The sequence below is a fragment of the Oryctolagus cuniculus genome, chromosome 20, assembly GCF_964237555.1.
Source record: "Oryctolagus cuniculus chromosome 20, mOryCun1.1, whole genome shotgun sequence".
Lineage (NCBI taxonomy): Eukaryota > Metazoa > Chordata > Mammalia > Lagomorpha > Leporidae > Oryctolagus > Oryctolagus cuniculus.
In genome coordinates, this window is record NC_091451.1 from 36,703,918 (window position 1) to 36,825,813 (window position 121,896).

At 61.1% G+C, this 121,896-nt stretch overlaps 1 protein-coding gene across 4 annotated transcripts; it reads right to left on the reverse strand.

Moving 5' to 3' along the window:
- Positions 1-2,744: 2,744 nt before the first annotated feature.
- On the reverse strand, positions 2,745-120,510 carry CCDC88C (coiled-coil domain containing 88C). 4 transcript variants are annotated; one of them, XM_051826127.2, is made up of 30 exons: positions 120,280-120,508; positions 119,600-119,700; positions 113,278-113,386; positions 70,788-70,857; positions 57,504-57,562; positions 56,134-56,217; positions 54,637-54,777; positions 53,843-54,027; positions 53,231-53,312; positions 52,513-52,671; positions 42,370-42,516; positions 41,770-41,914; positions 38,159-38,322; positions 33,940-34,077; positions 31,886-32,905; positions 30,032-30,153; positions 29,305-29,446; positions 28,185-28,346; positions 26,549-26,710; positions 24,530-24,807; positions 20,764-20,907; positions 16,425-16,611; positions 15,344-15,489; positions 13,595-13,684; positions 12,635-12,867; positions 8,539-8,727; positions 7,812-7,877; positions 6,150-6,218; positions 5,347-5,621; positions 2,745-4,545 (listed from the first exon to the last, which is right to left on the reverse strand). In XM_051826127.2, exons 1-30 carry the CDS (start codon positions 120,337-120,339, stop codon positions 3,628-3,630), a joined length of 5,847 nt encoding a protein of 1,948 aa, XP_051682087.2. In that variant the 5' UTR covers positions 120,340-120,508; the 3' UTR covers positions 2,745-3,627. The 4 variants fall into 4 exon arrangements, 3 of the variants coding, with proteins under 3 accessions (XP_051682087.2, XP_051682089.2, XP_051682088.2); XM_051826129.2 differs by having other exon boundaries at positions 4,254-4,545; positions 5,347-5,557; XM_051826128.2 differs by having other exon boundaries at positions 4,254-4,545; positions 5,347-5,560.
- Between the last annotated feature and the right edge of the window lie 1,386 nt (positions 120,511-121,896).

A 121,896-nucleotide genomic window follows, 5' to 3' on the forward strand; every position in this document is an offset into this window, starting at 1 on the left:
GTGCTCTCCCTTTCTGTAACTTTGCCTTTTAAATAAACGAATTCTTAAAAATATGCACTATCACTTTAAAAATTTTTATTTATTTGAAAGGCAGAGTTAAGAGTAAGGGACAGGGCCAGCGCTGCGGCTCAATAGGCTAATACTCTGCCTGCGGCGCTGGCACACCAGGTTCTAGTCCCGGTCGGGGCACCAGATTCTGTCCTGGTAGCCCCTCTTCCAGGCCAGCTCTCTGCTGTGGCCCGGGAGTGCAGTGGAGGATGGCCCAAGTGCTTGGGCCCTGCACCCACATGGCAGACCAGGAGGAAGCACCTGGCTCCTGGCAGCGCGGTGCGCTGGCCACAGCGGCCATTGGAGGGTGAACCAACAGCAAAGGAAGACCTTTCTCTCTGTCTCACTGTCCACTCTGCCTGTCAAAAAAATTTAAGAAAAGTAAGGGACAGATCTTCCATCTACCGGTTCACTCCCTAAATGGCCACAACAGCCAGGGCTTGGTCAAGCTGAAGCCAGGGGACAGGAGCTTCATCTGAGTCTCCTACGTGGGTGCAGGGGCCCAAGCACTAGGGTCATCTGCTGTCTCACAGGCACTTTAGCAGGGAGCTGGATCAGAAGTGGAGCACTTGTGCTCAGATGGGATGCTGGTATCTCAGGCAGTGCCTTAAGCTGTGGGCACCCTGCAACACCAGCTCCTGCGAACTTCTTCTTTTTTTTTTTTTTTTTTTAATTTATTGAGAGAGAGAGTTAGACAGTGAGAGGGAGAGACAGAAAGGTCTTCCTTCTATTGGTTCATTCCTCAAATGGCTACATCCGAAGCCAGGAGCCAGGAGCTTCTTCCGTCTCCCATGCGGGTGCAGGGGCCTAAGGACTTGGGCCATCTTCTGCTGCTTTCCCAGGCCATAGCAGAGAGCTGGATAAGAAGAGGAGCAGCCGGGACTTGAATCAGCGCCCATATGGGATGCTGGTGCCACAGGCAGAGGATTAAGCTGTTGCACCCTGCAACACCAGCTCCTGTGAGCTTTTAACTTTTAATTCTAGTTTCCCACAAGTTTTTATTTATTTATTTATTTCATAGGTAGAGTTACAGAGAAAGGTCTTCCTTCCGCTGGTTCACCCCCCAAATGGCCGCCATGGCTGGTGCTGCGCCGATCCAAAGCCAGGAGCTTCCTCCTGGTCTCCCATGCGGGTGCAGGGCCCAAGCACCTGGGCCATCCTCCACTGCCCTCCCGGGCCACAGCAGAGAGCTGGACTGGAAGACGAGCAACTGGGACTAGAACCGGTGCCCATATGGGATGCCAGTGCCTCAGGCGGAGGATTAACCAAGTGAGCCACTGTGCCGCACCCCCCCCCCAAGCTTTTTGAAGTCCCCTGTACCTTCCTTAAGGTCTGGCCTCATTGCCTTACTCATGTTCTCCCGGGGTGAGCCCCTCGCAATGTCCCAGATCTTTATTGAGCCAGACCTCCCTGAGCTGAGGGCACAGGTCCCCGGCTGCCATGTGGGCATTTCCTGTGTATGAGGTCATGTGGAGGGTGGAGGAGACCTGTGACCCGGGAGGGGGCATCTGGGTGTCTCAGCTGCAGAACCTCACGGTACTGCTCAGGGTCGGGGGACCGACACCGGGATGGGGTGGAAGTGAGTCGTCATGGAGCTGCAAGCAGCCGGTAGGGCGATGAGTGACAGGTTACGGACACGGGCGCAGGTGTTGGGGGCGGTGTGGTGGGATCTGAGTGTTGGCCCTGTGGAGTGCCTCTGGGACATCCACACTGGAACCAGATCTGGAGGAGCCGGGGCTGGGTGCCGATGAGAGCCGAGAATGTGCACAGGCTTGTCTGGGACTGGGGAAGCCGTGAGCGCTGGGCGTGCCTCATGGAGCTGCCTGGAGAGGCCCCCGTCTGCGGACGGCTGGGTGTGGCTTCTGGGGGCCAGGGTGGGGCAGTGTCTCAGAGGTCACCTGAGGCAAACGCTGGGCAGGTGATGAGGACTGAGGGGCCCCCTGGATCCAGGGGGACAACAGGCAGCTGGGGTGGATTGCAGAAGGAGGTGGCAGGGCAGGAAGGCCGGAGGCGGGCCAGTGTGGCCCCGGAGCAGTTGTGTGTGTGTAATTCTGGTCACACTCGGGTCCCTGCGATGCAGGGGGCAATGGGGGCCATTGAGGCTGCACCCGTTTCTGTGGCTGCCCTTGGGAGCAGAGGACAGCAGGGCAGTGAGAGAGCCGTGGGCTGGGCAGAGCCGTGCCAGACGAGAGGGAGCGGAGGGGCAGAAGTGGAGTCGCGGGGCTCAAATCCTGCCCGGACCACACAGGATGAAGGCTGCACAGTGGCCGCCACCCGGGCTGGCTCAAAGTAGTGCAGTGGCAGCTCCCGTTGAGCGCCAAACTCGAGGGCGGTCGGTGGGGCAGCAGCTGGACAGAAAGAGCTTTGAGGATTTCTGGTCGGGTGGGGGAAGCTCACTCCTGCCTTCTGTCTCCCGCCCCCCTGATGTACGCAGCAGAGGTCCCCAAGGCGCAGACCCTGCATCCTGCACTCGGGCGCTAGAATCCAGAGGCGCCAGCTGAGGCTGAGCACCCGTCCTGGTAGATTCTGTATCGGATGGGATTCAGTTTGTGCCGGCTTAACCATACAGGCGATTCCGGGTGCTAAACAGCAAGACCTTGACCCTGCTCGACGGGTGGGCAGGAGCCTCTGGGGGCTGAAGTGGGACCCGTGCGCCCTGCTGATCCCACGCAGCGAGGCAAACGAGCACGCATGTCGTTCCATTCCCCTTTATTACGGCCCTGTCCTCGCGCTCCAGAGCGGAAGGCTAGTGCATACACACCCCAGACATTCCTAAAGTGGACCTTGTGAACATTCAGAAGTCTCCCATTTCCTTCCCAGGATACAGAATCAAAAGGAAAAAAAAATTCTTTAAAAAAAAAAAAAAAAAAAAAAACAGGCTAAGTCCATCCCGGGACAAACTTAACCGTATCAGGAATCTGACCAAATACACAGAGCAGCAAAGATTCCCGCTAGAAAAGAACTCCCCAACAGCACATAAATAGGTCCCCAAGTATACATAATTCACATGAGTGTATACACAGATGCAATATATTAAAAGAAATTAGGTCTTTGCCCTCCCCAAAATTATTCAGAAATAATAAACATCGCATCTGGGGCAGGGGAAGCTGGGTGCTGCAGCCACGAAGGGGTCAGGCGTGCACCTGGCTCCCTGTGCACCATGCACCCCTGCCCGAGGTTGGGGGGAGAGGGGGTCTCTGCCCCCCACCCCAGATCCAGTGTTTGCAGGTAAGCAAGCTGGGGGAAGCGGGGAAGGCGGGTGGCACTCAGAGCTTGCCGTGCAGAGAGCAGGAGCCAGCCGAGGCCGCCCTCGGCTCCAGGGTTTTAAAGGGAAGTGCTTGGGACCCCAGGAAGGGGACAGCCACCCGGGCTGAGCCTTGCGAACCAGGTGTGGGTGCATGTGGACACACATGCACACTCTCACAGAGGCTTGCAAGGGGCACGGGGGTGTTCGGTGGGGCCCCCTCGGATCGTTGGCCCAAAGCCGCCGGTGGCCGGTGGCCATGTCCCCACGGCTCGGCCCAGGGTTTCTGTGCCCTGCGGGGAAGCCCCTTCCTCGGTTTGAGAGGCGCCGGTCGGTCACACGCAGCCATACTCATACCACACGGTCTGCGGGTCCCCGCCCGGCTCTGGGGACGCCGGCGTGCTCCTGGAGCTGCTTCCGCGGCTGCAGTCCTCCGGGGGCCTCACGGGGCCCTTGGCCGGCGGCCCCTCGCCATCCGGCTCCGTGAGGCCCGGCCCGGCCCGCACGGGCACCACGGCTGCCACCTCAGCTGTGTGCGGCGGCGTTCTGGGCTTGGTCCTGGCAGGTGGCGCGGTGGGCGAGCAGGGTGAGGCCCCCGAGGCGAGGGCCGGCGCTGTGGCCGACTGCTGCAGGGGCGCCAGCCTCTCCTCCTTCGGCGGTGCCAGCGAGAAGCGCCGCACGTCCAGCGGCCGGCCGCGGGGGCCCGGACAGGTGCCGCCGGCCTTGGCCGCCAGCGGAGTCCGCTCGCGCACCAGGCTATGCGGGCTGGAGGAGGGCCCAGGGCCTGGCGGTGGGTGGCTGCCAGTGTCTCTGCTCCCCACCGTCATGGGCCCCACCAGCTTCTGTGGGGGGCACTCGTGTCTGCAGGCCTCGGGCCCACTGGCCCGGAGGAGGTCAGCCGAAGCCAGGCTGAAGGCCCGGCTCAGGGACGCGCTGCGGCTGGCGGGGAGCGCGGCTTGCCGGGGTCTGCCCAGACTCAGGCTCTGCGGTGGCTGGACCTGGCGCGGAGGGGCACTGGGCGAGGCCGGGGTCTCCACCGACGACCGGAAGCTGGGCTTCACGTACTGCCCGGGCTTCGGCTGCCGCGCCTCGGGGGTGCTCACGGCCATCTTGATGGTGGGGGCCACAAAGCTGGTGGGCATCTTGGCCCCTTCTTTCCTGGGGGGTAGTCCTGGCTGGCTCCCCACGGCAGGGGAGTCGTTGGCTTTGCGGAAGTAGTCGCCAAGCAGGTCATCCTGGCTACCGGGCAGGTCCTATGGAGATAGAGAGCAGAGGTGGGAGCGAGGGTGGGGGTGACCCCTCCCCAGGGGTCCTCACGGCTGAATCATAGCCAGCTGTATCTCTTTACCGCTAAGGGGAGCAGGTAGGGGGAAGACTGCGGGCTGGGACCTGGACATCCCCTCCTGTGTCATGCAGCCTGCTCAGGCACAGCCCAGGGGCTTCCTACAGCTCCTGAAAAGCCAGGATGGGAGAGGAAGGACGGGGTCGCTGGGAGCCAGAGAGGGCCCAGTTCCCAGGAAGGAAGATGGACTGGCTCCCCCGCCCAGGGAGCCACCAGCTTGGGCTCAGGCAGAGCTGCTGGGGGTGCTCCTGAGGCTCTGAGCCCCCTGCATGTGCAGGCCACCAGGGACACGGCCTGCTGGGACGGCTCCCCTGAGACCTGCCTCCCATGGCTGAAGGTTGGTGGTAGACTAAATAACCCCCCAGCTCTGGTTCTTGAGCTCAAAGGCCACATCCGAGAGGGAGGGGGCAGGGTCGGGAGCTAGGGGCCACATGCAGCGTGCCATACTGTGAGTGTCCGTAACATCAGCAGATGATGGCCAGGCCTGTGAGCAGACGATCCACGTCCACTTGCTCAAAGCAACAGAAGTGAGCTGCTGCAAGATTCACTCTCTGGCCCTTTAAAATCTACAGGTGTTCAGCCCCCAAAGTCTGTCCCCCCAACTGGCTAGCTCCCAGTGGTTCTCCACAAGCCCCCCCCCGGCCACAGCCAAGCCCGCCTGGCTCAGAGGCCTCCAAGCTGGGCTGGGGAGGTTCCACATCCGGGCACTCACATGGGGGGGTGAGCTCCGGCTGCTCTCCTCCAGGAACTCCTCCAAGGTGACCATCTCGCTGCTGGGGGAGGCGGTGCGGGGCCGCGCCCCAGCAGGAGGCAGAGCGGTGTTCCTCTTCGGGGCACCCTCCTGGGGGGCAGGCCCGTTCCGGGGTGCGGGGTATGCGGGGCAGCCTGGGGTGCTGGCGTCTCGGGGGAGCGTGGCCGGGTCCCTGCTGGGGATCAGGTCCTCACTGCTGAAGCTCTCGGAGCGGCCGAAGAGCTGCTCGGAGGAACCTGGGCCCCGGGGCGGGCGGACACAGGGACGCACGTCAGTCGCAGCCCCCGTTCCCCAGCGGGGGCTCTGGATGTCATGAGATGGTACTCTGGGCGCGTGCGCGGTACCCCCAGCTAGCGCCCATCCACTCACGTGGTCAGAGTGGACTCGGGGGTGGTTTGGAGGCCTGTGCCCGGCTTCAGTCCCACCTTCACGCTAATGCACAGCCCGGGAGCCAGCAGGTGGTGCTTCCGGTCACTGGGCCCCTGCCACCCACGTGGGAGACCCAGCCCTGGCTGTCGGGCACTGCAGTCCCGCGGAAGCCAAGAGGACACATATTTGTGATTGGCTGGGGTCTTGCACATTCCCCATGGTGGGCGGCTCAGCCCATAAACGGACATTCTGCCGAATCACGGCCGGCTGTTCTGCTTCTGGGACCAACTCCAACCCAGCAGCCTGCAGACGCAGGAACGCGGGCTCCGCTGCCCAGAGGCCCGGGAACACACTCAGCCCTGCTTCTAGACTCCTGAGCGGAAGCGCAGCCTTACCTTTGAGGCTGAGAGGCGAGCTGTGGCTGGATGTCTTCCTGCTGCTCTCCAAGCTACTGGGCCGAGACGCTAAAAGGAAGTGGACGACGCTTAACGCACAGGGCCCAGGGCCAGGCACGAACCATGGGACCCCGGAGAACTCACGTCCCAGGCCAGAGCCATGCTCCTGAGAAGGCCTGGCTTCAGGGTGCTTGGCATGTGCACACCTGGGGTGACCCATGTTTATTAAGCTGTACTTCAGCCCGGGGAATTCTCACACGGGGTCCCTGGAGGGAAGGCGGACCTCTGGGTGAGGCTCGGGGTAGGGGACGGGCCGTGCTGCAGCCTGCTCTGAGACCCCAGGAACAGGCACGCCGGGTGGCATCCCTGCACGTGACCCCTGGGCGGGAAGGGGGCCTCGCTTCTCTTGCTCCATGTCGTTTGCTGCAAAGCCACGTCTACCCCAAGGGGAAAAGCTGAGGTTCACAGCGCCCGGCAGAGGGCACCCGGCCCTCCTGGGCGTGTCGAGGCCATGCCGTCTGGCTGCAGACTCTCAGGAAGGCTGAGCCATCCTCCCAGGGCTGACAGGCTCCCTCCTGGTCCCTCCTCCAGGACCCTGTCCTGGTGCCGGGTGGCTCAAGCAAGCCACATTCCTGTACTGTGAGCCCCGAGGGGGTGGGGACAGTGCTGTCACCTTTGCACCCCCCCACTCACAGCAGGTGCTGAGAGGGACCCCACCCCCCAAGTTTCCTGGGTCACATGTTAGCTTACGGCAGCCACCTGAGAATCAGCAGCACACATCTCCTGGAAAAGGAAGAAATCTCACGCCAAGGGAACTGTGTCGTGAGGCTGTGGGTCCTGCTCATGGTCCTGCGCCCGAGAACAGGGGAAGGGTCCCCTGGTCACTCAGTGAGACGGGCCCAGCACGAGGGGCGGGTTCGTCCCCTCCTCCGCTCAGGGTGAAGACGTCTTATATCGTAAGCATCTATGTGCACGTTGACTGTCAGCATCGTAAGACGACGCTCGTGGCTGGCGCCGCGGCTTACTAGGCTAATCCTCCGCCTTGCAACGCCGGCACACCAGGTTCTAGTCCCGGTTGCCCCTCTTCCAGGCCAGCTCTCTGCTGTGGCCAGGGAGTGCAGTGGAGGATGGCCCTGCACCCCATGGGAGACCAGGACAAACACCTGGCTCCTGCCATCGGATCAGTGCGGTGCGCCAGCCGCAGCGCGCTGGCCACGGTGGCCATTGGAGGGGGAACCAACGGCAAAGGAAGACCTTTCTCTCTGTCTCTCTCTCTCTCACTGTCCACTCTGTCAAAAAAACAAAACAAACAAGATGACGCTCGCGCCTATGACCTTGGCAGTCCAGGGAAGTCCATGTCAATTTTCCGAGTTTTTTTCTTAAGGATAACTTTCCCACCCTTGTAGGGCCACTTTAGCAGACATGAAAACAGTTCCTATCTCTTGTTCTGCGAAGATTCACGCTGTGCAGCCCGGGCTGCCATGGGCAGCTGAGACTCAGGGGAACACAGCGGAATTCCTGAAAGGCAGGGAGTGAGCTCCCCACCACTGGCGGTATGCAAGCAGAAGCTACATGCTCAGGTTCTGCGGGAGGCAGGGAGGAGGCCCTGCAGAACGTGGAGGCAAGGCCGAGACCCCTTGGCACGACCCGCCGCCCACTCACCGTACTGCCTGTGGGTGAACTCGAGCTCCAGGGACGGCTCGCAGAGGTTGTCTTCTGAGTTATAGCCTAGGGCGAAGACAAGGCCGATGAGCTGGGTCCCGGAGTATCCGCCGTCCAGGGAGAAAGCCCGCCCTCTGGTGCAGGGCCCACCCAGGCCCTCCCCACGCTGGGCAGTTCGCTCAGGGGGATGAAGGCGGGGTGTATGGGCGGTGCCACTGCCACCCCTGCTCCATCCAACAGCCACACCCCCGCCTGTGCAACCCAACCTTCCCCGGGCTTCTGCCCCTGCTCTCTGATCGAACTGCACCGATGACCAGCCCGTGCAGGGTGGGTTTGTCTCTGGGGTTGGGGTTTTCCCTCAGCATCCAGGGAACCCTTGAACTTCCTGGCAAGATGAGGCTGAGCCATTCTGCCGGGACTCTCTACAGCACACAAGACCACTCGGTATTTTCATCTCACGCTTAAAGCACACAGATGCCCGGCGACAGGCATCCTGGAGACAGCACAGGGCACCTGCCCTCCGCGTGGCCTCCCCAGAGGGACAACGGCCAGCCTTCTGGGGTGGAGAAGAGCAACCGTCCCCTCTGCTCTCAGGCCACTTGGGAGCACCAGTTCCTGAACACCGCGGGGTGGAGCTTGACCTGAGGTCTGAACCCATCCGGGCTTCCAAGAGTCCGGAGCCTCTGCTGCCCTATTTCTCCCTCCCCTCCAGGGGCCCACGACTCGCCTTTGGTGCAGCCTGGGTGCCGGGATGTAGGGGTGGAGCTGGAAGGGCTTGAGGCGATGGCTGGGGTAGAACAGGCCTTGGAGCCCAGCTCCGAGGGCCAGGGCTGGGCAGCCAGGTCAGCGGAGGCCTCTGTGCTGTCCATGCCATCCCCAGGGGGGGACCTGCGCTTGGCTCGCAGATCCCCAGGGCCTGGAGCAGGAGAGAACATCGAGACGTGAGGCTGCATGGCCGCTGCCCAGGCCGGGCAACCTCACCAGGGCCAGAAGCAGGCGCGACAGGACACACGGACCACACAGACGGAAGCTTGGCTGAGAAGGGCCTCGGCCCCGACCCGCGTTGGGGGGGTCACACTGCCAGAGTGGCAGCCTGGCCAGAACGAGGGGTGAACTGAAAGAGGACAAACAGTGTTGCTGAGAGCCCAGCTCAGGTGCGGGGGGCCAGTGCAAGGAGACTGCCCCCCGGCTTGTGGTTTCCCAGCGGGGGAGCAGTGAAGGAGCCCTCATCGCTGCCTGGGGAGGCGGACTCGGGGTGCAGTATCTGGGATCTTCCGCAATCGCTGACTATTCCACCACGACATTAACTGTCGAAATTAAACTGTATGTACACAGGCTTAAAAAAAACTAGACCCACAGCTCTCCAGAATAAGAAAAACATAAACCTACCGCCAACTAGCCGGTGGGAAAGGGAGACGGCTCTCCCAATACAAGACGCAAACCACCACGGCTGGGGTCCCTGACAGCCAGGAAAACCCATCACAACCGCGCCCCATGAGCCGAGCGCTCACCGTGGCGACGTGCGGCCCCGACTGCCCAGGCGTGGGGCCCAGCATCGAGTACCCTGACATCAGGTGGAAACTGGGTTTTTGCAAGGTAACCTTGATGAGAAGCAAGATTCAAGTCTGGTGGAAGGAGGGGGGCCGGTACAGCGAGGATGCAGAGGGGAGCGGGGCTGGGCGTGCAGTCGGCGTGAGCAGCAGGCAGGACAGTGGCAGCAGGTGGCGCAGAGGGATGGGGTTGGGGTTGGGGTGGGGGCTTAACCAGCCTGAACCGCTTCAGAGCGCTGAGCTCATCTGTGCGCTGAGGCAGAGTTCCCCTCCAGCGGGGTAACTATCTCCCTCGGCACAGAAACTGAATTGGCACCTAAAGGGCAGGTAGGCATCCAGGTGGAGGTGGACATGGCCGTTCTTGGGAAGACGGCTAAGGACGGCTGCAGACAGCACCATGGGAGGCCCGAGCACCAGGCACAGCCCTGCGCCTTCGTCCTGAGCTCAACCGCTCCAGGTATGACCAAGCCCGAGAGCAGCGAGCCACCCTTCCGAGCACGGAACAGCTCAGACAGGGCCTGGGTCGCCGGGGCCAACAGCTCAGCGCTCTGACAAAGCAAGGAGCAGAGGGCAGTGCTGGACTTTCAGATCCAGCTGCTCAAACATCCGCCTTACAGAAAAGCCGGCCTTGGCCTGGACAGAGCGGCTCTGCTCCACACACGGGCGTGACGCAAGCAGGCGGGTGCGAGGGAGGCGGCGCGAGCGAGCGGCCGCTGCACTTACTGAGCACAGCCGTCCCGGCCCACAGGAGGGTCGGTCCAGGCAACGTGGCAATGCATCTTCTACTTGGGAATCACAATCCACATGGGCTATGTTAGGCGGGGGACTGGGGTCGGGGGCAGACAGGGGTCCACTATAGGCCGTCTGGCGTGCTGTGTTTGGATTTTGGAAATGGAGGCGCATGCACGATGCAGACACGTGGTGGGGGAAGGGACTAGAAACCTCCCATCTCTGAGAAAGAGAGGGGCTCGACAGGAGAGCAGGGGATGTCCGAGGACCAGAACCGCAGGCGTTGAGAGAAAGCCGATGGAGACTTGTCTTTGTCCTTGCTTTTGCTTCTCAAAAAGGGGTTCTTTTTGCGCTGAGATGCTAAATCGTTATCACCCGGATATTCCACAAGGGGGGGGAGGGAGCAACAAATGAAATGAACAATAATTACAAATGAATCCGAATGAGCAAAATGTACCCGGGAAATCAGACCTCCGTCCCACCTGAGGACGAGGGACCCGACCCCCACCACGAAGACCTGAACCGGGGCGCGGGGAGTCCCTCAGGCCCCGGCCTCACGGGCAGCAGAGCCGCAGGGGGCCCAGGGGGACTCTGAGCCTCAGCCTGTTCCGGTATTAACCAAGACCGCTCCCGGGTTCAGAGCCGGGCTCCTCTTACTCATCCACGTTAATGACAGGGTCCCGGCAACGCGGCTCCTGTGGCAAGACCTCGGGGGCACGCAGCGACACGCCTCGGCCCGCGGCACCAAGGACTTGGTAAGCGTGTCTGTCTGTCTCAAGCGGCCTCTTTGGGCAGGAGGAGGTTCCAGACCACAGAGCCCCTCCCCCTCCTAGCCCACACCAGATCCCTGGCCATTCAGTCATAATGGTCCTTTTTTTCACACTCCCTTAGAGACATGGCTGCGTCAAAATGCTCACAGAAAATGGAATCTGAAAATTTTAGGGCAAAAAAAAATCTTGAAATCCATGCACAGCGTTTTTCATGACCTGTTTGAAGACCTGGGTTCCAAAGACTTTGTGCTCCAAAATAAACTAACTTTTTGAAGAAGGCTCGTGTTGTAGAACCCAGTGCTGAGTCTTAACACAGCAGGTAACCGGCAGGACCACAGTGGATGCCAGAATCTGTTATTTCCTCCTCCACAGCGCCCCCTGGTGGCCATGGTTCAGCACTGCACAGCTAGGGACCAGCTTCCAGCTCTCTGGGGCTCTAGGACAAGCTCAGGGCACCCTCGGCCCACATTACATCCCCAGGGGCAGGGCCGAGCCTGGAGCCCACCTACTCCCTCAGCAGGTGTCAACACTACATGGCCGCCGCCTCTCAGCTCACCAGGATGGGAACTGTGCCTGGCTCACGGGGCAGTGAGGACTGAACAGCACAGAACTGAGACGCGAGACATGGTGGCAGCTACTAAGAACTGTCACAGAGCTGACCTGCCCCAGCAGCAGGCCGGCCACCTTCCCTTAGGTTTTCCTGACTCAGTCACACCGATTATCATTCCTCCCTTCAACTGCAAGACAAACGTCAAATGGGAACAGCCCAAGGGAACCCTGGAGGCAGCAGAACCCCTCTGGTTAGAGGCTTGTCCTCACTGGCCCTATGTGAGAGCCTTGTTCTGACCGCTGGACCCTTAAAGCACAGGGGTCCAGGCAACCAGCCCCCAGCCAGGGTGCGCCCGTCCAAGACAGGACAGGGACAGCAGAGGTGAACATGAGCCCCGAAGGACCTGGGCTTGGGTCACGCTCAGAACCACACCCTCAACCCGGGGGGCTCACAGCTGGGTCCCATCAGCCAGACATTGGGGGGGGGTGTCCTTGATAAAAAGTTACATTACATGGGAGAAGTAATCCCCAAAAATGATAAAGATAAACCTGAAAACACAGCCGTATTTAGAACAGCTGCTCTGTGTAGTAACTGACCCCGAGACCTATTTTTTTCTTCTATACTTGAACATGTCTGAAATCAGCCTGCAGCTTTGACAGCATCATAAGTCACCCCTGGCCAGGGTGAGACCGACATCGCTCTTCCTCTCGTTCCCTCTTCCTTTGACGTGTGGCATAAAGGAGTTCTTTCAACAAGACGGCTGTGCCACATGCCTGCTCCCATGAAGGCCAGAGACCACGCAGCTCGTCCGGCCTCCTGGCCAGAAGTCCCGCACTCGCTCCAGACCCTCCGGAGACAGCTCTGAGGCAAAGGGGACACGTGTCCTGTGGCCAGACCCGGCTAGAGGGCGCAGCCCAGCCTGCCCTGTAAAGGGACGGGTCAGAGCCAGCCACGGAGCACAGGTTAAGTGCACCTGGGAGCTCCCCCCAGACACGGCTCATGATACAGCTCACTGGCCCGCGTGAGCGCCCAGGCTGCGTCTACAACCCCACCTGCCCACGGTGCCTGTTTGAGAATCAGCTCTGGACAGTCAGATACCTGCCACAGTCCACCCGCTAAATGACAAACGTGCCGCCGTGGCCTTCCACGGGAGGCGCACGCCCCGTTGACGTTCTGACACACGCGTGTGCACACCCCGACCACGGCTGGGTGAGCCCCTCCTACCTTTCTCCCTGGACGCCCCGTGGGGGTCGTGCTCCTCCATGCCGTTCACGTCCAGCGGGGGGGTGGCGGGGTTCTCGGGCTGGGACCTGAGGGGCTGAGGGGCGGGCGGCGAGGCGGGCTCTTCCAGCTGCCAGGGAGGGCTGTCTGTGCTCGTCCTGGGGCGCTCTCGGGAACCCTCTTTCTTTGGTTTGATGAGTTTGACTAAGGCTCTGGCTCCAATCCAGTGGCTCTTCCTAAGGGGAAGCGATGTGTATCACAGCGCCGCTGCCGGATCGGCAGACGCCCTGATGTGGGCCAGCACTTCTGGCCCCGGCTGGGGAAGTCTGGCCGGTGACCTGGGGCGCGTGCACGGTGGCCAAGCTGCTGCTCGTCTGTGACGTGCAGGAGGTGGCACCGGGCTGCGCCGGTCGGCAGTGAGGTTCCAGGGACAGAATCGCAGACCCCCGGCGCTTTCTGCATGGAACCGTCAGGGACGAGAGCTGGCGTCCTGACGCTCCCTGACACTCGAGGAAAACCGACGCAAGCAGAGGAGCGGCGGCTGTGTGGTGCAGTGGTGAAGCCACGGCTTATGACAACGGCATCCCATAGGGGCGCCGGTTCGACTCCCACTGCTCTACTTCCGATCCAGCTCCCTGCGAATGTGCCTGGGAAAGCAGCAGAGGATGGCCCCGGTACTGGAGCCCCTGCACCCACATGGGAGACCTGGATGAAGCTCCTGGCTTCAGCCTGGCCCAGTCACCTGGGGGTGATCCAGAGGATGGAAGCCCTCCCTAGCTCCTCCTCTAACTCTTTCAAGTAAATAAATTTAAAAACCAAAACTCTTCTGACAGAGGGGAGAGGAGCTGTGGGGCAGTGAAGACGGGGGCCCTGCCGAGGGGGCCTGGGGGTGGCCACAGAGTCCACTCTGCTCGTAGGAAAGCAGCGAGGCCGCCCTGTCCGAAGCCACCGCCCATCACTCACTTCTTTGGAGCAGGATCGTAGAACTTGTACTGGTCCATGATCTTTTCTTCCAGTTTTTCCTTGTGTCTCCGTAAGGCATTCAGCTTGTCTCTGAGAATGGAAGGCAGAGACCCCCCTGTCACTCCACAGGACAGGAGAGTTTCCCACCATCACCGTCACGGTCACACTTGCTTGGGTCCAGGGGGCTCTGACCGTGACTCCTGCCCAAGCCCTGAGACCTGGCACTGTGAACTCAGGCCAGGGAACTGCCCGCCAGCAGGGAACTCAAAGCTCCCACCAGGCAATTCAGGGCGTGGGCACACCCTACTTCCCAGGTGCGCATGAACCAAGGTGGCCAATGCAGAACCCCGCCCGGGGCCCCTTCCAACACAGGGTTTCCCCTAAGGTGTCCATGGGGCAAACTCCAAAGCCCTCTGGGACCAGAGAAGACAGCAAGCAGAGCAGAGCAGGGCTGGCAGGAGGGAGTGGCTGGGCTGTGGCGAGCCGGCGTGCTCTGCACCTGCTGTGCTAATGCACTGCTCAGCAGGGCGGCCTCCTCTGGAGGCCAGGGGAAGTAGCCACGTCTCACCTTTCTAACAACACAGCAAGCGGCCCAAGAGACATCCCTCAAGCCTTGGGAGCCACGGGACACCCCTGCTTCCCGGGGAGTCTGGCCTCACTACAGGAAACGCACGATGCGGTGTGCTCCCAATCCTGGGGCCTGGGTACACAGTGTGCCTTCTGCCACACTGCCCACAGGACCCCGGCCCCCTGCTGCTGTGTGGCCACAAGGCTCCACCCTCCTACTTTCCCCAGATGGAAGGCGCCTTTGTTCTAGAAGCTGGGGTCGTGCCCAGGTGACCACGGGGCCCTGACCACCAGCCACGTCCGGCCCCAGCTGCGCTGTTCTGCCCTCACGGCTGCTGCCCAGGGCGTGCCCGATGCACTCACGGCTGCAGCAGGCTCCAGGAAGTATGCCAAACCGCAGCTCACATAGACGCTCTCTAATGCACACACGTCACCCTGCCCAGCCTCTGCGGGAGGCCGCTGTCACTCAGCACACCCAGGACTGGCTCAGGCAGCTGGCAATGCCCCCAGGACGGTGCGGCTTTGCACACTGCCCACCCTCGGGAGGTGGTGGGCCCCTGAAGCCAGGGGAAGGAGCCGGGCAGATCCCCGGGAGCCCACGGTGCCCCCAACCCTGTCTCTTCCTGCCTTCACCCCGCTCATGCCCCCACTCCAGGGCCTGCCAATGCTGGCCATTCCTGACCACGTGGAAGAACAGGTCTACCGCTACAGCTCAGACAGAAAGCACTGTGGCTCCCAGAGTGTGTCTTGGGTGGCTCACTCCCGAGCCACGAGGTCGCCAGCGCCAGGGCTCTCCCCGCTGACCTCTGCCTCTGGCAACCTCCTAGGCCCTGCTGGACGAGCAGCCCTTCACAAACTCCCCAGTGAGCCCAGAGTCCAGCCAGGCACGGACGCCTCCACAGCTAAGCGGCCCCCAGCTCTTCTCCGCACCCCGCTGCCAGCCACGCCCCTCCTGCAGGGCCCGCCCCCATGCCGTCCAGCAGCAGAAACCCTTCCTGGTGGCGAACACCTGCTCTCAAAAGAGCAAACCAAAGCTGACCACTGCCCTGTGCAGACATCCGCAGCACTGCCGGGCCACCGGGGGAGCCTGCGTGGGGGACTCGGTCCGTCCGCGGGGGCTGCGCTGTGTGGCCAGTGCCAGGGGACGGGCGTGGGCGGGGCAGCCGGCCTGCCCCCTCTTACATGTACTGCTTCTGCTCCTCGTGGAACAGCTCCTTGTTCTCCATGTTCTGCTCCACCAGCATCTGGTTCTGCTGGCTCAGCAGCTGGATCTGGCTCAGGAGGTGATGGTTTTCTTCCTCCAGGTTGCCCTTGAGGCGGGACAGCAGCTGAAACACAGACCGGCAGCGTCTCAAACACCCTGGGGCCCAGGTGGCCCCTGCGGGCATCTGGCTTCCGAGAGAAAATCAGGTGCACAAAGATGTGCTATTTATGTGCTTGAAAGGCAGAGAGACAGAGAGCTTCTGTCTGCTCATTCACTTCCCAACACCTGCAGAGCCAAGGCTGGGCCAGGCCGGAGCTGGGAGCTGGGAGCTGCATTCAGGTCCCCCATGTGGGCGGAGGGGCGCAGGTCTGCACTGGCAGGGAGCTGGACGGGAAGCAGAGCCAGGGCCCAGACGCAGGCACTCCTCCATGGGATGCAGGCGGCCCGGTCTCTGTGCCACCCCCCGCGTCAGGGGCCATCTGGCTGGGACCAGGCACGTGGCACCCCAGGCTCCAGGCTCCTCGTCGGTGATGTCTCAGAGAGCTACTGCGCAGCCACAGGAAACACCTCTGAGGTCAGCTCTTGACGAACGAAAGACAAGCGTCCTGAGGACACGGGCCGTCCTGTGGTGTCTCGGAGGGGCATGGAGGCTCCTCACGCGTCCCTGCCAGACCCACTGTGCCTTCCCTGTCATGGGTGTGTCCAGGCGCTTGTCTGCGGACAGGGTCCGTTTCCAGCCTGCTGTCCCAGGCGGGACAGCTGTGACCCCCTGGCACCTGGGGACTCCTGATTCCCAGGAGCCTGAGCCAGAGTCAGCCAAACCTAAAACATGAGGCCAATCCGTGCCTGTCAGAACAGCGTGGGACTGACGTGGAGAGCCACGGAAGGCGGTGCGGACGCAGCTGAGGACGGTCAGCGAGCCCGGCCAGCTGTCTCCACGCACCCTCCCCACCCTGCCGAGACTGGACGGACGGTTTCCCACGCCTCGCGTGTGCCCTCTCCGTCCCTTCCCCGCCTCGGGGCCTCGGGGCCTCGGGGCCCCGGGCACGGGCTCCTCACCTCGCAGTGGTTGTCCAGCTTGGTCAGCGAGATGTCCATGTTCTGGTGCTGCTCCTTCAGCTCGTCGAAGCGCGCCCGCCAGCGGCTCAGCTCCAGCTGCGAGTTGTTGAGCGAGGTCTTCAGCTCCTTGGTGTGGGCGTGCAGCTCCTCGTACTCCCCCTTCAGCTGGTGGTGCAGCAAGGTGACCCTGAGGAGGAAAAGGGCTGAGAGCCTCCGAAGGGGGCAGGGCCGAGAGCCGGGCCCTGAGCACCCGCAGACCTCAGCCATCTGCCGGGCCTCGGCTTTTCCCACGAGTCACAGCGAGGGGCTTGAACGGCGTGCTGTTCGCGAAGGGTAGAGCGCCGTGTGGCTCCCTGGACCACATCTGGGCTCTGGCACCCCTGCACACGTGCAGAGAAGGCTTGTTAAAACAACTTTTCTGAAGTACAGAATCAGAACACCTGCACCAAATTCCACCTGCGTCTCTGCCCAGCTACTCCACCCGCGTCAATGCCCAGCTACTCCACCTGTCTATGCCCAGCTACTCCACCTGCGTCTCTGCCCAGCTACTCCACCTGCGTCTCTGCCCAGCTCTCAGTCCCAAGCCCCTTTGCAATTTCAGCTCCAAAGAGCAACCCAATAGCACACGGCGGAGTATGCAAACCTGTTAAAAAGCAACATCAGCAGCAGCCTAGCTCTGCTCCAGCTGGGATTTCTCGGAAGCCCTATACCAGAGCTCAAATCCCAGGGTCTGATGGGCGTGGACAGGCCTAGGCTGGCCCACCCAGTTTCACTTTTTAGAAACAAATCAGGCCGGCGCCATGGCTCACTAGGCTAATCCTCCGCCTGTGGCACCAGCACACCGGGTTCTAGTCCCGGTCAGGGCGCCAGATTCTGTCCTGGTTGCCCCTCTTCCAGGCCAGCTCTCTGCTGTGGCCCGGGAGAGCAGTGGAGGATGGCCCAAGTGCTTGGGCCCTGCACCCCATGGGAGACCAGGAGAAGCACCTGGCTCCTGCCATCGGATCAGTGCGGTGCACCGGCCGCAGGGTGCTGGCCGCGGCGGCCCTTAGAGGGTGAACCAACGGCAAAGGAAGACCTTTCTCCCTGTCTGTCTCTCTCACTGTCCACTCTGTCAAAAAAAAATAAATCAGCTGCCCACACTTTAGCCACCTGGAAGTTTCACAGCTACACCCAGAGATCCAGCGTCTCTGAACACTGAGACCGAGCACGGCTGGCAGCTCCGGCCCGCCTCCCGGCCGCCACCCCTGCTGGAGACACGACCGCGGCCGGGCTGCAGAGCCGGCACCGTGCACTCTCCAGTCACCGCCCCGCATCCGTGGCCGGCACTGTCGCACCCAGGGGCTCCACACCCTGCTCACCAGAGGCACCCAAGTCCACCAACCCCAGTGTGTGTGAACACAGGGAAACGGGGGAGGGGAAGCCCCACATGGTGTGCCTTTGAGTGAGACAAGACCTGGTTCAGTCCTGAGTCTGCCAGCGCCTGGAAGCATTGACCTTGGCCAAGTTAACATCTCTCTGAGCCTGTTCTCTCAGCTGTAAAAATGGAGTAAGAACAGTATGGTCGATGGGGGCCGGCGCTGTGGCGTAGCGGGTAAGGTCGCCGCCTTCCGTGCCAGCATCCCACATGGGCACCGGTTCTAGTTCCGGCTGCTCCACTTCCGATCCAGCTCTCTGCTGTGGCCTGGGAAAGCAGTGGAAGATGGCCCAAGTCCTTGGGACCCTGCACCCACATGAGAGACCTGGAAGAAGATCCTGGCTCCTGGCTTCCGATCAGCTCAGCTCCAGCCACTGTGCCATTTAGGGAGTGAACCAGCAGGTAGAAGACCTCTCTCTGTCTCTACCTCTCTAACTCTGCCTTTCAAATAACTAAATAAATAAATCTTCAAAAAAAATCCAGGAAGGGGCCAACGTTGTAGCACAGCAGGTTAAGCCGCTGCTGGCAATGCCACCATCCCATGTATCAAGTGCCTGTTTGAGTCCTGGCTACTGCACCTCTGATCCAGCTACCTACTAACACCCCTGGCAGGGCAGCAGCAGATGGCCCAAGTGCTGGAGACCCCAGCACCCACGTAGGACCTGTATGAAGCTCCTGGATCCTGGCTTTGGCCTGGCCCAAACCTGGCTGTTGCAGTCATTTGAGGAGTGAACCAGTGACAGATGGAAGATCCCTCCCTCACCTCCTCTCCCTGCCACTCAACCTTTCAGAATAAACAGACTGAAAAAAACAGAACAAAATGTATTTAGGCAAAAAAAAAAAGGCTAGCGATGTGGCACAGCAGGCTAAGCTGCCATATGTAACAACCAGCACCCCATATCAGGGTGCTGGTCTGACTGCTGGTTCAAGTCCCAGCTAGCACACTTCCAATCAAACTCCCTGCTAGTGTGCCTGGGAAGGTGGCAAACAATGGCCTGAGTGCTTGGGCCCCTGCCACCCACGTGGGAGACTCGGAAGAAGCTCCTGGCTCCAGCTTCAGTGTGACCCAGCACTGGCTGTTGCAGCCATCCAGGGAATGAACCAGCAGATGGAAGACCTGTCACTCTACCTTTCAAATAAAAAAAAATTAAAGATTTATTTATTTACTTGAAAGTCAGAGTTACACAAAGAGAAGGAGAGCAGGGAGAAAGAAAGAGAGAGAGTGAGCGAGCACCAGAGAGAGAGGTCTCTATCCGCTAGTTCGCTCCCCAATTGGCCGCAACGGCCAGAGCTGCACCAATCCAAAGCCAGGATCCTCTGCCAGGTCTCCCACGTGGGTGCAGAGGCCCAAGGACTTGGGCCATCTTCTGCAGCTTTCCCAGGCCATGGCAGAGAGCTGGATAGGAAGTGGAGCAGTTGGGACACGAACTTGCCCCCATATGGGATGCTGGCACTGCAGGTGGCGGCTTTACCTGCTATGTCACAGCGCCGGCCCCTCAAATAAAAAATCTGGGAAAACGACTGTGTTTGTAATGACCACGTACATGCCTGTTTCCTTATTATTCCTTGAACAACACAGCAGAACAACCGTTTACACAGCACTTAGATTATCAGTAGGCACCGGAAGTACCCTGGGGATGATTTAAAGCACACGGGAGGACGTGCAAATACGACACGTAAGGGGCTCTGCATCTTCAGATTCCAGCGTCCACGGCATCCTGGAACCAGCCCTGTGGACGCTGAGGGACAAGGGGAGAAGGCTCGGATCCTGAGGCTCTCTGGTCACATTTCCATCAGTCGATCAACACATGACCAATATGCAACCTTGCTTATGTGGGTTTCTGTTTATTTTGTTAAGATTTCTTTATGAAAAGGCAGAGAGAGAGAGAGAGACAGAGAGAGAAAGAAAATGAATATCTTCCATGTGCTGGTTCACTCCCCAGATGGCCAGAACAGCTGGGTCTCAGCCAGGCTGAAGCCAGGTGCTCCATCCAGATCTCCCACGTGGATGGCAGGGCCCAAGTACTGGGGCCATCTGCTGCTTTCCCAGGCGCACCAGCACACAGCTGGAATGGAAACGGAGCAGCTGGGGTGTGAATCAGGGCTCCGACACGGGATGTCAGTGCTGCAAGCGGCAGCTTATCCAGCCGCACCACAACCCCAGCCCTGGGGTTTCTGTTTCAAGATCCTATGCGTCACACTCACAGCCACGGGGGGTCACCGTGCCCGGGGGAGCATCCTGACACAGTACCTCCTCTCACACGTGCTACAGCCTTCTCACACTCACAGCACCGGACAGCGCTGGGCAGCACTGGGCAGCACTGGACAGCACTGGCGCACGCGCCCGGGGCCCACTCCCTACCATGAAATCAACAAAAGGCACAGTCCACGGACACGCGGTCCTGGGTGGATCTGGAACATCTGTTGGCAGCAGGAGAGCTCAAACACGAGAGGGAGCGTCCCCTCGCCCAGCCTCAGGCGGAGCCGGCGCGTCTGGCGACTCCAGCCGTTCAGCCCCTGGGCCTGGGCCTGTCCCCGTGAGCACCAGAGAGACTTAGCAAGCAGAGCACTCGCGGACACAGACTCGGAACAGTGAGCAGCAGCCGAGCCTCCCACCAGACACCCGTCGGCCGAGGCAGGTAAGGAACAGCCCTGGGCCTGACACCCTCCCCCAAAGGTGCAGGTGGGGACCACCCAATGCAGAGAAGGCACAGGCCCGGCATCACCCGCGCCCTTCCACGCGGCAACAGCCGGAGCTGCCTTTTACGGTCTCCCCCGGGGCAGCCGGTGACACGACCCGGTGTGGAAGACACCCGGGCGTCAGACTCACTGCGCCTCCTGGGGATCGCTCACAGGACAGGCCTCAGCAGAGTCCTGGGGGCTGGGCGGGGGGAGGGGTGGCGGCACCCGGCGCACGGGCCCTACCTGTCCAGTTCTCCCCGCAGCCTCTGGTTCTCGCCCGCGGCGACGGCGTCCGCCCTGCGCTCCTGCTGCAGGGCCTCCCGCTCCGCGGTCAGGACCTTCTCCAGCTCCTCCAGCGCGGCCTTGTGTGCCAGGAGGTCCCCGTGCCTGCGGGAGGGAAGCACCAGCTGGAAGGGGCCCGGGCCCGGGAGGGAACGGGACTCCTCAGGAGACCTCCCTGCAGGGGGCAGGGGACAAGGGACCAGGCAGGGGCGAGGCAGTGACGAGCCCAGCTCCCAGCACAGAGCCCGGAACCCTCTTCCTGCAGCCTGGGGTCCCCAGGGCCCCTCCTCCCAGGGCCACCTGGGACCAAGGTCTGCGTCTCCTGAGCTCCAGGCCTTCTCTTTCAGGGAATTACGAGCACGTTACCCGGTGCTCCTGGAAGAACAGGTGGACCTCGAGCAAGCCGCAAGGCAGTCGTCCAGATGAGACTGCGTGGCAGCTCGCCTCTCCTCGCCCCTTCCCCTGGGGGGCCCACGACGGCTCCATCGCTTGCCCAGGAGCCGCCAGGGCCAGCAGTGGCCACCCATGCAGGTGCACACAGCCCTCCCCTCCCCCACACCGCAGAGCACATGGATGGAGCCCCCAGTGTGCCCGGGAGCCCCCAATGTGCCCGGGCCACCCCCCCGCTGGAACATTTTAGGTTCTCAGAGGACCCAGGATCTCCTCCAAGACCAGGAGGCGCACGGCAGACTGGGAGTGGGGAGGGGTCCGGGGCACAAGCTCCCCACGTCCCCTGTTCGGGCAAAGGCCCCCTACACATCCCCAGTTCTCCATGAGGGCCTCCCGCCCACAGATGGCCTGACCCCCGCCTCCATCGTTGTCCTGCACCACCTCTGTGGGGCCAAACCCACTAGGACAGCTGCTCAGGCGGCCGCCTACGGAGACGTCTGCGTGGCCTTCAGCCCCGATGTGGCACAGCCTGAGGGTGGAGGCTCGGCCTGGCTCTCAGGGTGGCAAACCTCCTCACCCAGGCTGACGAGTCTAGAAAAACGCATCACGCTGAACAAATGCAGGCCACAGGAAGGCGGCCCGAATCCTGCTCCCTGCTGTGACGCCTTGGAAAAGTGCACAGAGCACACGAGGACGGGGCAGAGGCTTCTACCAGGTCCCCCGGGCAGCCGTGATGCACGGAGACATGGGGCAGCCGTGCTGGGCCAGCTCACCGTGTTCAGGCGTCAGGTGGAAAACACCCGGGTCCCCACGCTCCTCTGCCTGAAGCCCACAGTCCAACCAGCTCAGCGGCTGCAGCCGGCTGCAACTGGCAGAGAGCTGTGGGGCTCACGGCAGGAAGGCCACCCTGGCATCGCCTAAATCCCACCTGCAACACCCCCCCCCCCGCCATGAACGGACATGAAGAATGCAAGACGTTTATTCCAGCAAACAGGGCACCGAGAATAAGGCGCCTGCACAGCGTTGGTGAGCGGGGGCATCGCGCTCCCATCACAGCCGCCTACTCCGCATTCTACTCGGCCAGTCTGCCGCTTGGGCGTACCCCCACCGGGTCTAGACCCAGCATCGTGTAGACAGCAGGTGCTCAATACATGTATGCACGAAGACGGGATGATAGCAGGAGGAGCAGTGTGCAGAAGCGGTCACTTTGGCTGGAAGGAAGAGTCGTGGGGCAGACGCCTCCACAGCCCTCGACGGACAGGGATGGGGGTGGGGGGGACTGGGGAATGAAGCGATGGGGCCACCACCGCCCACGAGCACCATCAGCGCCCACGCGCAGCTGCCCGGGCTCAGCTCGTGCCTGCCAGCTGCTCCCACCTGCAGGACGCAGTTCTGCTTAGGTGCCCGCCGAGGCCGACTCGGAGACACCGGCAGCAAAGGCGGCGGGCGGCCCTCTCTCTGGCTCCACGCTGGGCACCTGGGCACCTCTCTTCAGCTATGCCTACCTCTCAGACTCAAGGGCGTGCCCCCTCCCCTCCAGGTCCTGCTGCCCCTGCCCCAGGGGTCCAGTGCCAGCTGTGGCCTCTGTGGGGGCAGGAACTCAGCCGATGCTGGCTGACTTTTTGAACACAAAACCCCGGACCCAGCTCTCTGCTGTGGCCCGGGAGGGCAGTGGAGGATGGCCCAAGTGCTTGGGTCCTGCACCCCATGGGAGACCAGGAGAAGCACCTGGCTCCTGCATTCGGATCAGCATGGTGCGCCGGCCGCGGCGGCCATTGGAGGGTGAACCAACGGCAAAGGAAGACCTTTCTCTCTGTCTCTCTCTCTCTCACTGTCCACTCTGCCTGTCAAAAAAAAAAAAAAAAAAAACACCAACACCAAATAGTAAATACATCTTTTAAAAACAAGAGATTAGTGCCTTTCAACACACGCAGGTTTCACCTAAGGTGGGAGAAGGCCTGGCGGCAGACAGCAGGAGGGACAGAGAAGACAAGAAGGCAGCGCCCAGGTAACTGCAGACGACCTGACAGGTGCACGGCGCTGCTCTGCCGAGGGTGCTGGACTCACAGCGCTTCACCTGGGGGCTTCCAGGGTTACGATGGAACACTTGGGAGAAGTCATACTCCAGCCTGCACGGCCCAGTCCTCCCCGGTGACGCCACCAGGGCACACCACGGGGCTTCCCAGGGTGCCGTTCTCCAAGTCAGTACATTTACTGAGGACACTACACAAACGAGGCTGACTGCGAAGTGACCACTGTAAACTGGAGCGCATCTGGAGTCTCTGCCTATGTCCTGCAGAGCCAGAAGTTTCCACACTGTGGAAGCTTACAATAAAAAAGAAAAAAGTGGGGGGAGGGGAGCCAGCGCTGTGGAGTAGCAGGAAAAGCTGCCACGCTAGCATCCCACAGAGGCCTGGCTGCTCCACTTCTGACCCAGCTCCCTCTTAACGGCCTGGGAAAGCAGCAGAAGGCAGCCCAAGGGCTGGGCCCTGCCACTGATGTGGAAGACCTGGCTGAAGCTCCTGGCTCAGCCCTGGGGAAGTGGCCATTTGGGGAGTGAACCAGTGGATGGCAGACCTTCCTCTCTTTCTTCGTTCCTCTAACTCTTTCACAATAAATACATAAATAAATCTTTAAAAAGGAACAAGGATGGTGGACAGGCATGATGGCACAGCCGGGTAAGTAAGCCAGCACTTGCAACATCGGCATCTCGCACTGGAGCCAACAGTTGGAGTCCAAGCTGCTCCACTTAACCCAGCTCCCGGCTAACGCAAACTGGGAGGCAGCAGGTGACGGCTCCAGTGCTTGGAACTCTGCCACCTGCGTGGGAGACCTGGATGGAGTTGCTGGCTCCTGGCTCCAGCCTGGCCTATCACGGGCATTTGTGGGCATCTGAAATCTCTGTCCCTCTACCTTCCAAGTAGATGACACTAACTTTTTAAAAAATATTTAAAAAGAAAAAGCAAGACCCTGACCCGGAACAGAAGGCATGGGTGCTGGAGGTGGACCTCCCTGTGAGCCGGAGCTGTACGGTGCCCTCCTTACCCCTGGCCTCCAGGGGAAAGGGCAGGGGCGAGAACCTCCGGAGAACAGGGTCCCGGATGCCCGTGGGGGCTTCCCCCGGCCCCAGCTGCACAAACTCCAAATTGCTGAAGGCGATATTTGACTTCCTTCCCTTTGGGAAAGCTCAGGAGCCCCAACAATGGGAAGCCCCACGCCAGGAGGAAACGCAGGGGCGGCCACGGGAAGCCCCAGGCCCTCGGGGCCACCAGACAGCCGGCCCAGGCCGCCCGACCTGCCCCGGGCCTTCCCTCCGGCCGCGGGCGCCCAGACCCACCTCTCGCCCAGCTCCTTGAACTCCAGCTCCAGGTTGCGGTGCAGCGTCTTCAGGCAGCCGTGCTGGCGGATGAGAGCCTCGTACTCGCCGCACTGGCGCTCGTGCAGGGCACCCAGGCGCTCGTGGTCCTGCAGCAGTGCCTCGTGGGCCGCCGTGAGCCGCTCCTGCTGCTCCCGCAGGCTGTCCAGCTCGCCCTCCTTGGCTGTCTGCTGGCTCTGCAGAAGCGCGTACTGCGCCGTGAGCGAGGCACTCTGGGAGCTCAGCGTGGAGTTCTCCACCTGCGAGGAGAAGCCAAGGACCCCCCCAGAGAGTGAGCAGGCCCAGGAGGGGCAGACGGCAAAGCACCTGGGGCCCTCGGGGCAGCCAGGACAGCGCTCCCAGAACGTGAGGACTTGCTCCGTGCAGGGGACCAAACAAACGGCCCAGCACACGGTGCCGGAACCTGAGCCTCTGCCCACAAAGGCAGCCTTCTGGGGCAAATGATGTCCTTTCTCGGGATAACCTCCTCCAGCGCCCTCACTGACTCGCTTTAAAAGGCTGTTTTCTGGGGGCCGCCGCTGCGGTGTAGTGGGCAAAGCTACTGCCTGTGATGTCAACATCCCACACGGGCAACAGTTCTCATCCTGACTGCTCCACTTCCGATCCAGCTCCCTGCTAATGGCCTGGAAAAGCGGTCGAAGATGGCCCAAGTCCTTGGGCCCCTGCACCCGCGTGGGAGACCTGGAGGAACCTCCTGGCTCCTGGCTTTGGATCAGCCCAGCTCTGGCCATTGTGGTCATCTGGGGAGTAAACCAGCAGATAGACTCTCTCTCTAATTAAGAAATAAATCTTAAAAAAAAAAAAAAAAAAAAAGGCTTGTTTTCTAGAAACAGGAGAGTAGCGACGGCATCCGCCGGACTAACACAGCTGATATTTGTAACATTGCACCTGACGACATGAACAACCACAGGACGACCCTGATATTAAAACCAGACAAAGCGCTCACAAGGAGGAACAACGCCAGAGACCAGCGTCCTGACTTCTGGTGCAAACGGGACAAATCCGACCTCTCTGGACTGTCCCTGTCTCGTGAGTGACACAGGGACGAACTTTCCTCGGAAGCTGCGTGCCTGAGTGGTGACTCACTTTCCCACCGTCTGCTCAGCGCAGATGAAGAACTGGCCTCCGAGGTGGCCCGAGACCCCAGGTCTGCTGCTCTCAGCAGCCCGGAAGCCACTTCATCCCCCACTTCCCCTCTTGAGGTTCAGAATTCACATCCGTGGGAGGGCAGAGCAGGGGCTCAGCCCCTGCCTGGGAAGCCTGGGTTCTGGGCCCTGCTGATGCGCCTGGGAGGCAGCAGGCGATGGCCCAAGTACGCGGGCCCCGGCCACCCACGTGGGAGACTGGAACGGAGCTCCCAGCTCCCTGGCTTCAGCCTGGCCCAGCCCAGCTGGTGTGGGCATTTGGGGAGCAACCCAGCAGACAGAAGATAACTCTCTCTCTCAAATAAAAAAATCAGTAAGAACATAATAGCCAAGATTATTTTAAAAATTTCAAATTAGCTTAAAAGCAGCTTGGATAGCTTCTGGTGCAAAGAAACCTGGTTAACGTGATTGAACGGAACGGCCGCCTCTCTCCTGATGACGACAGGGACAGGGACAAGCACGCAAGCAGAGAAAGGAAGCTGTCAGCCCACACAGAACGCGGCTTCAGAAACACCACCCAGGAGCAGGTCTACTGGGCCCTGCGGCCCCCGCCTGCTGCCCGTCTCCCCGCTCACCTGCAGCCTGGCCGCCTCCCCGCTCACCTGCAGCCTGGCCGTCTCCCTGCTCACCTGCAGCCTGGCCGTCTGCGTCTGCAGCCTGGCCGCCACCCCGCTCACCTGCAGCCTGGCCGTCTCCCCACTCACCTGCAGCCTGGCCGTCTCCCCGCTCACCCGCCGCCCGCCTCCCCGCTCACCTGCAGCCTGGCCGTCTCCCCGCTCACCTGCAGCCTGGCCGTCTCCCCACTCACCTGCAGCCTGGCCGTCTCCCCGCTCACCTGCAGCCTGGCCGTCTGCGTCTGCAGCGTGGTGTTATGCTCCTGCAGGAAGGCGCTCTGCTTCTGCAGCGTCAGGATCTGGCTGCTGAACGCCACGTTCTGGGTCTCCAGGTGCTGCAGCTGCTCCTTCAGCAGCTGCTTCTCGGCCTGCAAAGCCGCGTTCTAAGGGACAGGGAGGCACAGGCCACTCAGTCTCTGCTGGCCAGCCTTGACAGCTGCGGCTTTGGGGGCCAGGGTCAGGGTCCACGGGGGGAGGGGACTCACAATTCCCTCCTAAAGGTCACACACACCCCGGAACACGGCTGCAGCCCTGAGTGTGAGAGTGCGCGCCAAGGCCGTGCTGTTTTTTTTTTTTTTTTTTTTTGACAGGCAGAGTGGACAGTGAGAGAGAGAAAGACAGAGAGAAAGGTCTTCCTTTGCTGTTGGTTCACCCTCCAATGGCCGCTGCGGCCAGCGCACCACGCCAATCCAAAGGCAGGAGCCAGGTGCTTCTCCCGGTCTCCCATGGGGGGTGCAGGGCCTGAACACTTGGGCCATCCTCCACTGCACTCCCTGGCCACAGCAGAGAGCTGGCCTGGAAGAGGGGCAACCGGGACAGAATCCAGCGCCCTGACCGGGACTAGAACCCGGTGTGCCGGCGCCGCAAGGCGGAGGATTAGCCTAGTGAGCCACAGCGCCAGCTCCATGCTGGATTTAAGCTACTTCTCCCTTTTTCTCTCAACGCTTCCCTCTGCTTCCTGCTGAGCACCCTGGGAGTGCATTTTCGGGAGCCAGATTCCACTGAGTGGGAGCCCCTGGTCTCCCAAAAGCCTCAGGCTACAGCTCAACCCTACTCAGGAGCAGCAGTAGGGGAAGGAGGGGCTTCACGGTACACCCAAGTCCTGGGCTAGGGGCCAGGGTGCCGGGTGTGGCCTTGGACTATCCCTCATGCGTGCAGGACTTGGGGTCAGGCTGTCTCGGCTTCCTCATTTGTCAAATACTGAAAGTGGTCACTGTGGACTTGCAGAGTCATTGTTGAGAATCAGACAGAATCAGAACACAGATGTGCGTTAGCACCCTCATGCTGTATATCTGCAGGTTTACCAACCGCATGTTCTGTCACCCAGCCACCTAACTGGGCCACTGTGACCCAGAGGTCACCCAACCCAGCGCACGGCCGCGATCCCACCCAGCTGTTTACAGAGGTGGCGTCAGGCCTAGCAGCTGCGATGCCTGAGCCCCCTGGGGTTACCTGGATTTGACACCGGCTCTGCTCCGGTGCCTGGGTCCCTGTCACCCACACGGGAGACCTGGACTGAGGTCCCCGCAATCAGATTCGGTCACAGCACAGGCCCGGCCACTGTGGGCTTTCGGGGAGGGACCTGCTCTCCCCATCTCAGATAAATACTTGATTTGCAAACAGGCGGGGCCACGGGCCGCCAGCCCCTGGCACACAGCACTGAGAGGTACGGTGCTCCAGGGACCTCGAATGAGGAGGTGCCCTTGGGCCATGCCGGGAGCACGATCGCAGGTCGAGCTGATGACTGGGGAAACCTCATCGGCTCCACTGTCCTGTGCCTCCGCCAGCAAGGACGCGCTACCAGTGGGGGCGTGAAACAGGACGGGCCCCCTCCGGCCACAGCGGCCGCCCACTCACGTTTCGCTCCAGCTCGATGGCCCGGTCCTTGACCCGCAGCAGCTCCAGGGTGGCCTCCTTGTGGCTGGGTCCCCAGGCCTCCTTCTCCATGTGTCTGGAAGCACCCTGCAGGGCCGTCCCCGCCTCCGAAGCCTGCCGCAGGGCCTCACACTCCTCCTTCAGCTGCGGGCCCGCAACACACAAGCGACTTCCTCAGCAGGAGCGAGCCAGCCAGGAGCCCCACACTCGGCTCAGCCCTGGTGCGCACCTGCCAGCCGCCTGCCAGCCTGCCGCGTTCGCGGACGGCACACGACCTGTGCCCTGTGGCTTCCCCGTTTCCTGACCTTGGACGAGAGGAGGGTCGGGGCCAGGACACCACCTCCCACCCCCACCCCCGGGAGGGGGGGTGGGTCGTCTTGCTTTCCTGAGCCTCAGGTGTCTGCTCCACGCCATGGAGGTGAGGCCGGGGACAGGGACCAGGTGGTCAGGTAGCTCATGAGCCCGGCAGCTCTGACTGCCCTGCCCCAGGTTCTGATTCACTCCTGCAGCCAAGAAGTGTGCACGTGTTCACCAGTAGATGTGTGCAGAGCATGGGGAGCACGTGTGTATGTATGTGGCATGTGCACACTCGTGTACGCATGTGGAGAACATGTGAACCCAGGAGTAGCCTGTGCATGTCCTTCCGAGCCCCTGTGTCCTACACCCTGAGGCTGCAGGCCTGTGTGGGTGCCTGGGGCTCACCCTGTTCCCCTGGATGCCCCCTTCCCGGGGCTGCAGGCCTGTGTGGGTGTCTGGAGCTCACCCTGTTCCCCTAGATGCCCCCTTCCCGGGGCTGCAGGCCTGTGTGGGTGTCTGGAGCTCACAGCTGCATGGAGGGGGCGCCTATGAGCACCCCAGATCCCACTGGGGACACGTGGTCCTGCTCTGAGCTGCTACTCCTCTCGCCCCCTCGGCCTCCGATTCCCACTCTGGCTCTGCGCTGCCCCAGCGCCTGCAGTTCTGACAGCAGCTCCCTGTAACCCGCCCCGGCCCCACGGAGTGGCTCTCCTGGCTGCCCCTCTGCTACCCGGGGAGGGGCCGGGGGCTGAGGCAGAGCTGGCAGCTGGACCCCAAGCCCACTCCTAAGGGCACCAGCCCTCACCGTCTGGAGCTCGCTCTGTAACTGGTGGTTCAGGCCCGCTTTCTCCTCCACCTGTGCTTCTAGAAACACAATCTTCTCCTCTCTCAGTGCCAGCGTGGTCTGCAATGCCGATTCATTTCTGCCCTCCAATATCTTGTATTTTCTGGAAAACACCGAGACACGACAGCATCAACGACCCCGCCTCCTCACTGCCAAGCTCCCAGCTCCTACTGCTGACCGCCCCGGCCTCCACACGGCCACCTCCACTGCCCTGAGAGCCTCCTGTCCAAGCCCTTTCTGGGGAACCCAAGTGGACACCCTGAGCCCCTTTGATGGCCACACCTCTGCTACATCTTAGCCACTGTCTTGGGGACCTATGCACACTGATGGCCATTTTCCAGGTAGGGAAACCGAGTTACGGAACGGTTAAGTAACTTCCTGAGTTACAAGGCTCAGGCACCACGCAGATAAGATAACGAATTTCTTTGGAAAATGCAATGGTTTGGAAAGCACTGCAGGGAAAAGCCGTGCTAAGTCAAACACCTGCTCCCCAAATAGTATGAAGCTCTTTGATCGGACCAAAGACTCTCCTTCTACAGCTCCCAGAGACCCTGGAGCAGTAAGACCGGAGCGTGAGGACCGGGCTGCGCCCTGAGCCGGGAGGGCTGCATCCAGGCGCCGGGGGGTGCCGGGGGGCGCCGGGGGACGCCGGGGGACGCCGGGAGACGCCGCCGCCGGCCCCGCTCACCTCTCGCTGTGGTCCTCCTGCAGCAGCAGCTCCTTGCTGAGGCCCAGCTTCTGCAGCTCCTGGCTCAGCTGGTCCAGCTCGCTGGTCAGCTGCTGGCTCTTCAGCTTCTCCAGCACCAGGTCCTGCAACGGCCAGGCACCCATGAGCCTGGACAGCGGCTCCGCGGGGTCCCCCCAGCACGGAGCAGCTGTCTCTGCGTCCTGGCTGCCCCAGGCATGGGGTGAGCTCGGCTGGGAGGTTCGGGCCCCAGGGACGCTCTCCCCAAGGACAGGGAAGGACACGTCTCCTGCCCTCCTGGTGCCGGGAACAACCAGCCCACGGGGCGGTGTCCAGGACGGAGCCACGGTGCTCAGCCTCCGGGACCGTGTCTGAAACACGCTGGCCTTGGAGCAGTGGGCTTCCTTCTGATACATGGTTGCCTTTTTTACGGAGTGACAAGCAACGTAAAGCTCACTGAGGCGGTCGGCACTATGGCACAGGGGCCACAATGTGTCTGCTTCCGCCCCAGCTCCCTGCTAAGCCACCTGGGAAACAGCAGGTGCTGGCCCAGTGCTGGCCCGCTGCCACTCATGTGGGAGACCTGGATGGAGAGCTCCAGGCTCCTGGCTTTGGCCTAGCCCAGCCCCAGCAGTTGAGGGCATTTGGGCAGTGAACTAGTGAATGGAAGATACCTTTCTCTGCCTTTGAAATAAGTGAAGAAGTCTTTAAAAAAAAAGAAAAAGACCAATTTGAAATCAACAGAAAGAGGTATAAAGAGGGAAAGATTTTGTTTTAAACTCTGGTTTCCTTTTCAAAATGTGGGTGTGCAACTCACTTGGGGGTTCCTTTTCCCTGACCCCCTTTCTCCCCAGCCCTGGGTGGTTCCCTGGGGGGCTCCGCTGCCTGCCTGGTGTCACGACTGTTTGCCTGTACGCTTACTCCAAGTCCCAGGATTTGCATGGCATGGGGACAGGGACAGGCGCCACCTGCTCCTCCTCCTCATTTCTTTTTATCAGCTGGAGCAGGGCTCTGGCCACTGGGCGGTGGACGGCAGTGACAGAGTTCTGCCAAGAGACCACCTCTCTCTGTCTCTTCTGGTCCACCTGACCCATGTACAGGAGCCAGAAGCAGACCCTACCAGGGGCTGCCTGAGCACAAGAGGCCAGCAGCCAGGAGCAGGAGTCACAGCGGGGACACAGGGGACCACTTGGGGAGACGCGAGAACAAGGCTCGATGAGGCCGCCAGACACTGTGGCTGCAGCTGCTGGGCACTGTAACATCCCAGCACGTCCAGAGGGCCCCGTGGTCCCCACCAGGGCAAGGACAGACGCTCCTGGAGGTCCTTAAATACAGCAAGAGACTCATGGTCCACCTTCGATCCTACAATCCTATTTCCAGGTGCCTGTATACAAGGAGGATTAGCATTACTTAAAATAGTGGAAAATATCAGAAACAACCTAAAAATCTAAAATCATATTAAATCTATAGGAATGGGGGCTGGCACTGTGGTGTAATGGGTAAAGCTGCCGCCTGCAATACAGTCATCCCATATGGGTGCCAGTTCAAGTCCCGGCTGCTCCACTTCTGATCCAGCTCTCCGCTATGGCCTGGGAAAGCAGAAGATGGCCCAAGTGCTTGGGCCCCTGCACCCATGTGAGAGACCCGGAAGAGGCTCCTGGCTTCTGGCTTTGGATCGGCGCAGCTCCAGCCATTGCGGCCAACTGGGGAGTGAACCAGCAGATGGAAGACCTCTCTCTCTCCTCCTACCTCTGCCTTTCAAATAAATATTTCCAAAAAGAGAGAGAGAGAAAGAGAAGGAAGGATCAGGGGAACCTCCTACTCTGGAGGCGGCCCCGCCCCCGCCGGGACGCTCACCTCCCGCAGGGTCGTCAGCGTCCTCGTGTGCACGGTGACCTGCTTGGTGAGGTCCCGGTTGTCCCTCTCCAGCTCCCTGAGCTTGCCGGCCGCCTCCCGGCAGCGGGCCAGCTCCCTGTCCAGCGCGCGGCTCTCCTTCTCGGCGGCGCACAGCTTGGCAGTGCTGTCGTCCAGAACGGCGTCCTTGAGCTCCACCTGCTGCCACAGCCGCTGGGCCTCCTTCTCCAGCAGCTTCTTGTCTTTCTCCAGCTGCGCCACCTCCTGCTCTAGCGCCTTCCGGTCCTCCTCGGCCCGCTGGAGCCGGGAGCTGGCCAGCCGCAGGGCCTCCAGGTCCCGCCGCAGGGCCTGGCGCTCGGCCTCCAGCTCGCCCAGCTCCTGCTCCAGGCCCTGCGGCAGCCGCAGGTCCTCGGCGCTGCCGCCCTGGGAGCCGTGCTCCAGGCACTCCGGCTGCTGGCCGAGGGCGGCGAGCAGCGCCACGTCGCGGCTCAGCACCTCCCTCTCGCGCGCCAGCTGCTGGTTTTCCCGCTGCACCTGTGCCACCTTGGCGCGGCCCAGGCGCACGGCCTCCACCGCGGCACGCAGCTCCCGGTTCTCCTGGGCCAGCTGCTCGCGGTCACGCTGCAGGCCCTCGAGCTGCACGGCCACGTTCTGCAGCGTGTCCAGCGACTTCCGCAGCGTGCCGTTCTCCTGCTCGAGGCCCTGGGCCTTCTCGGCAGCCGCCTGCAGGGCCCCGGCCCGCGCCGCCAGCTGCTCGCGCTCTTCCTCCAGCTGGCACAGCTCCCGCTCCAGCGCCTCCACTCGCTCCACCTTCTCCTGGGCCTGCTCGGCGTCCCCACGCGGCGGCTGCTGCTCCACCTCCAGCTGGCCGGGCCGGCCGGCGGCGTCCACCATGGCCAAGTGCAGGGCTCCGTGCTCCCTCTCGGCGTCTTTCAAGCAGGCCTCGCTGCTGACCTGTGACCTCTCCCGCAGCGACCGCACGGCTCGGCTGAGTTGGTCCTTCTCCTGCTCCAGGTCCTTGATCTGCAGGATACACACGGCACAACCCAGGCCCCTTCACCAAACCACTCCCACGATCCGGGCAGGGCGACTGGACAGCCAGGGCCTGGGATGCCCTCCCATTGTATACCCAAACACCACCCCCAGAGCCAGGCCACAGCCCACACACACAAGGACTGAGATGGTCCAAGTCAGAGCAAACAGCAGCTATCTTCCTTACCCAAAACGTCCAGCAGCCTCCCTCGGTTCCAGCTGTCGGGAGCAGGCCTGCCCGCCCCTGCCCCAGCCCCTTCCTGCCCTTGCACGTGCTGCTCCCTCTGCCGTGAGTTCTCGTCCAGCCACTGGGCTTTCTGCTTCCTCATCGGTGGCACCAGCCCCTCCGAGCAGCCACACGTGCCAACTCCTAACACAGCCCTGTGCCCCAGGCTTGCTTCCCCAGCAGCCCCCCGCCCCGGCCGTCTGCCTCCCAGGCCGGGGCCACCCCGGGCAGAGCTGTCTGTCTTTCCACCCTGAGCAGCACCTGCCTAGCCCTCTCCTCTCCCACTGTGTACTGCTCCGGCACAGAGGCTGGAGACAAACACCGGACGCCCCAGCCTCCTGCAGCTCCGGCCTGGGCAGTGGCTGCACGCACACTCCTCACCCTGCACCTTCCTCCCACACTCAGACCTTGGGGACATGCCCAGGTGCCTGCACCAGCGGGGGACAGCCTCAGCGTGGTTGGCCAAGGTTCCCTGCCGAGACACCAGACACTGAGGGCTGTGGCTCATCCTTTGTCACACGGCTGACACTGTACACCTCCCAGTGGTCAGCAGCACCCTCGACCTGCGCCCGCTATGTGCAGGAGGACCAGCCCTCTCCCGCTTGAAGTCAGGACCCTCCAGACCGTCAAATGTCCCCTGAGAGGCAGAACCCACCCCATGCCCCCACCGTGGGTGAGAATGGCTGGAGCCCCCCACACCCATGAGGCATAGCCAGGAGCGGCCGCCGTCCCTCCTCCTCCCCGTTGGCTGGTCCTGTCGCGGGCGAGTCCCAGGGAGGCGCGAGGCGCTGGCGCCCACCTGCCTGGCCCTGTCGGCCTTCAGGGTCTCCATGTGGCTCTGCAGCTGCTCCTTCTCCCTGAGGAGCTCCTCGCTGAGGGTCTCCAGGTCCTGGCTGCTCTGCTTCTCTCTCTCCAGCTGGGTCTGCAACTTCTCCACCTGCAGAGCCCAAGCCCCAGCCCGGAGCAATCAGCCCGGCCCGGCGGACGCGCTTTCAAACCAAACCCAAGCCCCTCAGCCCCACGCCAGACTTCAAGGGGACTTTGCTCCAAGGCTTTGTCCCACAGCCTCCCCACACCCTCAACCATCGGCTCGCAGCCGGCGGCCCGCACATACCAGGCACCCACACACGCCCAGTCCCTGCCCGGCCCCCCGCTGTCCCCTGCTCTGCTTCTGTCACTCTCCTTGGCATCAGACCCTCATCCGGGGGCCGCCTCCACGGGACACGAGACATCATGACCCCACCCGCCTCCCGGGACCCCCGCCCAGGCGGCCACGTCGCTCAGCCACTCAGCGCACTCCTTGCTGCGTCTCTCCTGGCACCTCCCCGGTCCTTGCTGCCGGTCTGCTCCCCGCCCCCCAGGACAGACGGTGCTGGGTGCCACTCTGGCTCCACGTCCTGTCCTGCTGAACCCTCATCCTGCCCTCTCAGCTCTCCTGTGTTCTCCCGCCCCTCCCTGAAGGACCCCAGGGCTGAGCCGGCTCGCTGTGCTGAGCTGGGAGCCAGCTGCCCACCTCCCGGCCCTGCGGGGCTCTCTGTCCTCCTGGGGATCCTGGCATGCGGCTTGGGGTCTCCAGGGACACACGTGCCAACAGGTGCTTCTCAGGCCCTGGGCTCCCCATTCCCATGCAGGCACCCACAGCATCACTTTCTCCTGAAGACAAGGGCCCTCTTCCTCGTGGCTCACTTGCACACACACACACGTGTGCACATACACACACACACACACACGTGTACCCTGCAGGATGTTCCCATCGTTGATGTCCCCCACGCAACACCGGGTACCCAGTGCCTCACACCACTGCTGCCCCCTGCTCTCCTTCTGTTGGAACCCTCCCCTCCCCCCTCCTTATATACACCCAGTAGTGACATGACAGTAAGTATGGATTTGGTCTCTGCCCCAGTTTCCTGGCACACAGCTCCTAAGACCCTTGGGATCTCCTAAGTGCTAAGTGTCTTTTTGTATGCTAATGAGATGGTGGGGGCTGGGGGCTCCCTGAGAGCCCCAGGAGGGGCTGGTTGCCACGGGAACCAGCCCTGCTAAAAGAGGGGGGACTTTCAGAGAAGGCACACAGGCTGCAGGCTGAGCTCATCACCAATGGCCAATGATTCAACTAAGCAAGCCCTAGCCTCACACTGCAGCCTGCGGCGCCGGCATCCCACACGGGCGCTGGTTCGAGTCCCAGCTGTTTCACTTCCGATCCAGCTCCCTGCTAATGGCCTGGGAAAACAGTAGAAGATGGCCCAAGTGCTTGGGCCCCTGCACCCACATGGGAGACCCGGAAGAAGCTCCTGGCTCCTGGCTTCATTTGCAAGATCTGTCTCTCTCCCTCTCACTTTGTAACTCTGACTTCAGTAAGTAAATACATCTTTGAACAGGCTCCTGCCCAGAGGCTCCCGGACCGGGGACCAGGTGATGTAGGGAGGGAACGCTCATGCCCCACCCCCGGCAGCTGAGCGGTCCTCTCAGCAGTGAGTAACAGGAACCGTCCAGCAGCTGACTGCGCCCAGGTGGGGCAGCGCACGGCTCAGAGCCAGCAGCTCGCAGCTCGGGGAGAACCTGGGCTCGGATGGGCGTTGGGGGAGGGATGGCAGTGGCTCTGTGGGGCCTGTGCCGAGTCCCTGTAGCTGGTGTGAGAGCCAAGTGCCAGGATGCCAGTCGGCCTATGTGTGAACCGGGGCGCGGCCTGCTAGGAGAAACTCCCAGCCGAGTGTCAGCAGTCAAGTGCTGAGAAAGAGGTACGGAGGGAGAGGAGCGGAAGGGGTGTCCGTCTCACAGGGGGCACCCCAGGACCCCACATCGCAGGGGGAGACAACAGGGTGCGCTGTCTGGTGACTGCGCTGGAGCCCGTGCCCCTCCCTGCAGGGTGGCCCCACACACACCAGGGATGCTGCCCGGCCACCTTTCTGCTGAACAGTGGACCAGGGCTGGGAGCGAGGGGCTCACTCCCTGTGCACAGTGGACCAGGGCTTCGGGGAGCTTACTTCTTGTACACAGTGGACCAGGGCTGTAAGGGAGGGGCTCACTCCCTGTGCACAGTGGACCAGGGCTGGGGGGAGGGGTTCACTTCCTGTGCACAGTGGACCAGGGCTGGAGGGGAGCTCACTTCCTGTACACAGTGGACCAGGGCTGGGCGGGGGCTCACTTCCTGTGCACAGTGGACCACGAATGGGGGGGGCTCACTTCCTGTGCACAGTGGACCACGGCTGGGAGGGAGGGGCTCACTTCCTGTGCACAGTGGACCAGCACTGGGGGGGGGGGGCTCACTTCCTGTGCACAGTGCACCAGGGCTTTGGGGAGCTCACTCCCTGTGCACAGTGGACCAGGGCTTCGGGGAGCTCACTTCTTGTACACAGTGCACCAGGGCTGGGGGGAGGGGCTCACTTCCTGTACACAGTGAACCACGAATGGGGGGGCTCACTTCCTGTGCACAGTGGACCAGGGCTGGGGGGAGGGGCTCACTTCCTGTGCACAGTGGACCAGCGCTGGGGGGGGACTCACTTGTCGTGCACAGTAGACCACGAATGGGGGGGCTCACTTCCTGTGCACAGTGGACCAGGGCTTTGGGAAGCTCACTCCCTGTGCACAGTGCACCAGGGCTGAGGGGAGGGGCTCACTTCCTGTGCACAGTGCACCATGGCTGGAAGGGAGCTCACTTTCTGTATACAGTGGACCAGGGCTGGGCGGGGGCTCACTTCCTGCGCACAGTGGACCAGGGCTTCGGGGAGCTCACTCCCTGTACACAGTGCACCAGGGCTGAGGGGAGGGGCTCACTTCCTGTGCACAGTGCACCATGGCTGGAAGGGAGCTCACTTTCTGTATACAGTGGACCAGGGCTGGGCGGGGGCTCACTTCCTGTGCACAGTGCACTGGTTGGGGGTGGCTCATTTCCTGTGCACAGTGCACCAGGTGGGGGGGGCTCACTTCCTGTGTGCAGTGCACCAGGGCTGGGGAGAGGGGTTCACTTCCTGTGCACAGTGCACCGAGTACAGAGGATTCATTTCCTGTGCACAGTGGACTGAGGCTGGAGTGGGGCTCACTTCCTGTGCACAGTGGACCAGGGCTGGGCGGGGGCTCACTTCCTGTACACAGTGCACCGGTGTGGGGAGCAACTCGGACTAGACTAAGTTACTGAAATTAAGACTTATTCTATGCATCTGCTCTCCCACAATATGGCGCTGGGAGAGGAGTAAACAGCTTCTACACAGCTGCCTCCAGTTCGACCAATAACCTGCAGGAGCTGATCCTGCTCCTGATTGGAGGAGAGCAGCGTACTCGGCGTGTGGGTAGCAGAGTTGGGATTGGTGGAAGAGGACTATAAAGGAGGAGAGAGACAACATGCACCAGGAACATCTAAGGGGAACATCCGGATAACATCTGAACAGCCCCCGAGAGAGCCGGCCGGCGGTGTGCCGCGGAAGTGGGGAAAGTGGCAGGGGGAGCCGCCCTTCCACGGAGGTGGAAGGATCAGCAGCCAACCCGGGAAGAACCAGCAGCAAACCCGGGAAGGGCCGAGCAGACAAAAAAACAGCGCAGGGTCCTGTGTCGTTCCTCCGCGAAGAGGGGGAGCGACACACCGGGTGGGGGGGGCTCACTTCCTGTGCACAGTGGACCAGGGCTTGGGGGAGGGGCTCACTTCCTGTACAAGTACACTGGGTGGAGGGCTCACTTCCTGCGCACAGTGCACCAGGGCTGGGGGGAGGGGCTCACTTCCTGCACACAGTGCACCAGGGCTGGGGGGAGGGGCTCACTTCCTGTGCACAGTGCACCAGGTGGGGGGATTCACTTCCTGTGCACAGTCCACTGGGCTGGGGGGAGGGGCTCACTTCCTGTGCACAGTGCACCGGGTTGAGGTGGGGGGGCTCACTTCCTATGCACAGTGCACAGGGTGGTGGGGGGGTTCACTTCCTGTGCACAGTGCACCAGCTCGGGGGGATTCACTTCCTGTGCACAGTGCACTGAGTGATGGGCGCTCACTTCCTGTGCACAGCGCACCGGGTTGAGGTGGGGGGGCTCACCTTCCTGCTCAGCTGCTCGTTCTCCCTCTGCAGCTCGGCGCACCGGAGGCCGCTCTCCCGCAGGCCCTGCACGGTGCTCTGCAGGCCCTGGTTCTCCTTCTCGAGCTTCAGGATGCGGCTGGAGGCGCACTCGTTCAGCTCGAACACGAACGACTTCCTGGAGGCTGAAGCGCACAGTGGGTCAGGGGCCGCCGCCCACCTGGCCCCGGCAGAGCCCCGAGCCCCCGGCTGCTCCTCCACCCCGGTCTCGTCGGGGCTCGGCCGAGGAGAAGGCAGGGCAGCGGAGGGGCTGGCGTGGAAGCCGGAGCCCGGGTCACTTACAGGAGCCCTCGGTCTATCGGGCTGCTCCCCGGACCTCCCCCGCAGGGACGGCAGAGGCCGGCCTGGACCAGAACCTCTGCAGATTCGATGGGGAAAGTGCTACCGTGCACGCACACCGCCTTACAATCCCAGGAGAGACGGAGCTGCAGACAGGAGACGCATCACCTCCCGTCCCTTACATGGCTCAGATGCACGCGGAGGAGGCGGCGGCGGCCTCAGAGTCGGCAATGGGGGTCTTGGCACGCACCTGCCCAGGCGAGGCACGGCACGGCACAGGGCTCTTCAGGGAGCAAGAGCAAGTACGTGCAAGCCCTTGGAAGGCGGGGCCGATGTTTCCACCCCTCATAGGCCTGCTCTGCCCCGAGCACAGGTCTCCCGAGGGCTGGACAGGAATCATGGCTGCCCCCGCCCCGTCACACACACACACACACACCTGCTGCTTAGCACAACTCAAGCTGCAAACACAACGTGCACGCACAGACCTCCTGGGCCAAGCTAAAGAGTTCAGGGCTCTGTCCTCCCCACGCAGGTCCACGCCCAGCACGGCCAGCAGTACAGGCCCCACGGCCCCGAACGTCCTCCAGGCCCGAGGAGGACAGTCTGTCTCTCCCTAACCACACCCCCCCCCCCACCATGGAACCACAGCTGCTTGCGACACCTGCCTGGCGGACTTGGTCCAGACCGTGCTACAAAACCTAAGCGGAAACACCCAAAACTCGAACTCAGCACTCGTGATCGTGAGGACGGCGGCTGAGCAGCGTCTGTGAAACCAGAAGTGCAGGGATGCACACGGACTCTCCCGCCTGGGCCACGCGGCACAGTTCTACGGTACCAGGGGAGTCCACACTGCCGTCCCCACTGCCACGTCTGTCTTTCCCATCTTCCCGAACCGGAACCATGCTAGCTCACGTCCTCGTCCACCTCAGTGCCAGGAGACTCACCGCAGACCAGCTCACCCCGAAGCCACCCAGGGGTCCCTACGGTGCACCCCCAGCAACCGAGCAATCGGACGCATGTCCCTTATTTATTTATTTGAAAGGTGGAGAGAGAGGGGGACAGACACAGAGATCTCCCACCCACTGGTTCACTCCCCGAATGCCTGCAACAGCTGGGGCCGAGCCAGCCCAAGTTGGGAGCTGGGTGCTCAGTCGGGGTCTCCCTCGTGGGTGGCGGGGACCCGACCGCTTGAGCCTCTCAGGGTGCGCATCAGCAGGAAGCTGGAGTCCAGCGGGGCACCCTGGCACCGACGTGGGACGTGGGTATCCCAACCAGCGTACGGACCATGCTCACCCCAAGAAAACCACAAGTTTCACAAGGTCACCTACACCGTTTCACCAAGATGGCACCAAGGGCAAAGGGGGGAGCTCCTGCCCCTCCCAAAGCCAAGGGCAGCGCTGAAATACGGCCACAGCCGCAAAAACAAACGAAACAGCAGCCATCCACGGCACCTCCGCGCAGCCCAGACACCCTGGGAGGAGCCCCGAGGAGCGAGCTTGCGCTCTGTGCGTCATCAGGCTCCTGCACCATTGAGTCCGCTGTGGAGCAGGCGGAAGACGCAGCCCCTGGCGCTCACTGTGGACGCCAAGGCCAAGAGGATTGAAGCGCAGGCTGCGAAGGGGCTGCGGGACACGGCCACGGCCGCACTCAGCACCTGGTCAGACCTGGCACAGGAGGAGGCGCACGTTCCACTGGCTCCCGACTGGGATGCTCTGGGCACTGCCAACGAGACTGGATCACCAAAACGCAGCCCACCGGGCTCATCCCAAACATGGCTTCTCACCAGAACCAAAACAGAAGTTATGTACTTGGCCCTGGTCACCCAGCTAAGCAGTGGAGGGGCCGGGACCCTAGGCCCCACACACCACACAGGCCTAAGTACACCAGGACAGGTGCGTGGCACAGTGGTTAAGATGCTGAGGGGATGCCCTGGTCTCGTCCTCGAGTCCGGGTCCCAGCTCCACTTCCAATCCCAGTTTCCTTCGACGTGCTCGGAGGCAGCAGACCATGGCTCAAGTACCGGGGTCCTTGCCACGCACGTGGCAGACCTGCACTGGGGTCCAGGCTCCTGGCCTTAGTTCCAGCCGTTGTTGACATTAGCAGAATGTTTCAACAGATGGAAGATCTCTGTTTCTGTCTCTCTGCCTTCCAAATAAAGAAACCATTTAAAATTCTTTAAGAAAAAAAACTACCAACTTCCAGAAAAAAAAGAACAAGCGTGTTCAGGTTTTGCACGCACCACGCCAACTTGTGCCAACATCATCCACTAAAAGAACTCACGGTCACCGACCTTCAAGGGTTCACAAACGATACTGAACAGATGGAATCAGCAACGCCTTCTACCCCCCACCAGCCACCCTAGTCCCGGAAAGACCACAATAAGAAATAGCATCAATGGGAGACCATCTTTGGTGGCCTGCACCACCTGTCTGCTCCACCAGGGGGCAGTGGTGGACATGGACTTCCAAAACCAGGAAATCCTATATGCACCCAGGCACCTACAGCACCACCTGCTCTTGGGTTCAGAACGGACCTCTCAGAGAGAAGAGGCACCCAGCGGCTTAATATACCTCATTCTTGGGGATGCTTGTTGGAATCTTCAAAAGCCACAATCAAGACAAGCCAGAAGCCTTACCCGTTCCCTAAGAGCTAAGTAAACACAAACTCGCACTATCAGGTGCCTGGGCATGGTTGACGGGTGCTATTTTCAAACACAGGAATTGGCTCATTGTTTGTCAGGCCTGGAGCTTCCTGCTCCAGCGCTGACTGTGCCCCACCCAGCCTTCCCAGGGCCCACACCCGCCTTGGGGCCCTGGCGTAGGCAGCAGGGCGCCGCCAGGAGTGGGGTCGGGAGGGGAGGGGGAGGAAAAGGGAGGGGAGGGGAGAGGCCTGGGTGGGGGCAGGTCACTGGAGACCCCCAGGTCTCCTGAGCAGCAGCCACTCAGCATCCACACCCCGGAGACAGACAGCAGGCCATGCCCATCCTGCCCAATTATGCAAACCAAAGTGTTGATTGGGGACCACTGGGGACAGCTCCCGCCACCTGGGGCTCTCCGCCATCCACAGACGAGCCGGAGATGTCATCCGGACATCCCCCTGCTGTACTCTGGGGGCCCGGCGTGCATCCACGTGAGAAGCTGAGAAACCTGGCCACATGTAATTAGCGTCTCACGTCCTCCCATCGAGGCTGCCAGACCCCTGGGCTCTCCTCGGGGGACTCTAATGAACCGGCTGCACACGGCACTGGAAGGAAATCCCGTTGCCTGGGGGAGGGCGGGCCGGGCGCCCCCTACCGTCCGACAGGTCTGCGTTCTTGGACAGCTGCTCCAGCTCCCAGCCCAGGTGGGCGGACTCGTTCATGCTCTGCTTCTGGGCGATCTCCAGCACCATGTTTTCCTCCAGCAGTTCCTCGATCCGCTTCTTGTCCGTGTCCCGGTCCTACCGCAGCGGACGGGAGGAGGGGATGCAGGAGGGGCTGCGTGCCGGGGGCGAGGGACTCCACGCACCTGCTCCAGCCCCGCCGGGAGAGTCACATTCCCCTGACGACCCCCTGACCTGACCACCCAGGTGACAATGATCAGAGAGCCCGAGGCCTGGACGCTGCAGGGCTCTGAAGCCAGGCAGCTGCACTCAGAGGCTGCATTATCCAATCACGGCTCAGCCCCCACCAGAACTACACCTGCCGCCCCCATCAGACACACCCATGCCTCACCCTCACACAAAGGCAGGGTGGGAGCCGTGCCGGGTGTTTTGCGGGCGCCGAGCGATGCCCACTCCAGCCCTCTTATCCGCACGAGCCACGGGCAGTGGCGGCAGCCGGAGCAAACCCAGACGCCACCCTCCCGGAGCAGGGCCTGGCCTGGCCGCCCCCGGCGGCACCCACTCTGCCGTACCAGTTCCACGTCGTGCAGCTTGGATCTCAGCTGCAAGTTCTCCTTCTCCAGCTCGTGCACTTTGTCACCACGGGCCCGGGCGGCCGCCAGCTGCTCCTCGAGCAGGGCCTTGGTCTCGATGAGAATGATGTTATCCTCCCGCAGCTCCTGGGGCCACACAGACACAGGAGAGACGTCAGGCGAGGCCGCAAGGCTCAGGGGGACAGTCTCGGTGCCTACTGGGGACCCCCGGGGACAGCTCCCGCCACCTGAGACTTCAGCTATCATGGACGAGTGGGAGACGTTGTCCGGACGTGCCTGACTGACCTGGGGCCCGGGAGCCGTCCATGTAAGGACCCTGACACTGACACTCCCAGAGGCATCTGGATCCCAGCATGCAACAGGCAGGCGGCTGTCACGCCATCACCCTGTCACCCTTTCTCATGAGGCGAGCACTCGTGGAGTGTATCTATCGCAAGGAACATCGATGGGTGCAGGAAATCTAAACGTGGGTGGGCACACGTCCTCGGCATCTCCAACCTCATCTGGACAGACGGACCCGAGACCCCGTCAGGCCCCGGTGCTGAGGGCCTCCTGGGGGGCACCTGTGTCACTCACAGGGGTCCTGGCAGCAGCGCCCCCCCCCCCCACAAGCTTCCCTGCAGCTCAGCTCCCCTGCGGTCTCTCACGCGTGAAGGCTGGGGGTGTGTGTGTTGGGGGGGGGGGGGTCCCTGGCAGTTTCCTGCAAGTGGGGCATCTTTGGGACGGTGACCTCACAGCACTGCAAACCAAGCACCCATGAGCCCCACGGGTACCTCCCAGCGAGGGACTCCCGGGCGCCTACCCTTGTCTCAGGAGGGAGCCATCTGAGCTCCGCCCAGCACTACTCAGCACCCTGGGGTGTGTGGGGGAGGCTGAGCAGCAAGGATGAAGGAATTGGGGGGCGGGGCTCAACACGCCCACGGACCACAGGGGGCGGGGCACCACCGGCTTCTGGACTTTCGGCAGAGGGGGAGCTGGTGGCTTTGCAGGCAGCGGACATGGCTGTGATCAAAGCCTGGCACTGCGGGGGAGGCTTGGTCACCCAGCCCCGGAGCTCACCTGTGCGCCCACCCCCTGCTGCCCCCAGCTGAGACCACGTGGGCACTGTGGCCGGCCCCCAGGGAGGCGGACGGGGCCATCCTGCAGGTGAGGGGCTGACTGCGCACGTCGAGGAAGGAGGCTGAAGTCACGCCCCGGGGACAGGGGCAGAGCCCCAGGCTGTCCTCAGTCCCATGGCCCATCCTCGCGGGCTCCTGGGGCTGGGAGAGACCCAGCCTGCCGCTAAGGGACTCACAGGGAAGAAGGCCCGGCTCCCCTCTCGCTGCTGTCCCCGTGTCCACCGGCCCACACTCCCAGCATTGCTCCTCTCTGGCCCTGAGCAGCCACAGCACAGGCTGCCCCTCCATCCTCACCAACTCCTGTTCTGCCTTCAAAACCCAGCCGGAGTTGCTCCCTATGCCAAGTGCTGGGAATCTATGGCGTGCCAGTCTCTGAATCAGGAACTTGGGCCCATGTTCCCTGGTCAGACTTTCCCTGGGGGCAGGAGTGCCCTGCTTCTGCCCTGGTGAGCCTCACGTGAGCGTTCAGTAACGCGGCAGGGGGCAAGCGGCAGGGGGCAGGGGGCTGGGGACGTCTGACAGGTAGGGTACACGAAGGTGCCCGAAAGTGGCTTCCAATGACTCAGGTGCACCTCTGTTTTCTGGTGGCCTCAGCGCCGTTACTTCCCGGGCAACAGGAGTGCTCGGGCGCCTGGCACGTCTCACCACTCACAGCGAGACGCCAGACCGAGCGCAGGGCTCCACCAGGGACCGGCGTGGAGGGAGACGGACCCCAGGCCCGCACGCCCCGCCTGGCCCTGACCCCAACTCAACCAGCAGGCCACTCACAGGCCTGGCCCCGCCCGGTCAGCAAATGGGGACTCTCTCTCAAATGATTTTTTTAAAAAGGGAGACACAGGGACCCCAGCGAGAACAGAAGATCTCTCTGAATTTAAGTTAGTACGTTCCCTGCTGACAACATGGTGTCTTCACGCCGACGCCAACTGCTGGAGGCAGGGTCTCCTCGGAGCCCCACCCCCGGCAGCCACCGCCCCTCTGTGAGCACCTCTGTCTCCCCCCCACCCCGACTCGCATGTCCTCCCTCCAGCTGGCTCTCAGCAGGTGGTCAGTCCTGGGGTCAGACAGTCGCATTCCAACCCCACCGTCCGCCCACTAGCCTGGCACCTGCGACAGTGAGCAAGTTATTAATTAACCTTCAGCTTTCTCATCTGACCAAAAAGAGAGGAGCAAGAATGGCCGCTAACCCTCCCAGGGCCACTGTGCGATCAGGGCTGGGGCCGGGGGTCCTCAGGGCCGGGGCCTCGCCGCTCCTGGGAAATCCTCGCACGACAGCCAGACGGTGGCACGGGGCCCTGGAGCACCAGGCAGTGAGTGTCTGCAGCCGCAACCACGCAGCCCCGGCGGGGGCACACGGCGGTCCGAGATGACACACGGGGGCAGCTGCATCCCAGTCGAACGTCACCAGAACAGATGCGGGCCAGATCTGGCCCACAGACCGCAGTGGGCACCAGGACCCAAGGCCAGGCAGGAAGTCACATCATGACAAGGCCACGTGAGGGGCTCTGCCTGGAGTTAAGAAGTGGGGGGGGTCTCCAAAATGACCTGGAAGCAGGAGGCTGGGGGACGCGGCCTGCGCAGCTCACCCACTTGGGTCCGGGCTGGTCCCGGGCTGTGGCTCTGCAGCCGGGTCTCAAGGGGTCTGGAACACAGCCACGGGGGCCCCGGGCGAGCAGCAGAGGGTCCCACAGGGGACAGAAGTTGGCAAATGCCAGAGTGGATTTTACTCCAGGTGGCTGCCCGTGGCCGAGGGGCTCTGGAAGACCACAGTGGCAGCGGCACCGAGGGATGTGAGCGATGAGGGGAGGCTGCGGAGGACGTCCGGTGTGCAGACCCCAGGACAATGGCAGGGGCTGTAGCACCCACGCCGCACACACCTGCTTCTGCGCGGCCGCGAGCTGCAGAGTGGAAATGGGCAGGTGGGTGGGGACAGGTGCCCTGGGGCCCGGCCTGGCGCCGGTGAGCAGAAAGGGGCACCATGGCTGACCAAGCTCCGCCTTAAGTCCCCACGTGAGTGGTTGGTGATCCCAGGCAGGCCGGAGGGGCTGGACAGAGAACTTGGACACGCTGACCTTGCGACTGGCCAGAGGCCTGCAGCCCAGGAGGGGGACCCAGCCCGGAGGCTGACTTGAGACCTGCTGGCTCAGCCACGTTACTAAAGCTGGGGCAGGAAGCAGCTAATATGGCCACGGGGAAGCTGGGAACGAGGACAGGGATGGCTGGGGTTAACCCCGAGCACCTGAGAGGGCAGAGGCGGCAGACAGCAGGTGCGCAGGGGCCTCGTCAGGGGAGCTGGGAGGCCGCGGCCGGGGACAGGAGACTCAGTGACTGCATCGTGGGCACCCCTGCCTGGCGGAGGGGTTCTGGAGGAGGAGTGCAGGCGGAGCCGCGGCAGCCTACCCGGGAGCACCCAGGACGAGGGCGGGACTGTGCCCCTGCTACACACAGGCTGACAGAGGGAAGCCAAGGGACAGGGCAGCTCTGCCCGTCTGGGCCTGGGAGGTGGCTTCAGCTCAGGGGTGGGGGGGCTGGCGAGCAGTGGAAATGCGCTGTGACTGGAAGCTGGCAGACGCCAGGACACCCTAAGCACAAACACATCCGGTGCTGCTTCACCTACCTACGATGAGGAACCCCAGTGCCGGGGTAGGGGCTCGGCGGGGTCAGAGGGGCCTGGGGGACGTAAGCGGAGCTGAAGCCACCTCCCAGGCCCAGAAGGGCAGAGCACACACCCTCCCCACCCCCAACCTGATCCTAGGCACCACCCATCACCTTAGGTGTGTCCCTGGATTGGGTGGGTGGCTGTGTGTGGCTGTGTGTGTGTGTGACAGAGAGAGACAGAGAGAGGGCAGCAGAAATAGACACACACTCTCTTCCTCTGGGACTGATCACTACCTCAACTCCTGCCAACAGCACCCGTACCCGCTGTGCCCAGGCTGACCCCCAGGACACCCCCCTTTCACAGACCTGCCCTCAGTGGGTGTCAGAGCTGGGACAGTGTCCTGCGGGATCTCTGTCTCCCGAGCTGTTTGTTTTGAGCCCAGCCCCGTCTGGAAATCTGTACCCCACCCAGGAGTGCAAGAGGGCCTCAAGTGCTCTGTCCAGGATGCACACGGCACCGGCGCATCTGCCCTTGGCGCTTGGTAGACACAGTCAGCTGATCCCAAAATGTGGAGGAGAGAGCCTGCCAGCACCTTCTTCCTGCCTTCGTTCTCACCCTGCCCCCAGCCTGGCCCCGGGGCACTGAGCAGGTTGCAAAAGGAAGCCAAGGGCCACCCTGTGCACCCACCCCACCCTTCCTCTCGACCGAGGGACGCCCGCTCTGCTCGGCTCTCCTTGCTGGTTCGATCCTCACCTAAGCCAGACCGGGAGCCACAGAACCGATGCCAGCAGTTGGAAGACCAGTGCCTCCCGCGGGCTCTGTCTGCGCACCAGCATTTCTGTGCTCTTTGGGGTTAGACTGGGCATCCCTTGGGGAGGTGGCCCAGGCACCCGTCTCTCCCTCGGTACCCACAGGAGCGTCACAGGCACGGCTGCGCTCACCAACGCAGCCGGGCTCTTCCTGGGCTCTCGAGCTAACCACAAGCACTCACAGGCCCGCCCCTGCCATGCCCAGGCTGCCAGTCAGAGCTGCAAGCCAACAGGTGTTCCTTAACTTGTCCATGGCTCCCGGGCTCAGGTGAGACAGAGCCCCCGCCATCGGGGCTCTGTGTCCAACAGGAGGCTGCCCTGGTCATGCTGCACCCACAGACTAACCCCTGTGGCAGGTGGGCAAACCCGGCCTGGCAGAGGGAAGGCCGGGGCGAGAGCCTACACTGCTGGGCCCATGTGTAGCCCAGTCCTCCTGCGTGGGAGTGCCCGACACCCGACAGAGAGCCTGCAGGAGGCAGACTTCCAGGCCCTCCTCCCTAGGACCAGGGGGCAGCCCTGGAACGCGCCTTGAAGCGGCCCCCTCAGCCGATTCTGAAAGAGGAAGCAGCAGACTACATCCTGAGAAACGAAGTCTGAGACCCACAGCTCAGACAGCATTAACGTTTGCAACTCTTTCACAATTAAACCCATGTGATCAACGAGGCAGGAGCGGGTTTGAAGCCAGCAATGTCTCTGGGGTCCTCTCACTGGGCTTGTCCCCTCCACTACCCATAATTCATGTTGCAAACATGAAACCTACTGCGAAGCTGAAACAACTCCATGGCACCCACCCCTGCCCGCGCGCCTCCACCACGCAACCAGCCCTCTGCCCAGTCGGTCTTTATCTTCTGGATGTTACACCTCACACTTGGGTCTTTTCTAGTCTAAGGGTTTAACACCTGCAGGTCATGGGGCCGGCGCTATGGCGCAGTGGGTTAAAGCCCCAGCCTGCAATGCCAGCATCCCATATGGGCACCGGTTTGCATCCCCGCTGCTCCACTTCCAATCCAGCTCCCTGCTAATGCGCCTGGGAAAGCAGCAGAAGATGGCCCAAGTGCTTGGGCCCCCACACCCATGTGGGAGACCTGGAAGAAGCTCCTGGCTTCAAATCAGGTTGCAGCCATCTGGGGAGTGAACCAGTGGATGGAAGACCTGTCTCTCTCTCTCTCTGTAACTCTTTCAAGTAAATAAAATGAATCTTAAAAAACACACACACACACACACACACACACAAAACCTGCAGGCCAGCCTCAAGTCACAGAAGTCTGCATGGCACTGGGAGCCTTGACTGCTTAGAAACTAGACTTGGGCTGGCGCCGTGGCACACTTGGTTAATCCTCCGCCTGCAGCACCGGCATCCCACATGGGCATCAGGCTCTTGTCCTGGTTGCCCCTCTTCCAGTCCAGCTCTCTGCTGTGGCCCGGGAGGGCAGTGGAGGATGGCCCAGGTGCTTGGGCCCCTGCACCTGCATGGGAGACCAGGAGAAGCACCTGGCTCCTGGCTTCGGATCAGCATAGCTCCGGCCGTGGTGGCCATTTTGGGGGTGAACCAATGGAAGGAAGACCTTTCTCTCTGTCTCTCTCTCTCACTGTCTAACTCTGCCTGTCAAATTAAAAAAAAAAGAAAGAAACTGGACTTAACGCCTCCCGCAACAAGGCCAGCATGTGGCACAGTGGTTTAACCTGATGCCTATGACACAGGCAGCCCCCTGTGAGCACTGGTTTGAGTCCTGGCTGCTCCACTTCCGATTCAGCTCTCTTACTGATGGGGCAGTAAGCAGCTGCAGATGGCTGGAGTGCCTGGGCCCTTGCAACCCCAGTGGGTGACTCGGATGGAGCTCCAGGCTCCTGGCTTCAGCCTGGCCAGGCCCAGCCCCAGCTGTTGCAGCCATCTGGAGAGTGAAGCAGTAGATGGAAGATCAAGCCCCTTCTCTCTCTCTAATGCTGCCTTTCAAATAAATAAAAATAAATCCTTCAAAAAAAGCTTAGGATGGATCCCATGGAAATGTGCACCCCTGAGCCCCACGGAATCTGGGCTTTCGTGGAAAGCCAGGGAAATTATTGACTGAAACAAAAACACAGTGGCCCAGCAAAGCCCCCTGTGCAAGAAGGCGGCACCCAGCCCTGGAGGGACCGACTGGCATGGGCCCGGTCCTGCCGCTGCTCCTGCCACTGCTCCTACCAGAGGCACCCTGTCTCCAGCTGCACCCCAAGTGAACGCCCACACACACCTGGGGGCTGGGGGGGGGGGACAGTGGGGCAGGAAGGCCTGTGGTCCTGTGCTCAGCCTCTGCAGGTGTCCGAGAGGCTGGGGGGTGGGGGCGCTACAGCACAGGCGAGCAACGCCACCGAAGGCCAGCCCCAGAGAGGATCCACCAGCGGGTGTTTCTCCTCCAGGGGGCAGCGACAGCTGAGAACAACCAGGAAGGACACGGAACAAACTCCCGCTCCAGGGCAGGCCCTGGCGGACGCGGTCCTCAGTAGAGTGAGCCAGAGACACGCGTGCACGCCCCGCCCCGTGACCACGCCTGGGGTGGAGGAGCCCCCCTTCCACACCTGGGCCCACCAGCTCCACGGACCTCTCACCAGTCACCCCCAACACCCCAGGGCCTTGTGGCCCCAGCCTGGCCACAGGTCGTGCCACACGCTTTGTTCCCAGCTCTGCACGGCTCTCCTTGCCTGGCTCACTCCTCGGTGCTCACTCTTCGGCTGCCTCAGCAGCCATCAACTCAGAGGCTACCCTGGCCAGGGGCCGGCTCCCCCACCGCTCACCAGCAGCTGGTTCTGGCAGGGCAGGGGGCGCCCCTGTCTCCTACACGACCCTGTCCACGTATGCACCCCACCCACGGCACTGTACAGGGGGTGGCCCCGTCACTCACACACAGTATGGTTTCACATCTGGGAGCCACCCTAGGCGCCCTGCAAGGGCTGTAAAGGTGTGGTGACAGCCGTGGTGACAACACAGACCACTGTGCGCTTGCTCCCGTCCCCCACTGTCACCACAGTCCTGGTGTCACGGGCGTCAGACACAAGTGAAACTCACTCCTCTCCGCAGCGGCCTGGACTCAATCAACCCGCCCAACCCTCGCTGCCCGGGAAGCGGCATCTCCCACCCACACGGGATGGCTCGTGTGACAGGAGAAGGAGTGCAGACGGCCCTCGGTAGACTCGGCGTGAGGACATCACGCCCCTAACCCCCGCTCCACAACTGCTGTGGTCTACAGCTGGCACAACCGCCAACGCAAAGAGCTCCTGCCACTCATGCACGCCGGGCTGAGGGCGGAGAAGACACAGCCACGGGTGTGCCTCCACAGCCTCGGCCAGCACCAGGAAGCTGCACCGGCGTTAAGACGTGACCTCACCGTGACCTTCACAATAAAAACACCACTGTCTCCACCCAGAGGGGTGGAATTTGCAAACAGGGAAAAGAGGCCCTCCCAGGACACCGTCGACAAGCCCGGCCATTCCTGGTGCATGGCTCCCGGTGCAGGGCCAGGAGCCATCAGGCACTGAGCTACCGCGTGTGCATGTCAGAGCCAGGACACTCGGTCCAGGCTGGAAGGCCGGGAACCCACGCACAGGCTGGATCCCGAAACCCAGCTCCAGGGAGCAGAGGTGTCACACTCCACTCCTGACCCTGTCCTCGGGCTGCATAAGGTCCCCAGGGCACGGGAGAAGCCGCTCAGGAAGGCTGTGTGTGACATCCCTGGTCCTCCCGCCCGTGGCATTTCCAGGATGCCACAAGGCCCCGCCAGGACAGGCACAAGTCTGAACCCTCTGTGCCAGGATTTACGACCCTTGGAATGAGCAGAGCCAGGGCCTCTCCTCCCTGCCCTGTCTCTGCACAGCCTCCAGGGCCCCCCTTCTCAGCGGGGCCACCAAGTGTCCCCGTGGTCCTCAGGGGATGCTTCAAGGGGAGGCTGAGGAACAAGCAGGCGCCTGGCCCCAGCCTCCCCCAACCAGCCTTGGCCAAGCCCAGGGGCTCCAGGGCACAGCGAGAGGGGCTTTGGCTGCCCCAACCCCGACAGGGCTGCCGGCACACACGGGGATCTGACAGCGGGAGACAAGGGCCACATGGAGTCCCCACACCAGGGTCCACCCCGGGGAGCCCTGGCCAGCAGGGCTCTATGATGGATGATGGGATTATTCCTGGAGGTCAGACCCCTCTGCGCTCACATCTGGCTCTGCCCAGCACCTGTCGTCCAAGTGGAAGGAGCTCACACAGGGAAACAGAACCCTTCCGGACCCCGGCACGGGCACCAGGGCCAAACTGCTACATCCTCAGACAAGCGGTCCCAAGGGCCACAGGGGCCAAAGGTCAAGCATCAGTGATCCCCCGGGGCTGGATGCAGTTGAGTCTTGACCCCTCACCGGCACTCATGCATAACCTCCACCCCGTTAATAAATAAAGACCCTGGCACAGCTTGCATGGCCGCAGGCTCACCAAGGGACCTCACGGCTGCAGAACTACCCTCCCATTCCACAGACGAGGAAGCTGAATCCCAGAAAATTAGCCAGAGAAACCGCCGAGTCTGAACAAAGAAGGGACAGCTGTTAGGAGGCCACCTGGGCCACCTGCCACCTTCATAGGAGGGCCTGGGTTTGGCTCCCAGCTCTGTGCCCGACTCCAGCATCCTGTGAACATGCACGCTGGGAGGCAGCAGGTGACGGCTCAACCCTGTGTCCCTGCCGCCCACATGGGAGACCCAGAACGAGCCCTTGGCTCCTGGCTTTGGCCTGGCCTAGCACCAGCTGTTGCAGGCAACTGGGGAAAAAAAATGGGAGACATCTCCCTCTCGCTCACTCGTTCTCTCTCTCACTCTGTTGCTCCGCTTTTCAAATATAGAAAAATAAACTGGAAAAAATAAAAAATGATCGTGTGCTACTCTTTAAAAAAAAACCAAAACCCCCCAAACCAGGTGCGTAGCCAGGTCCTCACTGGAGCAGGACATGAGAGAACCACCAACCCTGGAGGGGAGCACTGCCCCCACGCAGCCCCGCTGCTGCTCCTCGCACTGAGACTCCCAACCCTCACAAGTCTCCCCGCAGAAGCCGCCCCGGGGGCTGCGTCCAGCAGCAGGTGCAGGGCCCGCCTGGCCACCCCGTCTCCCCACAGAAGCCGCCCCGGGGGCCGCATCCAGCAGCAGGTGCAGGGGCCACCTGGCCACCGCGTCTCCCTGCAGAAGCCGCCCCGGGGGCCGCGTCCAGCAGCAGGTGCAGGGGCCACCTGGCCACCGCGTCTCCCTGCAGAAGCCGCCCCGGGGGCAGCGTCCAGCAGCAGGTGCGGGGCCCGCCTGGCCACCGTGTCTCCCCCAGGGCCACGTCCAGCAGCAGGTGCAGGGGCCGCCTGGCCACCGCGTCTCCCCCAGGGCCGCGTCCAGCAGCAGGTGTGGCAGCCCGCCTGGCCACCGCGTCTCCCCGCAGAAGCCGCCCCGGGGGCCGCGTCCAGCAGCAGGTGCGGGGCCCGCCTGGCCACCCTGTCTCCCCGCAGAAGCCGCCCCGGGGCCGCGTCCAGCAGCAGGTGCGGGGCCCGCCTGGCCACCGCGTCTCCCCCGGGGCCGCGTCCAGCAGCAGGTGCGGGGCCCGCCTGGCCACCGACCTCCATGCGGGCCTTGTAGAAGTCCACGTCGTGCAGCTTCTCCCTGCAGCGCAGTAGCTCCATCTCCAGCCTCTCCACGCGGCTCGCCTTCTCCCGCAGCGAGTCCAGCTCGTCCCGGTAGGCGCGGGCAGACCGGGCGTCCGCGGCCAGCTGGGTGTTCTGGGAGGGGTGGAAAGGCAGCGGACCTTAGCTCGGGGCGTCCTGGGGATTCTGGGGAGGGGGACAAGTCCCTAAGCATGGTCTCCAGGAGAAGCCCGTTCCTAGTGGTGCCGGGGCTCCCTGTGCATGTGACCACGCAGGGTCCCCACAGGCCACTGCCAAAAACACAGTCATCCCAGGACATTATCAGGACAACTGGCTCCCACGTGGTTCTGCTGCACGTGCTCGGTGCTGCACTCCTAACCTTGCAGGCCTGACCCCGGCCCCTGGACACGGGCCCACTGTCCACCCTCTGGACACAGGGACACAGGCCTGCTACCCGCCCCCTGGACACCGGGACACATGTCTGCCGCCCACCCCCCGGGTACAGGGATACGGGCCTGCTGCCTGCCCCCTGGACACAGGGATACGGGCCTGCCGCCCACCCCCTGGGCACAGGGACACATGCCTGCCGCCCACCCCCTGGGCACAGGGACACGGGGCCCCCGCCCACCTCCTGGGCACAGGGACACGGGGCCCCCGCCCACCCCGTGGACAGCGGGACAGGCCTGCCGCCCACCTCCTGCTTGGTCTTCTGCAGCTCCAGCACCAGCTGGTCCACCTCGTGTCTGGTGTCCACAAGCTGCTCCGTCTTGTCCTCCCTGGGGGGCGGCGAGAAGCAGGAATGCGGGGAGGGTCCTCCTCGGCTGGCCCTGGAGCGGGCTTCCACCTCCCCGGACCCTGGCAACGAAGCCGGGGACCTGGGCTCCTGGGGGCGCGAGGGGTCTGCAAAAACTCCTGACTCGAAACCCGGACATTTTCAACACTGCAAACGACCACCACCCATCACCTGTGTTTCTGACAGGTACGGAGACCCCAGCTGCATGGATGACAGCCAAGGGACAGCAGTGCCAGCTGCAGGAAACGGGGGCCAGGCTCCCCCCAGCCAGAACACCATCAGGGCTCATTCCACCCCCAAGCTGGGCCTGTGTGTGGACAGCAGGCTACTTCCAGACACGGCTTGTGAAGTATGGACTGGCAGGGAGGGGACCAGCCCACGGTCACACAGCAAGCTCTGAGCCGCCCCGAGTCGACAGGGCCCAGTCAGGGTCTGCTGCCTGAGCACCGCCTGTGTAAGCCAACCATACCAGACACGTGTTTGCGACACGCCACGGAGGAGCGGGGGACTCACAGGTCCTGTCGGACGCGCCGCAGACGGGCCTTGGTGTCAGCCAGCTCCACGGCCAGGTGCTGCTTCTCCTCGCTGGACAGGCTGCTGGTGGGGCTGGGCGTGGAGTCCACGCTGGAGGACTTGGCGGGGCTGGGCGGGTGCTGCGCCTGCAGGTAGTCCCGCTCCTGGGTCAGGTCCACGATCAGCTGCAGGGGCACAGGGCAGGTTCAGCAGTGCACTCCCGGGCCTGGCAGCGCCCAGTGCACAGGGCACTGAGAAAGAGGCTTAGAGGCTGGAACACCCACGCCCCATATCGGAGTGGGTCTGAGTCGTGGCCCAGCTCCAGAGTCCAGCTTCCTGCAAACATGGGCCCTGGGAGGTAGCAGGCGATGGCTCAAGCAGTTTGGTCGCTGCCACCCACCGAGCTCCCGGCTCCCACCTTTGGCCTGGCCAGCCCCAGCCAACTGTGAACACCTGGGAGGGACCCAGCTGATGAGAGCTCTGTCTGTCTCTCTGTGTCTCCAACACAGGCCAGCAAGAGAGAAGAGGACATTCCAGCTGGGACTGAGAGACTGGGGGGAGGTGGGAACGGGGGAGGAGAATTGTCAGGGAGGTGACACACTGGGGACCAAACAGGCTGTGTGGGCAGAGGGGGGACCCTAAGCTTGCATCCAACCTCCCATGGGCCACTGTCCCTGCAGGGGCTGCAAGCAGGGAGAGCTGGCACGTCCCCCAGAACCTGACCAGCGGTGCGGGGAGGTGGCCAGCGGCGACGGGGCGGGGGGGGTGGGGTGGGAGGGAGGAGGGGCCCGCACCTCGGTGCACTCGTCCCGCTGGTCGATGAGCCGCCGCAGATGGAACACCATGCTCCTGGACAGGGCCTCCAGCTCCTCTGGGGCCACGTCCGGCAGCTCCAGCCACTGCAGGTCAAACACATTCTCCTGGTTGTGGGTCACCTGCGGGCACACACGGCATGGCGCTGGAGTGGCCGGCAGGTGGAGACGGGTGCTGCCTCCCTGCAACCATGTCCCTCCCTGACAGACGTCGTGGCCACCAAATCAGGCTCAGAGAGCCACCAATGTCTCCTTTAAAAAAAAAAAAATACCCATCCTCTGGTTTCTGGAAGGGACACATTCCAGTGCCTAGGGCTCATAAGCAGGAAACAAAACCAAAGCAGCCAGGGCCACAAGCCCGGCGACACACACCAGCAAAGCTCGGGAATTGTCCCAAGGAGCGCACGGAGGAAGAGGAGGGCTCTCAAAATCCCACACGTGCAGGAAACAGCGGGAAAGCCAGAGCTCTGCCCACACGGCCCCTCAGTTCCCAAACCCCTACCTCTCCACGCTCTGAACCCGCTCGACACCCGAGGGGATGCCAAGGCTGCAGGCTCTGAGGCTAGCAGATGGTCAGTGATGGCTGAGACCATCAACGGAAAGACTGGCCCGGCCCTGGTGTGGTCTGGCCGCACCCACTACTCGCCACAGGCCACGCCTGCCCCTGCTTCAAGTCCTGACTCAGAACTCTCTGCCCCCGGCCGCAGCCCTGGTATTGACGCGCCACACTGGGGCTCTGTGTTCCCGGCCAACCACACACCAGCCCTACCTACCGCTCGGGTCTTTCCCACCCATTCACCTCATCTGCCCCGTGAGCCTGCAGGCTGGAACTAGCAGACACCTCACCCCAGGATCATTAACACGCGGGACACTTGCCGGATGGAGGACGGAGAACATCGGGTGGACGTCTCCTAGACTCCACCTCTGCCTCAAAGACCGGCAAAGACCGGAGGCGGTCAGGGTAGCTCACTCCCCTCCAGACAGGGACCCTCGGTGCAGCCCCCACCCAACCCCCCTGCACGTGGCCTGGGTCTCCCGGGACAGCCCCTCTTCTGAGCCCTGCCGGTTCCAGCATCCCTGGGATGGAGGCTTGCTCCCCGCGGACCTCGCTCTGTCTAGATCAAGTGCTTGGAGCAAAGTGACATTTGCCAGAATACATTTGCAGAGCCTGTAAATCAAATTCTGAGCCTAAACCACTTGACAGCTCTTAAAAATAGTCGGAGTCCATATAAGGCGAGAAGAGGAGGCAAAGGATGACTTGATGGAGGTGATGTGCGGGTTTTTTTTTTTTTTTTAATTTTTATTTCTACTCCCATTTCATTTTAGCTTGCTGATGGGTACCTTTCCAAACAAAAGCCATTTGTCTGCGGTGCCCGATGCCTACAATCAGCCCAGCCATGGGTTGCTGGTACATTCTGTAAACCAATGTCGCCCCCCCAGGGGGACACTCGGCCTCCTGCTGGCTGGGCCCCCACCCACCTCCTGGATGTGCGCCACGATGCCGGCTTGCGTCTCAATGTCCAGCTGCTTAATGCGTTCAATGAACTCTTCCTTCCGCTCACACTGTGGAGGGCACACATGTCAGCAGTGCAGTCCCGGCCCGCCCCGGCCACACGCCCAGCTAAGAAGCCAGCCGCCCACCCTGGCCTCGGAGCGCCCGGTCTTGCCGCCAGTCCCACTCACACTGAGGTCCCTGTCTCTGGCCGTTGCTAAGACCACCCAGGGCACCTGGGAGCCTGTTTGGGAGAGGCCCATCCTAACGCCCGCTCCCAGAGCTGCAAACGGCGGTGAGACACAGGGCTCTGTGTTTTCAACAAGGCGAGATCTCAGCCAGAACCCAGAAGCCTTGCACCGGGCAGGGAGCTGGCCAGCGCCACCTGTGAATGACCAGGCTTGGTGGCAAACACAAGGGGACCTCAGACCGTGTGGAGAAATGGAATTAGAAGATAAATGTATTTTGGTACAGAAAAAAAATTTAAAATTGTATACACACAGGGTTTTCAAAAAGTTCACGGAAAATGTGTACTGTGTCCCAACTATGCATGGACTTCAAACGGTTTCTGCACCAAAATATAACTGACTTTTTAATAATAATTTATTTTTAAAGAACATTTATTTGAAAGGCAGCGTGACACAGAGAGATCTTGACTAGTCCTCTCTCCAAATGGTCAAAGCTGGGGCAGGCCAAAGCTAGGAGCCTGGGGCGCCATCCGGGTCTCCCACGTGGGTGGCAGGGTCCCAAAGACTTGGGCCATCTTCCACTGCTTTCCCAGGTGCATTAGCGGGGAGCTGGACCAGACTTGAACCAGCACTCCGGCCCTCCGATATGGGATGCCGTGTCATGAACAGGGGCTTAAACCCGCTGCACCACAACACCGGCCCCTGTCTTTTAATTCCATTTTCCACAAACTCTGTGAAGTCCCCTCGCGCAGCCAGGCACTGAATGAGGACGCTTCAGCGGATGTCGCACCACTTATCGGACCCCGGCCCCGAGGGACAGAGCCGCCCGGCAACCCGGCTGTGTCCGTCTGTGTCACGTGGCCTCTGTGATGCTGGCACGAAACCACCTAAGGCATTTCTCAGAACCCTGCAGCTGAGTGACACATAACTGTACTCGACTCTGCCACCACAGGGCGAAACCGCCAGCGCCATCCAGGAGGGGACGCGTGTGGCCGCGTTCCAGGAAGACTTCGTCTACACGCTGCGGTTTCCGGCTCCTGGCCCTCCGTGCCCGAGGGATCCCGGCCTGGCCTCCCGCCACTGTGCCCTGGTACTAGAGACGGCTGACACCGGAGATGGGGGCCCGCCCTCCCGGGAACCCAGCAACCCCCCAGTCCCCGCATCCCTACCTGGACGGCACAGCCCAGCACCAGCAGCAGGACCTTCTTAATCTCCTCCATGCTCTTCCCTGGGGCAAGAGAGCAACACATCGCATGGAGCTCAACCCTTCCCAGACCCTCCCGAGCCCGACGCGTTTGCTACGTGGGGGTGAGGGGGTGAGGGCAGCCAAAGGGGCAAGGATGGCCACTGAGAGGTGCACCCTGCTGCGTCCTGCTTGGACAGGTTTGACAATTCTGCACGTTAGTCTTTGAGGCTTTCTACCAGTGTGACGCATGGTGCAGATCTCCCAGTGACAACCGGCAGACCTGGACAGCAGCATCTCCTAATGTGCGTGCAAGCAAAGGACAGATCCGTCAGCTGTACACAGCTTCACCCTTTGGTTACACAAAATCTCAGATGCACAAGGGACCATGGTGGGAGGGACCCAGCACGCTCAGCTCCACGACCCCACCCCAGGGAGGGACCCCTCACACTCAGCTCCACAACCCCACGGTGGCCCCCACACTCAGCTCCATGACCCCGGGGGGGCCCCCAAACTTAGCTACACAAGCCCAGGGAGGAACCCCCCTCCCACACTCAGCTCCACAACCCCAGGAGGCCCCCCTACTCAGCTCCATGACCCCGAGGTGGCCCCCAAACTTAGCTCCATGACCCCAGGGAGGGAACCCCCAGGAACCCTCCCCACTCAGCTCCACGACCCTGTGGCGGCCCCCCACGCTCAGCTCCACGACCCCACCCCAGGGAGGGACCCCCCACACACACACTCAGCTCCACAACCCCAAAGTGGCCCCCACACTCAGTTCCATGACCCCGGGGTGGCCCCCAAACTTTGCTCCACGACCCCAGGTAAGGATCCCCCCAGGAACCCCCCCCCCACTCAGCTCCACGACCCTGCGGCGGCCCCCCCCACTCAGCTCCATGTCACCACAACACTAGACACATTTCATCCCATCTCCCTCTCCCCTCCTCTTTATTTTTCATTTTCATTGTTTGGCTGGAACATTGTAAAGCAAATTTCAGATGACGTCTGCACTTTTTAAAGATTTTTTAAAAATTTATTTGAAAGGCAGTTACAGAGAGGCAGAAGCAGAGAGAGACAGAGAGACAGACAGAGAGAGAGAGAGAGAGAGAGAGAGAGAGAGAGAGAGGTCTTCCACCCACTGGCTCCCTCCCCAAATGGCCGCAACGGCCGGAGCTGGGCTGATCTGAAGCCAGGAGCTTCTGCCAGGTCTCCCATGTGGCTGCAGGGCCCAAGGATTTGGGCCATCTTCTGCTGCCTTCCAGGCCATAGCAGAGAGCAGGACTGGAAGTGGAGCAGCAGGGACCTGAACTGGCGCCCACGTGGGATGCCAGCACTGCAGGTGGTGGTTTTACTCGCTACGCCACAGAGCGAGCCACATATTTTTTAATATCAATTTATTTATTTGAAAGGCAGAATTACAGAGAGACTCAGGAGAGATACAGACAGGTCGTCCATCTGCTGGTTCACTCCCCAGATGCCCACAACGGCCAGGGCTGGGCCAAGCAGGAGCCAGGAGCCAGGAGCCTCTTTCAGGTCTCCCAAGCGGGTAACAGGAGCCCAAACACTTGCACCATCCTCCACTGTTTTTCCCAGGCCATTAGCAGGGAGCTGGACGGGAAGTGGAGCGGCTGGGTGGTAAACGGGTGCCCATGTGGGATGCTGGCGTCGCAGGCCCTGGCTTTACCCACTGCACACAACGCCGGCCCCTGCATATCATTTTGATGGTTGCAAATGTACTCGGTACAAAAGCCCCTAATGCAGTCAACCACCTCCCTTCCAGACACCCTGTTATTTTTGATATTTCGGTCCCAACGATGCTTTGGGGAACATGTCGGGACTGGCTCCTGATGCACTTCTCAGCTACCCCCTTGGGGTTCACTCACCTTTGGGACTTCTCACCTTGCCACCCTGCAGGCGGGCCGAGCCCTCCACCCTGTGGAATCGTACTAACCCCGCCTCCCTCCCACCACACAGCACTTGCCCTCACTCCCATCGGAAGGGCCAGGGGCCTTCCCCACCAGTGGTGACCGCTGTCCTTGGTTACAACTGGGACGAACTCGTCTTCATCTGTCTCTGTCGCCTTCCCTTACACGGAGCCAAGAACCCTGGCTGCAGACTGGCACGGTCACCCGGGAGCACCAGGACCTGGACAACCCACCCTCTGTCTCCACACCTGCTCCCACATCTAGGCCAGGGTTCTCTTCCAGGGAAGACAAATCCTACGGTTTTCTGCCTGTTGTACCCGGGGAAGAAGGGACACACCAGGAACAGTGTCGTTAACCTGGAGCGACCCAGCCAACACCAACACTGGGCCAGAATGGCCCAAAGCAGCAACCAAAGGCTGCTGGAGAGAAACCCACATCCTGCCCCAGGCGCCCGGGCTGCAGCTCCTCACAGGTCCCGGGGTTCATGCGGCACCCAGGCAACACGGTTAAACACGGCTCCTCCTGAGACAGGGGCACCACTGCTGGGTCTCAGAATGAAGAAATGCAGCCCCCCCAACCCTGAGGCTGAAGGTGGGTGAGGGGTGGGGGGCCGCTGGGCTGGACCCCTTGGGAATCAGATGCAGAGCTGTGGTGCAGCCTACCGTAGTCAAATCCTTCTCTTTGCTAACAGGGTTGAAATCCGTATCACAGACGGCAAAACTCCCCAAGTCCTAACGATTTTCTGTCTGCGCCTGAGGCCTTTGATTCGGCGCCATGCCGGAGGCCCCAGAGCAGCACCAGGCTCCCTTCTCTGTGGACGTCACCCCCTCCCCCCGTCTGTCTGAGAAGCCTCAGTGATCCTCGGCAGCTGCCTGTCACGTGCTCTCGGGTGGGCGCTAAAGGTGGCGACCCTTCCCGGCTCGCCGTCCTACAGGAGACCCCGGCCCACAGCCCAGCTCCCTGCGGCAGAACCACCAAGGAGCAGAGACCAGGAAGGAGGCACCGTGAGGGGCCGCTCCCAGCAGCCGCGGGGGACTCGAGCCAGGAAAGTCCACGTGTGCTCTCTGCAAAGCCAGGGCCCCGGAGGAGCGAACTCTCCCGCTTGGCCACACATCCGCCAACGCCGGGGATCGCTGCCCCGGCCCGCGGCAGACTCAATCAGCGAACCGCAGCTGGGAACAAGGAGGGGAGACTGGCGTCACAGGTGGCTAGGAGCAGTGGTGCTCGTACTCAGGGTGACGGTGTCGGGCAGCACGGTTCACCCCAGCCGGGAGGCAGGACGGCTGATGGCCCGGTCACAGGGAAGCGACAATGCGGCAATGGCGGCTCACCCCCGCACCCTGGCTGACACGCACCACAGTCCTCCAGGAGGACACACAACTGCTGTCAGTGTAAACTGAACAAAAGAAGGAATGAATGAGTGAATGAATGAGGGCTCAAGTGCTGGGGAGGCCTAAAGGCATGCTGGGACTCTGGCAGCAAGGAAGCAACCGGAAACTGCACACACGCATGCACACACATGCACACACACACATACACACATGCGCACAGACATGCACACACACACAGGCCTGCAGCCACTCCCTGAGGCTCCCCTGTCACCTGCCTGCACATAGCCATCTCACCCGCTCACTCACCCACACGTCCATCAGACCCCGGGAGGAAGGAAACCCAGGACGCCGTTAGAAAGAATGGCACCCTGCTTATGAACTTTCCTTACAGAGGGAAAAGGCAGAGAATTGGGTTTAGAAAAATTTTCATGAAAAACTATTAAACTCTTTGGATGGGCGAGTGTCTCAGTGGTTAAGATCATGCTTGAGGGGCTGGCGCTGTGGCCTAGAGGGTAAAGCCACTGCCTGCAGTGCCAGCATCCCATATGGGTGACGGTTCGAGTCCCGGCTGCTCCACTTCCCATCCAGCTCTCTGCTATGGCCTGGGAAAGCAGTGGAGGATGGCCTGTGTGGGAGACCTGGAGGAAGCTCCTGGCTTCGGATTGGCACAGCTCTGGCTGTTGCGGCGCATTGGGGAGTGAACTAGCAGATGGAAGACCTCTCTGCCTCTCCTTCTCTGTGTAACTCTGACTCAAACAAATCTATCTTTATATATAGGTTGGCACACGCTCACTCGGACTTACCTCCAATGGTGGAACTAGAAATGTGCCAGGGATTTCAATTCAATCTTACCAAGGAGGCAGGTACCAATACCAGCGCACTTGGTAAAGTGATAAGTATAAATACACAACCGATCAAAAAGATAGGGTATGTGTCGATGAGATTTCACAAATAAGACCAGTGTAAGCAAATAATGAAGGATAGAATTAAAAGGGAGAGAATGATCCTGCGGGGGAAACAGGACACACAGCAGACTCATAGAATGGCAGCACTCCTGCCTCAGAATCAACCCTTGGGACATTCGGATCTGGCTAAAAGGTCCATGAGAGTCTCACAGGCATGGAAAGCCATGACACGGTGGCAAAAAAAATCTAAATGAAAGATCCTGGTGAACAAGACCCCAGCAGAAGGATCAGGCCATCAAGGAGAGAGGCGCCTTTCTCTGAAGGGAGGAAGGAACCTCCACTGTGATACGGCCTTGACTAAACAAGTTCAGAGTCGGTGAACTCAAGGGGCTTCCACAGACTAGACAGCTCATAGCAAGAGTCTCGGGTGATTGCTGACATCATAAATAAGAGTGCCAATTGTTAAATCAACAACGGGAGTCACTGGGTACAGGCTCCCCACGTAGGATCTCTGTCCTTAATGTGTTTTACTATGAAACTCAAAAACAACACTACTAGTCGAACAATACCCTATACCTTGTGCGGTTGTGTGAGTGCAGCCTGTTGAAATCCTTGCTTAGTGTATACTAAGTTGATCTTCTGTGTATGAAGGTAATTGAAAATGAAACTCGATGAAGGGTGAGATGGGAGAGGGAGTGGGAGAGGGGAGGGCCACAGGAGGGAGGGAGGTTGGGGGGGGAGCCACAACAATACAAAAGTTGCACTTTGTAAATTCACATTTAGCAAATTAAAAAAAACTATATAACAAACAAAGAAAAAGAAAAAAAGAACTTAATACTTTACCCTTTTAGTATTTAATACACAATTACTCTTAGGTGTTTAATTAAGCTATAACTAGTACTCAAACAGTATTTTACACTTTGTGTTTCTGTGTGGGTGCAAACTGTTGAAATCTTTACTTAATATATGCTAAATTGATCTTCTGTATATAAAGATAATTGAAAATTAATTTTGATGTGAATGGAAGAGGAGAGGGAGTAGGAGAGGAGAGTGTTGTGGGTGGGAGGGAAGTTATGGTGGGGGGGAGCTATTGTCATCCATAAGCTGTACTTTGGAAATTTATGTTCATTAAATAAAATAAAATAAAAATAAAACAAATATATCTTTAAAAAAAAAAATAAAAAGATCCCGCTTGAACTGCTCGCCTTCCCTTTCAGAGCGCCTGGGCTCGAGTCCCGGACCTGTGCCCAGCCCAGCTGCCTGCTAACACACACCCTGGCAGGCACCAGATCAGGGCTCAAACACTCGGGCCCCCGCTACCTCGGCAGGAGGGAGACCTGGATGGAGCTCCAGGCTCCCGGCTTCAGCCTGGCCCAGCCCCGGCTGTTTTGGGCATGTGGGGAGTGAACCAGCACAGAGACAATCTCTCTGTCCCCCTCTGTTGCCCTGCCTTCCAAATAAATACAAATAAATAAAACTTCAACTCCTTGGTTTCAACAGGTTACTAAGGAATTCACTTCTGCCCTCATTCATACCAAGCAGAGCTAAGTGAACAAAAATATTTCTTATAACAAATGCACCCCTTGATTTCCAGCCCGAGATACCTACAAAGCCTTTCAAAAAGGAAAGCAGCATACAACCCCGCGCTTCTCATGGGAAGCTGATGCCTGGTTCCTTTCAGGATTTCGGTAGCAGGAAGAATTGCTATTTTCACAAATCCACCAGTAGCAGGGCCGTGCACAGCTGCAAAAGAGCCCAGGGAGACTCTCTCCCGGGTCCCTGCCGGCTCGGTGACGCAGTGAAGCAGGCCAAGAGCAAGCCCATCCAGGACGCCATGCCGCGCCAGGAGCCCAGAGCACGGCCACAGGCACAGGCCGCTAGGGCGGCCGGGGAGTGCTGGGTGGGCCGGGCAGTGCCCGTCTCCCAGGTTCTCCCAGGTTCTCCCAGGTTCTCGGGCAGGAGGCGCGAGGGCAGGAGGCAGAGAGCCTGAGGTTATCACGTGGCACAGGCTTGCGGCTTTCAGAGTAGACACAGGAGTGCGCTGGGAAGCCACGTGGATTTCCACCCCAAGTGAGTCACAAGCGACCGGCACCCTCCGAATGGGCCCACGGCCACACAGAGCGCAGGGGAACCCCGAGGGGAACCCCGCGGGGCCGAGTTAACTGTTAGCCTTTACTCATGCTGCCACCTGCTTCCTGCAGTCCAACACACAGAAACTCCCCGCAGGAACGCGATGCTGATATCCGCTCCATAAACCGCTACAGACCCTCAGGGCAACCGGCTCCCCAAACAGAAGGAAACACCTGACGTCGCGCACGTCGTAAGGGCAGACGTGGGAGACACACGTCTAACTCCACCACGGATGTACACCGTCCTCTGAAACGTGGACTGTAACAGGGGGCGACCCCCTGAGAAACACCCCCCCCCTCCTCCTGACACCCAACCCAGCAGGCACCCCACTTGCTCATCCTGTCATTCAACACTTCTCAGATGTGCGCTCCAGAGGGCGCCCAGCCACACGCCCACATGGGACGGCCCAGGCCCAGGCCCAGGGCGGGCTGAGCACACGCTGGCCACAGCCCCCTGGTCCCAGGGTCTCTCCGTCCACAGTATCCAGCCAGCCACACCCCTGACTCAATCCCCCAGCATCCCGAGAGTGACAGCAGCCGGCCTCCAGTTACCCACAAAAACCTGAAACCACCATACGCAGCCCTAAGACTGCCACCCAGAAAGGGACTCCCCGCCCCCCGGGGCCACGGAAGTGCAGAGCGAGTCCACTCCCTAGGCCAGAGGATGAGGGAGAGAGCAGTAGCACCGCCCACAAGACTTGAGCCAGACTCCCAGAGCTTGCCTGGAGCGAGGGCAAGGCGGGGGGCACACAGGGCAGGGGACAATCCCTCCGGACCACCAGGCAGAACACCACAAGCCCAAATATCACGGGGAGCGCAATGACCTCGGACAAACAATACGTCTTCCCTGCACCTCCTCCTTGGACGGCCGCAGAGAGCAGTCCCGCTGGAAGCCATGGTGTGGTCACCGCAGCCGGAGGGCGCTCTCTGGGCACGGCCATCGCCAGGGAGCTCCCTAACAAAGCGGTATCCAGGCAGGCCTGGGAGAGTGCCCAGGGCAACCGGACCCCAGCAGGCAGCACCACCCACCGGGCAGGCAGGCCTCTGAAAGGTGCTTTCCCGGGCCTGCTCTCCAGGGCCAAACAGGAAATACGAAAAGCATCGAAACGCCGCCTTTCTCTGAGTGCCGGGCAGCTGGGTCCTCAGCTGAACACAGGGCACCGTCTGCCTGCTGCTCTGGCTGGGGAAGCCTCCCCAGCAGATGGCCAAACCCACATCTTCCCTCCTCAACCAAAGGACCTCAGGTTTTGGCAAATGCACAAGCAACACAGTATCTACGGGAAATGAGAATCACAAGCAAGCAAGGGAGGCAGAAAGAACGCAAGACTCGCTCTCAGCCCCAAACAAACCGCAGACCCTGGACCCTGGACCCTGGACCCAGCACGCATGCCAGCAGGGCCCTGGGGCACCGCGGAGGACAAGCCAGGCCCTCCTCCTGGCCCCCTCCTGGCCCTGGGCACACCACTGTGTGCCCTTATCTGGCCAGCGGGTAAAGACCAAGGGTCGACCCTGGAGTTCTGGGGACCCCCGGGAGTCCCATTTCCACCTAGTCCCTGAAGCCTGCACAGTAGTGGTCACAGCCAACCTGCTCCCACCCCGAGCTTGTGGCTGCTCGGGGGTCTCCACTCCTCCCAGCACCTGCCCCCAAGACACCTGGCCCTTTGAGAATTCAAGGCCCTGTCCACACACTGCCTCCTCCAGGGAGCCTCCTGGGCCTGCCCCTCTGTGCTGTGTGTGAAGCAGCCTCTTGAAGAGCCTCGCACCCTGCGACAGCCAACATGAGGGGCTCTGTCTTCCCTCACTTGGACGTGCACTCCAGCAGGCGCCCAGCCACACACCCAGACGGGACAGCACAGGCTCAGGGCCTGCTGAGCACACACTGGCCACAGCCCCCTGGTCCCAGGGTCTCTCCGTCCACAGTATCCAGCCAGCCACACCCCTGACCCGATCCCCCAGCATCCTGAGAGTGACGGCAGCCGGCCTCCAGTTACCCACAAAAACCTGAAACCACCATACGCAGCCCTAAGACTGTCACCCAGAAAGGGACTCCCTGTCTCCCAGTGCAGACTGGGGCTTCCCGAGCACAGGCAGCCTGTGCATCTCCGGAGACCCTGGTCCCAGCCCCTGGGCCTGGGATGAGCTCCTGTGAGCCTTGGGCCGGGACACGGAAGGATGCAGGGCACCTGTCAGGAGTTGGCCTCAGCAGCTTCCTCACCCCAGCCAGAAGAGTGCCCTGAGTTTAGCTGAGTTTAGCCCACAGCACTCCCCGGCACTCACACTCTCTGCTGGAGGCCCCTTTTATTATAATGATGATGAAGCTCTTTTTTCTCCTAAGATTTATTTATTTGAAAAGCAGACTTACAGAAAGAGAGAAGGACACATGAGAGGGGGAAAAGGGAGATGGGGAGGGGAGAAAGGGAGGGGAAGGGGAGAAGGGGAGGGAGAGTGGGAAGGGGAGAGGGAGGGATTGATTCCATCCACTGGTTCATTTCTCCAAAGAGACACAAGGGCCAGGCCAAAGCTAGCAGCCAGAAGCTTCCTCCAGGACTCTCACGTGGGTACAGGGCCCAAGTACTTGGGCATCCTCTGCTGCTTCCCCAGGTACCTTAGCAGGGAGCTGGACTGGAAGTGGAGTAGCTGGGACTTGAACCAGTGCCCATATGGGATGCTGGCATTGCAGGCAGGGGCTTAACTTGGTACACCACAACGCTGGTCCCTAGAGGCCCCTTTGAGGCCACCAAAAGAGAGAGAGCACAGGGCTGGAGTGAAGACACCCAGACCCCTGGAGGACGTTCTGGGCATCCTTAACTGCTGGGCACCGGTCAGTGTCCACCCTGGGGAGCTGGGGCTGCAGTCAAAAAGCACAACCCCAGCCCCAGGCAACCACGCAAAAAAAAAAAAAAAAAAAAAAAAAACTTGGCTGAAAAAGAAACACAGAAGGCTTTGCACATCTATTTTTAGAACTGAAAACTGAAAATGCTACTCCATAAATACCCTCCCAGGGTCTGGCACCCGCCATGGCTCTTCTTGTGCCTGATGTCGCCCGCCATCCTCCTCTGCTCTCCCAGCCCCCAGGAGGCCCTGTCAAACCCAGCCATCCGTGCACGGGAGGCAGGGGCTGCTGTCCATCAGCCCTGCTGGGCACCCCCGAGGCGCTGTGATGGGCAGCACCGGGCTGGTCCTAACTCTCCCACTGCTCGCTGTCTCACCCAACTTCCCCTGCGAGCGGAGCCACAGCCTCTGTGATCAGTGCTGACTGATGACAGCTCACGCTGGTCCCGCACCATCCAATTCACCTGTCAACAGCTTAGGATCGGCTTCCCCAGGCATTTGGCCTTGTGGTTAAGATGCCAGTCGGGATGCCCGCAGTAGTAGATGATATGGCAGTGCCTGGGGTCCAGTCCCAGCTCTGCTCCCAATTCCAGCTTCCTGCTCACATACGTGCTGTGAGACAGCAGGTGCCGGCTCAAGTCACTGGGCCCCTGCCATCCCCATGGGAGACCTGGGTTGATTCCCCATAATGTTCTTATTTCTTTAGGTTTATTTATTTATCTGAAAGTCAGAGTTACACAGAGAGAAGAGAGACAGAGACAGAGAGAGAGAGAGAGAGAGAAAGCGGGGGGAGGGGGAGTCTTCCATCTGATGGTTCACTCCCCAATTGGCCACAACGGCCGGAGCTGTGCCGATCTGAAGCCAGGAGCCAGGAGCTTCCTCCCCTCCCGGTCTCCCATGTGGGTGCAGGGACCCAAGCACTTGGGCCATCTTCTACTGCTTTCCCAGGCCATAGCAGAGAGCTGGATTGGAAGTGGAGCAGCCAGGCCTTGAACCTGCGCCCATATGGGATGCCGGTGCTTCAGGCCAGGGCGTTAGCCCGCTGCATCACAGCTACGGCCCCACTCCCTATAATGTTCTAAAACACTAAATCAGAGTGGCACAACTCTGAACCTTTATGGGAAAAAACCACTGAATTGTACACTTAAAATGAGCGGACTGGGGGCAGGCACTGTGCACAGCGAGTTAAGTCGCCATCTGGGACACCCACGTCCCCTTCCTGAGAGCTGGGTCTCACCCTGGCTAGTCTGCTTCCAATCCAGTCTCCCACCAATGCATCCTGGAAGGCGCAAGTGCCTGGGTCCCTGCCCCACGGGGAGACCCAGATGGAGCTCCCAGCCACAGCTGCTGCAATCATCTGGGGAAGTGAACCAGCAGATGGAGGATTGTTTCTCTCTCTTTCAAGTAGATGATAATAAACAGCTCTCTGCTGTGGCCTGGGACAGCAGTGGAAGATGCCCAAGTCCGTGGGCCCCTGCACCTGCATGGGAGACCTGGAAGAAGCTCCTGGCTCCTGGCTTTGGATTTGCACTTCCGGCCATTGCGGCCAATTGGGAGAATGAACCAGCAAATGAAGACCTTTCTCTGCCTCTCATCTCTCTGTGTAACTCTTTCAAATAAATAAATAAATCTTAAAAATAAGTGATGGGGCCAGCACTGTGGCACAGCAAACTAAGCTGCCACCTGTGACACCGGATCCTTACTGGAGCACTGGTTTGAGTCCCGACTACTCCACTTCTGATCCAGCTCCCCACTCATGTGATCGGGAAAGCAGAGAAGACAGACCGAGTACTGAGCACTGCGGTCCTGCGACCCATGTGGGAGACCTGCATGGAGCTTCAGGCTCCTGGCTTTGGCCTGGAGCAGCCCTGGCCACTATGACCATTTGGGGACTGACCCAGTGGACAGAAGACACCTTCCTCCCTCACTTCAAAAATATATATTCATATAAAATATATTTTATAAACTATAATATTACTATATTAATATAATAATATTAATATGTTATAAAATATTTTATATAATATGTATTTTAATGAGTGAATTAGGGGCTGGTGCTGTGGCATAGTGGGTAAAGTCGCTGCCTGCAGTGCCAGCATCCCATTTGGGCACCAGTTTGAGTCCCGGATGTTCCACTTCCGATCCAGCTCTCTGTGGCCTGGGAGAGCAGTAGAGGATGGCCCAAGTCCTTGGGCCCCTGCACCCACATGGGAGACCTGGAAGAAACTCCAGCTCCTGGCTTCAGATAGGTGCAGCTCCAGTCGTTGGGGCCATCTGGAGAGTGAACCAGCGGACTGAAGACCTTTCTCTCTCTTTCTATGCCTCTGCCTTTCTGTGAATCTGAAAGTCACAGTTACACAGAGAGAAGAGAAGCAGAGAGAGAGAGAGGTCTTCCATCCGCTGGTTCACTCCCCATATGGCCACAACGGCCAGAGCTGTGCAGATCTGAAGCCAGGAGCCAGGAGCTTCCTCCAGGTCTCCCACGTGGGTGCAGGGGCCCAAGGACTTGGGCCATCCTCTACTGCTCTGCCAGGCCACAGAGAGCTGGATCCATAGTGAAGCAGCCAGGTCTTGAACTGGCGCCCACATGGGATGCCAGCACCACAGGAGGCGGCTTTACCCACCACGCCACTGTGCCAGCCACAAATAAATCTTTTTAAAAAATGGGTGACGTGTACAGTACACAAATCCCACCACGGTAACACTGTTTTAAAAACCCCAGTACCCGCCTGTCCCACTACTTCTGTTCAGTGCCAGACCCGAGTGGGACCTTGCTCCCTGCAGACCCTCTCGCTGCCTCTGCCGCGGGCACTGGGAGGGCAGGCTTCCGGGCGGCAGAGAAGGGGGACACGCTACCCAGGTGCCAGGGTGGCCAGCGGGGGTGGGAGCTGGGAGGAGCTGCTGTCAGGGTGAGCCACGGCAGCTGCCACTTCTGTACCCAGGAAGGCTGGATATGGGCGGTCACCCACAGCCCAGCCTGGCTCACACCTGACGCCCACGTGACCGAGGAGCCTGGCTCACAGCGCAGGCTCCCCACCAGCAGCTCCACCTTGGCACGGCACGGCACGACACAGCACATCCTGGAAGCACATTTTCCTTCACGGGCCCACCAGGGTCCCTGGCTCCCGCTCCCCCGCGGCCCCAGACCTGTGCCCCAACGCCAACTCCCCAGGCATCTCCCAGCTCCTCCCCTTGACACGGCCTCCTCCACCCCCAGACAACTCAGGAAGGTGTCTTCCCTGAAGTTCCTACAGACCACACCTGGGTCCCCACTGTCCCCCGGCCCGGGGCTGCGGCTGTGGCTGGGGTGGGTGCATTTGGTGTCCTCTGCCTTGCTCCGAGGGGCTGTGAAATAAAGCCAGGAAGCCCAGAGGTGGAGGCAGGGCAGGCGCTCGCTGCCGCCGGGCCACCAGGCAGCCTTGGAGGCCTCTGAGAACCGCGGAGCAAGCAGAGGGGCCAAGGCAATCTTCTGTCTTTAGGTCACACAGAGAAGGGGTGGACACATCGCCGGTTGGGGCCCCTGGTCAGTAACAAGGTCTCCAGTAGCACGGGGGACATCGCCGCCAGCGAGCAAGTCTGCCCTGGGGCTGTGAGCTTCGGTCCACGAGCCACAGGTGCAGGAACACGCACGGAAGGGAGGGGAATCCATCACCCTGCTTCTCTCGCCAGGGGTTACCTGGCAGGTGTGAACTCAGCCCTGGCTCTGTGGAAGATGCTGGAGCTCCGAGCCCAGCCAGGAGACGCGGGTAAGACAGCGATGGGCACGCACCCTGGCGAGCTCCGGCACAGAGCTCCGGCAGAGCGTCGGAGGGTCCCGGGAAGACTCTAAGGCATCATGCTCCATCATGGTGCCGACTCGGAAGCCACTGTACGCTCAGACCCCTAAACCCAGGCCCCCCTCCCAGCCGGCAGGATGCAGTGGCCACACCTGTCTCTGCACACCCGTCTGAGGGGTTAGGAGGCAATGTGCTCTCGGCCTGACGCCCCTGGGTTATAAACCCACACCCTAAAAACCTCAAAGAGATCACGTGTTTTTCACTGCACTGGCTCCAAGCCGGCACCCACAGCGCCACGGCCAACAGCTGCATTGAGCCGACAGCAGTGCCCAGACACCATAAGGGGCTGGGGGGGAGGCAGCATTCACTCACCAGACAGTGGGTCTTTGCCAATCATCAGAACATTGGGCAAATTCATTACGATCAGCTGCTGGAGCACTTCCTACGGAAACAAAGGGGAAAAGACACCGTTAACAGCAGGAAACAGAAATAAAGAATGATTAAGTAAATTACAGCTAATGAGGTCACTGGGTGCGTGTGCACTCATTAAACGGTAGCTGGGAAGGCGCAGTAAGATACAAATAGATGTGATGAGTCAACAGCTAACTGATGTGCCGTCGATCATTATCAAGGAAAACAGGCCCTGCAGAAGGAGACACCACGGGGCCACGGCACTTTCTTCCCTCGAGATGACCACAATTATTTCCATCGTGTGGCTCGTGCGACTACAAAAGGGGAGACTCGAGGTGGCAGGGAGGCCACCAGGCCTCACAGCCTGGTTCAGGATGCAGGCACTAAGCAGGCACCGGTACAAGAGGAGAATTTTCTCACTTGCACAGGCTTCCCAGGGGAGGAGCCCCTCAGAGCTGCTTCAGCAAGGCAGGACCCCGGCCGGCCAACGTGCTGCCCGCTGGCCCTCAGGCCGAGGCCTCTGCAGGGAGCCCCACACCGGCCCCATGCACGCCCCTGGGGCCCTGCGGCCTCCACCTCCCAGGGCACTTCTCAGAGCACCCCAGTCTTCCTCTTCCTTTTTTAAGAGATTTTATTTGGGCCGGCGCCGCGGCTCACTAGGCTAATCCTCTGCCTGCGGCGCCGGCACACCAGGTTCTAGTCCTGGTTGGGGCAACAGATTCTGTCCCAATTGCTCCTCTTCCAGTCCAGCTCTCTGCTGTGGCCCGGGAGTACAGTGGAGGATGGCCCACGTTCTTGGGCCCTGCACCCCATGGGAGACCCAGAGGAAGCACCTGGCTCCTGGCTTCGGATCGGCGAGTGCCAGCCATAGTGGCCATTTGGGGAGTGAACCAATGGAAGGAAGACCTTTCTCTCTGTCTCTCTCACTATCTAACTCTGCCTGTCAAAAAAAAAAAAAAAATATTTTATTTATTTATTTGAGAGGTAGAGTTACCGACAGTGAGAGGAAGACACAGAGAGAGAAAGGTCTTCCATCCGCTGGTTCACTCCCCAAATGGCTGCAACGGCCGGAGCCCAGCCAACCCGAAGCCAGGAGCCAGGAGCTTCTTCCCGGTCTCCCACACAGGTGCAGGGGCCCAAGCACTTGGGCCGTCTTCCACTGCTTTCCCGGGTCATAGCAGAGAGCTGGATCAGAAGAGAAGCAGCCAGGACTAGAACCAGCGCCCATATGGGATACTGGCACCGCAGGCGGAGGATTAACCTACTGCGCCACAGTGCCAGCCCCTTAGTCTTCCTATTCTAAAAGCGACCCCTACAGAAATCCTTCACCAAGAAAGCTTTTCTTTTCATTATTTTATTTTATTTTAGGTTTTCAAAGATTCATTTATTTGAAAGGCAGCATTTATAGAGCACAGGAGAGATCTTCCATCCTCTGGTCCTCTCACAAATGGCCACCATAGCTACAGCTGGTCCGGTCAGCAGCCAGGAGCTTCTTCCGGGTCTCCCACATGGGTGCAGGGGCCCAAGGACTTGGGTCATCCTCCACTGCTTTCCCAGGCACATGAACAGGGAGCTGGATCAGAAGCAGAGCAGCCAGGACTCGAACCAGCACCCATATGGGATGCTGATGCTACAGGCCAGGGCTTTAACCCACTGCGCCACAGCACCGGCTCCTGGGGTGGGTCTTTGACACAGGGGTTAATACCCCACTTGGGACACCTACATCCCATACCAGAGTGCTGCGGCTGGGCTGCCCCTCTGCTCTGACCCAGCTTCCTGCTGATGCACACACTGGGAGGCAGGTGAGGGCTCAAGTACTTGGGGCCCCGCCACCCACCCGGCAGACCTGGACTGAGTTCTGGGATGCTGGTTTCAGTTTCAGTCCCAGCCCTGGCTTGGTAGGTATTTTGGGAGTGCAGCAACAGACAGAAGATCAATCTCTCTCTCTCCAAATAAACATTTCAAAGAAGAGACAGGTGCTTGGTATAGCAGTTAAGCTGGCCACGGGGATGTCTGTGTCCCTCAACAGAGAGCCTGGGTTCAAGCCGCCGCTCTGCTTCTGATCCAGCTCCGGCTAACGCATCACCCTGGGTGACAGCTCAAGTAGCTGAGACTCTGCCACCCACATGGGAGACCCGGATCAGATTCCAGGCTCCTGGATTGGGCCTGGCCCAGCCCTGGCTGTTCCGGCCATTTGGGGAGTGAACCAGCAGACAGAAGACGTCTCTTTCCCTCTCCCTTTCTCTGTGCAATGTGTGGCGTCTCTGTACACCGCAGGCTGCCTGCTGGCCCTGAGAAGAAAGGGGGGTGGTCACACATCCAGCGGACGCCCCAGGGCCCAGTCACGAGGTTAGAGCAGCGGCCCTCATGTGCAGGCTCCAAAGAAAACCAGGGTGACGCTACTTCCCGTTACCATCCCACCGTGGCTCCTGTCCACAGGGCCGATGCTCAGCCACGGGATGGACCCCGCTCCCAGCATGCCGGCCCCCTCCACCTGGTGTCCCGTCACACACGTCACCGCGTCAGCAAGGGCTGACGGTCCCCAGACACGTCTCGGGAAACACCAGCGCCCAAGTGTGAGCCGTGCAATGGCAACGGCATCGGTGCTCCTGCAGGTCTGGGACGGCGGCGCCGTGAAGCCGTCTCAGGGCTGCACGAGCTCCCCATGGCCCGCCTGGGCCCCCAGGGACGAGACGCACGCCTGGGAAACCCACCTTCTGGCTCACTCGCGCAGTCAGAAGAGGGTCCTACACAGCCCCCTCCCAGCTCAACCCTGAATTCCAGCACTCAGACCAACCTGGAGAGAACTAAGGCCACTGCGTCCGCCCGCCTCCAGCCCCTTCCTGGGGGCTGCCTGGGGTCTGGGGCTCGGGACCCCTCCTCATGGAGAATGGGCTGGGTACGGGATTCCACCTCTTCTGCTTTACGCCTTTGAAACGAACATGAAAGCCTTGGCAAACCCGCCAAGTGGTGTTTTCACGCGAACGCTAATCGAAGCATAATAGTGGAAATATTGCTAGAAAACCTACGTAGCCTCCTTCCAAAACAGGATGTTTAATTTTGTCTAATCAGTACTTTCTAAGTTTCCCACAACAAATATATGTCATTTGAGCAACTAAAAATGACATGTCGGGCCCGGTTAGGTGCAACAGGTTAAGTGGCTGCCTGAGATGCAGGCACCCCTCACTACAGCGCCAGTCCAGCCCCAGCTAATGCGCCTGGGAGGCAGCAGATGGTGGCCCAAGTCCTTAGGCCCCTGCCACCCAGGTGGAGTCCCAGGCTCCTGGCTTCCGCCTGACCCAGCCCCGGCTGTTGTGGTCATTTGGGGAGTGAAACAGTGGATGGAAAATACCAGCCCCCCATCTACTGCCTTTCAAATAAATAAATGTTTAAATAAAACACTTTTTAAAAGTCCATTCCTCTAAAAACACCAGAGGTGTCTCTTAAGCCCTAGTAGTTCAGCCAGAAACCCTCCAGCCCGTGAACTGAGTCCCCTAGGGGCCATCACTCACACTTGCAGCAAAAGCGGCAGGAGGCCAGTGCTGCAGAGTAACACAACTCCAGACACATGAATTTCAAATTTCCCAGCCGCTGACTTAAAAAAAAAAAAACACGGCAGGTGTCTGGCCCAGTGGTGACGACACCGGGGCCCCACGCGGCAGCGCCAACTTCCCGCTGACGCACACCCAGGTGGCAGCAGGGATGGCTCAGGGAAGTGGGCTCCTGTGACCCACAGGGCAGACGGGGACTGAGCTCCCAGCACCCAGGGTCGGTCTGCATTTAAAGACTAAGCGCATTGAAGGAGGCGCTCACCCTCCCTCTGCTTCTCAAACAACGTTAAATACAACAGGTGAATGAATTCTATTAATACACCTTAAGGCAACATACGCAAAATAGAATCCCTTCAACAGAAAATCAATGGAATAGTATTACTGAGCTATTCTACACTCTCTTTCCATCCCATGTCTTTCAGATCCATGTGCTTTTTACATGTACAGCACATCTCAATTTGGATGCTAAATTCTCACTGAAAATACTTGGTCTAGACTCAGAATTCATGAAATTTACAGTTGAAAAACACAGATTCCCATTCCTGGCTTGTTCCAAACACACCTAAATGTTTTCGCATAAGTGAACGGAAAGTCGGTTTTTAAATCCAAATGAATTAAGCTGGTAAGTTCACTTCCTCAGCCTCACCAGCCGCATCTCGGGCCTGGGCAGCCACATGTGGCTCCTGGGTGCCCGCGACCTCCCACACGCCTCTGCCCGCCCCAAGGAAAGCCCAGCAAAGGCTCGGAGCTCCCACGGCGGCGGCCGTCCCCGGGGCGACAGGCCAGGCCCTCAGTCCGGCGGGGACGTGAGGAGGCTGCTGACGAGGGGACCCTCCGCCTGGCAGCGGGGACAGAAAGCCAGTGTGCAGCCACAGCGGAGGCTGGTCTGCTGGTGAAACCTGGTCACACCCGCAGGAAGAGGGGGACGTGTGGGGCTGGAGAGCAGCCCTCAGACCCGCTGCCCGGCCCCTTGCCCTGGCCCCACCCCCCCCTTCCCAACCCCCGCCCCTCCTGCCGCTCAGTCCTTAGGCCCTCCTCCTGAAGCCCAACACCCCTCCCTCCCCGCACCCCTCCCCCACTCCGTCCCCTCCCCTCCCCTGCCCCCACCTCTTCTCCCGCCCCTTCCCCGCCCCCTCCTGTGGCCCTGTGCTTCCCGGGCAGGAGGGACCAGACTCCACCCAGCTCCCTCTTGTCACCAAGCCCAGTGGCCTGGCGGGCAGCGCAGTCAGACCTGGGGTGTAGCCCTCCCACCGCCAGCCCCCAGCACATGGTGGTGGCGGGGCAGGAGCATCCAGGTGGGTTCGCAGCCCCTTCCCTCTCCTCCCCACTCCCCGCGGGTTTGCTCTCAGAGCCGCACCAGGCAAACTCCCGCTAACGGCACCCCAATGAACCCAAAGAATTCTTAAGCCACAGCTCCAAGAAAAAACAAAGGGAAAAACCAGGTCAGAGGAGGGCGTGTCTGGATCCTGCAGGCGCAGAAAAGGCACTGAGAGCCCGTAGGACACCCCCAAACCTAGGGTCTCATCACGTGGAGAGGCTCCTGGCACGTCTGTCACCCCAGCAGCTGTGACTGGGTCGGTGTGACCAGGTGGAGCACGCTGCTGCCCCAGGACTCCCAGGGGGCAAAGGCCTCGGGGTGCAGCAGGGTGGCCGGCCTCGGGGTGCAGCACGGGCAGTCAGAGGTCACCCAGGACCAGAACCGAGAGCAGGCTGAGCGGACGCACACCTGCTGGTCTGCCCTAGTGCTCAGGACGCCCACATCCCACCCCAGGGGCCTGGGATCATTCCCAGCTCCAGCGCCCGACTCCAGCTTCCTGCTAATGCGGACCCTGGGAGACAGCAGCGATGGCTCAAGAGCCTGCGTCCCTGACGCCCACATGGGAGACCGGATGGGGTTCCCAGCTCCTGGCTTCAGCACGGAGCCCAGTCCCGCTGTGGGCATTTGGACAATGAGCCAGCACAGCTCTAATATATATTTCTTTAAACTTAAGTATGTAAATAAATATTTGTTTAAAAGAGAAAATGCAAAAGAAATACACCAAAATGACAATTTTCTTTATTGAAGTGGTGAGGACAAGCAGTTTTTCCCATGCTTGTAAGGATCTGTTACATGGTTATGTCACCTAACTTAAATCACGTAACCCTTGCAGAGTGCCTCCCACACAGAGAACATACAGTCACAGGTCCCCACTTACCAGGCACTGAGCCGTGCACCTAACAGACTCACTAAAAAAAAAAATAAAAAAATAAAAAAAAACACACCAGGGAATCTCTTCTGAGGCATTTGTGTGAATCCAAAATGAAAAGGATTAGCATTTTCTAGACACCCCCAATCCTCAGAAAGAACCCAGGACACAAAGCCTCTGCCTCCTAGGAGGAGCAGGGGCCAGCCAGAGGGACCCCAGGGGCCTGGGCATGTGGGTGGGAGGCCCTGGGGGAAGGGCAGGGGCTCCTTGAAGACAGAGGCTCCCGGGTCCCAGCCAAGGCCAAGCAGGGGCCTCACCAGCAGCCCCCACCCGGCCAGGGCCCCCAGGGCTGCACAGGCACAACGGTGGCAGAAGAGGCCCAGGGCAGAAGCCCTTCCAAGAGGGCGTGCAGCCGAGGCCAGCTTCAGCCTCCACCCGGAACGCGGAGGTGGGTGAAGAGCAAGGACTCCACAGCTCTCCCCCAGAGCCTCAGGGCCCAGGACACTGCAGAAGTCGGTGCCTCGCAGGCTGGGGATTCTCCACAGGGGTCTGCAGGCCCGGGTGACTCTCCACGGGGTCTACAGGCCCGGGTGACTCCCCATGGGGGTCTACAGGCCTGGGTGACTCTCCACAGGGGTCTGCAGACTGGGGTGACTCTCCACGGGGTCTACAGGCCCGGGTGACTCTCCACGGGGTCTACAGGCCCGGGTGACTCTCCACCAGGGTCTACAGGCCCGGGTGACTCTCCATGGGGGTCTGCAGGCCCAGGTGACTCTCCATGGGGGTCTGCAGGCTCGGGAAGTGAGAGGGAAACCGCAGAGAACCTGCCACCAACTCCCAGTGGAGGCTTCCCGGGAGGAAGACGATGCCCATGGTCGCCAAGGAGACAGGGGATGGGCCGGCCTTCAGGGACAGCACTGCTGCTGACCTCCCGCCCTCTGGAGCCAGCACAGGGTCTGCTCTGGGGCTCGGTTATTCCAGAGACACACGCTGTGCACCTGGCTGGGAGGTGCCCACAGCACAGTTCTGGGAAGGCTTCCCTGGGGCAGTAGTCGCCAAGCTGGGCCAGGTGTGCACAGCAACTCAAGCCTTTGGGGTCACGTTTCCCAGGAGGGTGACCTTCCCCACCCATCCGCACCAGGCCAGGCCCCCGCTCATTCCCTAAACTCAGCTACGACGCCACCTCCTCCAGGCAGCCACCTGGCGCCTGTAGCCGCGTGCGCTGTTCCCTCCTCCACACTCCTGAGGCGGCACCTGCCCACTTCTAAAGCACTTTGCAAGTTCCACCTTGTCAATCAACTCCCTACTCAGAGGCAGCGAAAAGCCAACAGTGACAGCGAGGAAAATCAGACAAACCAGAAAGCAGCCCTTGAAACGCACAGTAAGGAGGCAGGTGCTTGGGGCAGCGGTTACGAAGCCACTGGGGACACCCGCATCGGAGACTAGAATGCCCCTGCTCACGCACCTGGGAGGCAGCAGGTGACAGCTCAAGCACTTGGGTCCCTGTCACCCACGCGGGAGACCCACAGTGACTGTGGCCCGGCCCCGGCTGTCATGCACATTCGGGGGGGTGCACCAGCAGAAGGGAGATCTTTCAAATAAATAAAAGAAAAAAATCTTCAGAACGTATGATAAAGTTGAGTGGGGGAGGGGTTGTCCCCCACCCCTATTCTTGCTGAGAGCACCAAGCCTGACGCCAACCGCCCCGTGCAGCGACGCCGGCGGCCACGTGTGCTGTCACTGCCCAGGCCTCCAAACCTGCCGGAAACTGACGCTGTTTTCCTTAAAAACAAAGACAGGAACAGTTTAGAATCTGTTCCACCATGTTCCATTAACGCTCGTGCAAGTGAACTCTCCAACACAAACCACACATTGCAAAGTGAGTTTGCAGTGCTGGTCTGAATATTCCGCGTGTTCTTCTTTTTTTAGATGTATTTCACGTATTTGAAAGGCAGAGTGGCAGTCAGAGAGACCCCCAAATGTGGGCGTTTTTTGAGCAAACTAAGCCAAACAAGGCCGATTCTCCTGCTACTAGGGAGGGACTTCCGGAGGCAAGGCCACCCGTATGCCGGTGCTCCCAGGGGACGCTGCTCAGCCCTACCCAACGGGGAGGGCTGGACGACCGAGGTGCAGACAGGGTGGTACTGACCCCTGCGCCTCTCCCCACGACCCATCTCCCCCCTCACCCAACCTGGCCCAACGGGGTCCCTCGCTGCGCCTTCTACCGCCTGACCCCGGCTTCCAGCTGGCACAGGGTAACAAGAACACGGCAGAACGTTACACAGCTCTGGCCGTGACCCTGGACCTGCTGGGCTCCCCCACACCACGCCAGGACGCATCCAGCCTCCAGCCTGACCCTGGCCACCCCCCGCCCCATCACAGGGCACCCAGGGACTCAACCCCAAAGCCTGGAGCTGCAGCCCACCTTCCAGCAACTGTGGCAGCGGGCAGGCCTCGGATGCGCCCTGCCCCGCTCACGGCCGCCGGGGCGCACGCTCTCATTCCCCGCAGGCGCCGGCTCGCCCCCTCCAGCAGCTCCACGGCAGCCCTGGCGCGATCAGCGGGTAATGAAGTGCCTGCGTGTTAAGTGGCTGTCACACAAAGCCGCTGACAGATTCAATCCATCTGTTCCACCTCATTCCAATTAATCCTGGGGTCCCCAGGGCCTGAAACCAGCTCGGATGTGCACAAGCCCAGCTCCCCTCGTGAGGCCACGCTGCCGCCCGGGTGCCCGCCGAGCCCGTCTGAGGCTCCCGAAGCCTCAGGGCCCCTCCCACGGAGCTCCTGGCTGAAGTCTCTCCCATCAAGCTGAGCGGGCAGGAGCACCTGGACGCTCAGCGACCACCACGTGAGCACAAAGCCTTGTCGCCACCTTGGCCTTGAACTTGAACTGGCAGTGGGCTTCCCGGCGAGGCACAGCCTCCTCTGTCACAGTCCCGGGACCCCCGGGCTGCCAGCTTGGCAAGGACGGACCCCACCTGGGAGGGCAAGCCAGGTACCCCCCAGGAGTGCTGCCCCTTCCCATTGGGGCCGTGTGATGCAGGGCTGCCCCATGGCACAGTGGGGTCATCTGTCGCCAGGAAGCGTCTGTTCTCAGCCCCTGGAGCAAGGAAGAGGGGTGGGCGGGCAGCAGGGGCAGGGTGCAAACCCAGGCCCTCTGCCAAAAACCTCTGCCCTGGAACTGCCCAGGGACCACGTCAGAGACGAACGGGAGCCAGGCCACCAGCCCACCACACGAGCTTGTGCAGGGGAGAGGGGCCCTCGTCTGTGCACACAGACCCCACGCTGGGCGATGGCGAGAGTCTGCTCTATAAAACCTGAGGAGCCCTCCCAGTGAGAGTCTGTCGGGCGGGCGCCCAGGGCTCTGGATACCACAGCACGGAGCTCGGTTCTACCCAGTGGTGTTTACCTGGGGTCTACTGCATGCAGGGCTCTGCTCCAGGATGGGCCTGGGGGAGACGGAGGAAGGACTCAGGGGCGGGAGGGAGGCAGGGGTCTGCGGTGGCTCAGGGCTGCCCGCAGGGCTCAAGGCTGGCGTCAGTGCCCTGGACGACACCAGGAACCTCGTACTGTAGCTGCGAGGAGCCATCTTCCTGCTAGGGATCAGGGTCCCCAGAGCGTCGTCTTTGAGCTTCTTGGAAAAGTCAATGTTTCTGTCCATGGGCGGGCAGCACCTCTGCCCCCACCCCACCCCCATAGCCAGAGGACAGTGGGGGGGCCTCCAGGGCCAGCAAGGCCTCCCCACACCCTCCCGGCAGTGGGCGGCTCCAGGCTGACTTCCCTCAATGCCTGGGAGCACCCACATGAGTTCTGTGGGGAACACGGTGCCTCTCCACCCACTGTTTCCTACCAGCCTGCTCACCGCCCAGGGCCTGCAGGCACCACCCCAGGGCAGGGCTGGGGCAGCACCACGCCCCAGCCACCCTCACCCCACAGCCTGCACGGCTGCTGTCAGCTCTCCCTCCCAGGGTGCAAGCGAGAGCTGGAAAAGCAGCGTGCACCAGGGAGCCTCCAGCATCTCAAACCACGGGCGCCCGACAGAGCAGAAGGGCCGGCGTGGAGGCCAGAACCCAGGCCTGGCACATGAGCACCGACACCCACAAGGCAGTGCGGCCTGCAAATCCCCCTCCCTGGGGCAGACACCGCCCCAGCCGAGGGCAGGTGTGCAACTATCAGTGATGCCCCTGCTGGGGTCAGCTGATGCAGCAGCTGCAGGGGGTGTGCACTGCAGGCTGAGCCCTGCCCTGGGGGAGCTCACAGCCTGGGGGGGGGGGGGAGGACAGCCCACTGGCAAGTCTGGCACCCTAACAGAGCTGGTGGGAGGCATCTGAGCTGGGGACAGCAAAGGCATATGGGAGGGGAAACCCAGGAAGGCTCCAAGGAGGTGGTGCAGCGATGAGTCACTGCCATCCCATATCAGAGTGCCTGGGTTCAAGTCCTGGCTTCATTACTTGTGATAGGGCTTCCTGGGAGGCTGGAGATAATGGCCCTAGTACTTGGGTCCTTGCCACCCATGTGGGAGGCCCAGATGGAGCTCCTGGGTCCTGACTTGGCCTGGCTCAGCCCTGGCTGTGTGGCCATTTGAGGAATGAGTCAGTAGATGGAAGATTTCTGTGTCCCTCTCTGGTTTTCAAATAAAATAAAAAAATATGTTTAAGAAATGTACCCACAGCAGCAACAGTGGCTTTGGGGTGCCCCCTGCCAACTCCCATACCAGCTGCCGGGTCTCAGCTTCAACCTCTGCCAGATGAGCAGGTGGGCGGGCATCAGGCCTAAGCCACAGGCGGCCAAACACTGCGTAAGACACAAAATCAGGCCCCGGCCGGCGCCACAGCTCACTAGGCTAATCCTCCGCTTTGCGGCGCCGGCACACGGGGTTCTAGTCCCGGTCGGGGCGCCGGATTCTGTCCTGGTTGCCCCTCTTCCAGGCCAGCTCTCTGCTGTGGCCAGGGAGTGCAGTGGAGGATGGCCCAAGTGCTTGGGTCCTGCACCCCATGGGAGACCAGGAGAAGCACCTGGCTCCTGCCATTGGATCAGCGCAGTGCACCGGCCACAGCGCGCCAGTCGCGGCGGCCATTGGAGGGTGAACCAACGGCAAAAGGAAGACCTTTCTCTCTGTCTCTCTCTTTCACTGTCCACTCTGCCTGTCTCAAAAAAAAAAAAAAAAAAAAATCAGGCCCCAGCAGGAGCTATTTGAACCCAAAGCCCTTCCTGTCCTCCGGGTCCACTGGGCACTGTTCCTGTCCCCACACGGCCTCCCTCCCGTGGGCAGGCAAGCACAAGAGGCCTCGGCCACTGGAGACGGACGCCCCCAGGGAAAGGCAGGCCACAGCCACCTGTGTGTGTGGGAGGGGTGCATTCCAGAGGCCTGGAGCACGCCCCCCACCAGGGCTGGCCCCCACCCCTTCCCAGAACTCAGGACCAGGACCAGGACCAGGACCAGGTACTCTGACCCGGGAAACCCCCACTGCCTGTGTGGCAAGGCCAGGCCCGACTCCCCAGGGCGGGGACCCGGCTCAGCCTCGGGTCGGCTGCTGGCTGCCCAGCAAAGGCAGCAAGGAGCAGGGGGCGCGCCGAGGGTCCCCCTGCTCGCTCGTCCCAAGCGGCGGTGGGCAGAGGGAGCCGTGGTCAGCACTCTGCGCTGGGGAGGGGCACTCGCAGCTGAAAGCCGAGAGGATCTAAGAGCAGGAGCCCGAGGGAGGGCAGGAAGTCAGGGCACCAGGGCAGGCGGGCGGGCAGGCGTGCGCCAAAGGGGCCTCCAGAGCCCAGCCCAGACCCTCAGCCCCGCCCCCGCACCGCCACGGTGCTCTCCACGCTCCCACACTTGCCTGCAATGCCCGCCCTGCCCGGTCTTCTGCAACCCCCTTGGCGGGCAGTCATCCTGCCGCCTGCCCGAGTCCCGGCACCGCACACTGTGCACCATGCACCCCAGGTGACTGGGACCTCGGGGACTCCGGCGCAGGCCCCGCAACACGGTCCCCCACTGGCCCACGCACTGCCCAGCAACTGCAGCACAACAGAAGTAACTGGGCCCAGGGAAGGAGGCCTGGGGAGCACCAGGACCTGCACACCCCCACCCGTCTGCAGGGCCCAGAACGCATCGTGTGGAACAGTACATCCACATGTCCCACAGGCCGGAAGCCGTGTCTCCTACGGTCTCATCCGCTCCCGGCTCTGGCAGGTGCGAATCCACAATCAATAGAAGCTTCAGCAAGCTTGGGACATGGCAGTAAATGAGACAAACAAACATGTGTCACGTGTGCTGGAAACAGTAAGAGACACATGTCACACGCATGCACTGGAATAGTCACCCCCCCCCAAAAGAAACACGGAGCAGGGCGGGATGACCAGGCATGAAGGGGATGAAGCCACCTCGATCAGGTGGTCCCCAGGGGCCCCCAATGAGGTGAGAGGCGGGCAGAACCGAGTGCATGAGCCAGGTGGGGATGCGGCAAGAGAGCACCCCAGGCAGAGGGAGGAGCCGGCAGGTGCTGTGCCTCGAGGTGGCCCGGGGTTCCCTCTGAGGCCGCCTCCACAGCACAGCGCTGTGTGCAGCAGGCGCCCCGGTCACGCGTCCAAAGTCACTCACCCCATGCTCGGTTACCAAGAGGGTTTCAGCTGGGGTTCCAGGCACAGGCAGAGGCCACCAGTGGTGCTGTGATAAGGAGGACTCTGAGGACAGATCTGGCCAAGATGGATGAGTGATGGCTATCTTAAGACCCTCGGACTGGGCCAGCGCTGTGGCGTAGTGGGCAAAGCTGCCATCTGCAGTGCCAGCATCCCATATGGGTGCCGGTTCAAGTCTCAGCTGCTCCACTTCCGATCCAGCTCTCTGCTATGGCCTGGGAAAGCAGTAGATGGCGGCCCAAGTGCTTGGGCCCCTGCAACCATGCAGGAGACCCAGAAGAAGCTCCTGGCTCCTGGCTTCTGATCAGTGCAGCTCCGGCCATTGAGGCCATTTGGGGAGTGAACCAGTGGATGGAAGACCTCCGTCTCTCTCTGCCTCTCCTCTCTCTGTGTAACTCCGACTTTCAAATAAATAAATAAATCTTTAAAAAAAAAAGACCCTAAGGCACCCCTTTATTTATTTTATTGTTTTAAAAGGCAGAGTTAGAGAGAGGGAGAGACACACAGAGAGATCTTCCATCCGCTGGTTCATTTCCCAAGTTACTGCAATGGCCAGGACTGGGCCAGGCCAAAGCCAGGAGCCAGGAGCCTCTTCCGGGTCTCCCACGTGGGTGCAGGGGCCAAGGACTTGGGCCATCTTCCACTGCTTTCCCAGGAGCAGTAACAGGCAGAGCTGGATAAGAAGTGGAACAGCTGGGACTTGAACCGGCAGCCATCTGAGATGCCGGCGTCGCAACAGCACCCATTCATATAACTTGGCAGCAAACGCGGAGGGGATGTGGGCAAGACACCAGTCACCCTCCTCTCCAGGTACAAAAGCAGTGCGCCAGGCTCGCTCTGCTAAACCAGCCTCACTCTGAGTGTCCTTCTGAGCTCCCAAGGGTAGCAAATTAGATCACCTCCCTCCCCCGCAAGGCCTGGCACGCGGGAGGGGCTCAGTGACCATTTGTCCAAGGAGCTGGCAAAGGGCACCACGCCCAGGGGTAGCACGCATGTTCACCTGTGCGCACACGGTGTGAGCAGCCAGAACTCGAATCCTGACCAAGGACAGAAACCCTGCCCTGCGAGGAGACAGACACGGCCCTGCTTCGTGCGGCTCCGACCTGGGGACGGGGGCGGGGGCGGGAAAGCTCCTCTTCCGTTCTCTCTCTCTTCATCAGATGTGGGCGAGGCAGGTGTATGGGAAGACGCCCCAGAAACAAGAACGTTGCCAAGGAGGGAAGACCATCAAGACCAGCACCCGGGCGCAGGCAGGCGCTGCTCTGGTCTCCCACAAGGCCAGCCGTAAGCCTGCACCACAAGCAAGAGGCTCCCGCACCAGCTGCCCCCGAGGCGACTGCAGCCCACGCCGCCCGTGCCACGGTGGCCAGCTCACTCCCCCAGCCAGAGCCGAAAGACGAGAGCAGACGCAGGTGTGCACATTAGCTGCGCACCTACTACGCGCGAGGCTCCTGCAGGCAAGGGGTCATGGTCAAGGGCGTCCGGCCCTGGTTCCACACTTCCCTGTTCAGACGTCACCTTGCGTTGAGCAGGGCAGGTGCCGTGCCTGTGCCCACCTTACAGAGGAATAAGCTAAGACATAGGAGACAAGGCCACGGCTGGGGCACGTGGCTAGCAGCGACCATGCTGGGGCTGGACATGCAGGTTTTCCGATCCTGGGAGTGAGCAGCTGGTGAGAGGAGGCAGGAACACACCACCAGCCAACGGCCTGCAGCCCAAGGGGTCCACAGGGGGATCTGAGGAGCTGGGGGGTAGAGGGGGGTCTGCAGTGCCTGGGAGGCCTCCCTGGTCACTCCTGGCTGACAAGAAGCACGCCAGGTCCTCTCCCCACAGCTGTCCCTGGGCGCTTCTCATGGGCGCTCGCGCTCGCACGGGGGTTCTGCGCCAGCCCCCCACCTTCACCCAGGGCCTCTGAGCTTCATGCGCTCACAGTGGCCTCGAGCTGCCCTCTACTCACTCAGCGAGTGTCCACCTGACCTCCCAGGGCAGCCCCCGGTCTACAGGGAGCCTGGGGGGGGCTCCTCACCCCCACCTCTGGCCTTGTGGGGGCTGCCATCCATACAAGGACACGCATGGAGCTGATCAGAGGGGAGGCGGTATTAACGAGGCACTCACCGTGTGACAGACAGGAAACGGTGGTTAAGAGCAAGCAAACACACAGGCCAGCGGCTGAGGTCACCGCAGCAGCGGCAGACACGGGGGAGGATGACACAGCCCCAACCGAGCCAACGAGGGGCCGTCACAGCCTTTGCTAAAAGCACCCGGGGCCAGGGAGCGCTGGGCCGGACGTGCACGGAGCCGGTCGATCACCACTGACAGCCCTGGCTGTGACACTCGCCTGGTCCACACACGGCCCAGTTTCATCACCGACCTGCAGCTGCCCGGATGGTGCCCGCGGTGCTACCCCTGGCGCCTCTTCCCGCCCAAGACACCACAACCCAAATCGCAGGCACAGCCTCTCCTGCGCATGTGCACATCCTGGGAGAGCTCACGCGTTTCGGTCCTGTTTCCCCTTATAAACCAGGGCCACTGCTGCCGCAGAGCGTCTGGGCACACACGCTACCCTTAGCGAATGTTTGTGCGACTGCTGGCCTTCCGTTAATCTGTTCGGACAGCTGCATAATATCGCATTGTGCCCTCGTGTCTTAGCGCATTCGTCCGTTCTCCCACTGAAGGGCATCTGGGCAGCTTCCAGGATTTTATCATTGTGCACAGAAGTACAGCGGGCATTCTTGTGCAAGGCTCCTGGCGTCCATGTGCAGGAGCCCTCTGGGGAACACGGCACAAACTGGAACCAGCCAGGTCACAGCCGGTGCCAATGGTGAGCCCCGGGCGTTTGTGCCAGGCTGATTTTCCAAAGCACCGACGTCAATCTGCCCTCCCACCAGCAAATGAGAAGCAGAACAGTGAACGCTGGCGACACGCCAGAGGTCTCCGTGAGCGCGGATCCTTCCTGACTCCCTCCTGTTCACGTCCCCTTGACAGGGAGCAAACAAACCCAGGACGCCCCAGCATCACAGGTGAGCGTGGGGAAGACCTGGGCCTTGACCCCCAGCTGCCCCGGGCTCCTGCCCCTGCCGCCTCCCACCCAGCCGGGCAAGAAACTCCAGGCAGGGCCGCCACGGAGCCGTCACACGACTGCGTCAAAGCAGACACCTCCACGGGGCCACATTCGGGGTCAAGGGTTGAAACACGGATGCTCCCAGGCCAGTCTGTACAGGCTCTGACCTTGGTCACCTGGGGAGGCCAGAACGGATGTGCCGCTGCCTGTCTGCCCAGTCCCGCATGACCAGGCTCCTCAGTGCCCCTGACGCAAGTGCATCCTCGTGGCAGGCAACAGGGGCAGGAGGTGGGCGGGGCCGCACAGCCTGGGCTCCGCAGCGAGTGTGCCGCCTGCCAGCCCAGCCCAGCCCAGCCCCTGCTCTTCCTGCCGGCTGGCTGGCTCTGTGCAGCCCCTGCAAGAGCTGACAGCGCTTGGACCTCCCACGGCAGTTCCTTACTCATGCCCGGTTTCTCCTGTGGCACCCCGAATCGGAGCCCAGTTTGAGCCCCAGTTGCTTCACTTCCGATCCAACTTCTTGCTACTGCGCCTAGGAAAGCAGCCAATGATGGCCCAAGTACTTGGGCCCCATGTGGGAGACCAGGATGAAGTTACTTCTAGCTCCTGGCTGCTGCAGACGTTTGGGGAGTGAATAAGTAGACAGAAGCGTCTCTCTGTGTGTGTGTCCATCTCTCTCTCTTGCTCTCGCTCTATTCAAAAAAAAAGAGTTCAGGGGTATAAGTGTTTGGCTCTGATCAACGAGTTCTCTTTGTCTCTGTACCTTTTAAGTAAAATGAAAACAAACAAAAGACACATTTAAACAATCTTTTTAATGTTTACATATTTTTATCTACTTGGAAGGCAGAGCAAGAGAGAGAGAGAGAGGGAGGGAGGGAGGGAGGGAGGGAGGGAAGGAGGGAGGGAGGGAGGGAGGGAGGGAGGGAGGGAGGGAGGGAGGGAGGGAGGGATCTTCTATCGGCTGGTTCACTCCCCATCCACACGCTGGCGCAGGGCAAGGCCAAAGCCGGGAGCCAGGAACTTCACCCGAGTCTCCTGCATGAGCGGCAGAGACCCAAGTACTGAGCCATCATCGGCTGCTCCCAGGCAGCGTTAGCAACAAGCTGGGCTGGACGTGGAGTACCCGGAGCTCAGACTGGCACCCTGGAACGGGCTGCAAGGGCCCCCCACAGCAGCTTCCCCACTGTAGCACAGTTCCCACCCCATGAGAAGATAGACACGTTTAGGGGGCCGGCGCTATAGCACAGTAGGTTAAGACTCCACCTGCGGCGCCAGCCTCCCACATGGGCACCGGTTCACGTCCCGGCTGCTCCACTTCTGATCCAGCTCCCTGCTAACACGCCTGGGAAAGCAGCGGAGGAGCTCAAGTGCTTGGGCCCCTGCACCTATACCAGAGACCCCGTGAAGCTCCTGGCTCCTGGCTTCTGCCTGGCCCAGCACTGGCTTTTGAGGCCATTTGGGGGAGTGAATGACCTATCTCCTGCCTTTCAAGTAAATAAATAAATATTTAACATTTTAAAATAAAATAGAACCGAAGTGTTGGGATGGGCTTCAACAACAGACTGCTTCCCAGGGCCTCAGCTGAGGCTCCGGGGGCCAGCATGGACTCCTGAGAAGTCAGGGCCCCTCCCCACCTCAAACCCACACAGGCTCAACAGGTGTCTCTCCAGTGAAAACAAACTCACATTACAATCCACACAAATGACCTCTGCAAAACTGCCACCAGGGAGCCAGCGGTGTGGCCTAGTGGATTAAGCTTCCTCCTGCAGTGCCAGCACCCCACATGGGAGCCAGTTCTAGCCCCGGCTGCTCCCCTTCCAATCCAGCTCCCTGCCAATGCATTTGAGAAAGCAGTGGAAGACAGTCCAAGTGCTTGGGCACCTGCACGCATGAAGGAGACCCAGAGGAAACTTCTGGCTCCTGGCTTTAGATCGGCCCAGCTCCAGTCATTGTGGTCATTTGGGAAGCAAACCAACGGATGGAAGACCGCCCCCCCTCCAACTCTTTCAAATAAAATAAATCTTAAAAAAAAAAAAAAAAAAAAAAAAAACTGCCAACAGCAGGAAGCCAGTCGCCTTGGGACAGCTGGACGGGAGAGGAAGCAAAGTCAGAGGAACAAAGCGCCTGTAGGCGGAGACGTGCGACTGAAACAGCAATCACCCGACTGAAACAGCAATCACCCGACTCCTGCAGGAGCCGAGACGCCATCTGCAGGAGCCTTCTTACTGTGGAAACTCTCAAGTGTAAAGAGACAGCGGCATAAGCAGGGCCCACGCACCCTCCTTGGGCAAGATCTGCTTCGTCCATCCTCTACCCTCGCACAGAAAGGCAGGAGCAGGTGTGGGGCCACCCGCAGCGCCGCCCCTCGCTCCATGCCCCCAGCAGAATGCTCCCGGGGGACACGGCATTTCCTGACGTGACCACGGTCACGAGTGTCCAGCTGTGTTGTTCTGCTCTCTGTGTGTGGAGGCCAGCGCAGAGGCAGGAGGGTCAGGTCAGGGGACAGAGGGCTGGTGACCCGCACACCCCAGGCAGGGTCTCCCCTCCATGAACCTAACTGGGAGAAACTGGAGGGCTGATGCAGTGGTCCTCAAAGCTCCCACGAGGGCACAGCCGCACCCCACTGGGGGAAGAAAGCACAGAACGGTGCCTCTGAGGGCCAAACTGACACCCGCCTCCAGCAAGACAGGTGAGCTCCAAACTGGGGGTGCAGCAGAGTCGCCTTGACCCACAAAAGCTTCTCCTGCCACTGTGGGCACGTCACACCTGGTCACTCAGCTGCCCCCAGAAGAGGCCACAGGGCAGGCAGAAGGTGCTGAGTCCCTGTGGGGTGTCCTAGCCTCTCACCCCCAGCTGTCCCCTGGAGGGGACTATGACCCACCAGACCCATCTCACATGTTACCCAAAGACAACAAAAGCAAGCAATCAGCACACAGGAGGGCACAGCAGGTGTGACCCAGGAGTGCAGGGGGCACAGGAAGCTTGGCAGATGTGACCACATGGCACATGGGACACAGGGAAAAGAGCAGTTGTGACGGAGCCGTGCACGGGGCAGACAGGAAACAGCAGGTGTGGCCACGCATCAGCAGGTGTGGCCACGCATCAGCAGGTGCGGCTGAGCAGCGGCAGACCAGGGGAGAACCTCTGGGTTCTGGATTTCACCTCCTCTGCATTCTCCATGTCCAAGTTGCACATTCTTCCTGCTACTGAGGGCAAATGCATGACAACTTGGCACGGGCGGGGGAGGGAGAGCAGCCTTTAGGCTCTCTGTCCTGCACGGCCAGCCTGGCTCAAGTCCTGTCTTCTAGCCACTTCAGGCCTCTCCCAGGAGACCAGCTCACTCCCCTCTCCAGTCCCAGTGGTGTCCCCACCTCCTTCCGGCTTCCCTCTGCTGGGGCTGGTCTGCCACTCAGCCCGCCCTGCTCCCTACTCTCTCTCTAGCGGGGAGGACTTCTTTGATGTCAGGGCAGCAGACAACACCCTGGCGGAGGCTGAGCAGCCTCGGGGTCCAGCTCAGACCCTGCATCTGTAAAATGCCCAGAGAGGGGCCCGCGCTGTGGCACAGCGGGTGAGGCCACGGCCTGCATTGCCGGCATCCATTACGGGTGCTGGTTTGTGTCCTGGCTGCCCTTCTTCCAATCCAGCTCCCTGCTAACGGCCTGAGAAAAGCAGAAGATGGCCCAAGTATTTATACCCTTGCCACCCAGATGGGAGACCCGGATGAAGCTCCTGGTTCCAGCCTGGCCAATCCATGGCTGTGTGGCCTTCTGGGGAGTGAACAGGCAGATCCTTCTCTCTCACTCTCTGAAAAACTGTTTTTCAAATCAATAAATAAATCTTTTTTAAAAATCTGAGGGCACAGCCGGCGCCGCGGCTCAATAGGCTAATCCTCCGCCTGCGGCGCCAGCACACTGGGTTCTAGTCCCAGTCGGGGCGCCAGATTCTGTCCTGGTTGCCCCTCTTCCAGGCCAGCTCTCTGTTGTGGCCAGGGAGTGCAGTGGAGGATGGCCCAGGTGCTTGGGCCCTGCACCCCATGGGAGACCAGGGGAAGCACCTGGCTCCTGGCTTCAGATCAGCGCGGTGTGCCGGCTGTGGCGGCCATTGGAAGGTGAACCAGCGGCAAAGGAAGACCTTTCTCTCTGTCTCTCTCACTGTCCACTCTGCCTGTCCAAAAAAAAAAAAAAAAAAATCTGAGGGCACACGTGCTGTGTGTGCAACAGTCCTGACCGATGCAGACTCACTAGTGGGTGAAGCACACCCAAGCATGAAGGTTGGGCCTCATAACCATCTCAACACGGCCCCAGGCGGCCCCCACATCGGTCCGCACCAGGGAGAGACTTATCTGCCACTCCCTGCACCAGATGGCTTCCACAGGCACTGCTCACAGGACGGGCGAACCACACAGCACCCAGGAGATCACACAAAAAGCAGGAGCCAAATTAGCCCCTCTCCAGGTGGGGCGGACTCTGAAGCAGCCTGGCCTGCTAGGGACGATGTATTCTTACATATTTATTTTGAAAGTCAGAGTTACAGAGAGATCATCCATCTGCTGGTTCACTCCCCAAATGGCCACGACAGCTGGGCCTGGGCCAGGCCGAACCCATGAGCTTCATCCGGGTCTCCCACTTGGGTGCAGGGGTTCAAGCACTTGGGCCCTCTTCCGCTGCTTCCCCAGGTGATTAGCAGAGAGCTGGATGGGACACAAACCGGTGCCCGCAGGGTATGCCAGCAGTGCCCGTGGCGGCTTTACCCGCTGCACCCCAATGCTGGTCCCAGGGACGGCAGATTCAGAAGGTGTAACTGCATGTCTGCCGTCCACTCAGCTCTGCTCCCCGTGTCCCATGGAAGCCACCAGCAGGCGAGGGGCCCCTTGCAAGATGGGAAGACACCCAGACACTGAGGCTGGCTTTGGCCTGAGAAGGGGGCATAGGGCGGAGCAGCAGCACCTGGGGTCCTACACACCACGTGGCCTCAGATGTGGACAGAGGCTCAGGCATGGCTGGATGGTGGTGCCCCCTCCAAACCCAGCCCAGGCTGTTAGTAAAACAGTGCAGTCCTGTCTATGGTACAATCTACACCCTGACACCATCCTAGGCTCTAGCCCCACCACCATTGCTGGAAGCCAGGTGGCCACAGGGCCCAACCACTGGGATTCGCTGCTCCTACCTCCCTGCCGTTCCCCCACCCCGGCAGTTATAAAAGGACCTGTCCCTGAGTGTGTGTGTGTGTGTGTGTGTGTGTCTCCCCCTCCCCGTCTGACCTCTCTCTCTCTCTCACACACTCTCCTTCTGCCTCTTTGCCTTCTACACCTCTTCCCTCCAGTCTGCCGGGTTTCCCCCAGTAACCCCTTTCCCTTACTCCTTGTTGCGTGTGTTTTGCGGTGGCCTTGCACAGAAACCTCTGCTGCTCCTGCACTTGGGGCCAGCAGCCTTAGACTGAGCTCCCCCCCAAGCCCAGCCCGGCTCACCACAAGGGACTGTCTGCTCAGAGCCAGGCTGGGGGAGGGCCCGGGGGTGGGCCGAGGGCCCGGGGGTGGGCCGAGCCCCCAGGGGCCAGCCGTGTTAACTGCCCCCTCATTCAGCGGTATTCGTTTTCCTTGCAAAACCAGTTCTTACTGCTCAAGAACAGCAGGGGCTCGGCTCTGTGAATGGGTGAATGGCCGGCAGGAAACCAGACACCCCTGGGAACAGCTCCCTTCTGGAGACGGGGGCACCGGGAGACACAGGCTCCTGGGGGTTGCAAGTGCTCACTGTCAGCTGCGTGCTGCGACAGGGAGGCTCCATGTAGCTCGTAACCCGATAGCTCCCCACAGTCCTGAGGAGAGGAGGCTGCGCTGTCCACAGAGAAACGCATCGGCACGGCACCATCCCCATCCCACGGCCAGACCCGCGTGAAACCACACGCGGGCACCACGCACACGGGTGCCTCCTGGGAAGACAGTCTGGGGGCATCACACCCGAGTACCAGTGCACAGGTGCCTCCTGGGAAGACATTCCAAGGGCCTCACATCTGGGTACTGCACCCCACCTGGGTACCACAGCCCAGTGCACCCTGGGAAGGCACTCGGAAGGGGCTGCACTGGGTCCCGAGGAGACAGGTGCATCTACTGGCAGTGCCAGTGCATCCACACTCAATTGAGCAGATCATCCCGGTGCTCCCTCCGAGAGGAAAGATCGGGACTTCCACGACCGTGCCAGCAACAAGGTGCTGGTGCGGGGGGGGGGGGGAGCAGTCCCCCACGGCACAGCCTGGACACGGTGCGGGGCAGCCAGGGAACTGCCGGTTTCTGTGTGGTGCTAACAGGTCACAGGCTGCAGTCCTCACTTCCCTCCTTCCTGGACAGACAGCGCCCGGCAGGGGCACACAGATGATGCCCCTCGCCCCCAAGCCCACAGCACAGGGCGGCCAGCATCAAAAGCAGGCACAGTGTCCCCACTCCCGGACGGCAAACCTCCCCCTTTCTTTCAGAGTCACGTGAGAGGTAACACAACGGGATCCCTGAGGCTGCCATGAGCCACGTGGGAGACCAGTGAGACAGGGTGGGGGTGCAGGCAGCACAGCGGTGGGAAGTGAAGACCAGGGGCCAGCGCTGGGGCACAGTGTGTGAAACCTCTGCCTGCAGTGCCGGCATCCCATATGGGCGCCGGTTCGAGTCCCAGCTGCTCCTCTTCCAATCCAGCTCCCTGCTGTGGCCTGGGAAAGCAATAGAAGACGGTCCAAGTGTTTGGATCCCTACACCCATGTGGGAGACCCAGAAGAAGCTCCTGGCTTCAGACTGTCTCAGCAACCAGCAGATGGAGGACCTTTCTCTCTGTCTCTCCCTCCAACTCTACCTCACAAATAAATAATTAAAAAAAAAAAAAAAAGTGAAGACTAGCCGACCACGGCCAGTGCCACAGCATGCCCCCCACCCCGCCCAGGTTCTCAGGCCCTCGGCTGTCCTCCCCACCACCTCTGTTCCCAAGAGACAGTGGCCCCCAGGCTCAGAGCCGACGGGAGGAAATCTCCATCAGTCAGCCTCACTGAGAAGAGGGAGCCCACAGGCAGGAAGTGAGGTGGTGCCAGGTGTCCCGCCGCCTGCCCCACCTGCACAAGTGGGGTTTCCATGTCCCAGGAAACCTGTGTTTGCAGATGGCTTCAGGGCCCAGCTGTGAAGTCAGAAGCCAGGCCCCTCCCGCAGAGGCCAGGCTGTGCTCAGAAGGGCTCTGGGTTCAAAGGGTGGGTGCGGGGCACCTCCTGGGAGAATGGGCCGCAGAGGCCACGGGGTGCAGTGGAACACGGTGGACGGGGGCGGAGAGGCCTGATACCCACGGGCCACGTGTGACCCTGGGCAAGCCCCAACAGCCCAGGGCCGCATGGCCTCATCTGTAAAGTGGGGATAAAATTGCTGGCCCGGCCACCTCACGGGTTTTATAGCCCCTTTGATGACGGAGCTGCCTCTCCCCGGCTCTCCCCCGTGGTTCAGTGCAGGGCTGGGCTCAAATGTTAGGGTCCCCGCCACCCGTGGGCTCCCAGCTCCAGTCTGGCTCAGCCCCAGCCATGTGTGGACACTTGGGAAACGGACCAACAGACGCTCCGCTGTCCCTGTGTCTGCATTTCAAATACAATGAAAATAAATAAATAAAATTTTAACTTAAAACACGAGTGAGGGCAGGCGGCAGGTCCATGCTGAAAGCAGCAGGGCCCGTGCCTGTCAGCTCTGCGCTCGAGGGGGCTAAAATCTGTCCGTTTCCTGCCCTCGCTGCCTGCTGGGATCACGAGCCAGCAGGGGACACAGGGCACAGGACTGCCCAAGTGGGAGCTAGCTCGCCTGTCCCCTAGGGGCCGGCACACTGGCCCCTCCACTCCCAGCGATGGGGCTGATGGGATGAGCCCAGGACCCTGGTGTCTGGGCTCGGGACCAGTCCAGGCCCGCCCTGGGGGCCGGAAACCACAAAGGCGCATGCCAAAGGCGGCAGCCAGGGCGCACTGGCACAGCCGCCCCCCCCGGGCTCTACCACCACCTCCACCACCACCACCACCACCACCGGCGCCGCAGCGTCTGGCACATACCGACTCACTCGCCCCCCCCCCCCCGCCCCCGTGGTGCTTTCCACGTTACAGATGAGGAGACTGAGGGGGCAAACTCATGATGCAAGCGTGCACACACAAAACGCACATGACCCTGGGCTGCAAAAAGCAAACGAACCAGAAACAGTCACAGAGCCGGCGCAGCTCCTCTGCCGGGTCCAGGCCGGCGCAGCTCCTCTGCAGGGTCCAGGCCGGCAGCTCCGACTCCGAGGCTGGCGGCGGCGGCGGCGGGGGGGGGGGGGGGGGGGGGGGCCTGTCCAGCTTCGCCACAGCCACCCCCTCGGAACCCCTCGGGGCTGCCACAGACAGAGCCGGGCACACAGTAGGCGCTCAGTAGAGGAACGTGCCTGGGACACCTCCGGGGTCTCTGTACCAGGCTGTGCTTTCTGCCCTCCCGGGGCTCCCAGGTGCCGGGCTGCACGGGGAGCACCCAGAGGCCACCCATGTACACCCCTGCCCCGCACTGACACATCCCCACTCCGCAGCGTGCTGCACTGAGACCACCAGGCTCAGGCAACCACGGCTCCTTCCAAGGCCTGGCCAGGGGTAGGCGGTCCCTGTGGTGGGCGCGCGCCCCACAAAATCTCCCCCAGAAGACTTTGCGGCCCCGCCGGTGCTTTCCTTCTCTCACCCCCAAAATTTCAAAGCCAGATGCAAACTGAAAACCCGGAACTCCGGGTGCTGGAAGAGGCACCAGGCAGCAACTCCCACAGGCCTTCTCCAGGCCGTCCGTCCACGGAGGTGTGCAAGCAGGCCACGGGCACCGGCAGGGAAACTCCCGGCTGGTGCCCGACAGGGGAGGAAGTGACCTGAGCGGCAGGAGCCGGGACCTCAGGCCCAGGACCCCTTGGATCTCTGCCAGCCGGCATCCCGGGTTTCTGGTTTCTCACTCGCTGGGGGAGACGTGGGCAGGACAGCAGGGCAGCGGCCCTCTGCCCCAGACAAACGCGGGTCCCGAAGCTCACCCACTAGGTGGGGTCGGATCCCGCTCTGGGGTCTCCTGGCTGGGGGCAGGACGAGAGCCGCCAGCCACACCGGGGGCCCCAGGCCCCTTCCTGCTCTATCACCACCCCACACCTCTCAGGACCTGAATCAAGTGCCCCATCACTGTGCCCCAGAGGAGCCTGCGAGGCCAGGAGGTGGGAGAGAATGGAGGTGTCAGGTGGGCGGGCCCTTCTTGGCAATGTCCAGCCACACTGGGGAGCACGGTCCCGGCTCTGCCATGAACTCACCAAGCCCCAGCACCCACTCCAGCACGCACCGGGCCCTATTTCCGGCTCCTTCGCACTGTGCGGCCCTGGTAGGTAACAGGTACCCGCCACGGGCCCTGCTATTCCTGGGAGACAGTGACTTCGAGGAACAGACAGAGCGCGGCTGACGCTTGCGGTCAGCTCAGACTGACGTCTACACAAAAAACACACGGCCAGCTGCCAGCCACCGGCAAACAGAAAGCGACTAAAAAGAACGGCGACACTCACCTAGTGAACACAGCTGGGGTCTACGGGTGGGCTGGCCAAGACTCAGGAAGGAGGAGGGTCGCACTTCCCCCAGGGGACGGGGAAAAGGTCTTCCTGGGTCTTAGCCTCCAGCTGTCCCCACCAAAGCCACAGCTTTGCTCCCCAGGGAAAGGCCACAGGCCCAGCAGCACAGGGGACACACAGCACGCAGGCTCCTGGCTGCCCGGCCGCGGCAGGGGACCAGATGCCAGCCAGCACCAGGCCCAGGTAAAACCCTAGCAGGCAGGAAGCACTTGGACAGGATGAGGGTCCAACTAGTCCATTTTCTAAAATTTTTCATTTTTTTTATTTTCATATTTGAAAGGCAGAGAGACAGAGGAAGAAACAGACATGGGCCAGGCTGTGGCACAGGAGCAGGTCAGCCACCACCTATGATGCCAGCATCCCATGTGAGCACCAGTTCAGACCCCAGCTGCTCCACTTCTGATCCAGCTCCCTGCCAACGTGCCAGGGAAAGCAGAGGAAGATGGCCCAAGTCTCTGGGCTCCTGCCACCCATGTGAGAGACCAGTCTGTAATTCCAGGTTCCTGGCTTTGGCCAGGGCGAGCATTTGGAGAGTGAATTAGTGGGATGAAGATCTGTGTCTCTCTCCTCTCCCTTCACTCTCCGTAACTCTCTTTCAAATAAATAAATCTTACACACTTACACACATACACACACACACACACACACACACACAGATCTCCCATTCTCTGGTTCACTCTCCAAGCACCTGCAACAGTTAGGGCTGGACCAGGTGGAAGCCAGGAGCCAGAAATCCAACTGGGGTCTCCCACGTGGGTGCGCTACCATCCACTGCCTTCCCAGGTGCACATCAGCAGGAGCTGGGCTCAGGGCTGGAGCCAGAACTCAAACTCAGGCATCCAGGGACACGTTAACAGGGCACCAAATGCCTGCCCCCAGCTGGTTCATTCTAAGCCCCAGCAGCTAATGGCCTACAGAGGGGGTGACCCTCAGGGCTGGCAGCACCTGAAACACAGGCATCCCAGGCAGGGGTCAGTTTGAGTCCCGGCTGTACCACTTCCTTTCCAGTTCTCTGGGAGTGCGTCTTGGAAAGCAGTGGAAGATGACCTGAGTGCTTGGGTCCCTGCACCGACATGGCAGACCCAGATGAAGCTCCCTGCTTTGGCCTGGCCCAGCCCCGGCTGTTATGGCCATTTGGGGAATGAACCAGCAAATGGAAGATTGCTCTGTCTCTCCCATCCCCAACTCTGGCCTTCAGATAAAAGGGGAGGGAAGGGGAGGGAAGGGAAGAGAAGGGGAAGGAAGGGGAGGGGAGGGGAGAGAAAGCACAGCCCTCCCCACCCTCCCTCCAAGTCCAGCACTGAAAGGGAACAAGGGGCCAGGTGCCCCGACCTCTGCTCCACTGTCCTCTGAGCCTCCCAGCTCCCCCGCCCCGGCAAGCCACCAATTACCCTTCTAGTTGTGGCTCCAAGTTCAAAGCCGAAGCCAGTGACCCAGACCCACGGGGCTTCAAGGGGGAAGGGATGCTTCCGCGCCTGACAGCTTAATCCCGGTCTGATTTAAACATGAACTTCTAGCAAGTCTTTCTGCCCGCGGCCTCTCTATCACCAACAGGCGTGTCGGGGCTGCTGGGACCCGAGATTAACAGCCCTAGGCTGACTCCACTTGCAAAGGTGTTTCCTTTGAAAGAAAGAGAGGAGAGAAGAATCGAAAGCAAACAAAAAATAAGGACACGCCATCGGATCCTGCTCACCTAGTCGCCGTGATGGGGTGGAGGCCGCACAGGAAGCTGAGCCTAACACCGTGGACACTCTCAACACAGGCCCACCTCACGCCTGCTGGCACCCACAGAACCCTCCTGTCCCCACCCCCCACCAGACCTAGAGAATGGAGCCCCACCCACCAGGCGTAACACCTGCCGGTCCCCGAGGGACCAGCACAAGGCCACCTGAGCAGCACCTGCAGCGGTGAAAGCCGAGTGGGGAGCGGTGCTGGAGGCCGGGAGGTAGGTGCTGTGGTCACAGAGGACGTCCCCCGAATTCGGCTCTGGTGAGCGCTGGAAGAGGTGACCAGGTCATGGAGACAACATGGGTATGTTGGGAGGGGCTAGCTCCCACAGGAGCACGCTCCCGGGAACAGGATGACCTTGGCCTCTGCCCCTCCCCCTCCCATCCCATACCTTCCACTAGGCTAGGTCATGGCACAGAGGGCCCCCGCCAGATGCAGTCCTGTGATCTGGAATCTCCATTGATAAATCACCCAGTCCGGGGTTCTCTGACGGCACAGAACCCAACGAGACACAAAGGCCGCGGGGGAGCGCTCCCACCTGCACTGCTGGGCCCACCCCACACCCTCCCTCCCTCCCTCCCTCCCCTCCCCGCTGTAGCGGTGCCTGGGTCACTGCTTGCAAAAGGCCAACAGAGGGTCTCTATTATACAATTCCCAAAGTCTAACCGACCTTGAATTTTTTTTTTAAGAGATCCAGAACAGAGGCTCACCTGGCACACCTGCAGCCACCCTGGCGTGCCGATTCCAGTCCTGGCTCCTCTCTTTGGATCCAGCTTCCTGCTCATGCGCACCTGGGACACAGCAGGTGATGGCTCAACTACATGGTTCCCTGCCACCCACATGGCTGACCTGGATTGAGGCTCAGGTTCTTGGCTTTGGCCTGGCCCAGTCTCAGCTGTTGCAAGCATTTGGGGAATTAATCAATGGATAGAAGATTGCTATCTCTTTCAAATAAAATAACAAAAAATTATTTAAAAAATTTTAAAGCCGAAATGGGCCAGTGTTACGACACGGTAGGTTGACCGTCACTGGCATCACATATGAACACCGCTTCGAGTCTTGGTTGCTCCACCTCCACCCAGCTCCCTGCTCTTGAGTCTGGGAAGACAGCAGAAGGTGGCCCAGGGGCTTGAGACCCTGCCACCCATGTGGGAGGCCTGGATGGAGTTCCTGGCTTCTGGCTTTGGCCTGGCCCAGCCCCAGCCACTGCAGCCATATGAGGAGTTGACCAGCAGATGGAAGATCTCTTTCTCTAACTCTACTTTTAAAATAAATAAAATGAAATAAATCTAAAAAAAAAAAAAAAAAGCCAGAACACCGGAGACTTCCCAAGCCCAGAGCAGGGGGCGGAAGCACCCTGCTTCCCCTGCCTGGAGTGGGGAGAACGGGGCTCCGGGAAGCAAGGCGGTGGGCGTCGCTCACCGGGCTGCATCTCTGGCTTCGCGACAGGGTTCTCGGGTCCTCGCCTCGGAGCTGGCATCTCCCCATCTTCGAGATGAGAATAAACACCTTGTGAGGCGAAGACTGGGAGTGCCACCACCTGGGACAGCAAGCACTTCACTTAACACAGCAGCGGGAACAAGCTGGAATGTTCTGGAAGCCTCAGAAGCTGCACCTGTGTATCTGGCCGCAGTTCCTCTGGTCTGTCACCATCCTCGCCATCAAAACCCTCTCACTGCAAAACAGCCCTGACTGTCTTCATTGCTTCCTGTTTTTATTTTTTTGATTGTGGTCATTGGCACATGCACTCACCTCTCTGACCATTTCTTTCTTTCTTTCTTTCTTTTTTTTTTTTTTTTTTTTGACAGGCAGAGTGGACAGCGAGCGAGAGAGACAGAGAGAAAGGTCTTCCTTTGCCAAATCAGCAAGTTTCTAACAGTCACTGTGCCGATGGCGCGACCTGCCTTGCCCCTGTGCTTCAGCTTCGCTTCCGTCTGGAGTTCAAAGCTCGTCCCCCTCCCAGGCCCTAAACTCTTTCCAACCAAACCTGCACACATGCTCAGGGTCAAAGTCCCGTCACGGACTCACTCCTGGCCCTGCAGGCTGACTGCGCCAGCTGCTCCAAGGCAGCTCTGCTCCCACCGCCCAGCCGCGTCCGGGGAGTCCGGCTCCCCTTCTGGGGACCACACGGGAGGAGCTGAGACCCCAGGACCTACAGGACTCAAACCTGGGCGTCGGATCACCCCTCCCTGCCATGCACCCGCCTCAAAGAAAACAGAACCCAGGAATCTAGAGGAGGGGACGCGCGCGCGGGGCAGAGGGAGCCCTGGCTAAGTCACAGCTGGAGGAGCGGAATTCCCTCAAAGGGACGAAGACAGCATGGTTCCGCGGCCACGTTTCCCACTGCCTGCTGCCTAGGCCCCTGTGCGCTTACAAGGGCAGATGAGGGGTGGTGCCGCGGCACGGCAGGCTGAGCTGCCGCCTCCATCGCTGGTTCAAGTCCCGGCTGCTCCACTTCCAATCCAGCTCCCTGCTAACACACCCGGGAAAGCAGCGGAAGACGGCTCAAGGGCTCGGGCCCCTGCCACCCATGCGGGATAGCCAGATGGAGTTCCAGGCTCCTGGCTTCAGCCTGGTCCCACGTGAACCAGCAGATAGAAGATCTCTCTCTCAAATCAATCAATCTTAAAGGGGGGGGGGGGGATCCAACGACTGCCAAAGCAGCTCCGCCCCGTCCCGCCCCAATATCAAGTTGTCCCAAGTGGAGACCCAGCATTCCCGTGCAGGTGCTTCTTCAATTTTCAAACATTTGAGGACAGACAGAAAAGCAGAGAAAGCGCCCATCCACTGGGTTACTCTCCTAAAGGCCACCATGAGAGGAGCCAGGAAGTCACTCCAGGTCTCCCACAGGGGTGGCAGGGGTCCAAGTACTTGAGCCATCACCTCCAGCCTCCCAGGGTCTGGTTAGCAGGAAACAGAACAGGGAGTGGAGGAGCCGGGGCCAGAACCAGGCACCAGCCAAACGCTCACAGAGGGACCGCCTTAGGGTCCTTGCCAGCCCCTAACAGAAACCTGACCCGGGAGGCCGGTGCCAGCCAGGGAGGGAAGCAGCCACAAGGGCTCCAGGGACTGCAGCATGGGGGGGGGGGGGGCAGCGGAGCCAAGTGTGACCCAGGGAGGGCAGAGGCCGCCACAGCTCCTGCCCCGGGACACAGAGCGTTGATCAGAGCTGGGAGCTGATGACGACGGTGATGATGGAAACGGGACTGCCCCTGCTCGGCAGGCACTGGGGTGCTGTGCCAAGCGTCTCCCTCCCAGGCCTCCCAAGCCAGGTCCTCCACTCCAGTTACTACCCCTCAGGGACAACGGAAGAGACGGTCACACCTGGGCCAGGGCGCCTGGGGGGAGGGCTGGTAGATCCAGCTGCTCCGGGTGCAGCCCAGGGGCGTGGCCCAGAGGCGTGGCTGGGAGAGGCAGCCTGGGTGCACACCGCTATCATCCCGGGGGACCCACACCTGGGCCCCATCCTGCTTCCTCCTGCTCTGGGCAGTTATCAGAGCAGCCCGGGGTCACCAGAGGCCACTGGCCCTTTTCCTTTCCAGGACCCCGAGCTTGGGACCCCACCACCCCTGTAAAAGCCCAAAGGCTCTGCTCTGCCCCTGCTCCCCACACGGTCTCGCCCCAGCAGCTGCCCCCGCCCTCGGGCTTCAGGAACCCGAGGCAGCCACAGGTCCCCCACTTCACAGGGAAGAACAGCAAGATGAGGTTGGGGGAGGAGGCGTTTGGTTGAAGACTTTAAAGTCATTAAGCCTCCACCTCAGAAAGCCCAGGGAGCCAGGCTGGCTAGACCAAGCTGAAAGCAATCAATTTAATCTGCACCCCCTGGGGAGTGCGCCTCCCCGGGCCTGACATATGGCGTTCCCATCAACAGCCAGCACCAGAGGAGAAGCCGGTGTGAAAGCAGCAGGGGCCGTCCTGCGCTGCCCCTCCTCTCGTCTGCCCCCAAGGTCCCCCTAGGAGGCCCTGTTCCCCAGTGTAGAAAGGGCAACAGGTCGGGCCCAGGAGGGTGACTGCAGCCCAGAGCCGTCCGCTCCCGAGCCAGCCATGGGTGGCTCTGCACCCACGAAGGATTCGGCACCTGCTTTAGGGAGCTTCGCGCTGGTGGGAGGCGTCCCCTGCTGAGATGACCTATGTGCAAGCTCTGAGCACACAGCGAGCACACAGCAGGCTGCAAACGTGCACACGCGCACATGCACACACACACAGTGCACATGTATCTCACCAATCCAGATCAACCAGGGAGCACTACCCTGGATCATTCGTGCAGTAATAAATGGACAGACAGTGGCCGGCCCAGAGAGGTGGGCTGGCCCACCACCCCTCCACGGCCCAGCGCTCCTGCCAACGAAGCTCGCTGGCACCTGCAGTACAAGGCCCTTGCCGAACCCCATGCTGTGCCCCTGGCAGGCACCAGGCACAGCCCCACAGCTCAGATAGGGGCTCCCCAAAGACGAAGTCGCTCGTCCAAGGCCGCTCGCCCAGGGCTGGACCTTGGGCCTCTGCGGCTGCCGAGCTCTGCACTGGTGTTTCTTTCTGGCTTTATGTGGAGGGGGGTGCCCTCCCGTACGGGTGCTCCCGCCATCACTGTTCTCTGTCCCGTGAGCCTCAGGGGGCCTCCTGTCTCACAGGTGCGGCTCAGTCACTCGGCTGGGAACACTGACACACGAGGCCCCGAGCGGAGGAGGCGGGCAGTGCGCTCTGCCCTCCGGCCCATCCGGGTCAGGGCTGGCCACATGCAAACCTGCCCACCGCCCAGCCAGCTGACGCCAGGGCTGGCAGGACACAGCCCAGTGGCAGCTCATGGAAGCAACAGGAATTGTCTCTTAGACACTAGACTGCACCCCATCTTCCCTACAGAGGATACCCCTTTATGTAGACCACAATCCCTTGACCCTAAACCTGAAAACCCAACCCCAAAGCAACAGAACCCTCACGGGGTCACCTGGCTGCCTCATCTCTACTCCTCCCCCCACCATTATCACCAAGAAACTCAGAATCGGGGTGCAGGGCCTGGCACCCTCGGCCTCTCTCCAGTCCTGGCTGGAGCCCCCAGTGCACGAGGACCACTCCCTCGCCCTTCCCCTCGTTACAGAAAAATACGGACTAAGGCCCACATGGCAGGCAAAGCAGCAGAGAATGTGTGCCTTTCGAAAAGGAACGGTTGAACAACAAAGGCTGCGATTAGCCCTGGACCCACGCCACGAGGCCGGCTTCACCGCGCGAAGCTTGCCCGGGCAAGTCCTCCCCGACAGCCGGCTCCAGCATCAAACACGCTGACCTTGGCACTCAACACTCAAACCCAAGGCCAAGGAGAGGGTTTTTTTCTTTTTAAAAACTTGAGAAATCCACTTCCCTCTTAATTTTTAAAAAATTTTTATTTACCTGAGAGGCAGAAAGAGAAAGACAGAAAGAGATCTCCTAGCACTGGTTCACTCCCCAAATGCCCACAGCAGCAGGAGCCGGGCCAGGACAAAGCCAGGAGCCAAGACCTGCACGCGGGCTGCCACACCGGGTCGCAGGGAGCCAAGCACCTGCACCACCACCTGCTGCCGGCCAGGGTGCACGGGCTGTGGCAGGACACGGGAGCCGGGAGCAGAGCTGAGACTTCAACCCAGGCACTCAGTGCACAGGCGATGTCCCAACCAGCATCTCATCCCCTGGGGTCTCCCTTCTGTCTCAAAAAAGGGGAACTGGTGCCTCTCGCCACTTCCTGCCTCTGTGTTCAGGGGACTACTATACGGTAAGCTGTGTTTCCATCTTCATTCATTTCAACTTCGCCCAAGTCTGCATGACACGAGCTGCTCACGCACAGAGCTCACCAGGAGCTGCCCGGACCTGACTGGCCCTGGCCCCGTCAGCCCCAGCCTCCTGCTGTGTGCACACACCTGGGGACAGCAGCGCTGGCTCAAGTAGCTGAGCCCCTGTCACCCACATAGGAGGCCTGGGGGGAGGGGGGGGGCTCCTGGCTCCCAGCTTTGGGCCAGGTGCAGCCCTAGCCACTGTGGGAATTCAGGGAATGAACCAGCAGATGGGTGCACTCTAAAGTCAGACCTAACAGGACCACCAGTAAGAAGCACAGCTCCCCCTCCTCCTGCGGCCAACCAGGCCTGGTCTGGCTTAACCTGCTGCGCCACAACACAGGGCCAGCCGGGAAGGAGGGGCCGGCGCTGTGGGGCGGCTGGTTAAAACCGTGAAGTCGGAATCCCCTAAGGCTCTGGTTCCAGTCCCGGCTGCTGCACTTCCGATCCAGCTCTCTGCTGTGGCCTGGGAAAGCAGTGGAAGACGGCCCAAGTGCTTGGGCCCCTGCACCCACATGGGAAACCTGGGTGGAGTTCCAGGCCCAGCCCTGGCCATTGCGACTGTCTGGAGAGAGAACCAACAGATGGAAGATCAGTCTCCCTGCCTCTGCCTCTCTGTAACTCTTCATGTCAAATAAATTAATTTTCTAAAAAGGGATGAGGGGGGAGAGCGTGACAGCCCTCGGGACAGAGGGAAACCCCTCTCCAGTCAAGGTCTGGACCCGAAGGCCAGAGGAGCAGTCCCCAGGACACTAGAGAGCCAGCACTCGGCTTCTCCCTCCCAGCCCGGGCTCCACCCCAGCTCTGCTAACTGTGGGAGCCCCTCCTCCTGCAGCAGGCAATCAGCCCCGTCTCTGCTTCCTGTGGCTCTGGGGGTGAGGTGGCTGCTCCCGCCTTCCCACCCCGGAAGTGCTGGTTTCAGAGGTGCCTGAAGCAACGGGTGAAACCTGGCTATCAACGGCAGCAGCACCCTGGCTGGGCCTCCACACGTGGCTTCCTTCCTGCCCCGCCCTCTCCATGCAGCTGACAGCGAGGAAGCCCGCGGCTCCGCCGGTCCCTGACCTCACTCTGCGGGCCTCCAGCACCGGGCCAGCCACTTCCAGCTCACCGGTAACGCTCGGCCGGGACGAGGCTCCGGAGTCAGGCCCAGTGGCTCCTCGCCCTGCCTTGACAGCACCTCTTCCGGGGACAGGAGCAGAAAACAGAAAGGAAGCGAAGTCCACGTGGGGCCCCAGCTAGGAGGCGGCCTGAGACACCCGCCAATTGCGTCCCAGCGCCCGGGCTGGGGTCCCCGCTGCACTCCCACTCCCAGCTCCTGCTAAGGCCGCCCTGGGAGGCAGCGGGTGTTGGCTCAAGTAGCTGGGTCCCGGCCACCCACACGGGAGACCTGGACTGACTTCTCCCTGGCTTCTGGCTTCAGCCTGGGTCATCGTGGGCACTTGGGGAGTGAGCCAGTGGATGGAAGAGCTCTCCCTCTCTGTCCATCTCCGTCTCTCTGCCTTGCAAATATACACACACATTGAATATCAATCTTAACAATTCAAAGCCTGCCTTCTGGGAGGCTGGGGATGTGGCAGGTCACCGGGAGTCCTGGCCCGTCTGTCCACCCTGGCTGACCACAGAGCTCCAAGGACAAGCTCCAGGAGCCAGGACAGGGGACTGCAGGCTGGGAGCAGAGGCCACTCTCTCCTGCAGCCCACTCTCCTCCGTGGCCCCTGCCTGGCTGACCTGGGGCCCTGCCCTGAGGTGTGGAGCTGGACTCGGCCTAGGCCAGCCTTTCACCCTCCCCGCCCTGCCTGCTCCAACCACCGTGCCCAGCAATCAGACGCCCGAGGCCTGCAGTGGAGGGCATCTGCGGGGTGGGACCCCTCTGTGCACTGGGGCCCTCTCCCAGGGGTCCTCCCCCGCCCCCCCCCCCCCCGCCGTCGCTCTGTTCACATGACCATGCACCCTCCCCCAAGCTGGGACTGCTCTCAGAATCCCCAGTCTGCCCACCCAACACGTCCATCACCGAGCTGGCCCATGCCCCGCCCAGCCGCCGCCTCCCAGCCTCCCTGTCCAGTGGGCAGCACTACCTGGCTCCAGTCACATCAGGAACCCTGGAACCCCAGTCCCTCGCCTCCCCCACCCAGGGGCCTCAGAACACCCGTCCCCTCTGTCTGCTCTCCCCTGGGTCCAGACCCCACCCGTGTTCCCAGCTCTCCAGACGCCCAGGCCCCTGGGGTGAAGCACAGGCTCCCTAGCAGGGCCCCATCGCTGCCTGTCCCTGAAGCTCCGTCTCCCAGGACAGCCAGCCCTGCCGCCCCAACCGGAAGCTCTCCAGGGTGCCCAGCGCCCGCACACACACAGGTGCTGCAGCGTTCAGCTCACCTCGCCGCCTCCCACCCCACTAGACCAGCACGGGAACAAGGACAAGACTGAGGGTCAGGGACAGACAGACTGATGGGAGACAGAGGGACAGGAGGAGGCCCCACTGCCCCAGGGCTCACTCCCAGGAACTCACACAGAAGCTGCGGCCAGCAGGACAGCACGAGGCCACCTGCAGACAGGGGGCTGGGGCTGTGTCACCACAGTGCCCAGGGCACTCCCCGGGATTCCCCAGCACAGGGGCAGGCCTCAGGGACACTCCAGCCAGCGCACACAATGGGCCATTCACCAGGGAGCAGGGGAAGGCCCACAAAGGAGGCGCAGGGAGCAGAAGTCCTCAAAACACTCCCGGCCCCTGACCCTGCACCGCTCCCTCTCCCCCTGGAGTTTACCCTAAGGGAATGAAAACAGCTCTGGGGGACTGGAGGACTCCTCTCTGCCCCCAGGCCCTGATGAACTGCCAGGCAGCTGCAGGGCTCCCCGCCACCACACTGCCTGTGAACAGCAAGCAGGCTGCACACAGCAGGAGCCAGGCCCGCAACCCCCGCTGCCCAGGAGGTGGGACAACGGGTGGACTATTTTCCTGGTACATCCTAACCTGCAACAAGAACTGCTTTCACATGCAAGAACTCTGGCTTTGATTTCTTCAGAATCTAAGTGTCAGCTACAAACAATCAAACAAAAAAAGGCGCCCCCCCTCCCCCACCGCTGAGCGCTGTCCCCGAGCCGTCGGGGCAGGGCGGTGGGCTGCGCCTTGTGGCACAGTGGGTGAGGTGACGGCTTGAACGCAGTCCAAGTCCCAGCTACTCTGCGCCTGTGGCCCAGCTCCCGGCCAAGGTGCCTGGGAGGCAGTGGACAATGACGGCCTCAGTGCCTGGGTCCCTGCCACCCACCAGAGACCAGGATGGAGCTCCTGGCTCCCGGCTTCAGCCTTGCCCCGCCCTGGCTGCTGCAGGCACTTGGGAAGTGAACCAGATGATGGAAGCTCACTCCCTCACTCTCTCTCTCTCTCTGTCCCTCTGACTTTCAAATTAATAAATCTCAAAAAAAAAAAAAAAAAAAAAGAGAGAGAGAGAGAGCCCACATGCCACCAGACCACACACAGAGGATGGAGCTGCAGGTTAACAACTGTTCCCACCAACGGTGCGCAGAGAGTTATTTCCTTCTATTCTTACTCTTGGCAAAAGTCTTTCTTCAAACTGAGCTGCACATTTCTAAACATAGCTCTCATGCTCAGCGGCCAGCCCGTGTTTATCAAACACAATGACCACAGAAGGCTGCCGGCCCAGGGCCAAAGTCGCAGGCATTGTGCTGCTGTGCGTGGAAGTCCGGTCTGAAGATTACACAGAGCAGTGTGTGCACACGCAGGTGCACACGCACACGTGCACACACATACAGCAAGAGCCTAAAAACGCGCACGTGGGGGCTGGTGCCGTGGCACGGTAGTTAGACCACAGCCCGCAGTGCTGGCACATGCCAGGTGGGTGCCGGATTGAGTCCCAGCTGCTAACGCACCTGGGAGAGCAGTGGAAGACGGCCCAAGTGCTTGGGCCCCTGCACTCATGTGGAAGACCAAGCTCCTGGCTCCTGGGTCTGGCCTGGCCCAGCCCTGGCCATTGTGGCCAGTTCAGGAATGAACCAGCAAATGGAATATTTCTCTCTCAACTCTACCTTTCAGAACAAGTCTTTCAACAAATAAATAAAATGTAAAAATGCAGACATGTACACACATACAGTGAGAATCCTGGTGATCCTCCAGGAAGGGAGGAGGAGGAGGCGGGGCTCGGTGGAAGCAGCCTGGGGACCCAGCAATGCATGAGTTAGGGGCCTGCACCGTGGAGCAGCGGTTAAGCCACCGCCTGTGATCCCAGCATCCATATCAGAGCACCGGTTCAGTTTCCCAGCTGTTCCACTTCGGATCCAGCTCCCTGCTGATGCACCTGGGAAAGCAGCAGAGGGCGGCCAAAGCTTTGGACCCGTGCCACCCCTGTCGGAGACCCTAGTGGAGTTCCTGGCCAGATCTGTTTGCTGGAGCCATTTGGGGAGTGAACCAGCAGATGCAAAGAGCTCGCTCTCCCTCCCTCCCTCGCTCACTCCCTCTCTCCCTTTCCCTCTCCCCCCCCAATCCCCACCCCCTGCCATTACTCTGCCTTTCAAATAAACATGTTAAAAAAAAAAGATCTCAAGCAAATATAAAAATATAAAATACTCTCACATCCGTCATGTTTATTTTGAGTAACAGGTACTTGAGTGTTTGTTGTACTATTTGAATGTTCATTTTTCAAAGCACTAAAGGGAAAGAATGTACAGATGAGGCAACCCAGAGCTGTATTTGTTCTGCTGAACTTCCGGGTCCCTCCGGCCCTGGCCGCAGCAGGAGCAGATGGGAGCTCACCAAGCCAGGCCTCACGGGCCGACCCTGCACCCCAGCTCGGCCGGTTCTGGGGGACCTCGGGACATCCCCTCCACCTGCCAATGAGCCAGAACCAGCCTGGCAGCTGCACCCTGGGGGCGAGGAGAGCAGCTCAGGGAACTCTGAGCAGGTGCCGCGGGCAGGGCCCTGCCTCCACACCACGCCCACCCCCGGGTCCTGACCCCCTCTGCACACACTGAACTCACCCAGGCCACGGGCCCCAGTGCTCAGAGCACGGCGCCAAGGAAACCCCAGAGTCACGCGACGATGAGGCCCCACGGTGGTCTGGACACGGCGTGAGCGTCCCCAGGGTGCCCGCGTGGAGGCGGGGGACCTGTGAGGAAGTCACCAGGCGACCACAGCAGGCCACGGCCCCGAGCCACCCTCTGGCTTCCCGAGTGCGATGGGTTGGATGTGGCTCCGCCTTCTACCACGGGGACACGGCAAAGGCCGTCCGCAGAGCCACGCTGTTCAGACGCTCAATATCTGCGGCTGCAGCTACGTCACCCCTGGGCCTGGAAGCAGCTCCCCAGCCTCGGGTGCTCTGCTACAGTGATGACAAGGACGCTGACGGCGGCCACGCTGCTGGGAGGCGGAGGAAGGCCGCAGGCGTCCCCGCAGCTCTCCCGCCACCCCTCGGCACGGCGGACATCAGCCCTCCTCTCGGGCTGGCTCCCTCGCAAGCACACGCACGCTTCATGTCAGTACTCAAGGCCAAAACAAGAACCAGGATCCACTTCCAAAGTTTAACTGATACATAACGAGACACAGATGAAAAACAGCTCGGCATGGCCCGGGCTCACTCCCCACTGGCCACTCGCTGGCCTCCCAGGTGTCCCGCTGGGGGCACTCGCCCTGGAGCCCACACACAGCCCCGCCTCGGATGGACCCGCCCACTGAGCTGCAGAACACAGAGACCAGAGATGGAGCCCCCCACCCCACGGCGCGCCCCAAGGCCCCGCCCGACTCCGGCTTTCCCTGCCCCTTCCAGGCTGCTCAGCCAGCAACACCCGCCGCCCCTTCTGGTCACCTCACACCGTGTCCTCCCTGTCCCCTCCTCGGCCGGCTGCAGTCTCAGGGCCGATGAGATGTGTATGCGGTGCAGCAGCGCCTGTGAGACCCACGCTCCCTCCGCCCCAGGGCCTGGCCGGAGATGCTCCGAGCCAGCAGCTCCCACAGGAGGGCACCTCAGTGTCACCCACGACACAGACTGTCACTCACAACACAGACTGTCACCCACGACACAGACTGTCACTCACAACACAGACTCCCGGACACACACAACGGCTGGGGAGGGCCCAGCGCCTGCACCTCTCACGAATTCCCAGCAACGCCGACACTGCTGACGGGGGACCACGCTTCGAGAATCACCGTTCTTGGCCACCGACTGGCAATCCTGTCACCGTGACGAGATGCGGTCACTGGGAAATAGTGAAAATGCAGATTCCAGGGCCTTGGCCCCCGAAGAGCCGGAAGCAGCAGGTCAGGTGGAGGACCTGGAGCTGGCGTAGAGGCGGGGGGGCCCCGCTGGCCGCACCCACCCCATCCCACGTCCCAGCAAACGGCCGAGGCCTCCCCACTTGCGTGAGCCTCCTCAGAGGCGAGCCCCATGGCCGCCCTGGGCCACAGGAACAAGGGGACGGTGAGGAGCAGCAGCACGGTCTCCGGGGTGAGCCCCAGGGCTGCCCGGCGAGACGCGGACCCAGCTGCGGGAGAGGCAGAGAAAGCAGCAGGGTCCCGCCTCGCTCCACCCCGAGCCCTCGCCGTGAACCGCGGGCCGACGCTGCAGAGGCCGGGCCAGGCAGCTGTCCCTCTTGGAGAAAGTTCTTGAACAGTCCTCAGCACCACGGCCCTGATGCTGAGCTGGATGGTTAGGTGGGCGAGGCGGGAAACACGAGGTGCGAACGGCCTGCGCACGACGGCACACCACAAAACAAAACAGGGAAGCAGAAGGCCCGCTCGCCAAGCTGTTTACACAAAGCCCGTATTATTTTTACGGTGACAACAAACTTTCTTTTACCAAATGTCAGAAGGAAAAAAAAACCACACACAGCAGCTTGGCGTCCACAAGAAACCTGAGAACCCCGGATGCAGGCGTCTCGCGGCCTCCTCCAGGTGGACAGCCCCAGGCGGGCGCCCACCCTGGGCTCTGCGGCAAGTGCGCTGGACAGACAGAGGCCGCCTGTCCACCCAGTGCAGGATCCCGCCACCTTCCCCTCCGTGTGACTCGCCCCCTCCTTCCAGAACTCTCCATCGTACCCAAGAGCAGCAAAGCGCCCCTCAAGGCCACACAGCCTCCAGCAGGTGTGCGGCCCCTGCGGCCAGGCTCAGACCGAGCACCCAGGGTGCGAGTCCTGCCGGGCCAGGGGACAGCACCTTCCTGGCCAACACAGGCAGGGGCACCCGGCGGCTCCTCACTCCTCACGTGCACTGCAGAAACCTCACGTCCATCAGAGATCTCCGTCAGAGACGGGCGGAGAGCACGCACCCCCTCCCAGCCCCACCCCCTCCCGCCGGGGCCACAGACGCACCTGCTCTGGCCTGTCACGCAAGCCTGTTCTGGGCCCTGACCTCCCATCTCACGGTCAGGCCTCCCCAGCATGGGGTCATCTGGAGTTGGGTGACCAGGCCTGTGTCGGAGGACCCACAGCAAGGCTGACCCTGCGGAGTCAGGGGCACAACTCTGCCCCAGGCCCCCCTGCCCAGCTCGAGCCAGATGCCCCGTCTGCTTCTCGCTTTCTCACAACCTCTACACCCAGATGCACAGAAACTCGGTCGGGAGCCCCTTCCACCAGGCGGGGGCGGGGTCACGTCTCCTGACCCTGCAGCGCCATCGGCTGCCCCCAGCACCAGGCACACAGTATGGAAAGCACCCGCTTACCACGACCAGCACCGCAGACCTGCTAACAAGCCGGCTCAGCCCCCAGATCCCACAGCCCAGGTGCCTAGGTCGCCGGAAGCACCACCAGCTTTGCCGGGCTGTCACGGTCACAGCTCAAATGCCCCTGCCTACAGCCCGCCCAGCCAAGTGCGACTCCCCGCAGACAAGGAAAGGAACCTGCCTCGGACCCCCACAACCAGCTCTCCCCGAGCCCCAGCCCTACTCAGACCTCCGTAACTTAGGGCCAGGGCTGGCTCCAGGCCTCCGCACTCCCAGCAGGTGGCCAACCAAGTGCAGGCGGCAGCAACTCCAGGTCAGGACCCCAGGACGCCACCCATCCAAGCCCCTCCCAGCACATCCCTGGTCTGGGCTGAAACAGAAGCAAGGACTCCCACAGCTGTGCCACAGCACCGCCGGCCTCGCAGCACCCACAGCCCTAGGGCAGAGGGGAGGCAGGGCTGGCCGGGTCCTCCCCAGGCCAGCAGGGACCTCACACGTCTGAAGATGCCCCCAGGACCCCAGAGCTGAGACGAGGCTGCAGACCAGGAAGCCGTGTGCTAGAGCAGTGGCCGGGTCTGGCCACAGGCATGACTCTGGAGGGAGCCTGCTTCTTTCTTTTTTGTTTTTGTTTTCAAAGACTTATTTATGCATGTAAAAGGCAGTACTGCAGAGAGTGACCGTCCATCTGCTGGTTCACTCCTCAAATGGCCGCAACAGCCAGGGCTGGGCCAGGCCGAAGCTTCATTCAGGTCGCCCATGTGGGTACCAGGGCCCAAGGACTTGGCCTTCCCAGGCCATTAGCAGGGACCTGGGTGGGAAGCGGAGCAGCCGGGACTCGAACTGGCGTCCACGCGGGACCAGGTATTGTAGGCGGCTCTGCCTGCTGCGACACCACAGCGCCTACCCCAGGAGCCTGCTCCTGAGCAGTTCTCACACCACATTCCCCGGGTCTTGGGAACCCAGACAGAAGTCCTGGAGGGACAGGAGGCGGCACTCGGCTCCTCCAGCCGCCCCCCCCCCCAGCCACGTCCACCAGAGTGACCAGGGCTTCATCTGGAGACTCAAGAAAAATCACAGGTGCAGACATCTGGTGCGGTGCTTAGGTCACTGCTAGGGAAGCCTGCACGTCATGCTGGAGTCCTGGGTTCAAGTCCCAGCTCCGCTTCCCGTCCAGCTCACTTTCCTGCTGATCCGAACCCTGGGTGGCAACAGGTAACAGCTCGAGCAGCGGCAGCCGGGCATGGTATTCCAGGCTTCTGGCTTCAGCCTGGCACGGCCCTGGCTGCTGAAGGCATCTGAGGACTGAACCAGCAGACTGGAAGATCTCAATGTCTCTCTCTCTCTGCCTTTCAAATAAATTAAATTCATAATTTTTTAAAATATCCCTACATTTGGAGGCTGGCCTTGTGGTGCAGCGGTTAAGCCACCACCTGTGACACTGACGTCTCAGATGAACACTGGTTCGACTCCCAGCTGCTCCACTTCCAATCCAGCTCCCTGCTAACGCACCTGGGAAAGCAGCAGAAGATGGGCCACGTGTTTGAGCCCGTCACCCGTGCGGGAGACGTGGACGGAGTTCCAGGCTCCTGGCTTCAGCTTGGCCCAGCCCAGGCATTGAGGCCATTTGGGGAGTGAACCAGTGGATGGAAGACCTCTGTCCTTCCCTCTCTTTCCGTAATTCTGCCTTTCAAATAAATAAATTAAAAAAAAAAAAAAACTCCAGTGTTTTTTAAAAGAAGTCATATGGGCGGGCACAGTTTCACTGCCCACAGAAGGTCTGAAAAGCCAGCTCCGAGGTCCACACGCAGATCACGAAGGCCTCCAAGGCCCAGCCCTGGCTTTCACACAGCCCCTCCCCCAGGCTGACTCCACAGCGCACACGCCTCACCCCGCGGCTGCACAGTGCGTGCCCACAGCCACGGCCACTGCTCCTGCGGGCACCTGTCCCGTTCCCAGCAGTGGTCCCTTCTCTCCCTCAGCCCCTGCACACAGAGCCTGAGCCAGGGACGACAAGCCCGAGGGCTCCTTCCTGCCAGGCCCCACCGGACGCTGGACGCCAAGGCAGGATGCCCTGGGCAGCTCCAAGAACCCTCTCTGGGGAGAGCAAGTCGACACAGGGTCCTACCCGGACACGATGCCTGAGAGCTGGCTCGCGCGCAGGTGCACACGTCAGCAGGTGTGCGGCCCTGCCCCCGCCGCGAGCACTCCCGGAGGCGCAGGGCGGCCCCTACCTGGTAGTAGGTCTTGATGTTCCTCACCAAGATGGTCAGGTTCTGGATGCGAAGGTTCACGTCGTTGTTGACGTGCTTGTTGATGCGCTGATTCGTGGGCCGGGGGTCTCTGGGGGAGGAAAGGGAGAACGGAACTCGCACCTCCCAGCCCGCACCTCTCCTCCCTCCCCAGCCGCCAGGGAGCTGCTCCCTCGGATCCCGCCTCAAACCCCAACCCGCCAGGGCCAGGCTGGGGCCAGGGGGAGCCCGGGCTGTCCTGCCCCCGACACCTCAATCAGAGCCGCTCTGTTCCCACCGTGACAACCACCTGTCAATCAAGGCAGCCCCAAACGTTATCCTGAACAAAAACCAACAACCCACCGAAATTATGTTTCAGGATGCAGAGGACTGAAAGCCGAACCAAGCCAAATAGGCGAGCCATCCAGACACCAGGTGGGCAGAGAGGCCCCTTTCCTGGCGGGCCTGTCACTCAAACTGGTCTGGGCAGGTCCTGCCTGCGACAAGCCCTGCAGGGGCACCCAGTCTCCCTCTGCAGGGGCACCCAGTCTCCCTCGACAGCACCACCCTGCACACCGCCCTGCTCTGCACAATGCACCCCGGGGGTCCTGTGGGAAACCCCCAAAGCGGCAATCGTCTCCCACCCACAGGCCAAAGGCAGGCCTGGCTGGGATGCGTGTGGACACGGCTCCAGGTTCTCCGTTTAGGGGAGAGACGGCTCCTCAGGACCGATGGTGGCTGGGGGCTGCCGTGGGCTGGTAAGGAAATAAACCCCAACGCCATGCACTCGCTCAAGACAGTAACAGAAACCTGACAGTTGGGGGGAACCCTGTCAATCACATCAGTTCAAATGCTGCTGAGAGCGTATTTTGGGGGTAGCACAAGCTGTTCCAGCCCCAGCCACATACTGGGTGACACGCCCACCCGGAGTCCCTGTGCCCGTCTACGTGCTCAGCCTACAGCCCCCGAACAGTCACGGGAGTTCCCTAGGGCAGCAGCACGGGCGCCTCTTTGGTTGCCAGAGGACAGCATCACCTACCGGCCCCCTCGGCAGCAGTCTGGCCACACCACTGCCACGCTCCCTGCAGGCTGAGGGCGAGGTGGCTCGGGCGAGGCGGCTGCCTGCAGGGCAAGGGCTGGGCTGGGCGGCTCCAGCTACAGAGGCTCCTTGTCCTATAGGAGCCGTTGGAGCCAGGCGTCCCAGGAAGCGAGCGGTGGTCTCAGCCACGCACGGTCTCCCTCACACAGCTGGGGGAGACGCAAGCTCTTGCTGTTTCACTCTGATGGTGGGCGGGACCACCCCCCCCCACGAGCTGGAAGCCACGCCCAGCACGTGCAAAGGCACCGTGCACCCTCAGGGCCGGAACATGGGCAGCAGGGAAGCACTCGCTGATTGAAAGGACACTCCACAAGCACCCCGGACGTGACCGTCAGGTGAGCGCGCTCGTTATCACCACTCTTACTCTCTAAGGCTCTCTGGATAGACAGGTTACCAGCACACAATCCCCAAGTCCCAAATATGGGAGGGAAGACGTCCACCCATCAGCGTCCCCTCTGCCCGCACACAGGTACCTTGGGGCTGCAGGAGGCGGACACTGGGGTCCAGCCCCCAGGGGCCCGAGTTCTCTGGGCCTCAGGGCACTCATCTGCACAGCCATAGAGGATCCTCCAAAAAACACGTTCACTCTGGAAAAGCCCAGGTGCGCACCTGCTAGGCTGCCCTGTGTTCCACAGCCCAAGAAGACACCCTCCTGTCTGCACACGGCGCTTCCCCCACAGCCGTCGCCAAGAACAGCCACCTCCGTACCCATCAGCCCCAACGCAACAGCCCTGCAGTCTTGCACAGGACGTTGGAGCACGGGGAGAAACACAGGTGCCCTGAGCCTGGCGACTGGCCTGAGCCTGGGCACTTCCAAGTCCAAAACCCAGAGTGTGGAGCCCTGGGGCTTCCCTTCCCAAAACACTAGTGCCCAGCGAAGGGAGAGCCACCCGGCTGCGACCCAACAGTCAGGACTCCGGCTCAGGGCATCCCTGCTCCTTCCTTGGGGAAAGTCAGCCCCAGTTTTTGGTCAAACTCCAAAGACTTCCTCGATGCACAACTCAGAGTCGTGGCACAGCAGGGTAAGCCGGCATCCCACATGCATACCAGTTCCGCACCTTAGCTGCTCCACTTCCGATCCAGCTCCCTGCTGTGGCCTGGGAAAGCAGTAGAGGATGGCCCAAGTGCTTGGGCCCCTGCACCCAAGCGGGAGACCTGGAAGAAGCTCCTGGCTCCCAGCTTCAGATGGGCGCAGCTCCGGCCGTTGCGGCCAGTTGGGGGAGTGAACCAGCAGATGGAAGACCTCTCTCTCTCTGCCTCTCCTTCTCTCTGTGTAACTCTTTAAAATAAATAAGTAAATCTTCAAAAAAAAATGACAGGTTAACCAAAAAGGATGCCAAAACACAGGACCAAGAGCCCCTTCTTGTATAAAAGTATATTAAGGACATCTGAGTTTATCAGTAAACACCATAGGTGACATCTGGAAGGTTCCAGAAGGTGAACACTGTGCCCCCCACACTCAGACCCTGCACAGTCTCTGTTCCGTGCACCTGGATGTCCCTATGGCGCTCGGAGGAGCACGAGTTCCTTCAAAGCTCCCAGTCGGGCACCCAGAAAGGAAACTACTAAAATCCACAGTGACAGCCCCTTCGCTCCAACACAAACTCATTCGGAAACCATCTGCCCTTTCATCCTCGGCCTCTCCGTCTGCAGGATGGGAGCGTGCACTCCCGGTGCCCTGGAGCAGTGGCAGGGACCCTCCTCCCGGCCCGAGGACATTTCCGACCGCTGAATATTTAATGCCACTCTGTTTTCTTTTTTTTATTTTTATTTGTTGCAGCTAAACCAAGGGAACAAAAAAGAAGGCTGAACAAAGAGAACACGTGGAATTTACCACAGGCCTGGCGAGGGCACTAACTCTGGTCCCAAGTCCCAGGGCGCCACACGGCCACCGCTTCGGCTCAGACAGCGGCTGCCCCTGACAGGTGCGGAGCAGCGAGGGCGCCCCGCCCATGGGCACGCAGGAACCGGTCCAGGCCTCTCGGACCGAGAACAACCTTCGCTGGGCACCTCCTATGTGCAGAATCTTCTTTAATCCTCCCCAACTCTACAAACCACCACACCCTCACTGGCGACCCGGAAATCGAGGCTAGGAGAGCGCACGTGCCCGACCTAACGGGACAGGACTGCAAACCAAGCACCCAAGCACTGGGGACCGCCTCTTGTCTGCCTGATGCCAGCTCAAGGATCTGAAGGAATTTTCCCACAACAGGTTAAAGAGAGAAAATGTGTCTCCCCTGGGGTGCTGGCAGGTACCCCCAAAACTGCGCTGACCAAGGCGCCACCCCAGCCAGGCCCCGCCCCGGCCAGGCTCCGCAGCACACTGCCTTCAGTTAAGAATTCTCACACACTGGGCCTCGGGGGGGAGCTCAGCCCAGGGGCTCGCTCTCCCGCTCCCACGTGACGCGGGTGTCACCGGGAGCCCTGGGCCGAGACTACTCCTCCCCATCCCGCCTTCTAGGGTTGCCAGGACTGTGCTGGGCGCGGTCATGTGACACCTGCCAGCTTCCCCATGGCTCTGAAGAGTTAGGTACCGCGCCTCTTATCTGAGCCGCAGCAGCTCCAGGGGCAGCTCCTGCCCACTCGGGAGAGCTTATCAGAGCTGTGATGAGCACGCGGTCTCGGGCAGGCAGTGTGGACAAGAGGCGGGACAGTCCTAGCACGCACCTGCTGGCGACCCTGACATCTGTCCGAGTGGCAGAAGGGGAAACCGGGCTCCAACGAAGGGCAGAGTCGGGTGTGGAGCTGGGACTTGGCCTGAGGCCCCCCGGCCAGGGGCCGGGGCTGAGCCACGTGCAGCCGTTACAACAGCAACAGCCACGCCCACAAGGGAGGGCCTGGTCTGAGTCCCAGCCCACTCCCAGTCCAGCTTCCTGCCGATGCGCACCCTGAGAGGCAGCAGGTGACGGCTCCAGCGCCTGGGGCCCCGCCACCCATGCAGAAGCGAACGGAATTCCGCGCTCCGAGCTTCAGCCTGGCCCAGCGCTGGCATTTGGGAGTGAACCAGAGGATGCCAGAGGGTTTTCTTTCAGACAGCATGAAATTGTTTTAAAATGGGGGAAAGGATGAGAAAAAAGCTAGGGGCCCTCCTCCCCACATTACAATTGAATGACAGGTGCCAGCACCTATCAAGGGGCAGGCACTGAGCTCAAAACAGCACCCATACAAGTGAGTGACAGGTGCCAGCACCTATCAAGGGGCAGGCACTGAGCTCAAAACAGCACCCATACAAGTGAGTGACAAGTGCCAGCACCTGTCACAGGGCAGGCACTGAGCTCAATGCTCACATCTCATTGGATCCTCACAGCCATCTCTGAGCCACACCCAACATCACACTGGGAGGAGGAGAGAGACCAAGGGTCCAGACCCAGGCCGGCTACCTCGGCTGCCCAATGCAGCTCTTCTCACTTCTAAAAACAAAACAAAATGAAAAAGATGCATATGTGTGAAAGGCAGAGTGACAGACAGCATGCAGGTGGGCCAGCCTTCGCTGCTTTCCCACGCACATTGGCAGGGAGCTGGATCGGAAGCGGAGCAGCCGGGACTCGAACCTGCATCCATATGGAAGGCCGGCACTGCAGACGGTGGCTTTACCCGCTGTGCCACAGTGCCGGCCCCTTCTCCTGACTTTTTAACGGCAGTAACTTTTACAGAGTGCAGCGGCTCCATCTGAAGTGACAGCTTGTGGAGTCTGATTCCACAGTGCGTCTCCCGCTGCCGCCTCTTGGCTCAGTCCCCTCCTCCCCAGGCACACGCTGTCACCTGCCCTTGGCAACCCCTTCGCTGCCGAGCGCGCCCCACTGCCTCCTGCTCCCCCTGCAAGGCCACCACCCAGCCAGAAGGACCCCCATGAGCTGCCAACTTCCCAGGGCCCACTTCTGGGACAGCAACCTTGGCCTCCGCCAGGGGGAAGGCAGCCGTGGACGGGTGATGAGCTAGCATTTCTCAAAGGACGGCGGCGGGCTTTCCTGATTCACAAGCAAGCGGTAGAGGCTCCAGGAATTCCAAAGGTCAGCCAAGAAAGGGAAACAGTCCCGGGGCTTTTGTTCCCGCCCGCACTGGGTGTGGAAGCTGAGAGAAGAGGCCGGGCCGCTGCCGGTTTTCTTAATTAAACAGTCCCGGGCTCGGGCCAGGACAGTTTCAAAGGCAGGGCCCCAACGGATCTCAGCAATTCTGGGGGTGCCGACAGGACGGGGGGCAGAGGGAAGCAGAGCCCCCATCTGCCAGGAGACAGCCCCAGAAAACCCCCTGCCCGGCCTCGTTCCCCCCGACGCGCTGCTGGAGTCGGGGTCACCGCTGTCTTTTCAGAACCTACTCAGACGCGGACAGCTGGAGGTCGGCGATGCCCTCACGCCCAGCACGAGCCGAACGACGGCAAAGCAAGGACGGCTTCACACAGGCCTTTTAAGTGAGCACCTACTATGCCCACTTTCTGGGTACATCAAAGCCTTCCTCCTCCCGCAGGGACCAGAAAGGGGGCTGATTCTGACACGGGGAGGCAGGAGCCTGTTCCAAGGCCAACGGCGGGATGTTTTATTTTGCCCCCAGCGCCTGTGAATCACAGGTCTCCAACACGTCCCCACAGTTTCCCAGTTCAAAACAGAACAGGGCCGCGGGAGCCCACACCGCCATGGTGGCAGCTGTCAATCACACAGACAGGCAGAACTCAGCGACAGGAAAGGATGTGGTCGGCAGCACCCGCCCCCGAGGGCGCCTTCTTCCACCAGGCCCCTGCTCCAGACCTGCTTCCTAACAGTGCCCCAGCCACCCCCCAGCCACCAAAACGACTTTCAACCCGGGTCACACAGTGGGACTTCACCAGCTGCACCTGCTCTGGGGCAGGGGGCGGCGGGCGGGCGGGAGCTGCCGCTGCAGGCGCCTAACCCGCGGTGAAACTTTATAACCCCCTCCGACGCTCCGGCACTTCCTGTAACCAGACACTCGCTGTCACGGTTCAGCGGCCCCCAAAACGCACGGGGGCTTTTTCATTGCAACCCCCTGCCCAGGCCACCGGCACCTCCTCCAGTCTGAGGTCGGCTGCACCATGGACCCCACGTGGACGACAGGCCCTGAGCTCCAAATGTCCTCCGTCCTGGTCCCGCACACACACCGGCCCGCCGCGTCTCCCCCTACCTGGTCCCGCACACACCGGCCCGCCGCGTCTCCCCCTTCCTGGTCCGGCACACACCGCCCCGCCGCCCCGGGCCCGGGCGTCTCCCCACTCACATCTGCAGCATGATCTGGCTCAGGAGGGTGCCGTCCGCTAAGTCCATGTACATGCTCAGGTTGTCCCGGCAGCCGCCGCCAAACGCACCGAAAGTTTTCACCTGCGGGGAGGCGGGGGGCAGACCAGTCACGCGCGCCCGCCCCGCGCCCACCCCCCTCGCCTCTCGCCGGGCAGCGGCCGCGAGGCAGCCCCGGGAAAACTTGCTCGCCACTTTTCTAGGGCCTCCCAGCGAGGCGAAGAATATATAAAAGGGCCTTTTCAACAAATCGCTCACGTCCCAAGCCCACCGGAACGCGGTGCGCCCACCCCTGCCCGCCCACGTTCCCACGCGGCGTTCCCGCCCCCGCCATCCCTCGGCTGGTCTCGGGGGTCCACAAGAGCATTTGGTGGGGGGGAAGGGGGGTCCTCTCCGGCAGTGCTTCCGCCCTGGGGGTCAGGGAGCCCTCCCCCAGGATCCTGTCGGCCCCGCGCCCCGGCGGGAACAGGTGTACGCGCTCGGCCCCCCGGCCCCGCGCCGCACGCACAACCAGGCTCCGGAGTTGGAAGCCGCGGACCCCGACCCCGGCCGAGAGCCACTTGCTGCGCTCTCGGCGTCCCGGACGCGGACCCACCCCGGGCCCCGGCCCGCCGGAGCGCAGCCGGTGCACCAACAAAGGGGCGGCGGACGGGGCGCACTCACCCAGGTCACCAGCGGGCTCTGCAGGAAGAGCTCCAGGAGCTCCGAGACGGTCACGTCCATGCTGAAGCTGCGCCCGCCGCTCCGCGCCCCGGGACCGCCGCGCGCGGCACAAAGCGGCTCCGGCGGCGAGCGGCGGGCGCGGGGCTGCGGCGGCTCGCGCCCGGGAGACAAAGGCGGGGCGCGCGGGCCCACGTTCCGCGGCTTCGGCGGCCCCGCGCCCCGCCCGGGGCTGGGGGAAGGGGAGGAACAATGCGGGCGCCCCGCCCCTCGGCCGCCCTGGGCGCCCGGCGCGCCGCCTCGCGGTGCGGGCCCGGGAGCAGAGCGAGCCCGGCGGCCGCGGCGCGGGGCGCAGGTGTGGGCCGAGCGCGCCGCCTGCGCCGCGGGCCCCACCTCCCCGCGCGCCCGCGCCGAGCGCAGCCTCCCCGCGCGTGGGGTCCCCGGCACGTGGCGCCTCCCCGCGCGCGTGCGCTTGCGGCGGGGCCCGGACGACACGTGCGGGCCGGCGGCCGGGACGCGCGGTGCTGCGAGGGGGGCTCCCCCGGGGGTCGCAGGTGCCCAGGTGCTGCTGAGAGCGCCGGACCCCCACGCCTTACGGCTGCGCGCGCCGGGGCTGCCGAGGTCGGCTGGCGAGGGGGGAAACTCGTGTTGGGTTTGGACCCCAGGAGCGTGAGCTCCCGCGTCCCGTCCCGCCCCCGCCCCGGGCCGTCTGCCTTCTACGCGGTCCGGCTAGAAGCCCCTCCCCAACTCTTCCGCTGCACCCCCAAACCCACCACACCCCAAATTCCGGGTTCCAGCCCAGATGCAGAGCAGCACGCGGCATGAGGAAGCCTAGGCCCCCACGTGGACGGCGGCAGGCAGGCCCCGGGGCAGCACCCCTCGCCGGTACAGCCTCGGCGCTAGGCTATGCGGGGGCCGAATCCCGGGTTCCTGGCAGGCGTGCGCCACCCCCCACGCCCCAGGCCTTGTGCGGACCACTTCCCACGACTGAACTTATTTAAACCTCGAGGTGACGCTTTTCCCAGGTGAGCCAGCTGGTGGAGGCTTGGCCGCAGTGTGGTGCTCGGCAGGTATACAGCAGGCGCTAAATGGCTGCCGGTTGGCTCTAGAGTCATTGGAGTTGGTTCCATGGAGCGTCGGTCTGCGACATCTGCTGGCGATGTGTGGTATCGCAGCCGTGTTCTGGCGGACCTCAGGTTGGTGAGGGTGGCCCTGGAACTTAAGGGACAGTTAGGGTTCCCTAAGGCAGACCTGGAAGAGACAGAGGCATGCTGCGGAGGGGCGCAACTGCGTGGTCTGGTTGTGCTCCAGAAACCATTAGAAGAGTTCCTTAACCACGCATAAGTCACTTAGAAAATAGATGTGTGTAGTGCAAGTTTGTGAATTGGAGGTTGTGTTTATATTTGTGAAAAAAATTTTGAAATCTATGGGAATATTTTTAATGATGTATTTATTTATTTGAAAGCCAGAGTTACAGAGAGAGAGAGAAAGAGAGAGAGGTCTTCCATCCGCTGGTTCACTCCCCAAATGGCCGCAACTGCCAGACCTGGGCCGATCCAAAACCAGGAGCCTGGAGCTTCTTCTGGGTCTCCAAGGACCTGGGCCATCTTCCACTACTTT

Coding starts and splice junctions, on each gene's coding strand:
- CCDC88C (XM_051826127.2), bottom strand. CDS start 120,339: ATGGACGTGACCGTCTCGGAGCTCCTGGAGCTCTTCCTGCAGAGCCCG. Junction 6,219..7,811: donor GTTCACCCACAGGCAGTACG/GTGAGTGGGCGG, acceptor ACTTCCTTTTAG/CGTCTCGGCCCAGTAGCTTG. Junction 4,546..5,346: donor GCCGGAGCTCACCCCCCCAT/GTGAGTGCCCGG, acceptor CTATCTCCATAG/GACCTGCCCGGTAGCCAGGA.